Raw genomic sequence first — 134,621 nt, 5'->3', positions numbered from 1 at the left:
ACAATGACATTTTGACAGTTTCTGAGGTGGTTCAGATGAGGCCTTTCTTGGAAACATAAGGCAATCTGCCTTCTCCAGTGCTGCACTTCCGGCTCCTTCACCAGCCGTCAGCCTGGGCTTGCCGCGATTGCATGGTTCCTGTTCTCAGTCATTTCTGTTACTTTTCATGTGCAAAGTGCAGTCCTGGTATTAGACTGTAAGGCCACAGTTTCTCTGTAGCTTCCAGTTAGTGAGGAAGGAAAGACCTTCTGAAGTGAAGAAGCAGCGCTCCTAATGCCCTTTGTGTGCATCCTTATGTTAGGACAGGTTAGAAGGAAATAGCCAACAGAGGCACTGCTGGCAGCCGGGAGAGCCAGGAAGCCTGCTAACTTGGCAAGTGAAAGTATATGAATAATTGCCAGCTGGAAACAGTATTTCTGTATCAGGGCCTTTATTTTTTGAAATGCCTGATGGGATTGCATCTCAGACGGATGAGGTTGATCTTCATATGCAGTGGTTGTAGCGTAGCACAGCTTTGTGTCACCGTTAGTCCTAAGAAGTGCAGACTCCACAACAGAGTATGAGCTTGGAAGTGAGAGCTGGCTCTAACAGACATGCCCAAGATGGCACGCCTAGGAAGACTACACATAATGGTACCCGAGTCAGACATGCACCCCTGCTGAGCAATTCTTCCCTGAGAAAAAGAGGTGTATGTCAAGATGGACTACTAGTCTTTCTTCACTTCAGTCTGAGAGCATGGAGAAGTTAGACTCACTTATTCAGAAATTTGAAAGGTCCTTTTGTAAACACAGCTTTGCTGTGAATGCATAAGGTTTTGAAAGTTCACTTATACAGTAGTTTGTTTGGGGTATGGCTCCTGTAACTAAAAGAAAAGCCCATAGAGGTTGGAGAGATGCCTCATGGATTAAGAGCTCTTACTGTTCTTTTAGAGGACCTGTGTTCAGTTCTTAGCACCCACTCACAACTATCTGTGACTCCAGTTCTGGGATTCTGATGCCCTCTTCTGACCTCCATAAATACCAGGCATGTGTTGCCAGAGGTATTAGAAAAGTTGGCACATCCAGCAAGCTCCCGGCCTCTACCATGTTCCCACTCTGAGTTCCCACACTAAAAGTGGCTCCCGCTGGTCAGTGGCCACCGAACCCACGAAATGTTGGCATGGCTGCTGCCTCTGCCAGTCAGCTCCGTGGAGTCCAGGACTCTAAACATGGCTCCTGGGCCAACTGTGCCACCCCCATGCCATGGATATAATAATTCCCAGTACCCAGTAGAAATAAGACTCTTAATGCTTAAAGGTTATCCAATGGATTTTATATTAGCAAATACTCAGTACACAAGATGTCCACACAATTAGAATTAACTCAATTACCTAACCTTGATATGACTACTAGAGACTACTAGAGACAGGTACATCGCCTCCATCTTGCTTCTCCTCCTTTCTTCTTCTCCTAAACTTTTCTGTTCCACCTCTCCTACTGCCCAATCACTGGCTCTAGCCTTTGTTTTACAAATTAAGGTGGGCAAAAGGTTCACAAGAAGTCACCTGTGTACTAATTCACTCCTCCTCTGCAGCTCCTCCTGGGAAAGTGGTATCAGCATCAAAATACATGACCAGGGCTATCCACAACAGGCATGCACGTAGCTCACAGACATACACGCAGACAAAAAACCCATACAACTAAATAAATATTTTTTTTTTTAAAAAGGGATGGCCAATAAATATATTGTATCCACTCATTGGAAGTTTGAATTAAAATATGTAACCAAGTTTTTTAACCAGTGAGAAGTGTATGATTCTAGGCAACCATTAGGCTGAGACTAAGTTAAATGTTGTACGGTACATGTCAGATTTCTTTGTGGGAGGTGGGAAGGTATTGAACCCAGGGCCTTGCTCTTACTGGGCAAATGCTCCAGTAACTGGGCTGCACCTTCAGCCAGCATATTTTCATAGGAAATTGTACTGCTATTTGGTGTCTCTCAAATTATCTTACAAAACAAAGGCACTGCCTAGACAGGCAGAACAGGTTAATTCTGGTGAGGAGCTGCATGGAGAAACATTGTCCTGTGCTCATCAGATGGATGGTTTTGGAAATTCCACTAACAGTCTTTCTCTGCTGTTGCTGCTGCTGCTACTGCATTCCACAGCAGATGTCTTGATGTCAGTCTTCTGTGAACACAAAGGAGCAGGAGTCCAAGTTCAAACACTCAGGAGAGAAAGGCAGGAACAGACTGGTGTCAAGTGCCTGGTTGGTGTGGATGTGATTTTGTCTTTAAAGCAACTAAGCAAGTTTATAAACTATAGAAGAAATAACCAGCGATTAGCCCCTGTTAAACAGAAACACCCAAGGTCATTCAGATGTGACTGGAGTCCCAGACGTTTCCAGAGTGCCTCTGAAAACCAGTAAGTGTACCTGCTCTGTCTCGTGAGTCCTGTAGTCTTTGACAGGGCCTGTGGATGGACAACTCATCTGTACAGCAAAGTGATGGGGTCAGGTGATCTCTCAGCTGTCAGTTCTTGTTTCAGCTGTGGTTCCTTGTCAGATCTTTCATAAACCCAAAACTATCATGAATGGAAGCTCCATTTTTCTTTCACAACATCACACTTCACAGAGTGAAAAGCTTCTAGTCAGTTCTTCAAAGGATTCTTTCCTCTCATGCTCCTGCTTTTCTCTCTTGAGGTGTTTGAACTTGGGACTCCTGCTCCTTGGTGTTCACAGAAGACCTACATCAATAAGTTCACATACGCATTTAGACACAGCCAACAATTTTTTAGTATGTATCAATTTATTAGAATAACTTGCATTGCCAAGCTAATAAAATGAGAACATGCAAATTCATATTTTGTTGAAGCTTTTATTCCACCAAATACTAAAATTTTACATTATAAGGTTTTGGTGTCATGATTTTACATAAGGTAGAACTCTTTGGGCCATCGTAAATAGGTTTCTAGTCTGGGCGTTACAGTGGTTGAAATCTAGGCTGGATTTCCAGGTTCTTGGCCTCTTATTCAAGAAACCGAAACAAAGGCTCATTGCAAAAGTAGCAAGGATTAGAAAGGAAGCTACAGGGGCAACATACCCAAGAGCTCCAGATTATTGTTGGGGGCTTCTTTTCATAGGGTCCAGAAGGGGGAATTTGGTTAGGAGCAAAATAGTTTGAATGGTTCTCTATCAATAGTTTGATTGATAGTTTAAATTATATAATCACTTTTTTCCTGTGCTTGTCCCCCAAATGTATATGATTTTAACCGTACCCACACTGAATGCTCTGTAGTTTTAAGAAGGTAAAATAGGGGATTATCAATTCAAGTTCACTGGAGGACAGCTTGTTTTATTGTGCACACAAAACTAGTTCAGGCCATATTGGTGTAGTTGCAGTGTAGTGTGGTAGAAATGTTTAATCCTGGTCCAGGGTTTCTGCCCTGACTTTGACCATTTAGTTCCTGGATAAAAGCCACACACAACCTTTATATTTACAATATGCCTTAATCAACCACCAGAGCTGGGCAGATTTCTACCCTCTATGCTATTAAGATCTATTTTCTATTGAGTTATTACTATATTTCATCTGGACTGCCCTTAACTCTAATTGGCCAGTTCTCAGGGCCATGGTTTTTTGACTCCTAACCCATGGTATCTTTCTGTGGTGAATCTCTCCCAATGCCCCAAGGCCTGGGAACCCTAAAATCTACCTATGTCTCTTCATCCCAGCTATTGGCTGTTGGTATCTTTTTTTACCAATCAAAAATAATTGGGGTGGGGGAAGGTCACATAGCCCCAAATGGATAAATAGTATCCATTCAATCAATAATAAGCAGAAAATATTTTGTTGCTGTTTATAAAAACTAAGTGGGGTGAGGGGGTAGGGTTGGAGGGATGAGAGGGGGTGGAGGGGTGGAAGAAGGGGAGGAGTTTTGTTTTTTTTTCTTGAGGCAAGGCCTCACTCTATAGCCCTGGCTAGCCTTGAACTCAGAGATACCTGTTTTCCATTGCCTCCTGAGTGCTGGGATTAAAGGCATGCACCATCATTTATGGCTTTTTATTTTACTATTTTCTTAACAGTTCTCACTACTTACTTTTTCCCCTAAAGAAGAGTTTTCAAAAACTAAAATTATATCACAGAAATCTTTAAAAACAAAAAGTGGGAATGATATTTTTAGACAAGTGCCCGAAAGGTATGTGTAGATGTTAGTGGCTGGCTGTCCCGTTCTCTGTGGATCATTAGCGCATGGCTGTCCTGTTCTCCGTGGATGTTAACAATGTCCCGTTCTCTGTATGTTAGCAGACAGCTGTCCCGTTCTCTTGACCACTTACTCACCTTACTCATCAGCATCTTAAAGGAATTACCTTGGGGTCCTAAAGAGGCAGAAGGAGGGCCTGACCTTGACCAGATGGTGCCTGTTTTTCTTGTTGCCCACATGCTCTTAGTCCATCTGTGGGCTCAGCAGGTCGGTGCCAGGGGCAAAGACGCCAAAGAGATACCGATCGCCTCAATTAGCTTTGGTTTCTCTACTGTGAAACAGTAATAAGGGAGTCAAATAAATGATTTTTAAAGTCCCTCTCTGCTCTGTTCTGATATGACTTTGAGTAGGTTATTTCCAGCTGGTTTCTGTTCTTGGGCCATGTTCTTGTCTGACGAGGGGGAAGGGAGGAAATGAAGTGGATGCAATCTCACTGTGGCCTGTAGAGGTAGCCAGAGCTCCACTGGACTCTTGTGTTGCCTGCTCAAGGCCAGGCCAGCTTGCAACAAGACCTGCACACCCAAAAATATCTTTGGGCCCATGTGTTTTCATTCCCAAGGGGCAGTCTACTTACTGTGAATGTCTGGGGTAACCGACATTTGCTGGACCATCATCCTGGGGCCTGGGGCAAACAGACTGGCTTGAGTGATATCTCCTAATGTTTATGTCTCAATGTCCCAAAGACTATCAGTGCTTCTGTGTTATAAACTGGCACTGCCCAGCATGGTCACCCTAAATACCATGTGGCTTTTACCACTCAGATGATGTTAAGAAGTCTGTTCCTCCATAACCAAGTAGACATTTACACAAACTGTGACTTGTGGCAGCTGCCATGGCTGCAGGGGCCTCTCTCTCCCTGGGAGGCCATGGAAACCTTGGGAGGTGGACTGTGGTTGGAGGAAGAACACTAGAGCGTGTCCTTAAAGAGGATCTTGTTCTTCCCCTCCCCGTTTCCTGGCTGCCGTGAGCAGATCAGCTCTGCTCCTGCCATGATAACCACAGGCCCGGAAACAAGAATCAGATGAGCATGGGCCAAACTCCTATGAACCCATGAGCCAAAGGAGATCTCCCCTTCTTTTCAGTTGTTTCAGGTGTTCACCACAGAGATGAGTCTGGCAACACAAGCTTCTACTGTGTGGAGCACAGTAATAGACACTAGGAGAAACTGTGTTATTAATGCTGACACCCCTATTCTCAAGGGATTCAGAGAGTTCTGTCCTGCCCTGCCACTGTGTGTGTGCATGTGTACACCTGCACACACACACACACACACACAGAGGGGAGCCTCTTTGTGTTTTGGAATCCAATAATCTTGCCATTCATCTCATCCCAAAGTAGGAGACCTGATTTCAAGGTTGGTGCCTGATGTCTGCTGGAGAAGCTATGCTGCAGTCATGGCCTCACAAAAGAGATGATGTCAGCATCAGCACCCAAGGACAGCTCCTATGTGCGGAGGTGACTGGTCACAAATGTCTTAGAATGAATTCTAGCCTGGTGGAGGGAAGCACTTAAAAACATTCCCTTGCTGCAAGTGCAGACAGGCCCCTTTTTCATCTGCCATGCTCAGTGGGGTCTGAGTGCTCCTTTACTCCAAGGGGATGAAGACTCCACTGACCTAGGTAGGGTGGCCGGTGCTCCTCACTGTGCCACATCTTGGTATGCTTTAGAGAAGAGATCTGTGATGATTTAAATATGAAATATTCACCATACATCAGGTACAGGGTGGAGGTTAGTGGCCAGGCAATAAGTTCTGAAAGTTTGACCTGATTAACAGAGTTCTCCCTTGATGCACGATTGGGAAGCCGTGAGGAGGGCGTATAGCAGAAGTGGGGATAGTCCAGGCTATACCGTGCCCTGGCCCTTTGCTAGAACTCTCTTTCTCTGTTTCCTGTCTGCAATGGGGTGAACAAGCTGCTCCATCACGCAGTGTGTTGGGTGTATGTTCTGCTCAAGCACACAGGGCAGAACTCTTTAAAACCATGAGCCAAAGTACACCCCTCCTCCCATAACTTGTTCTTGCCAGGGGTTTGGCCACAGCAATGAAAGCAGTAATGAAAACAGGCTCCTCATCTCCAGCGAGATGTCCTTTCCCAGAAGCTCCCCCTTCTCTTCCCAGCTCTACAAACAGGGGAAAGACTTCACCGGTGATGATAGGGTGAGACCAACCCTATGGTAGACCAGGTGCACTGTGGCAGGATTTCAGAGGCACCTGAACAGCTGTATCCCACATTTTGTGGTCCTAAGTAGGAGAATGGATGCCTGGGGCATCAACTTGTGAAGCTGGGAGGAGACACACCAAGGAGGGCTGCGCTGATGTGTAGTTCAGGTGGGGTTTGCCCCGACAGCAGTCTGGGGTGAGGTCTTGGAAGCAGGTGGTTTGAAGGCAGGTGATGAGCTTGAACAGCAGGAGTGTGGGGTGGGGAAATGATCAGGGCCTGAGGAAAAGCTATATTATTAAGGTCACTACCCAGCTCTGCTGCGCCATCCTGAAAAGTACACAGAATGCATCCAGAATTACCTACCTTAATGAAAGAGACTGGGTGTCTGCTGAAAGCCTGTGTGTTGCAGGTTTGCTCCTCAAGACAGTAGTAGCCAGAGGTGGGACTTTGAGGAAGGGATTGAATCATGGGAGTTCTGACTTCATCAACAGATTAATCCATTTATGGCTTCATAATGTCAAGACCTCTGGGAGGTACTGGGAACTTAAGAGACATGAGCTAGTTGAAGAGGATTGGTCCTGGGAGTTACAACCTTGGAATGATTTCTTGTTCTGGGTCCCTCCCCTCTGCTTTCTGGACAGCATATGGTGAACAGCCTTGTTCCACCATGTCCTACCATGCTGTTCTGCCTCACCAGAGGCCCGAAACAACAGAGCCAGCCTCCTGTACCATGCCTGCCTGGATGCTGCCATGTTCCCACCTTGATGATAATGGACTGAACCTCTGAACCTGTGATCCAGTCCCAATTAAATGTTCTTATAAGAGTTGCCTTGGTCATGGTGTCTGTTCACTGCAGTAAAACCCTAACTAAGACATTCAGTGTGTGAATCTGAGGTTCAAGGGCAAGACCCATGCGGTACCTGGGAGCAACCCACACTCGGGTAGATGGTTACATCACAAAGATGTGCTTTAAGGGTTACCGTACCTACCAGACATCCCTTCAGGGCAATTTTGGAAACATAACCACTGTTTACAAGTCTAGAGCTATTTTGCATCTCTCTTGGCAAATGCATGAAAGTTCTCATTCGGTTGCTTTCCTGGAATTGTTTTTGAAGTAGCCCTTCCTTCCCAGAAACCACAGAGTACACATTCAATTCTCTCTCACTTTGCCCTGACAGAAAATGCAGTAAAGATTGAGACTTCATAATTTTCTGGTTTATGGGTGACTCCTCAGGGTTTCCAAGCCAGCAGCACAGGAAGTACAAGAGACAAAGACCGAGGATGACCGTCGGCACCTGACAGACACTCATTAGTGGTCATTGCTTTGTAATCTGGAAAGCCATCCTCAGAACTAGAGTTCATTCTGGAAAAGCATTACAATCCAGGCTGCTAACATTAAGTATATCATCTAGAACCCTGGCTTTGCACTCTGCAGACCACCTATGACACAGCTGTTGAGACTGCAGGACGATGCACATTCCCTGGGACCAGGCAGATGTTGTGTGTTCTGCTGTTCATGACAATACCAGGAAGGGGAGAATTAGAACCGAAGGCTTGGAGGATTTTATCCTAAGCAACCTACCTTGTGGGGAAAACCTGAGAAAATCCAGAGGTCCCTGGACACTACCCTAGAATGGCTCACTTCCTGTTATATGCAAACAGTATTTAGTGGTCTGTCCTTGCTATTTTAAGGAAGACTCTCAAGTGAATTTCTCAGTCATTTGCTCTAGGTACATATTTTAAAAAACCATCAGAAATCCCAGTGAAACTCCCTCATTTTTATATTTAAATTTTTTTTTATTTTAAATTATATGTACAGGTGAGTGCATATGCCCTCAGAAGCCAGAAGAGAACATTTGGTCCCTTGGAGTTAGTTACAAATGGCTATGGACGGCCTGACATGGGTGCTGAGAGCCAAATGGTCTTCTGTAAGAACAGCAAGGGCTCTTAACCACTGAATCATTATTCCACCCCTCCCCTGTTTTATAAACCCTAATTGCTTGCCTTTTATGTTTCTTCCAGAACTCTTATAGAAACAGGTATAGAGTTTGCTTGATTTTCATGCTTGGATTATGTCCTAATTATGGTTCTGTTGCTGTGAAGAGACACCACAACCATGGCAACTCTTATAAAGGAAAACATTGAATGCATTGAGGCTTGCATTCAGTTTCAGACATTTAGTCCGTTACCATCGTGGTGGGGAGCATGGCAGCTTGCATGCAGACAAGGTGCTGGAGAAGTGGCTGAGAGTTCTGCATCTGGATTTGCAGGCAGCAGGTAGAGCTGGCTACTGGTCCTGGCTTAAGCATTTGAAACCTCAAAGCCCACTCTCAGTGACACAATTCCTCCAATAAAGTCACACCTCCTAATCCTACTCAGGTAATGCCATTCTCTAACCGTTTTGATATATGGGCCTATGGGGGCCATTCTCATTCAAGCCACAGTAAAGAGATAGTTCTCAAAGCAAATACCAACAGGGCTGGTGGATGGAAAGTTAAATGCATAGATAGGTACAGTGACTGGTGTCTATAATCCCAGCATTTGGGAAGGATCACTGCAAGTTCAAAGCCAGCCTGGGATACATCCTGAGTTACATAGGGAGACCTTCAAAAAATGAGCAAAACAAGCTTAAATCACAGGTATCTGTGATCCACTGCACCTGGTAAGGGGTTACTTACCTTCAGATTGGGCATGGCTAGGCACTGGAAGACTTAAGCCCCAGTTGGCCATTCTGCTACTTGCATCTAAACTCATCCAAATGAGCACCTAATTTTGGCGGATCCTAAAACAATATGGGCCTTATTTTTTGCCCATTTATATTTGGAGTGTAACTGCTTTTGCTTTATTATTATTATTATTATAAAACCAAGGAGGCAGTTAAGTGAGGAGGTTCACGGTGAAGGTCTTGAAACCAGTTCACCTCAAGTTTGTGATCCAGCTCCAGCACCTTCTAGTTGAAAGGTCTTCAAAAAATTTAACCTATGGAAGCCTCGATCCTCAACTCTAAAATAGAGAATATGAAATGGGAGAAATAATGAATCTAATTTTATTAATTAATTAACTGTGAAAACGTTTGTATCTGGGCTGTGACAGAGTCGCTAACCACTCTGGTGGAGGGTCTTCCACAGCCCAGTTAATCTTTCCTAGAAATACCTTTAAAGATCTTCTGAGAGCATGTCTCTTAGTTAATTCCAGATCCAATCAAGTTGAAAATCAAGATAAGCTCAGCAAGATGGCTAAGCTTTGCCATCAAGCCTGAGGAACTGAATTGGGTCCCTGGAACCCACATGGTGGATGGAGAGAATTGGCTTTCACAAGTTGTCCTCTGACCTACATACTTGTAGTATGGATCATGTATGTGTGCTTGAGAGCTTGATCATAAATACATACACATACACACACACACACCCTCAAATAACTAACTAACTAACTAAATAAATAAATAAAATTTAAAGGTTAACTATAGCAACAAGGTTCTGCTATGTAGCTCAGGCTTGACTCAAACTTTCAGGCCTCCCTACATCAGCTTCTGGAGTGCTGAGGTTGCAGGCATGCACCACTCACTGTCCTAGTTAGGCTTCTTTGCTGTGATAAACACCATAACTGAATGCACCTTGGAGAGATTACAGTCCATCATGAAGGTCAGTGCAGGGACTGAAGCAGAGATCATGGAAGAGTGTTGCTTATTGGCTTGCTCCCCCTGGCTTGCTCAGTTTTATTTCTTATGCATCCCAAGACCTGCCCAGGGATGGCATTGCCCACAGTGGGCTGGGCCCTTCCCATCAGTCATCAATCAAGAAAACGCCTCTCATCTTGTAAGGAAAGTCTGTGTTCCCTAACCTTTCTAACCCGAACCTGGAATCCGAAAGTCTTCTAAAGAAAGAAAGCCAGGTGTCGGGGCTTTGTTACTTTGATTTTTAAAAAAGATTTCTTTGCTTGTTTCTACTTTTTGTGTGTGAGACATGGTCTCTTGTATCCTGGGCTGTTTTCAGACTCACAAGCCCAGGATGACTCAGAACTTCTGATCCTCCCTGCTTCTACCTTCAAAGTGTTATTCCTGTATTTCAAATCAATTAGCGTCTACTAACAGAGAGAACCTGTTGTTTTATTTGATTGTTTTATTAATGATAAGAACAAGTCTGGTGTTGTTGTTTTCCATCCAAAAGGTTTCTTTTTCTAATATTTTTATTAAAGTATATCAGCATCCATACATTTAAAGTTTATAATCCGGTAGTATCTTATTCATCACTTTTCTCTCCTTCATCCTTTCCTCCCTCCCTCCTCCTCCTCTCTTGGTGTTTTTGAGACAGAGTTCCAATCTAGTACAAACTGCCTTATAATAAGTCTCATGCCTCAAACTCTCAAACAGTGGATTATAGGAAACTACAGAGATTGGATAAATCTGACCAGCCAGATATTTTTGCAAACAAAGTTTTATTAAAACACAACCCTGATCGCTTGTTTGCTTCCATCTGTGGCCCTTTCTGCACAGCAGTGCATAGCTGAGTGTTTTCAAGAGACCATGGCCCCACAAGACAAGATACTGCTATAGGGCCTGGCACAGAAGAGTTCCCAACCCCACTCTTGTCCACAGTTTAACATAACTTTCTAGTACTGGTTCACTGAAGTGCTTTATCCCGATTGGCAACACTCAGTGGCGTGGGGAAGGAACCTATATCAGTTCTTCCTGCTCCTCTGTCATTCTGGCTTTCTGGTCCAGCTTGCTCAAAATACCCAGTCTCACTGGTGTTCACTCAGCCTGGCCAGCTCTCTACCTCCTTAGTTTCCCGACTCAGTCTTGGTTTGCATCATCCTCTCTGAGTAAGTCAGGAGGTCTACCCTCATCTTCCTCTCCTCTCTAATTCTCTGTCCTAGGGCTATAAGCAGAAACTAAGGCTTCCAAAGGCTCATAAATTTCCACATTGACTCGCAGTTCACCCACCTGTAGAGACCCATTTCTTAGTGACAAATCTATGCCAAGGTGTTGATTGGCCCAACATGGGCCAGGTGTTCTCCCAGGCCAATTAGATGGGAAAAAGAAATGAATCCTCTGGCAGGAGTAAACAGCTCCCACGATAGTCACGTGATAATCATGTGACCAGAGCTGGAGATTACAGGATGGATGGTGCTCCTGCATCCTGGCTGCTCCAGGCTGCCTCTTGCACCTGTAGGACATGTAGTGATACATCTGGGAAGACCAAGACTTTCCAAACAGCTGCTCAGGTTCTCCTGGACCATACGTAAATGTACAATGTAATGTACATGTAATGTGCTAATGCCCTGTGCTTGAGGTAATGTGGGCAGCAGTTCCTTCCTGATGGCCTCTCATAAAGGTCACACTTTAGAAAAGCTCAAAGCCCTTTCTAAGCCTCAGCTGTAGTGGGGTTGACCTGTCTGTTTTGTGCTTATCCGCCTCCTCCTACTACCCTATTAAAAGATTTTTAAAATGTATTTTATTTTTAATTATGTATATATATGCTTGCATGTCTGTGGGATGAGTATATATGTATACCAAAGAAGAGTGTATGGAACTAAAGGTGGTTGTGAGTTGCCCTGTGTGGGTGCTGAGAACAGAACTCAAGTCCTCTGTAAGAGCAGTGTGTGCTCTTCACTCCCGAGCCATCTGCAGTTTCCCTGTTTGCTCGGCTCTAAACTGCTTGTTTATTCTTCCAGAGACCCTTCCAAGTGCAGTCTGTTTGCATTTCCGGATTTGGTGAGTCATTTCGTGTCTAACTAGTGTTCTCGTGGCACATCCATTGAAAATGGAGCTCCTTCAAGGCAAGTGCGGACTATAACCTTAGAGCTGTTGAGTCCTGGTCCGAGGCAGCATCATTACGGGTCCTGGGGACCTTTCAGATATGTGTGGAAGTTGGATGTCTGACTTTGCTACGGTTTTATGACACTGAGGCCCCCATGGACTGTGGTCAGCTGGGTACTTCTTTCTCTCCATCCACTCCAGTAGAATGCGCAATAATGGAGGTGGGCTTGTGAGACAAATCACAAAAACAACTCCTGTTTTAAAGAGTCATTAAGTCCAGACAGACAAACAAAACCAAACTCAGGAATCAGATCAATTAATTGCCAAGTTTCTCTCCTTCTAAAGGCACCATTGATAAGAATTCACTACACACCGGGGCAATGGTGGCTCACGCCTTTAATCCCAGCACTTGGGAGGCAGAGGCAAGCGGATTTCTGAGTTCGAGGCCATCCTGGTCTACAGAGTGAGTTCCAGGACAGCCAGGGACACACAGAGAAAATCTGTCTCAAAAAAAAAAAAAAAAAAAAAAAAGGATTCACTACACTAGTTACATTGTAAGGAGACCGTTTTTCAGAAGCAAGTAGAAGCATCTGTTCTGTTTAAATTAAGGGTCTATAAGTACCAGCCAGGGACTGAATTTCTGTAATAAAATAATAAATCACGGGGATAGTTAAGGACCCAAGAAATACTACATTCTTGTTTCATTAAAACAATTAAGCAATGAGCCATCTGGGTCCTTTTGTTAATCACCAGAACACACGTGACAGAATTTAGTCTTTCATTTAGCTATATTAATTTATTCCAACAACTTCAGCTATGTACAATGCTAATAACAGAGTTCATATCAAAATAAAGATCTTTAAAAATATTGTTCAACCATTACTACCTTTTACAAGGTTGTCATTTGAAAATTTTTAGCTCCATCCCAGTCCCATCACATCAGAAGAATTTGTTTTAAACATGGACAGGTCCAAAACAAGAAGACAGCTAAAACCTGTTCCCTACATGGGGGCTGAGCCTGCCTAGTGCTCTCCAGGGCTACTGTTTGTGATTGTGGGCTATTTCATACCTGTGTTCTCAGGTTCAGTAGCCATTTGCCACAGGTGGCCACTGAACTCCAGAAATGCCAGTACAATCAAGGAACAGTTTTGAAAATTTTGAGAATTGTGGTGAATTTCCATCAAAATGGCCCCACTGGGTTTGTGGTCATGATATTAGATAGCGTTAGTCTGGAGTGACTCTAAGGCTAGAGAAACAGTGGGCATTGACTTGGAAGTTGGAGAAGTAACAGATATTACTCAGGTACTTCAGAAACCCCCGTGTCTTCTCCAGTTCTTATTTGAAACACCTGTATTTGAAGCTAGCTCAGAGGACAAAGACATCTTGAATGGGAAGTTTCTAAGCTTACCATATAGAGAGCTAATTCCATTCAGAAAGAAATGGGCAAGATTTTTTTTTTTTCTCTGCAGCACTCTAACTCACTCAGCCACTCTTGTGGCTGAGCCTAGGTTCTTCTCTGGTTAAGGTGGATTTCCTTCAACCATGTGAACATTTAACCAGAAGCTAAGCTACATTTAGGGGGTCTTGAACAATTGTTATGGGCTCATAGGTGGCCTGTCAAACCTCAGGGACGTTTAATAGCCAGATCTATTTTGCCTTGTAAAGATTCTGGGTTTCCCCTTTTCAAAAGTTGCTACTTCTGTTTGAGCCAACACAACTCTCCTAAGCGGGCATTAAGAGACTTTATCTCCTGTAATACCTTCGCTCATGAACATGCTCAGATGTGTTGACCCTTCCAGTACTGGTGACTCAAGAAAGAATACATTGCAGGGAAACCTGGTTGTGAGCTAGAGAAGAGCCAGAGGTGAATGGAGGTAGAAAGTTTCAAGGAAATTGTCCTGAAGATGAAAACGTCTTAACCAGGTCTGCCTACTCCTCAGTGGGCAGTGCTGACCTGGACGGTTGGACCAAATCTCTCTCCTGTCTTCTTCCCAGCCACACCCCATTCCTCCCTGCACCTCACTGCTTCCTTTTGAACTCTGGTTTAATGAATGGACATGAAATGTATGCTAGCCAGGCCATTGCACAGCCCTGATTTTGACTTTCATGACTGGCCACATACACTGTCTGAGTAAGGGCTACGAGAAATTTATCTACTGGATTCCATGTCTCCTAGAAGTGCTGCCAGACAATGCCTAGGCCTCTTCCCACAATCAGGGATAAAAGCAAATGTTAAGTGCTTGTTGTGGGCCGGGTGTGGGGAGCGGGCAGGGGAAGACTCTGATCTCCTTCGTGATGATCACTTCTGGTGATGAAGACAACGAATCCATTGTTTTTCTTTCTAAAAAAAAACAGCCAACATAGCCAGGCGGTGGTGGCACTCACCTTTAGTCCCAGCACTCAGGAGGCAAAGGCAGGTGGATTGCTATGAGGCCAGCCTGGTCCTCAGAGTTAGTTTCAGGACATCCAAGGCTACACAGAGAAACCCTGTCTTGAAAAACCATACCAAACAACAAAAACCAGTCGACAATCAATGGTGTGGTGTCCCTGGAGAGATTTTCTATGTTTTTGTTGTTTGTTTGTTTTAACGAAGTTTCTTCTCTTCTACTCCAGAGGCCCAGGCAGTAGGGGCTGCCTCAGGACATACAGGAGCTGGGAAATATGATACCCAGCATTTGTTTGCTCTCTGTCACAGTTACTCATCGTTCATCTACAGGGTGGATCTGGTCAAATCGCCACAGCTGGCTGGTTTTGCCATCACACTGATGCAAGAACAAATTCTTACTGCTTGGCTGGACCCCAGCATCCATGCATTTTCCAGAGAGAACATGGATGATCATTCCATCCTGAAAAGAGAAAGAAGAAGCCCAATTCCTGACATTCGGCAAAGAAGGACGTTTTAAAGATTCTGCTGAGCATTAAGGACAATCGGAGGTGGTGTGAACCAGTCTGGAGGGATTGTTAGTTAATGGAAAATATAATTTAATTAACCCTAACATTTAGATGTCACTCAAGCCTATAGGGTCATAAACTCCATTGTTTGTATTGCTGTTATACTATTGTGCCATTTCTTAGAAAGTTCTGGTCAGGATAACTCTGGTCAGAGCGTGTCCAGTCTTCCTGTTGTTTTGTCAGAGACACTGTTACCACTGCATTCATGAGTTTGTGCTTTTAACAGGGCTTCATTGATAGGCTACTCTCTGCAAAACCTGCAATTTGACATTGTGATCTCCAGGTTTCAGAAGCAAGGAAGACTGAGGGTATCCTGAAGGTCTACTCAGACTAGCCATACCCAAGAGACAAAGGTGCAATCGCACTCCAGCAGGTTTAATATCAACCCTAGCACTCCCCTTTCAAGAAAAATCTGATTTCTTTACAAAATTAAACAACTTCAGCCACAGTGTTATAAATTTTTCTTCATCGAGATATTCCAATGTACAGACTGTTTAAAATACACAAACTAGTTGCCGTTAGTATATTCCAGAATATCTCCATCACTGGCACAAGACACCATTCCCCGTTAGCAGCCATTTGTCCTTCTGCCCTCCTTCTAGCCAGACAATCAGCAGTCTCCTTTCTGTGGGTCTGCATTCCCCTAGTCTGGACATTTCATATAAGCACAATTGTATAGTGTGGTTCCTTTATAACCAGCCTCCTTCCTTATGGGTGTTTTCTTGATTTATTCAATATGATGGTTTGTATATGCTTGGCCCAGAGAGTGGCACTATTAGAAGGTGTGGCCCTGTTGGAGTAGGTGTGTCACTGTGGGTGTGGGCTATAAGACTCTCATTCTAGCTGCCTGGAAGCCAGTCTTCTCCTAGCAGCCTTCAGATGAAGATATAAAGCTCTCAGCTCCTCCTGCACCATACCTGCCTGGATGCTATTATGCTCCCACCTTGATGTCAATGGACTGAACTTCTGAACCTGTAAACCAGCCCCAATTAAATGTTTTCCTTATAAGAGCTGCCTTGGTCATGGTGTCTGTTCACAGCAATAAAACCCTAAGACATTCATGTTGAGGCAAAAACTAGTACTTCATTGCTTTTTCTTTCTTTTTTTACTGTGGTAAAAGGCATACTAAAACTTGTTACTTTTAAAGCATTTTCAATCTTAAAGTTTAGAAATGTTAAATATGTTAGTTTTCCATAACTTTTTCATGGTGAAAATATTCTCTACTCACTAAACAATAAATCTTTCTTCCTCAGCCACAGATAACCACTGTTCACTTCATGTTTCTAAGACTTTAACTGCTTCACAGCTTCACATAAAATATATAATGTGAAATGATTCAGTTTGTGTGTGTGTGTGTGTGAGTCTGTCTGTGTGTGAGTCTGTCTGTGTGTGCATGCCTGTGTATGTTTGTATGTGAGTTAGTTATTAATCTAGCCTAATGTCCTCAAGGGTCACTCTTGTTGCACCACGTGACAGAACTTCCTTCCACTTTAAGGCTGAGTAATATTTCATCACATGGATTTACTTCTGGGAGATAAGTGGCCATACCTAAGACATAAGCTTTAGGACAGACATGTGCCCACATTTTATCTATTCAGCTATGATGGGTATTTAGATTGTTTGCTGTGCTTTTATGTTATAAATAGTCCACCAAGAATAGTGCCTTACTCTTTTTCTGACTGAAGAATACCTTATACACACCCCCATATGTATGTATGTATGTATGTATGTATGTATGTATGTATGTATATTCCTGGATACTGGCCCCAGGGCCTTATGTACAATGGGCAAGGGCTCTTGACCACTGAACTGAGTCTCCAGACATATCTTATTTTTTTTGATTCCTGGAAATATTGCCATGTGTGTCTCTTACTGATCTTTTGTTTCTGTTGCTTGTTGGGAACTCAGCTTAAGTTTCTATGATGGGATTTGCCTCTTCTCTGCTCTATGAATCACCAATGTGGCGTTCCACTAATTTTATCTGCTTTACTCTCAGTCAGAATTTGAAGAAAATATGTGAATATGTATTTATTTGCCTAGTGGTACCCTAACTGAACTCAGAAGGATGTGAAGAAAGGAAAGTGCATGGATGGACACATTCTGTAGATGTGGTGACCGTGGTCCTGAGACTGAGGGACCCTCAACAGAGAAGAACAAGAGGGACACACGGTAGGAATGAGGTTTAGGGACCGTCTTCTGATTGTTCTGATGCAGTAAGAACTTGTCTCATGCTCAAGTCCACAGACACATGTAAGACTGGCCTTTTCCCAATTCAGTGCCTGGAGCCACTCACTCATCTAAGCATTATAATCCCTCTATTTTCTCTCTGTTAATGTGTATTCTCTGGGAAGGATCTAGAATTTATCTATAGGAAATATAGGGGTAAGAACTTCACAAAAATGATGAAGTGTTTACAATTAAATGGGCATTCTACTGAAGAAAATGACAGCCATATGTTTATTTTTGAATACTTTAAAAAGTATTTTCATTTTATGTGTTTGCCTGAATGTAAGTCTGTGCCCCATGTTCATGCAGTGCCAGCAGAGGCCAGAAGAGGGCAGCAGATTCTCTTGAACTGGAGTTATAGATAGTTGCTACCCTCCAAGTGCATGCTAGGAATTGAACCTGGGTCCTCTTAAAGAGCAGCCAGTCATCTTAACCACCAAGCTATCTCTCCAGGTATATATAATTTTAGATTGTGTCACTCCTAAATCTACACCACTGAGCGGGTTGTTTCTGTAACATACTCCATCATCCAAGCTAATCCAAGCTAATAACCTGTAATGGCATGGGGGACAAATCAGTATATCTCCTGAGGCTGGGGACCAGACACCCCAAGGTTAAGCCACTAAGCTCAACAACAGAAGTACCATTGTGGAGAGTACTGGAGGTCTAGGACGAGCCCAGATTGCCATGTTAACAAGTTCAGTCTGCCCAGATGTTCTAGCTGACCAGAAGTTCCCTGTGATGACCCTGTGTTTCCGGAATGGGTTACTTACCTCCTGGAAGTCCCAGTGCTGTTGGTGGATAGCAAAGCCTTCCTCCGTGCAGTTCTGCAGAATCACCTGCTCTCCGCTGACATCAAGGCACAGGCGCTGTGGGCTGCCGAAGAGAATCTCCTTCCTGCTGGTGTGCTCCAGGTTCTGGGCAGAGGGGATGGAAGTTAGTGTAGCCAAAAGGACCCTCTGTCCACAGCCAAGGGGAGACAAAGGAACACACAGAAGAACCGAGTTCTGGAGACCATTTTCAGATTCTATAGGGGCGGCAGCAACAAGACTTCCTGGGTTCTCAGGAACCATCTCAGAAACCAAGAAAGTCATCTTGGCCTTTTCTCAGGATTCGATTTCCACGTTTTGCCATGCTCCTAGTATTCTATTTCCTGTGTGAAAATAAGGCTGTTTTTAAAAGCCGGCAGTGCTGCGTGTGCACTGCTGGAAGGCCAGGCAAGGGATCTCTCTGAGGTCCAGGCTGGTTTTTTTTTTCTGGAGACATCTTACCTAGCCCTAACCAATTCCCCTGTTGTTTGTGGTGTCTGTGGACTCTTGATCGTGGATTCCATTGCCTCTAGGGTTTTATAGAGCTGGGGTGTGTAGATCTTTACAGAGGGGCTTTTTACTGTGAGGGACCTGTGCAGTTTTAGCAACCCCATCTTCTGTTTGTTCCTGCCAGATTCTGTCTGTGGGAAAAACTGTGCTAATAAAGGTCAAAGTCCTGCATTGAGCAGACAGCCTTCCGAGGCTTGGCGTGCAGTGGAAGACTCCTGTAATTAGTAGGGCTTCTCCTTCTCTGACCTTGTCTGGGGAATTCACCACCCCCTCAGTCAGGTAGCCTCAGATTACAGGATCAACTTCCAAACTGGTTCAGCTAACACCTGAGATTCCTGAAATTCTCATTTCTGTACCCTAAGCCTTCTGCCAATGAGTTTTGCCCATCCTGGATGTTTCTACCTCCCCATCCCCCAAATTATATAAGCCTTGAATCACCGCAAGTAAAGTTGCTCTGACTCCCTGCAACTGGTCCTAGTGTGATCATTGACCGTATGTTCTCACGGGGCTTCTGAACTCCTCGAACCCCTCTGCTCCCGTTGTCTCTGTGAACCCTGTTGGCTGATGATTCCTGGGGCAGGGAGAGTCACACAGTCCGGAACTTCTTTTTATGTTAACTGTGACTGAGACAGGGCTGGCATCACGGTGTACAGCCCGTGCAGTCATGTGAGCCCTGGGAAGTCATGTGAGCCCTTCGCTCAGAAAGGTTGGTTTCGTGCTCTTGATTCAATCTATGTAGTTTATACATTGCTGCCTCTGTCTCAAAATTCTCAATAACTGTTGAATACAGGCATCACATCTTCCATTTGCGTGAGGCCCTGCTAATTTGTAAATTAAATATAGTGGTCTGCCTTGTTTGGAAATTGCAAAACTGTACAGTTAGCATAAATTTGGACCCTCAACACATCTCAGAAGCAAGCTCGTGGGCAAAGGGAGAGTCGTTTTTTCCCCCACTCAAAATCCTATCTGTAGTAGCAGATAACGTCCCTGTTGTTTCCGTGGTCACGGGGGAGGCGTTTTTACTGCAGCTTTGCCAGGACAGACTTCCCTGTGACCGTCAAAGCAGGGTCATATGAAGCATCACCACCAGCTTCATTGCTTGTAGCTGAAGCTTCTTCTCCCTGCCTGCAGCCACACTCCTGAACTCCTGAGGCTGGTGGCCACTGACCGCTGTCTCTCTCAAGGAAGCCCAGCTCACGCAAATGGCAAATTCGCCGTTGCAGCTTGAGTTTTCGTTCTTGGCTATTTCCCTTTCTTTCTCATAAACTCGACCTATGCATGGAAAGAGGCCTTTCATATTCTTTTTATCTGGCATATATATAGTTTTTTTCCCCCAGGCCAGAGGGGAAGGGTGGTCAGCTTACTTATTTTCCAATATTGGCCACCAAGATTGCACAGCTAGCCAGTGGGAACTTGATTCAAACCTGGCTCTAGACTTGGACAGTTGTCAGCCTAACATGTGACTTCCTCACATGGCTCTTTATGTCTTCATCTCTTGTGTCTGGTGTTACTGTTTGAATGTGAACTATCCTCCATGGGCCTGTGCTTCACATGCTAAGTTCCCCAGCCTGTGGCCCTGCTTTGAAGGCAGTGTAGCCTTAGGAGGTGGGGCCTAACTGTTGGAAGCCGAGCTCTAGAGGCAAGCCTCTGAAGGTTAGACACACCTCTGGTCCTAGCTTGCTTTATCTGCTGCTTACTCTGCTCCCTGTGAGCAAGCTACCAAATACTTCATACTTACATCACCAGAGACAGACCACGCCCACTGCCATGCCCACTGCTGTGCCTTTCCCACATGTTTCAAGAGGAACTGAAATCCTCTTGAGGCAGTGAGTTTAAAAACCAAAACCCAAACCAAAAATCTCCTTTCCTCCTATGTTTCTGTCAGATATTTAGATCATAGAGATGTAAAAACTTACTAATGTATCTGGTGTGAATGGCCACTGATATTTTAGGGAAAATGGTAAAGTACAAAGATATAAGAGACCAAGAAGATCCTGAGCTAACTCCTTCCCTGTATACCCTCCAGGCCCTGAGCCTGTGCCTAGCACTTTAGGCTCCAACTGGAAGGCTGGGTTCTCAGTTTCCCATAGAGATGTCCTAGGCTTGCACTGCAGGCTGGGCCCCAGGCTTCCCACGGAGATGTTTCCTCCTTTACTGCAGGCTCTCAGACTCTCACTTAACTTGTTTAGGCAGCTTTAGAGTATGACACCTCAATTCAAAGAACTCCTACCACAGACTGAATCAGATCTGGGGCCGGGTTACACTGAGAAGTTATTCCAGTTATGAAATGAAACAGACCCATGGCCTCTCAGCCAGGATTGACAACTTTCTGTTACCTTGGACAGTTATTCCTACGATGAAAAATTAAAGTATGTAAGACATACTGTAAGGAGCACAGTATTTGGGCTGGAGAGATGGCTCAGCGGTTAGGAGCACTGGCTGCTCTTCCAAAGGTCCTGAGTTCAATTCCCAGCAACCACATGGTGGCTCACAACCATCTGTAATGGGATCCAAAGCCCTCTTCTGGTGTGTCTGAAGAGAGTGACAGTGTATTCAAATACATAAAATAAATAAATAAAATCTTTAAAAAAGGTTTCCTCAGTGTTGGAGGACCTGAGGTAGGCATTCCTGGGCTGGAGGGTCTAGGACACAGCTTCCTCATGTGGCAGATGCAAGGTCTGGATAAGTAGCCCTTCATTCCTTCTAACGAGGGTCTCCATTCTTTGATGCTAGTCCTAAGGTGAGGATGCTGTGTGTAGACTTGTGACAAGTCATCACAGTGGGGGCCATGGCCTGTCAAGGGACATGGGACCACAGAAAGGAGCTACTTTGAAGGGAATTGGACGACATCCTAGGAAACAGCACCGACGGATAAGTTGGGATGCTATTCATCCCAAGAAGTGTCATCACCCACCTGTTGCTGCCGGTTGTTACTGCAAGGAGCCAGTGTCATGGGGCATCCCAGGAGGTCACCTTCTGCTTGGCAGTCTGCACAGAGGCCAAATCCAGTGTTGTGGAGCTGAAAATGGACATCCACATAGAAGATGCTTTGAAACAGGTTCTAATCCCCTGTCCTCTCTAGACCTCATCCCAGTGTGCATGATTCAGTCACAGTGAGATGAGTCAAGTCCAAGCCACTTATCTTAAGACAGAAACCTTCAGAAGGAGTCAGGCCATGGATCTAGCATGTATTATAAGGAAACATGGCTGCCTTCCTCAGGCTGGCAGGGAGGCAGGGAGGCAGGGAGGCAGGGAGGCAGGGAGGCAGGGAGGCAGGGAGGCAGGGAGGCAGGGAGGCAGGGAGGCAGGGAGGCAGGGAGGCAGGGAGGCAGGGAGGCAGGGAGGCAGGGAGGCAGGGAGGCAGGGAGGCAGGGAGGCAGGGAGGCAGGGAGGCAGGGAGGCAGGGAGGCAGGGAGGCAGGGAGGGGGAGTCCAAAGGCCTCTGAGACCCTGCTGAGGGTTGCCCAGTGTAGAGGATGCATGACCTTGTCTTGGCAAGTGACCTCCCCTGTCCCGGGCTGTGCCTTGCCTTTCCAGAGAATCTGGGCCTGGGCTCAGATGGATACAGCTCAGGGTAGACATTGGCCAGAAACCAGTGGAATGTCCGGCATCCCAGCCTCCTTTGCAGCTTCAGGCGCTCTGTACAGTCTGGCTTTGCAACCTGCAGGTAGAGAAGGGCATGGGAGTAAGGCCAGGAAAGCTTGTTCCACCCCAAGCTCACACAGCAGGGGAGGGATAGATGCAGATGTGACGGAGCAGAAGGATTGGGCCAGAGCCCTCAGATATCTCAGGATTGCAAACAGGAGGAAGGGTCCTATGTTGAGCAGAGTTGGGTATCTTCTCTAGAAAGAGGTGTGGTGTGGCACCACTGAAATGGGAGGCAGCACTGCCTTTTCTCACAGATCCCCAGATCTTCAGCTTATGTAGACCACAGTGTCTATTCCTTAAGGACTTTTCTCTGCAGTGAAGAAATGATGAGCTCTCCCTGGGTTGTACCGCGGGCCTGATACCAGAGGTATCAGGTACCAGAGGCCGTGGAGACAAAGTCTGCTGGGAAGTTTCAGGGTCAGGGGATGAGGAGAGGCAAGTTGACTTATTTTCTTTCCTAAATCTCAGTTTTCTCCACTGATGAACCACTTGTTTGGGCTACACTGGGCCCATCACTAATGTTCTCCTTTATATTACAACTGTAGGAAGATGAGCAGCAGCACTCAGTGCCACTTTAATGCTTTAGGCTGCTTGGTGAAGAAACTCACCTAGAAGGTTAGAGTAACTTTCCTGGGAGAGAGGCTTGAGGGAGGGGTTGCAATAAGCAAATATGGAGGAGGTGAGAAAGGAGGGAGGAGGGAAGAGGAAAGGGGAGGAAGAGGAGTATACGTGGGGGTTTCCACACTGGTTTTTAGTAAGACACAGAGGGGCCCAGTAGGCTGTAAATACTTTACATTCGGTGTTGGGCGGACTACATTCAACATGCTGTGTTCTAAATGAGCCTGTCTGACGGAAGGAAGGTTGGCCTGGGTACATCAGAAGGCTGAATACATTTAATTCTTTTTTTAAAAAATGGGTCCCTTATAAATGAAATCTGCATTGACATTAAACAAGGGCCTTGTGAAAGCAAAGAGAAAATTCTAAACTGATACCCATTACACATGAAGAAAGAAAAAGGATGCTCTAGCCTGAAGGAAGCCCAGAAGGTAAAAGCCACAGCTGCTCTGAGGTACTCTATAGAACTCCACAGAAGGATGCCTGCTTCCCCACCGTCAAATGGGTAAACTCTAAACTCTTTAGCTCAGCCCTCAGCGGCTTCAGGATCTTCCTCCAACCCACCCTCTGCTGTCTGAGTGATCCCAGGCAGCCATAACTGAAGCATACATCTAGGGTGTCAAGACTTGGGATTAAGTAGAGTCCTGGTGAGAATCACCTTTTTTATCTCCAATCCTCCTCTACAAACCCAAGCCAGAAGCTATAGTAGTGGGTGGGGTCCCTCCTGTGTGCAAAAAGAAGCTGGCACTACTCTGGGTGATACTTGGACTCACTCATGGGGACCAAGAGGGAACTCTAGCTACCTCAAGCTTGGGTCTGTGTTGAAATTTTGTGTGTCATCTCCCATTAAAGAGACCACAGATACAAGTTCAAGGTGTTCTAAGACTTGTCTGGAGGCTGTCTGCTGTAGGAAAGAGGGTGCATTTGGATAAAAAAAAAATCCTAAGGACCTCAAGACAAGGGGGCACCAGGGCTCCTTCATGGCTCAATCTTGTGTGACTTTCCCTAAGTGTGGTGGGCATGGGTGTGTCTCTCTGAGGACCCTGTCTTTATCTGTACTATCCAGCCATGGGTTGGTGAGAGACTGGTGGGAGTGGTTTCCTGCCTATGCTGGTCCTTTGGGCCCCCACTTGCAGTGTAGCAAGTGTCATGGCAGCATGTGACTTACAGTAGATAACATGTGTATGTCACTCCACAGGAACTGACCAATTCACAGAGCACACTGAGGAGCATTTAATTACGTGGTTAAAACTTTAACTTTCTGTGGCTTTTTTGAGTTTCATATTAATTTTTATACTCAGATCTATTCTTTGTCTTGGATATTCCATAACCCCTGAGCCCTGATGAAAGGGCCCTCAGAGACAAGGCTGGACCCTTATCGGGCTCTGTAGTGAAAGGTTGCATCCAGGGCATAGCATCCTATAACAGTCTGGGAATTCCAGGCAGAGGTCAACTGTGATGCTCCAGGGAAGTTCTGGCAGGGACATAGGACAGCCCCAACATAGAGAAGGGTCATTCCAGAGAGCCAACTCAGGGAAGCTCAGGCAAGAATAAGGGAGCGGGTCCTTCTTGGCTAACCTTTAGCTGGTGGCCTTATGTTGGCCAAAGACCCCTACCAGTCCCTCCTTACCTTTCTCAGGGCAAAGGCCTCTGGGTTTTGCCTGTAGAAGGTTTCCTTGAAGGAAGCTAGCCAGGTCTCAGCAATGAGGATCTTGTTCCTTAAGATGACCTCGTCAGGGTCAGTCCTGAAGCTGGCATCTTGGCTTTGGTAGACATGTCCCACTCGAGAGCAGGGAATAATTTCAACAGAGCCACCACAGAGCCAGGCCTGTCACAAAAGGAGAGGGTGAGTGGCTTTCTCCCTCCCACCTCCCCGTCTGCAAGCCGCTGGCAGAACCCCAGCAAGTCATAAGCCAGTGTGACTATTTCAAATGCTCAGAGTGCACTTCTGAGATCTAAGAGTTTGGGCAGCAAGGCAGGATGGCAGAGGGCAGTTGCCCTAGACTGGAACTGAGGGGTAATGGCCCACACCTATGCAACTTCCTGAACACCACCACCTGGAAACAGCACAGAGTCAGTACACAAAGCAGTTCAGGGGTCAGCACCCCCATCTACCAGGAAATGCTTTCTCTGGAAAATACGACTGCAGTGGCTAGGGAGTTTCTAATAGCCAGTGCTGTCTCCTGCTGCAAAGACACCAGAGATGAAAGCACACCCCTTTCTTCCCTCCCTCCAGAAGCTTCTCCCAGCTCCCCACTGCTCATTGGACAAGAAGCCTTCATTCTATTGTTGGTGACAGAAATTTACAGTGGAGTAGTGCTGGGACAGGCCTTGGTTGGAGAACTAAAAAGCACACTGGGCATAGGGTTCTCAAAGCCTGTGCCCCAAGATACGTCAGAGGACTCAAAGGGCACTGCAGACATCTATCGTTTGTTAGAGAAGCAGCAAACTCAGTCAATACGCAGACAGCAAGCCTGGTGTAACTCACATGCCCACATTAGATAGATCTGCCCATGTTACAGAATGGACATCTTTGCTGGGTTGGGTTTTGAACAGTTGGTGTGACTGAACCACAAGCATATGCTAGGACCAGTGTGGAACAGACTGGGAAGGTGGTGGCTGTCCAGGCCCAGCATGGTTCACAGGATGGAGAGGCTGAGCTACACCCACAAGTCCTCAGTCTTTGGATGTAACTACTCAGTGCTAAGAGTGTTTTCACATTGACTGGTGGGTGCTGTAAATGATCCCCTCGACCTTCCTAATGCTGAGACCCTTTAATACAGTTCCTCATGTTGTGGTGACCCCTGACCATAAAATTATTTCCATTGCTACTTCACAACTGTCATTTTGCTACTGTTATTAATCTCAATGTGTGTTTTCTGAAGGTCTTAGGTGACCCCTGTGAAAAGGTCGTAACCCATCAGGTTGAAAACCACTGTCCTAGATGCTAAGAGTGCCACGAACAGAGAGTGTACCAAAAGCTCCGAGTTCTCTGCACTGGGAGGAAAGCTGATGGTATGCCCTCTCCCAGAGGGGATTTTGAAGGTCAAGTTCACAGAAGAGGCTGAGAGTAAAATCAAGGTAGGTCATAAGAGATATGGCCGGGGAGGGAGAAGAGAAGTTTGACATATTATCTTCAATGACTTTATATACTTTGCCCACAACTTTCTTCCCAACACCTGTTGGCAATAGCCTGCCTCCGAGCTACATACATGGCTTCAGAGATACCACCCACGGCCACCATTGACATAGGACCTACCTTGAAGGACATCTCGAGATTTTCACTACCCCATAGTGACAGGAGGGGATCATATGCTCCAGTGTTTTGGAAGTAATGTCTGTCCACAGCTACCACTTCTCGGGGTACCACAGGGCTCCTGCACAGAGAAGCCAGATAGGAAACTGTAGTTCTACCCCAAGCACAGAAACAGGGCCAGGGTGGGGGCTTCCTGGAGGCAGGTCCTGTGGTTTAGACAGATGAGCTCTGGTGAAGCTCAATATTTTGAATTACGAGCCTGGAGCAGAGCAAAAATGTTTGAAATCCAAGAACCTTATGAAGAGAACTGGGGGCTGGAGAGATGGCTCAGTGGTTAAGAGTGCTTGCTGCTTGTCCAGAGGACTCAAATTTAGTCTAGCATCCATGTCAGGCAGTCCATTAAAAACACTAATTCATTCAAGAATGTTGCTAATCAGAATTGAAACGATTACTCGATCCCGTTTCCACCTGAGCTATTTAGTTACTTGTGGGTATTTGAATAAGACATGTTACTTTCCTGAGTTCCTCACTTCTAACTGGAACAAAATAACCATTCACAAAACAACAACAAAAACACAAAACAACGAACAAACAACAAACAAACCAACAAACAAAAACCAAACAAACCCATTTGCAACTGAGCTTTGTGGGGATTAAAATACAAACTTGCACACAGTGCCAGGCACAATATATGCCATATTTTAAATTCTAAACTGGACTGTTGTGAGCTCACTCTTCTTCTCTAGAATTCATAGGGCTATTGTTTTTCTTGTTGCTGTTTGCTTGTCAGTCTTTGTTTCATTTTATGATGTTACAGCATTCATCCAGCTAAGTCTTCCTTTTCACCGAGCAGGGTCCTGTGACCAGGGAATTTGCTGTTACTTGGGGTCAAGTTCAGCTCAGCTTCTTCCACAATCTCACCCTGGCCAACCGTGGAAGCTTCTGGAAAAGCTTCATTGGACTCCATTGATACCACACCAATAGCAGCATTGTAGCTGGCTGAATGCTTTTTTACAGTATTGGCTTGTTTGGTTTTTACAACCCAACCTTCCAATGTGCCTGTCATTAGGAAGCTGCCACACACTCGAGAAATGGCTTGCTTTCCAAGTGTGAGCTCAGGGAAGGGACAGCTGTAGCAGGACCTCACCTGACAGGGCTGATAGGGGATGGGAGGGCCTTCTGCTCCTGCTCCCCCAGAGGCTCCCATCGGAAATCCAGCTTCCAGTCCAGCACCCCTCGCTGCAGCTTGGATGAAGAGTACTGAAGTGTCTTCCAGTCAATCACGTCGATGACTGGAGACACCACTCGGCTCCTGGAAAGAATCAAGGATCAAACAACAATGCAGACCACTCACTAGCCGCTAGCCACTCACTAGACAGAAACAAGATCTATGTAATGTGTGGTCCAGAGCAGCAGCCAGGGGCCACTCCAGCCTGTTGGCCTTCTAGCCCAGTGTAGCAGCCACGGGCCACTCAACACTTGTTGGCCTTGAAACTGTGCTTTGTCCCAGGTAAGAATCTCGATTTAGAATATTTAATATAAAAAAATGGAATGTAAAAACTTTAAATAATTTTTATATTGGTTACATATTGATATTATATTTTGAATATACTGGGTTTACTAAGATACATGTCAGGACCAGGGAACCAGGGCTGATAACGGACTTTAGATCCTTTGGCCAGGGTGTGGAGGACATTCTGGCTCTTCAAAGCAGCTGACTGGCTACCACACTGTTTCCTTTATACCCCCCACTGCACCTACATAATGAAAGCTCCTGGAGATTTGTCCTCCTTTGGAGACACTGGGTCCTCATCTGATGACAGAATGTCTCCTAACACAGAGGCAGCAGGGTTCCTTTCTCTCTCAGAGAGCAGCTATCAGTTCTGTGGCACTAAGGCCAGAGCAACTTTGCTTTTACTAAGGTGTGGTATAGCGAGGTGTGGTGTGGTGTGGTGTGGTGTGGTATGGTGTGGTGTGGTGTGGTGTAGTGTATGCTGTGAGCAGTGTCAGGCAGCTCAGAAGAGTGGATAGGACCAAGTATTACACAAATTAGACTCTCACAGTTCTCAGAGTGCCACTGTGTAGAGATTTCGGAGAGGATAACTCCGGTGGCTGAGAGGTGGCTTTCTTTCAGGTTCTCAATGAGCTAGACAAGATGGCCAGAGGAAAGAGTGGGCAAAAGTCATGAAGAGGCCCTGGGAGGATAAAAAGATGGTCAAATCTCAGAAAGCAGTGGGCATGTGAAGAGAAGACCCCAAAGACATCAAGATCCCAAAATCAGATGGGGGCAGGTATAAAATAGAGAAAGGCAGATACAAAGGAGTTGGAACAGAAGCTACCAGAGGGAGTCACGTAACTTTCATCCAAGGATTGCAGAGGCTTGGCTATGCCCCTCTCTCTCAGCCTACGATGAGGACTATGGGCTCTGAGATGACATGAAGGGTAACATCCATCTTTAACATGTTCAGCATGAGGGAAAGGGCGGGAGGGGCTGATTCTCTTTCAACAGCTTCAGTGGTTCATAAGAAGAAATCACATTCAGTAGCAGACAATCTGACCAGACAGACTTCTGTCCTTCACACTCTTTGCACATGGCTTCACCTCTCTGAGCCTCAGTTTCCCACAGAAAACAAGAAACCGAATTGGGAAAGAAATGCCCTGAGTCACTTCATGGGGTGGGGGAGGAGTGTCACTGAAGAACAGGAGACAACATTACTTGGTTTCCAAATGTCCTTTAATGTGAAAACATGAGGCAGGGCAAGATGATCTCCAAGGTGCCCTAGAGGCAGCCGTCTGTTACATCAGGGTGGGGATTAGACAGAGAATGGCCCAGAAAACTTCTGATCAGCAAGGGCTCCACAATTTTAAGAGAACTAGCACACATGGAACAGAATCAAAGATGGCCTCCTTGCAGGCTTGGTGAACTTTTCTTGTCCTCAGTCTGATGCTAAACTCATCACACATCTGCTTTTCTTATCGGGATGCAGGCCAAGAGCCTGCAGAGATATCCATCTTGAAATTGGGCCAAGTGGGTCTGTCTTGGTTCATTAATTTTTTTCTTTTGTGTGATCATCCACGACTTCAAATGAAATCAATCACAGAGTGCAGGAATTGGAACCATGGGGTCCAGTTCTAATCTAACAGCTCCATCTGGCTGGGAGCCAGGAGATCTTACTACGTCTCAAGCCTGCTTGAGGGACACGAATGGTGGGTGGCTGAGGCCCCTCCCTGCACTCCTAGGTGAGCTAGTTACCAAGATTGAGGACATGATTGAGAGTCAGGCTCAGGAGGACTGGAGATGAGAAAGAGGGCATGGGGAAAGCAACATGATCGGCAGAACAGCGCTAACCTGTGGGATGTGGTAAGGCCTTCTCAACTCCACAGTCCCAGGGCTTGGCCTAGTTAGAACATCACACTGAGTGTAATGCAGAGGAGCAAAGAAAGTTGTCAAGGAAACTAGTAATGGGGGAATCTAATGTCTTCTTCCTGGGCATGAGTGGCCTGTGGTCTAGGCTAGTTTAGAAATGTGTTCCGCCATGGTGTGTTACAATCTCAGTGGAATATGTGTCAAAGTCAGAGGTATCAACAGGTATGGTACCATACGAGCAGCCCTTCCTGTGCAGCCCAACAGGATTGGCTGCATTAAACATGACACAAGCTGTTCTTGATGCTGGAAAACCTCTAAGCTTCCCTTCCAGTAGGAACTCTCTATACTTACTACAAGGCTCAAGCATCTGGAAGCCCCAAGGAATAGACAGCAAATAGTGGAGACCAAAGTACTTCTCAATGGTGGGTGGATGCTCTGTTCTCTGAGCGACTGCACCTATGGACTATCTCTCCCAGACCCACTCCTTGCTCTGTAGCTCCTGGGTGGAATGAATTACCTGTCATCAGCTATTCTGCTGAGGAGAGGCTCCAGCCAGCCAGGGTGGCACTCACAGTGGGCATCCATGAAGACCAGCACGTCCCCGGTGGCCCTGGTGGCCCCCAGCATCCGGGCTCCGATGGTGCCAAGTCTCTTGTTGCTCCTGAGCAACTTCACAGCCTCTAGCCTGGCCACATATTCACTGAGAGCAGACTTCAGTGGTTCTGGAATTGATAGGGCCCTGTCAATGGGGGTCACAGATGCCACATCGAACAGGTCTGTACTGAGCATTACGAAGATCACTCTCTCAGAAACCACATCGAGTACCAGATTCTCAGCTCCCAATGTTTTATTAAAGGGTGGTCATTTTTAAGGTTTAGGATGACTTATAAGAACTATTAACCACCAGGAGGGATAGAGTGGAAAACCAGGAGAGACCTTGCAAATGATCTCTGAATGGGAGTATACCCAAGAAAACCTGCGTTTACATCTCAGCTTCAGTCTCTTACCCAGAGAACCCCAACTAAGACAGTGGACAATGGAGTTAAGAACCTGGGGGTCATAAAACTTTGTAGCTGGTAGTCCACTGAGGTGTTTGTTGTGCCGGAGGATTCACCCCATGGGCAGGGTGAGTCTGAGAAGAGGAAGGAGATGAGGGACCAGGGTTACTTCTAGCTGTGTGCTTTTGGAAGGAAGCGAAGGCTGTGTTTAGGGGTCAGCCAAGGATCCAGATGCCCTTTGGTGGGAAAGACAGAAGCTGAGGTCCTGGGAGGAATCTTGTCTCAGGTTTCTATTGTGATAAAACACAACAACAAAAAGCAGCATGGGGAGGGAAGGGTTTATTTTGTTTTATATCTCTCAGGTTATAGTTTATCACTGAGTGAAGAAAGGGCATGAATCCATGGCAGGAACCGAGTCAGTTCAGCAGCTGATAAGAGGGGACAACAGGTGGGCTCTCAGACGACTCTGCCCCAGCCAGGGCCTGAAGAGTCTTTCTTTAGTACCTAGACCCAGCCCATCTACTGCCCATCAGCCTCAACAGATGCTAGCCAAATGTGCCTTGTGCACTTCATACCATTCCTGTGCCTCCAGCCGCTCTGACCCTCTGCCACGGCTAACCTGGCAAATTTAACCTCAAAAAGCGCCAAGAAAGGCTCGGTTGGTCCCTACTTGCCATCCTCCCTTGTTAGACCTCAGCAAGGGCTCCGCTTTTGCCTGTAGCCAGGGGGAGGGGCTGTTAAATGTCATTGAATTGAGCAAGAATGGAGGACTTTGACCCCAAAGACTAGATCAAGGGTTATACAAATGTGGGCCTTCGATGATGGCATCACTTCAGCTGGCTGCAGATTCCCCTGGTAAACTGAGATCTAGAGCTCCTGAGGTGATACAGAAGGCACTGGAAATGGAGTCCAGGGCTTCACCCTGAACAGACTAGTGCTCCACCACTGAACTACATCCAGCCCTTTGTCTGCTTTCTTTTTGAGATTATAATTTAATTATAACATTTCTTCCCACCGTTTCTCCTCCTAAACCCTCCCATATACCCCTTCCCACTCTCCTTCAAATTCGTGGCCTCTTTTCACTAATTATTATCACACACATCTATCTATCTTTTTGTTTTGTTTTGTTTTGTTTTTTGGTTTTTTGAGACAGGGTTTCTCTGTGTAGCCCTGGCTGTCCTGGAACTCACTCTGTAGACCAGGCTGGCCCCAAACTCAGAAATCTGCCTGCCTCTGCCTCCCAAGTGCTGGGATTAAAGGTATGTGCCACCACTGCTGTGTCTATCTATCTATCTATCTATCTATCTATCATCCATCCACCCACTCCCCCATCCACAATCTATCTATCTATCTATCTATCTATCTATCTATCTACCTACCTACCTACAGGAATTATGTATATTTCTAAGTATAACCTGTTGAGTCCATATAATGTTATTTGTATGTATGTTTTCAGGACTGACTAATTGGCATTAAACAACCAATTGGTAATTCTTCCCTGGGGAGGCTCACCGTTCCTGCCCTCAGCTTTTCTCAGTGACCTCGCTCTTTGTGGCACATTAAAGCTTATGGGCCTCAACTTCTCCATTCAGTTTGGCATGTTAATTATTTGTTTTCTTTGAGACAGGGTCTCAATATGTAGCCCAGGCTGGCCCTGACCTCACAGAGATCCGATTGCCTTTGCCTCCAGAGTGCTGGGATTAAAGGTGTGTGCCATCAGGCTTGGCTCATATTTTTAAACAATTTGTTACAAGTTCCCATTAAATTGTCTAAGCTGGCCTTGAACTCTTTCTTTAGTACAGGCCGACCTTCTGAAACTTGTGAACTCTCTGCTTCAGCTTTCTCAGTAGCTGGGATTACAGTCCCCCCACTTCCACCCCACAGCCACAGTTAGTTTTAACAAGTCTGTCTAGGGAGCCCAGGAAATGGAGTCTGAGACCCACTCACTTGGAGGTCAGGTTGTAGGGGTTGGGGGCGGGATCTTCTCTGTCTTTTTATGTGTTTTTTTGTTTTTGTTTTGTTTTGTTTTGTTTTTTTGTCCTGAGCATCCTGACAGAGGAAGCATCCACCATATCCTATAGTCTGGGCTCTGGGCCCAACTCTCCCTCACTTAGCACAACTCAGATCTGGTCATTTTCTTATCTTTGGTCCTCAGTTTTCCCTTCTGGACAGCAGGAAGGTTTTGCCCAGCACCCAGCAGGCAGTGAGCACCCATGTAAAGACCACCTTCTTTAGACATTATATCTTGCGGGAGAGGCTAACAGGGTGTGGGGGAAGACAAAAGCTGAGGAAGAGGACCCCAGCCCACTCAGACTGAAGTGACTCTCCCCAGGGGCCTCCTGGGTTTACCCAGTCCTGGGAGTTTCCTGTCCTTGTCCTTCCTGGCTTAGATGATTCCTCTTCTGCCCCTCCTTGTTGCCTTACTGACCTCCTCTGGGGTCCTCCAGCGATTACTTATGCACACTGGAGTACATGTTCCCTCTTCATCAGAAGCTAGCCTATGGGCTTGAACTCCTTCTTTTACATGAAACCCTCCAGCCTTCCTTCTGTCCTTCCCTCTTCCCTTCTGGTCCAAGGCCAGCCTCCTCCCAGTGATCCAGGGTTACCTTGCTGGCTGAGGTCATCTACAAGGATGATCTCCTGTAGCAAGGCCCTGGGTGCTGTGTCCAGGATGCTGTGCACAGTTCTCGAGAGCGTGGGCCAGGTCTCGTCATGGAAGCAGAGGATGATACTGGCTGTAGGCAGGCCACTTGTAGGGTGCTGCTGCAGACACCTGCAGGGCAAGAGTGTTAGGAAGCCTTCCAGAGGAAGCTGAGAAGGCTTCTTCTTCTGCAGAGAAGCCAGCCGCTCCTCACTCTTCATACATGGCTGGACCATGGCACCCATAGCTTTCTCCCAGTTCCCCAAACACACTAGAGCAGCACTTGCCAGCTCCCATCCTTCAGATCACAAGAACCCTGCTGAACCCAGCCAGCTCTTTCTTTGTGTTTTCAGGTAGCTGGTTCCATTCGCTGAGATGGTGGCCCTCAACTGTAGAGTAGGACTGGATGACAAAGTCAACAGTCAGATGAGGGAACTCAGCAGGGGGCAGGTTCCCCTAGGCTATGTTGGTGGTACAGGGCAGCGCCCCAGATACTCTACATTCAGAATTCCTGGGCAATTTCTGCTTAGCCATCCCTGGCTGGATACCCTGCCCCGCTGTATTGCCTACACCTTACACCTCAGCTTTGAGGTGAAGGAGGGGCTCGGCATCTGCCCGACTGGCTGTAAGGGAGTCCACAGTAAAGGAAACTGATAAAGTAGCCAGGCTCTCACATTTATCAAAGGAGCCACCTAAAGTGAAACTTCTTCCCAGCTCCTCCTCAGAGGAAAATCAGAGCCACCAGTCTGGGCCTAGCCTGGTCTCTTCCTCACCAGAGTGGAAGCTTTTACTGAGTAGTAGTGACATTTGGGACAAAGACCAGAGATGTTTGGGATCTGTGGCCCGAACTGCTCCAGCCCTCATGCCTTTCCAGCCATGATAGACTTCATCTCATCAACGAGGAACCCAAATAAGCTCAAATCTGTTCGCCTTCCTGTGGTGCTTCTGTTAAACAGTCATACAGATGAGAAAAGTAACCATTGCATCCAACATTTGTAAGATTTTACACTTACGTGTGTGCACATGTATATGTGTGTATGCGAATGTGTGTGTACATAAGCACATGGGTGGAGGTCAGAGGACAGCTTGCTAGAGACAGTTCTCTCCTTATACCATGTAGGTTCCAGGAATTGAATGGGTCTTTGGGTCTGGCAGTAACTGCCCTTAACTACTATGCCATTTTGCTAGCTTGTTCGGTGTTTGGAAGTATCAGTTTCCTCACTTTAAAACTTAGGACCGGTAGAGCCTCCAGGATTGCTGACAGGGGAGGCTGTGCAGCCGATTCTGTGCTACGCACGCTGTGAGCATTACAAGCTAGAGCTGAGTATGTAGGCTGGCCATCATGTCACGTTATGGGTGGTATGGAAGAGAAACCAAGGTATGTGTTGGTAACCTGGGAACTGGTGCTGGTAAAGGAGAGTTAGAAAGGGCATTCAGTTACTATGGGCCCTTAAGAACTGTATGGATTGCCAGAAATCCTCCAAGATTTGCCTTTGTGGAGTTTGAAGACCCTAGAGATACAGAGGATACCGTTCAAGGATTGGATGGGGAAGTGATTTGTGGTTCTCCAGTGAGGGTTGAGCTATCAATGTCTCGGAGACCTTGTTTTGATAGGCCACCTGCCCATCATCCCTTTGATCCTAATGATAGATGTTATGAGTGTGGTGAAAAGGGACATTATGCTATGGCTGTCATTGCTATAGCCGATGAAGAAGCAGGTCACTATCTAGATCACATTCCCGCTCCAGGGGAAGGCGCTAACTCTTGCTCATGCAGCCGGAGCCACAGAAGGAGGTCAAGATCAGCATCTCCTTGACGATCAAGGTCCGTGTCTCTTCATAGAGCAAGATCAGCCTCACTCAGAAGATCTAAGGCTGGTTCTATAATAGGATCGAGGTATCTCCAATCCCACTCAAGCTTGAGATCCAGATCCAGGTCTATTTCACAACCAAGAAGCAGCCGATCAAAATCCATATCTCCAACTAAAAAGTCGTTCTCCATCAGGAAGTCCTCACAGAAGTGCAAGTCCAGAAAGAATGGACTGAAGTTCTCAAGTTCACCCCTTAGGGAAAAGTTATTTTGTTTACATTATTATAAGGGATTTGTTATGTCTGTAAAGTGTAACCTGGGAAGGATCATTAACTATCTAATCAAAATGGATCTGGATTATTACTCTGTAAAAGTCACAGCAGTAAATACTGTTTTTGTTGAATGTATTAACATCTTATGGTCTGAAAATGTGGGTTTTTATTTGACACATTTAAATAAAATGTTTCTAACTAGAAAAAAATTAGGACCATTTTCCCCTTGAGCCAGGGGTGAAAAAGAATATGAGCACAAACTCTCTGTCATCATTTTCATAAGGTGCTATTTATATATGTAAGTGTATGTATGTATGTATGTATGTAATGTGTATATGAATGTATATTGCGTATGAATGTATATGTGTGAATGTATGTATATGTGTGAATGAATGTATATGTGCGTGTATGTATGTATATATATGTAATTTGTCAGTGCTGTATTGAGCTCACTTAGGTAAGTGCTCTACCAATGAGCTACATCTCTAGTCCTTATTTATTTATTTATTTATTTATTTATTTATTTTAGATGGTGGTTCTATATAGCTCAGGCTAGTCTTGAAGCCTCAGCCTCTTCATTGCCAGGACTGCAGTGTGGATCGACATGGCTGTTGAATACTGTTATCTTTAACAACTCTGCAGCATGGACACTGCCTTAGGGTTTTACTGCTATGAAGAGACACTATGACCAAGGCAACTTGTAGACAACATTTAATTGGGACTAGCTTATAGGCTCAGGGGTTCAGTCTATTATTATCAAGGTGGGAGCATGGCAGCGTGCAGACAGGCAGGTGCAGGAGGAGCTGAGAGTTCTACATCTTCATCTGAAGGTAGACAGGAGAAGACTAGCTTCCAGGCAGATAGGAAAAGGGTATTAAAGCCCACACCCACAGTGACACGCCTTCTCCAACAAGGCCACACCTCCTAACAGTGCCACTCCCTGGGCCAAGTGTATTCAAACCATCATAGACACTCACTACTTTCGTGTTGGGGTTCCCTTCTCATGATGCAAATGCCAACAGATGTCACTTCAGAGATTTTGTGACGAACAAGTCTGACGAAGTGCTTAGCATCAAGCCAGGCCTGGGCTTGCGACCCCTTTGAGAAGCCAACCTTTCGGTTCTAGTTCTTCCAGACAACTCTGGCTGCAGAGTCCAAAGCTGTGAGCTAGGAGAGAGCTGACCAGTCAGGCCACTTCTTCTTGACTTCTCAGAACATTCTCTGTAGCACAGCAGCTCTTTCAGGTCGTTGGCCCTGGAGCCCTGTCACTTCCCAGCTATGCAAATGACCCCAGCCTTGTCACTGGTCTAGCTTCCGACTGCCATGATCTCCTGAATGACCCTCATAATGCCCCAGGAAGAACACTGCTGCCAGTAATCATCTACAGACACACCTGACGGTAAGAGGCAGAAGGCTATTTCAGTCTGGAAACAGAGCTCTGAGTTTGATGTCAGTGATTCTTTTTGCACCTTTCTTTCTTGTTTTTTTTTTTTGAGATAGGGTTTCCCTGTGTATCCCCGGCTGTCCTGGGTCTAGCTCTGTAGACAAGGCTGGTCTCGAACTCACAGACACTTGCTTGTCTCTGCCTCCCTGAGTGCCGAGTTTAAAGGCATGTTCCACCACCACTCAGCTAGTGTACTTGATTCTGTAGGGTTCCTTTACAGTAGGCGGACAGTTAGAGGAGTAGAATTTCAAAGAGTGTTCTGTTTCCCAAATTTTTGAGTTTGATGACCAGACATGTGTGTTTTCTCTTCATATTGAGAGACATGGTGAGCAGATGGATGGGAAGTATGAATGGTTAAAGCGTATGGGCTGACAGGGGTTCTATAGGTTTGATGGGCAAAGCATGCAGGACTCTACAAGGCTGGTGGGTCTCCTGGAGCAGTGTGGAGAGGACCTACCTCCTCTCCTGGAAGAAGCTCTCACAACCTTCAAGATTCACACAGACCATGTGGACCACCTCCTCAGGTCAGAGGAAACCAGAGTTGAAGACCACCATGGAATGACTGGGTGTGTCAGGGAAAACCAACAGAGCTCTGAGTGGTGTGGACACCATGGTGTCTGCCTGTGGTGTGCTCAAAGGTCTAGCGCCTTCCACACACCTCATCAGTGGAGAACCAAACATTGTAAGTTAAGCATTGACAAAGCCCTGGGACTCAGAGCATGCTAGATGGTTCTAGGGGAAGCAGGGATTTATTAATTTGCTCCTGGTGACAGAGGGTCTGGAGTGGGGGGTGTCCTGTGGATGATGCAGGTTGTACAGCTTCCCAACATTGTGGAAGGAAGGGGTTTTGAATATATATGAAGTTTGAATAATTTTATGGCCCTCTGTGGCCCCAGAGATGTGGGCTCCATCACCTAGTGGGCAACAAGAAGAAGACTCATTATGCCTGTGGCTATCAGTGCAGTACAAAGAATGTGCCATATCCTGAAGCCAGACTACACTTCCACCCCTTTCTCCAATGCTCTTGGCTGAGGGCATCTTGGGAGTTCACTCCTGTGCAACAAACAGCGAAGGAATCAAGAGTGATCACTGGGTTTGAATCCTGGATCTGTTCCTTTTGAGACTTGGACAAGTGGTGTGAAATCTGCAAGGCTGACAACTCCAGAGTTATGTACTATACCATCTCTCAGAACTCCCAGCAGGCCTGAACTCCAGCTGCTTCCAGGGGCAACCACCTTGAAGACACAGGTTGCCCTGGTAGCCTTCTCTGCTTGGTACCCCTTCCTAGGCTCTGCCAGGGCTTCCCAGGACCCTCACCAAATCATCCTCCCTTTTAGATCTGCTAAAACTATGGAGCTTGCATCCAACCACAGAAAACAAAACCCGAATACAAAAGCTATACAAGTGCCTAAAGGAGACCTGCAGGACATTGAGGCATGAAGAAGGGAGAAGGCAGTTCAGACAGGATCGAGCAGGTAGGTTCTTCGCAGGTCCCTCTGCTAGGAACCAGGTAGGGGAAGGGACTCAGCTTGTACCCAGAGCTGAGATAACATATTCCAAAAATACAGATTTATCTATATTTAACTTATCTTACAACAAATTTACAATAACAACAATTTTCTATTTTGTGATGTATGTTTCTTAGGTCATTCCAAAGAGACTGAACTACAAAGACTGATGAACAACATATTGATCCAGGCCAGAGGCCCTGGGCCAGTAGGTCACTTTGCCTCTTAAAACATGTTGAATGTGACATGAGTCCTGGCCACTTCTGTGGCACAGCGCAGTTTATCAGCGAGGGAGTAAGTTGTAAAGACCTTGGGACTGTACAGGTGGCCAGGCCCTTAGGCTGAGTCCTTGAAAGACACATGCATTGTTTTTATTAAATGGTGGGACTGCTTTGAGTTTGTATCCACTGTCCGGCAAATATCTTACCTACCCAATTTTTAAGTGCTGGAGTTCCACAGCCCAGCCCTGCCTATACTGCCTCACCTTCTGAGGGAACACTGGGAAGGCTTAAACAGAGGGCTTTGGAACCAAGCTGACCCAGGTTTGGAGCCTGCCTTTGCTGCTGACATCACTAATTAGCCAGCATAGAGGCACACTTTTCTTCAGGGAGGGGTGTGGCCTGAATGCAAAGGGACAGTCCCCACGCTGAGAAGTATGTCAAAGCATGCTCACTGTCTGGGTCAAGACCCCAGGAGCCAGGTTCTAGTCCACTCCTCCTCTTGCTGCCCCCCCTTCCCTTGTGAACTTGGCAAGTGCTTTTGGATGGTGGTTCTGAAGAGGCTGAGTCCCCGCCACTGTACCAGATGGCCTGGCTGGAGCACTGGTGTCTCCCACCCACGCTGCCTGGCCAGGGTAGAGAGCTTTCTGTCAGTTCCCTAAAGCCATGTTGGCTTTACTGCTCCACTACACCAGTGGGGGCCCCCATTGGGTGGCCTTCCACATCTTATCTCTCGCCCTGCAGCTGCTTGTCAGTGTCCCTCAGTGTCCCCAGAACTCTTTAGTGGGTGGGGCCAGGGCTGGTCTTGCTCATCTTCTTACTTGTAATAGCCGATAAATAAAATCTTTTTCGGGGGCTGGAGAGATGGCTCTGTAGTTAAGAACACTTGTTGCTAATGCAGAGAGAGGCCCCAGGTTTAGTTTCCACACCACAAACAGTTCACAAACGTCCTTAACCTCAGTTCCAGAGGATCTGATGCCCTCTTCTGACCTCCTTGGGCCTGCACCAGGCACATATGTGGTGCACATACGTACACATAGGCAAAACACACATTAAATAAATAAATAAATAAATAAATAAATAAATAAAATTTTAAAAAAGGTTTGTTCAAAGAATGAAAGATTCTGCTCTTGGTCTCAATGAGTATCCAGGACAGCTGTGTGCTCAAGAACTATCCCAGACAGCTATGTACTCAAGGAGCACACAGCACTGATTGACAGGAGTCAGTACCATGAAGCCAACTTCTGTCATCATGAGAAAATCCTAACTTTGTACCCTGCCTGTAGGTAATTACTGGGAACAGTGACTTCTACACAAGGCCTGTGGGTGCTAGGGCCAGGACATGGCTGGAAAGAAACCCTTAGAACAGTGGACCAGGTGCTTTCAGGTGGCACAGGTACATGGGAAAGACAGAGTCTTTGGAGGAAGTCACCACTGCCCCCTGCACCACTGCCCCCTGTACCAGTGCCCCTGCACCACTGTTCCTACACCACTGTCACCTGCACCACTACCACCTGCACCACTACCACCTGCACCAGTGCCCCCTGCGCCACTGCCACCTGTGCCACTGCTCCCTGCTGTCTTCCACCAGTGCACACACTCTCAGGGCAATAGCACCCTCTCTAAGGGACTCCACGAGATCCCTTGTTACCTCTGACTCTGGATCCTTGGTCTGGATCACAGATGGGCACCAGATCGAGTCATGGTTCTGAACCCTGACCAGAGGCCCAAGAAGTTTCCTAAAGCAACAGCTCTTCCTGTCGGGGCCAGCCTTCCCTGGATAGCATCCAGAGAAACCGTCCAGATGTTTACCTGAAGAGTTTGTTCTTTACAAGTTCAGAGAGGATCAGCCACCAAGAGAAGGCCACAGCTGAAGCAGGAAACCCCGGAAGGTTAGCTCAGAGCTCTCTGATGCTAGTGGATGTCACAGTCAATGGCATCCTGTTAGATGCACAGTCACACTGAGCATGTCTGCAGGGGGGCCTTGAACCCTTGCATTTCAAGCAAATTCCTGCCTGATATGGAAGCCTGGGCCACAGCTGTAATTGCAGTAGCAGGCTAGTAGCAGGCCAAGTGACCTTACCAAGTGAGGGCTGAGTGGTTGGGCAGGAGCCAGAATCCCTGTTCTGGGGGTGTCAGAAAAGCCAGTGCCTTGGCAATGGGACGGGAGTCCCTCACATGTGTCTGTTCTCCAGTCTTGCCCATCCCTCACGCCCTCACGTTAGGCTAGTCTAAGTACGGTTCACATCTCTGTCCTTACACCTAAGAGGACCTTGTGAGTGTTCTTGGCTGCTCACATCTTGGAGTGAATCAGAAGGCAAATTCCAGCCAATCTTATTGATCTGGTAGGAGACTCATTCATTTTTCACACATTAAAAAATAATTGTATGTCCTGATGAGGTCCCCGGGCCAGCGTCTACACTGAAACATGGCGGAGGTCAGCCCGAGTCAACACTGTTTATGTGCCTCAGTAACATTTGGAGTTCACCCACTGCAGAGGTAGTTTTCAGAAGACTAGTGACTAATGAAAACGTTTCAGATAACTGGAGGATAGAAATGCAGCTGCAGACCATGGGCGAAGACTTCGTTTGCCATGTGTGGATGGAAACCATCTGAGAGAAAAACCATCTGGACAGAAAAGCCAATCAGGCTGAAATCTGGAGAGCTAAAACTAGGCTGCGAGCCACAGAAACAGCTCATTCTAAAGGTCCCTGTTAAGGCGATGACTCTGACCCCCAAACCGGCACACCAGTGTGCCTCGGGCCTTCCTGGGGAAGACTCACTAGCCCCTGCTGCCCACCACCACTGGGCAGCTCACTCACAGCTGCTCTGCCCGAGGGTGGTGGCGGTCCTTAGCCCCATGTTCCACCTGTCTTTTCAGCCGACTTACTGTATATCTTTAAAAATAATTGTAGGTAGAAATTCGGTGTATGTTCAAAAGGATAAAAATATTTGAGTTAGTTTAAGGTATGGCTGAGCATTCTTCGACTAATTGTACCTTTTACTTTGCCCTAAAAAAATAGTGGAACAAGTAAATATGGAACAAGATAGAACACAATAAAGTAAGATTTATCTCCCGGGCCAGGTCAGCCTGTAAGCACGGAAAGGCTTAGATGCTCTGCTCTAACTGGAGTGTGTGTGTGGCCAGTGCCCCTGGTGCCCTTGGCTCGTGTTGTCCCTCTCTACTCTAGACTCTTACCATGACAACTTGACCCATAGGGGCCTCCACTTAACACCAGAAGAGTTTCAACTCAGACACAGAGAATGCACATTTAAATATACTTTCATCAGCATTTAAAAAAGCTTCAGGCAAACATGTATAATTTTAGTGCATTTCTAAAAAAGTAACCTCAGATCGTATATGTCAGAAAAGCTTGTGAATTAGGCTGAGGAGTTAACAATATAACTGAGATAGAAGTCTGGTCTCTGCCTGCTTTCCTGTTGATTAATGAAAAAATATTCTAAACAAAAGTGTATGTGTGACAGTTTGTGTGTGTGTGTATGTATGTATGTGTGTATGTAGGTGTATATGTATGTGTGAGTGTGAGTGTGTCTGTGTGTGCACATGTGCATACAGGTGCCTGCAAAGGCCAGAAGAGCGCATTGGATCATCTGGAGCTGGATTTATAGGCAGCTGTGAACCACAGAGCATGGGAGTTGGCATCCAAACTCAGGCTGTTCGCAAGAACATTGTATGCTCTAACTGCTGAGCCATCTCTCCAGTTCCTTGTATTCCCCTGCCCCCCGCCCCCCCACCAAACACACACACCAGTACCGGGGATTGATGCTTGGATCTTGTATGGGCTAGGCAAGTTCCCTTGTACTTAGCTATGTCCTAAGCACCAAACTTTCATATGAGTGTAAATGCCACAGGGAACATATGAAGTAGACATTACTGCCACGCCACTGGTCTGAGTGGGCCTTGGTGTCTGCAGTGTTGATGCTGTAGGTCTGTGGATCCCACTTGGTGTGGCCAGGAAACTAACACTGGTATAAATCCTCCTCCTTAGGAATTAAAGAGAATCACGTGCAGGCTGCCTTCCTCTACTCAAATCCCTAAGGCCAGCTGGAACTGTGGACTCACAGAACAAGCCTCCCTCACACTGGCACCCTTAAGTACTTTGGACCTGTGGGTTATCCTAAGCAGTTTCTGCCACAGCCATGTAGCAGCTGGAGGGATCAGATGAAACACTGTCCCCCATGGCCATATCACATGAGCCTCACGGGACAGAAGCATGGTGTTTGCTGATTGCCCCCATGACATGGCCGTCTAGGCCCAGATACAAACTCACTGTCAATGTTTCAGTAGGAATGAGGATGCTGGGTCCCTTCCTAGTCCTGTTTTTCTTCTCCCTCTGCTTCTCAGATCGCTCTCTGACTAACTGATGCCCTTTCAGCCATAGCTCCATTGTCTCTCACAGGTCAGGCTGTTGAACTCACGGGTGTGTGTGTGTGGGGGGGGGGAGGGGTGCAGAGAGTCATCAGCTGACTCACTGTCTGGCATGTCCCAGGCATCTCAGGGAACAGAACAGACCCTGTGAATTATGACACTGCTTTCTGTTCGACAACACAGCGATCTCCAAAGTGCTTCCCTTCCCTGCTCTGATCCTGGCTCAGGAGAAGAGGCCCCTCCCCAGATCTCTACTAGCTTTCAAGACTGGGGACCAGCCTTGTGCAATTGGACCCTGGTTCTCAGCCTGGCTGTCTCTAAGAGCCATCTCACCCCCATGGATCAGATGTAAGGTGGGGCACAAAGACCAAATGTCTGTGTTTTAACACACAGTGTGCGAACTAGGCCTACACATACTTGGAACTCGTTGGTGCAGCCCCTGTTTCCTGAAAGTAGAGCCAGCAGAGCAGACTTAGCCTCCCTCAGGCTGCAGCCCAGACCCCCTGAATCCATCTCTGCCCGTCCACTCATTACTGCATGTGCACAGGCATGTTGAAGGTTGGGGATCCCTGCTCTGGCTAACCTGGCTAGAGAGTCGACTTTGGACAGGGTTCCTCTAGGATCTTCAGAGCATCTGCAGTACCCAGGAACCTGTACTTCAAAAAAGCCTTTTGGGTGCTTGGGTGACACCATAAGCATTATTAAGCCAGATGGTCTTATAGGTTACATCCAGCCCTCTAGTGTCCTGGGATGAGACACTGGGAGCTTCAGCTCCTTAGAGCTACTGAAGATTCTGTAGTAGGCATCTACCAATGTGCTCTCAGGGCTTGGGAGGTGACCAGCTTTAAGACTGGCAATCTTTAAATGTTTGCAGTTCAGGTGTATTTCCTAGGTCTGGTCCAGAAATTGGCAGACTTGGAGTTTATCATAATGGTTAAGAGTGTAACTTTGGCGTCAAACAGGCTATTGGGTCACATGGCACCAATCCATTCCCCTTTCCACACCCTGATCTTCCTCGTTCATAAAATGAAACCTACTGAACAGATCTGTGAAGCAGATCAAGAAAGTAAAAACCCCTTATTGGGTTTTTTTTTTGGGGGGGGGGCCCTAACACATATTATATGCTTACTAAAAGCATAGTACAATATTGCCTCTCTGGAGACATTTGTTCTGAGATGGGGTCTCATGGTGTAGCTCAGGCTGGCCTTGAACTCACAATTCTTCTGCCCCATTCTCCTCCAGCGAGTGTTGGAGTCACAGGCATGTGCCATCATGTCTAGCCCCAGAGCCTGTCTCTTGGCTTCTTTTACTCTGGTACATTTTTCTATTTCAGTGTTTCATTACTGGTCACTCCATTGAACATCCTATATGCAAACTGATCTCCAGCTGTGCTTCTAGAGGAGGCCTGGAACCTAGCCAGGGCATTGACAAAAACCAGGGTGGTGTGCGGTCTGGGTGAAGGTCAGGAGGACGTGTCTGAGTTAGGAGTCAAGGAGGAGCTGGAAGGCATGTGGGGCAGAGGACACCAGAGACAGAGATCTCCCAGACATGTTAGGAAAGCTCAGGTCTCCACACCACATATAGATGCTTATATGTGGCGTCTTTTGTTTTTCCACCCAGTTGAATGGGGTCGGGGGGGGGGGTCACTGTCCACTTGGATAGAAGGCAGGGGTTTTGACTGCCTTTGCAGGACCGTGGTATCTGACTGCAGCTGTGAGCTCTGGTTGCATCACCTACACTCACTGCTAGTGGCCAGCAGAGGGCGCTGTCCACCTCCACATAGAGCTGGTAACCGAGGAGCCCAGAATGGAGAGCTCAAGTGTATGCTTCTCTTGAAGGAAAGAGGTTTCTTGACTGCCAGAGACCTTTCAGTGTGGAAATGGAGCAGGTCCCAGACTGCTGAGATGCACCGGTTACCATGGAGAGAAGAAACAGCCAACGAAGTGGCCTGCCCAACATATATGTACATATCCAAGATGGTTTACATCAAACACACCTGGTATATCTGTATCTACTTGTACCACCAACTCCTGTGCATACATGCACATCACACTACAAGTATAAACACACAAAACACTTGCACACAAGCCAATGACCATTGCAAGAAACATTTATAACACACGTATTACACACATACATAGAACACACATATGCCCCATAGAACATAAAAAATACTGTATCATAACGTATACATATAGGCATAGTACATGTACATGCCACATCAAACACACAACATATACCATATGTTTACCCATTATACTTCTGCATGCCATACGTAGCACATCTACACCTGTGCCCAGTAATTGCGCCTCAAAATGCACCCAGTTTGTACTGTTTACACATCATATCCATGCGCTACATAATAAATGCATAACATGTGCACACGTGTCTTACATACGGTGCACTTACAACACATATGCAACACCTGCAATACTTATAACACATATAATATATACACTGGCACTATACACACAAAGGCCCATAATACGTATAAAACACTGTCCCAACACAATACACATAAACACTACATAAAAACAAGACAGAAACACAACATAACACACACACACAGTTCCACATAATACATGCCCCAATGTATATATGTATGTACTGTACACATCCACAGCTTGAAAACACTCATGATATCATATCAATATAGCTCACACCCGTGCCTACCATACTACACATACTGCCCGCAGATACCAACCCCCAAACTACTATACACATGTACTACACCCTACACACCCCCATTTAATATACACAGCATGCTGTGCACTCAACACACAGTACATGCACAGGTCATATGTGCACAAACACAAATGTGCATGTGCAGGGTGTTTTGGAAACACAGTCACACACACACACACACACACACACACACACACACACACACACACACACATCCCCAAAGCCAAAGCTAAAGTTTCTTGTTTACAGAATGGAGGTGTTCACTCTTGCTCTCAGCCAGGGAAAACAAACATGGAACAAACTGCTTAGCTGGTCCTTCATCCAGCAGCCATCTCTGAATGGGGTGGTGTGAGATGGATGCTGGGTCACACAATGTACAATGGCTCCTGATCCTGCAGACTCAACACAGCAGGGGAAGCAGGCACTGCAGAAATGAACACACTCAGACCCATGTAGTGGCTGCTCTACAAGGTGCTGTGAGTTCAAAGACGGCCTGAAACCAGAGTAGGGCAGGAGTTTCCTGGGCAGAACTTTTAAAGCCAAGGTGTGCAGTCAGCATAGCAGAGCTGTGACTGTGGGCAGGTGAGTGTTCCAGGACACACAACCTAAGGTGGCCCGTGCTCCCAGGTGATCTGCACATCTGTGCATGTAAGCATCTCAGCAGCTGGGCAGAGAGGGGTCAGGGGCCCAAAGAGTCATGGCCTTGCTCCCGGCTATCTCACACGTGTCATTTTTGCTTCCAAGGGTAGAAGATTTGTTTGCTTTCCAGAAAGCTCAATGGGCTGTGGAAAGAGCCACTGTTTCTAGGGCAGGGTTCTAGGCCACTCTAGCTACCCAACCAGTGCTTCTGGATGTGAGCAGGCAATCTCGTCTGTCTCTGTGGCTATCCATGGTGGAAGGGGACCAGAGATTAGAGAATGAGCCACCGTCTCCCTGGGCACTAATCTGCATGTCACATACACCTCACAGCTTACATTCTGGGGGTGGGACACCCTGCAGGCTGAGTTGTAGGCAGTACAGCATATGACATCCCAGGTATTGGAATTCTTCCTTTCTTGTAGGCATCAAGGAAAGTAGCAGAAAGTGATGCTACAGGCCCCCTTGGCACTTAAATGCCTGAATTCAAATTTCTCCTTTGGCACTTACTAGCTGTATGACAGTGGGCAAACTGCAGGGCCTCTGTGCCTTACTTCCCAACTGTACAGCCAGGTGTGAGGCTAACACTAGCTCAGTGCAAGAGGACTTTTCTAGGGCCTTATGGGTTGCACGGGGAAAGCTCTTAGACTAAAACCAGGTACATGGCAAGAAGTACATAAGCATTTCTGGCAAGTTTTACCCCCTTCTTTGATCCCAGATAAAGGTAAACACCGATAATAACCCAACTTGAAAACTGTACCTGGGGTCAGCATGAGAGATGGAAGGTGCCTCTGAGCTTCTGCTCCCATCTCACGATTAAAGCTGTGTGACCTAGGGGGACTAAAGGCAGGACTGGGAAAAGAATGAACGAATGAGACCTTCTCTCCCCGTGGGACTTGTTAGTAGCAGAGCAGTGGTTCTGGGGCTTCTGACTGAGCAGGTCTGTGATGGGATTTGAGAATCTCCAATTCAGGCACTTCATCAGCAAGGTTGACATCTGGCCCCAGGGACCACATCTTAAGGATCACTGTCCCAAGGATGGGAGAGGCAGACTGCAGAGTCGGCACCTGGTACTTTACTACCATTGAGTCACACACACTTAGACCTGAGAAGGGATTACAGGGCCCTTACTTACAGTGGATGCCGCGCCTCAGGCAGGACGCTCCTCATCGGCAGGCGGGCTCTGAGTGCCTTGTTGAGGCCATCTGAGTCCAGGCTGAGTGGGGTCACTGCCTCTTCTGATTCCTCCCCATCCTCCTCAGTCCTCCAATCCTTCTCAGGGGCTTTCTCATGCCGTCTCCTGCTCATGTGTTTGATGAACTGGTAGCTGCCCTGTCTTCTGCCCTGGCTCTGATTCCTCCTAGCTCTGGGAGAGGCCACGGCCACAAGCAATTGATCCTCCTGCAGGGAGATGAAGGGTGGCAGGCCATCCAAGAAACTGTACTCCTCACCCTCATCCTCAGCCTCCAGAACCCACTCCTGAGAGTCCCCAAAGTCCAGGCGATACCCCGTGTCAGGGCTGTGTTTGTTAGCCTGGGCTGTGACAGCCTGGTGCAGGGTGGGCGGGGGAGGGTGCAGCATGATCACCATCATCAGGACACATCCCAGAGTCAGGAAGAGTAGGAGGAACCGAGGCCCGGAACGTCCACTCCTGGGTCGCTTCCTCAGGAGCATGTCGTATGTATGCAGCCGGAAGCAACAGGTCCTGATCAAGTTTGCTTCCTCCTTGCTACCCAGGTACCTACAAGCTTGTAACTGAACCTGGGCTGTTCATTTCAGCCAAAAGGCTTTTTGCCAGTCACCTGCTCCTTTTATCTCACCAGACATTTGCTAACAGCGTTTGTAAGACCCACTGCCCTCTGGAATCAGAACGCCACTGGAGCCTGGGGTCCCGGGTCCTCTCTGAGTGTTAGTTGTCTTCTGAGAAGGGTCTCCGGTTGTTGGCTCCCCTCTCACCCTGTTCTTGTCCATCCTGCTCTGGTGATTTGCCCCATGTTCCTTCCCCCTCTGCATGAGTGGCGAGGTCCTACAGGCTGTCTGGGGCGAGTTGCTGGGGGTTCAGTCAAGCCAAGATGACAGACATCCTCCTTCGGATGCCTTGAGTCAGGTCAGAGTAACAGATGTAAAGCCGGCAGGCACTGTCCGGGTTTCCTTTCACACACACCTCCAGCTCTGCAGGAACCCTCTGCCAGACACAGCGGGAGCCAAGCATGCAGCTCGCTCCTGGTCCTAATGCCCTCGCTTCTCCAGGCTTTACACAGCCACACAGGGTCACCCCAAGAGCCTGTCCAAAACAACACCCTCCCAGGAGTTCAGACTTGAGCACCATTCATAGGAAAGCATCCTCTCCCCACCCAGAAGAGCAGGAAGGAGAATTCCCTCTTGGTTTAGACAGGCTGCCAAGGTGACGCAGATGCCAGGAGCCAGCTGTCTGTCAGCACCTTCAATCTCCCTAGGCAATCTGCCCGGCTATGCTGTGCTCCTTCCTGGGGCCCACTAGCCTTTCCTTTCTAAAAGTGAGGAGCTGAGGGAGCCCTTGGAAGTCTGGCTACCTGGCTCCCACAGAAGCACCTGGAAGCTGATGGAGGAGAAGCATACTTCAGGCTCTTTCAGTCTTCAAACTCCACTTAGCTCATATACGAGTAATGAGCAGCTACTGTATGCCCCAAACTGTTCCCTGGACCAGGAGTATACAGAGAATAGTCAAGCTGGGACCTCCCAGTGCTTACATGACAGTCAGGGAGATGGAGAGATGGTCTGTTAGTGTCTGCAGGTCAGACTATATCAAGGGCCAAGCGGGGAGGGAATGAGGCAGAGATGGGAGCTGGGGAACACGGTCTGGAGGCTAAAACTCAATCTGAATCGGCACTGTGTTTTCCCTAGAAGAGTCAGTATCTGTGTAATGGGGTGAGCCAGGCAGAATGAATAACAAAGGCGAGGTTCTGAAAGGAGTGGGTCTGGTATATGGAACAGCAAAGAGTCAGTGTGGCCAGAACAGAGCAGGTCAAGTGCAGAGTGATGGAGCCATGATAGGAGAGGAAGCAGGAAGGAAGATAGGGAGGGCATGGTTGGAGCGAAGGCAAAAGGAGACTCGACAGGAGGCAGAGCATGGTGGTGTAAGAACTAAATGTGAGATGTTTGAACTTAGAATTCACTGCCCCAGGATGCATTTCGGGAGGAGTACATTATTCCTGAGTCAGAGGACACTTGCTGGATTAACATTCAGAAGAGGGAGGGGCTGATTAACATTCCTCAGACCACGGGGAAGAGAACCCACCTGCGGGTGGGGAAGGCCCAGAGCACAGAGACACATTCCAGGATGGGAGGAGGTCAGGAAGAGAGTAATGTGCAAATTTGAGTCATCTATTTGAGGACCTGAGAACGTCAGCCTTTGTGGTTGCCTTTGTAAACTTTGTATAAGAACTGCTCCCAGCTTTTGTTTGGGGTTCTCTTGCCTGCATGCAAGGGAACCCCGGTGCACGGGAATCATTAAGCCTCATGTTGTTGCATCGAATCCTCTGTCCCTGTGTGACTCTGGGGGAGTGCATCCCCTGGTTTGGATTTCAGAGTCCAACAGTGGGAGGTGGATTATTGAGAAGTAGGGCATGCTGGGAGATGGAGCATGATGGGAAGTGGGGTACAATGGGAGATGACACAGGGCAGTAGGCAGAGCTGATGGGAGGTGGAGTTTAGTCAGAGGCGGGACAATGGGAGGGAGCATGGAGCAGTGGAAGTGAAGGAAAATAGACATGGAACATGGTTGTGTGACAGATACATGTCCCCAGAAAAGGAATCCACAGCAGACCAAAGTAATAACTGCACCAAAGTCCAGTTTGGTGGGTCAGTAAGTTTTAATTGGGGATACTAACAGGAGTGTGGGTCAGGGGTTACAGGAGGAGGAATGGTGCAGAAAAGCAACAGCATCATTGAAAAGCCCGCCCACCATGGGTGGTAGCTCATGAAAGCTGTGCCCCTGAGCTCTCTGCACAACCTTCAGGCAGCTGAGCAGTCCAGCGAATCTCTGCAGCTCAGCTGCTCAGTCTCCTTCTCAGGGGAGACCTCTATAAAGCAGAGACACTTTGAGTTCCACATGCCAGACATGTAACCCTTTGCTTACTTCCTCAGCCTTTCCCTCCCTCCCTGGGGAATGTTTCAATTTATAATGAGTGGAACACGATGGGAGGTAGAGCATGATGGGAGTTAAAGCACCAATGAAGGTGAAGCAGGGTGGAACGTGGAGTGACAGGAGGTAGATCACTCACTACTGGAGAGGACAGAGCGGGGTGGGGAATGATGGAGGACATCTCCGTAGGGCATAGAAGGGACCTTGGCTTTCCCTCTGACTGGCATGAGAGCCTTTGGAGACCTGTGGGCAGAGGGAGACCTCTGACTTGGGTTTTAACTGAATCCCTCTGCATGTTGGATCAAGATTACCAAGGGCAGAGGCAGAGAAACAGATCATTGGCGAAGCTCAGAGTGACATCAACAGAAACGTGAGAACTGGGCAGCAACGGGCAGACTTTAGAAAGAACCCACAGTGTGCACTAATAAAGCTGGCGTGTGGGAGAGGAAGGTCATGGAAGGGTTCCATGAGAAGTCATAAACCTGAGGTCCCTGTCGTGAGGAATGCAGGGAGCAGGCGGAAGGAGGTGAATAGCAATGGATTATCTGGGGACATGTGACATTGGCAAGGTCAGGAAATGGCCAAGGAAAGTGTTGGCTGTGGGATAAATGTCCACTCTGTTTCCTAGATGATAACAGACAGGCCTGGCTTGTAGCTCTGGTGCTGCAGACTCAGCCACATGTAGATGGGGATTGAGTCTGAGATCTGAGGCTACTAACAGCAGGTGCGGACAACACACAGAAGTTCTAGTTTCATATCTGCTCCTATAATAAGATAGCTTGATAGAAAGCAGCTTAGGGGCGAAAGGAATTTATTTAAATTTACAGTTTCAGGTTACAGTCCTTCACAGTGAAGAAGTCAAAGATGAATTTCAAACAGCCCTATCACATCCAGTCAAGAAGGAATAAATAAATATACATATGCTGGCTTGCTTGTGCTAAATTAGAGTTACTTACAAATCTCAGTATCCCCTGAATAGGGAATAGTGCTACCCTCTGTGGGCTGGGTCTTCTGACATCAATTAATTAGGACAATATCCCATAGACATTCCCTAGGCCAACTCAACATAGTCCCTCACTGAGATTCTCTCTTCAGATGATCCCAGGTAAAGTCAAGTTGACAATTAAGATGAACCATCACAGGGATGGAGGATGTTGGGCGACCTTGGTGAAGGGTAGTTGACCACTGCTGTGAGCTGCATTTCTTTTGATGGATGTGTGGGAATGGTGTGGGTGACATTGCCACTGGGGAATTTTTGAAATGAGTTTGATTGTTATTTTCTGGTTTGATTTTAACCTTAGAATGTAAGCTTTAAATATTCAGATAGAAATGTTTCTACTTTTGACTCAGTTAGTTTTCTGTCTCTCTGTCTCTCCCTCCCTATCTCCCTCTCTGACACAACAGGATATATGTAGATGTTCCCCCAATAGACCAGTGCTGACGCAGTGCCCAGACCTCAGAACGTAGGCTTTGATCTTGGTTTCCATGTCTCCAATCTCAGATTGTCAGAGTGGGGGCAGGGAAGCTTGTATGCCTTTCAAGTTCAAGAGGTCAGGATCCTGGGTCATGTAGTATTAGAATTTCTGAGACATGTTGAGGTTAACAAGGATGTTGCCACCAAAGGTTCCACAATGGAAAGCTCAGAGGGTAAAGTCAGCATCTTCTGGTCAGAGCTTTCTTTTGCTCATTCTTCTCCTGTGTTGCTCACTTCAAACTCCAAATTAACCTTCCCAGTCCAGGGCTTTATCTGCTTCTTTAGCCAAACTGCTACGTGATCTCTCTATTCATGCAGCCCACTGTTTCACCTCCATGTTTCATGTGATTTGTATATCAGAGCTTCCTCTTTTCTACTGTAAGGCCCCCACAAAGGGAGGACCTCACTCAAGCCTCAGGAATTCACGGCCACCATTAACTCACAAGACACTGAACTTGATGCAATCAGCAAGAGGTATATTTTGATCAACATGTTGAGGTCAAGACCTGTAGCCCACGCAGGGGCAATGGGGTCTGACCCCGGGGCTTTGGGGACAGAGAGAATTTAAAGCCAAAAACCACAACTCAGGGGGGCAAACCACAACCCAGGGGGAGTGAAGGAGGGTTATTGGAGAATACCTGTGGAAAGTCCCAGCCCATTATTCAGTTTGTGACAGGGTCCAAGGAACAGTCATGGAGAACATTTTGTATAGGCTATTCTCTAAGAGCCTATTCACAACCAACCATCTATCTTGTGGTCAGCCAAGTTCCTGAAACACAGAGCTCACGACCAAGCTGACCTGCACTCTTGGTTCTGCTCTGCCTGTTAACCCTTTCACTACATCCCTGAGCCTCTCTGCTCATGCACAGCCCTCTCCAGCCTCTTCCCTGCTGTCTTTGGGGATGTAGCTCCTCCCAACACCTGACAAGTTAAACATTCAGATCTTCGGAATGTCTGATGTTCTCACCCACCCGTGTAAGATGTATGCTCATCAAAGACAGTGGCTGACTAGTTTCTGGCTGTTTTGTTTTTTCAGTGACCAAACCTACATCTATATGGAAAAATTGTTCCACAGAGATTTGGAGAATGAATGTGGAGTCAGTTATATGGCCCTTATGATCTAGGTGATATGATGTCTCAGTGTCTTCTCCCGCTCTGGGATAGAGATCAGCTTGGTATGGTTTCATACAGCCCATAATCATGGGATGGCATTTTAAGGCTGGATTCCCAGGTTCTCCAAAACAGACAGTAAGCTCAGAAAATGCTTGTACCTCTCCACACTGCTGTGGATGCTCAGGACTTCAATAGATGGTGGTGTTGTGTGTAGCCTTAGAAGTCACGCTTGCTCTGGGATCATACACTACTCGCCTGTCATCTACTCAGCCCCCATGGCTAGCAAACACATCCCCAAGCTCCTGGCTATGCTCTGAGACCAGCCACTGCCATGTTTCCATTATCGGTCCTGAGACTACGTGCCTGTACCTCCTCTCCGCTCCACAGTTTGGTTCAAACTCCCAAGCAAGCCTCTCTGTGTCCCCTTCTCTTCCTGTACAGCCTGGAAATCCCACCTTATCCTTTGCCCAGCCATTGGCTTCTGCCATCTTTATTGACCCAATCAGACAATTAGGGAACCTCCCCTAAAGGTGTGTCTGCCACCAAGGAGCTAAGTCATCCTATTCCAGGCTCAGATCCCTCTAAGCGCCTGGGACATTCATTCAGGGCGCTCAGGGTCCCTGAGTGCCCTGCCAAGGCTTCTCTGCAGTGAAGGGGTCGGTCCCATGGTCGAGGCTTCTCAGCACCACTCTAGATTAGAGGGAGCAGGAAACTTTCTGAATCCCAAGCTCCAGTGCACTAGTGTCTCTGCCTGCCCCTGAAACCTGGCTCGTAGGAGGCGATAGAGGGTCTTTATGTCTCCCTAGGGAAGGAATTCTTGAAACAACCAGCCAGCCCACTGAACAGCTGAGATTAAAGCTGCCTCCCCGGTCTTCCATCTGTAGGGTAGACTCTTGGGTAGGACAAATGGATACTCAGTGGAGATACCTGTAAGCAGTTGGCTCTACCAAAGCGGAGCCCCATGAAGGTAGACTAAGTTCATGTGAACTCCCGTTGCTTCTGACAGTTGGAACAGGCATCCAGGAGAAGCTGAGGCAAGTGGCCATGGAGCTAGACACAGGTCCAAGCCTGTGGGAGAAGGCTGCTGGAGGAACAGCCAGGAAGATAGTGCATCCGCAACCCTGCCAGCCACCACTTCCTGCCCTGAGGTGCATCGGCAGATCAGCGACATGTGTGAACTACAGTGGCCATCATCTCCTCTGCCCACCTGCTTCTGAGGGTCTCCTGCTTTGAGGGTCACCTCAAAGGCTGGCAGGCCTCTTTTACTATTAGGGTGCCTGAGTATCTATATTTTGATTCATCCCAAGGCAAGTGTGGTGGAATATGTTGGTTAAAAGTCCAAAGTTCCCTGTCATCCCCAGTGCAGCTTTGTGCAGTGAGGTTCACGACCATCCTGGCCAGTGTGACAGATTGGGTTTGCCTATACAAGTCCTAGTTCTTTGCAGTGGGGTTCTGGAAGTCAGGATTCCCGGCACACACTTGCCTTGAACTTGCATCCAGGATCAGGAAGCAGAGAGAGAAATTTGATGCTTGGCCCAGTTTCTCCTTTTCATCTGAGACCCTCCCCCATGCAATAGTGTGCCCTGCTCAGTCTAGAAACTCCCTCACAGATATGCCCAGAGCTCTGTCTTCTAGGTGCTTCTAGGTCATATCACATTTACAATCAATTTAAACAATTATGGTGGCGTAGGGAGTGAGCACCCCAGACCCGAGAACTTCCAAAGTCCATAGGTGTGCAGGAAAACCACAGCAGATGCAAGGGGGTAGGGGAATAAAGACTAGTTCATTTCTTTAAAACCACTCACCCTGGTGATGCTAAGGTATTCAGTTCTGGGGGAAGGCAGCTGAGTAAATTTATTGGTTACAGGCTGGTTATTGTATCAGGTGCTAGAGAGTCAAGCCCAGGGTAGAAAGCAAACTGGTTGCGTGTGAGCTTCTTTAGCACTAAGGGGCCACTCCAAATGGCTCTCCCAACCTGTGGTTCCTGCCTGCTTATATCCACCAACCTGATTCCTTGACCCAGAGTGGCCTCAGGTCTTCTGTCCCCACCAGGACTGTTTTCTTGACTGGACTGTGGAGGGCTGGCCTGCTTGGAGTTGTGAGTTCATTGTTTACCATCACCTTTGAAAATCTCTGCCTCCCTGCTGCTGCAGGCTAGATGAGACAGGGAGTCAGCAGTGTGTGTGTGTGTGTGTGTGTGTGTGTGTGTGTGTGTGTGTGTGTAGTGAACCCCATCCATCCATCCATCCATCCATCCCTCCATATTTGAGTCCTTGACACCAAACAACCTTCAGCTCATGACTTGTTGGAACCGGGGCTAGGCCTGAGCTCTTCAGCTGTCAGTTGCCATTTGAGGCAGAGAGGCATAAGAGTACTGACGGTGTCTTAGTTAGGGTTTCTGTTGCTGTGAAGAGACCCCATGACCAAGGCAACTCTTAGAAAGGAAAACATTTCATTGGGACTGGCTTATAGGTTCTGAGGTTCCGTCCATTATCATCATGGTGGGAAGCATAGCAACATTCAGGCAGGCATGGTGCAAGAGAAGGAGCTGAGAGTTCTATGTCTTCATCTGAAGGCAGTCAGTAGACCTGTCTTCCCACAGGGAATCAGGAAACACTTCCTTCTGTGCTGAGTGGAGCTTGAGCAAAGAACCTCAAAGCCCAGCCCCACAGTGATGCACTTCTTCCAACAAGGCCACACCTACTCCAACAAGGCCACACCTCCTAATGGTGCCACTTTCCATGGACCAAACATACTCAAACCATCACACATGTCATAAAATCTGAGCAGATGGGGAGATGAATTTGTGAGCACTCAAAGCTTAGCACCGACCCCCGGGGGTGGAAAGGAGACCCTCCCTTTCTTTTTCCCTTCCCACCTGCTGTAGTTCACACAGTGTTCTCTTTAAATACTTGGTGTGGGGGTGGTGGGGATGGGTGGGAAATTCAGGTTCAGCAAGGCACAGTAACCAGCCCTGGATGGTGGACTGGGTCATCTCCTGGTGTGTCATTTGCAGTGTGTTCCCCTTTGTAAAATCAGGCTGTCTCTGAAGAAAGCCTTAAAATGGGATCTCTTTGAAAGCTTTTAAAAGAGCTTTTCTGATAGAAAAGGAAAGTGGTTTTCCTTGGTTCTTGATAGAGTGTGCAAGTGGAAGATGATGCTGATGTAGAGGCTTGCTAAGAAGCAGGGGCAAGGCAGGCAGGAAGGAGGGGTCCTCTGAGTATAGAGGACACAAACTTGGGCTGTGCAGAGAACTCTGTTAGCCCGCCTCTGAGAGTCCCAGTCTGTGCACAGATGGTTGTGCACCCTGAGGGCTGACACACAGAGGTGTTATGGGAACATCTTGAACACATCGAATGGGTTGGAGACACACGGGGACTGGAGGAACTCTGGAGACGTTGACATGAGATTCTAGATGTGGTGTTTCTGCAGCTCGCTCTAGTTTGCTTGGCAACAGTATAAGGTTTGGCTCTCAGTCCAAACACTGTGTGATTTTAGACAAGCCTTTTAATCTTTTATTCACACAAGAAATTGCTACCACCACCACCCCTAACCCCCAGGACTTTCAGCACTGATGCCATGCATATTGCTTCAGAACAGTGTGTTATCAGTAGCTGGCCCTGCCACCTGAGGCCATGTTGAAGTTCTAGCTCATGCTGCCTCTGAGGGCCATGTCAAGGTCTGTGGCCATGCAGAGCAGGGGATCTGCATCAATGTCTGTGGCTCATATTACCACTAAAGAAGGTCATCCGGACGTCCCTGATCTGGGCAGCTGCCTGGGACCATGTAGATGTCCAAGGGCTGTGCAGAACTGGCCCTGCCCCTCACTGGTTGCTGCACCTCTCCTGGGCAGCACAGTAGAGCTGGCCCTGGTACTGGGGTCATGGGTGAGCCTGCCTGAGGGTATGAATTGGGGAGGAGCTGGTCCTGCCACTCTTTTGCTATGAGGTGACATTGGTGCAGGGTGATGCTCTCCCCTCCTCTATCCTTGCCTCCTGATGTAGTCAGGGGACCAGCAGCTCGCCTGGGCAACATACTGGAATTGGCTCTGATGGCGACAGTGCGGGTGAGCCAGCCACAAGGGTGTGAGGGCAGGAAAGCTGGCCCAGTCCCTCACTGGCTGCAGCACTTGGGGGAGTGAGCCCCTTTCTTGGACTGGACAGCACAATGGAGCTGACTCTGGTGGACGAGTATAGGCGAGCCAGCCCTGAGGGCAGGAGAGCAGAAGCGCTGACCCTGCCCCCTTCTGGCTGCAGCCTTGGTATGGTAGAGCCGACAGGCTGACTAATTCAGTTACCACCCAGGCCCAGGCTTAGGTTGACCTACCTCAATATCTACTTCATTCTGTGAATTGCTGGAGTGTGTGAAGGGGCCAGTCCTGCTGAACCAAAGCTGCAGGATCTCCACGACAGCGGCAACAACAGGATAACCAAGAAGAGTCCTGGTGAGGGTCCGGCCTGTATTGATAGTGTAGCAGAAGCCAGAGGCCTTGAAAAACCAGACAAAGTGACTCCTTGCAGTGAACATTTGCAAGTGAAGATGTGTGGACAGAGGGTACACTGTGAGACACACTGTGACACACTACAGCTTCCATGATGATGTGCTTTCTATGCTTTGATTAGTTTTGTTTGTTTGCTTTTGTTTTTTATTTTCTTTTGAGGGGGTAAGTTAGGGCGGAGGACAGCTATGAAGAGATGGGAAGAAGAATGGAACTAGTATTCATGATGGGAAGCTCACAAAGAATCAATAGAAGTTAAAAAAAAAATAAAATTTAAATCACATATGTATTTGTATTTGGGCCTCAGCTAGCAGGGACTTGGTTGGTGGACATTCTCTCGGTTGTGTGTGAATCGGCTTGTGCTGGTGAGTATCTAACTGGCTCACAGTAGGACACAAAGGATAAGGAAGTAAATGCACTGAGTCATAACATCTTTCCAATTCCGCGAATTAAATGCTACTATACAGACATTGCTGCTTATTTCAGGCCACAGATAATTGAACACAGGGTTGGGAAAAGATGTGCACCCACCAGTCTGTAGACTTTCAGTTATACAAAAGTAATTAACTTCAGGATGTAAGTGTAAAATAAAAAAAAAAAAAAGAATAAAGAATTTGAGGGTAGCCATTATATTTTGGTATAATTTATTTAAATATAACCTCACAAATAAATTTTTAATCAATGTATTTAACAACTGGCTAGCAAACCAAACAAACAAAAACCAAACCAAAATCAATCAATCAATCAATCAAACAAACAAACCAAAACAAAGCATAAAACAAAACCCCGTTGGCTCTCAAGAGTTAGTACCAGTTGGATCAGCACAGTCCAGTCCAGTACTGGGCTCAGTGATGATTAGTGCTGTGATCTATTTGTAATGCCTGCTAAGGCACAGAGATGGGAGGGTGGGTAAAGAACACATGTGCCACATATTACATGCCACATGTAGTGATTCATGAAAATAGATTGTAAAGTTTTTGGCAGAGTGTGTGCATGTGTGTATGTGTGTGTGTGTGTGTTTGTGTGTGTGTGTGAAAGAGAGATAGCGCGCGCGTGAGAGAGAGTGTGTGTGTGTGATATGTGTGTGATTTTCAAACAGTTTGAAGTTCCCAAAGGAAAGGCCATATTCCCCTATCCCTGTCGGTCTCCAGTCACAAAGCTTCTGCGCTGTCTAACTGCATCTCATTAGTGTTAACAAAGTCCTGGGAAAAAAAGGAATATGGACAGCCTGGGAAGGGTCTTTATTGTCTCAAGGTACCAACATCCCTTAAATGCTCCACCATGCAGGGGAGTCCGTGCTGAAGGACAGGGTAGTTGTCTTCTGCCTGGTTTGCTTGAGTACAACCTGTCTGTAAGTCAGAATCACAGTTTAAAGCCTCGTTAAGATAGTCTGCACTGGCTTTCTGGGCTCCTTTTTGTTTCTCCCTATGGAATTGGCCAGCAGCTGAGTAGATCTAGGTAGGCTCTGGCTGGTTCTCAAAAGATCCGGACTGCAGCTGCCTCCATGGAAACATGAAGGAGTTATGCTGTTTCCCTGGTGCCTGATTCTCCTAACGAGCTGTTAGCGCTTGGCACAATCTGGCTCTGTGGCTGTGATCTGAGAATTTCCAAAAACTGTTTTTGGAGCTGAAAAGTCTTCCAAAGACCCAGGAAGTAGGCTGCTGCTCCCCAGCGCCCCCCACCTCACCGCCGCTGCTATGGTGCCAGAGACTTGTGCTACACTTGATAAATTTTCCCAAACTGATAAAGAAAGAGAGGGTGTGCTCATTATCCAGTAGGCTTTTATTTCTGTTCTTTATTGAGGTGCAATTTATATGTATGTGAAACACATACATTTTAATCATAACAGTGTGGTTTTTGCACACTGCAAAAAAAACTTTCAGCCACCAATCATCCTACGAAGATTCAGAAGATTTCTACCACTATACAAGTTCCCTGTCTGGTCAGTCAACGCCTCGCCTACTGGCCCTGGGCAGCCACTTCTGCTTACTGTTTTCCCTCAGTACTTGTGTGTTAAAGCCCCGATCTCCAAGTGTATGGTGTCTGAAGTCCTTGAGAGCAATTACGTTTAAAATGTGATGAAGGTGGATCCAAAATATGATTCGTGTTCTTACAAGAAGAGGAAAGGGCCAAGAGCACACCCTTTCCAACAAGAGGACTTTCATTGACAAAACTGGAGGACAGCCGTCACCAGGTACAGATGGTTAGGTACAGATAACCCATAGTTAGGCCTCCAGTCTGCTGGATTTTTGTTCCAGCTGTCCAAACTGACTAAGACACTATTATTCTGACCTTCCCTTAGTCTGGTTTATTCACACCTTCAAAACAAAATACCATAGTTCTAGCAGCTAAAATTCGAAGGTCAAAGTTCTGGATAGCTCAGTTCTCTCAAGACCAGTCTCTTTGTATCTTGCAGATGGCCCTCTTCTCTCCAGCCTCACATGGCTTTCTGTCTTGGTGACTTTCCTGTTGCTCTGATAAAAATACCTGACAAAAATGACTCTGGGAAAGAAGTGTTTATTCTGGCTCACAGTTCCAAGATACAGTCAATCTCCTGTGGTAGGGAAGGCATGGGGACAGGAACATGGAGCAGAGGGCCACGTTACAGCTATAGTCAAGAAGCAGAGGGAGAGGAAGGAATGATGTTCACATTGCTTTCTCCTTTATAATAGTCCAGGATCCAGGGAATGATGCCTCCCACAGTGAACATGTCTTCCTATTTCTATCAACCTAATCAAGACACTTCCTCATAGGTATGTGCAGAGGCCCAGAGTCTCAGAGAGTCCAGTATGTGATAGAGAGTCACCATCATGTTGGTGAAGAAGAAAGGTGTGAGATTCCCAGTGTTCCTTCGAATAAGGATACTAGTCCCATTGGATCAAGGTGCTTCTGACATCTGTTCCTTCAGTTGCTCTTCAGAAGCTGCGGGTTTGAGTCTCACTGGGGATTGGGGGTTCAACCTATGAGTTTGGAAGTGAACGTACATGCAGTCCACAACAGGCCTCCAGTATGTGGATCAGCATTGGTGAGTCTAAAGCTTCATGCCAGCGGAAGCATGCAGTCTGTCCTCGTGCATGTCAGTTGGGGTCTCTCTTTCCATTTTTTTACTCAGTGGAATTGTTTTTGAGATTCGTCCATGTTGTTGCATGGATACAATGTCAAGGTTCGTTCTTTTTCAAAACAGAACTATTTTGGTGTGCAAACCATACTTTGTTTACCCATTCTTCTCCCTGATGATCATTTTGGGTTGGTTCCGGATTGCCAAAAGCCATTTGTTTTCAATGCCGAGTACTATACCAGCAGCCAGAGTATAAAGAAATGTAAAACCACGACCCATGAGCAATGTGTGACCTTGTACAACCGCCAAGGCACCAGCATACAAAGCAGAAAATGACTCATTGAAACCAGGATTCAGAGGAAAGGCATGCTTCTAGGAGCAGCCTTTCTGCTGCTAGAAGAAATAAGATCTGTTTGTAAACACTTGCACTTAGAAGATGAACAAACAGGAAAATAGCAGCTTCCAGGGAAAGGAAAGTGGTGCCAAGAGAGGTCAGGGCTGGCAGGTGCTAGCCAGCTGCATGGGGAGCCTCGTAAAGGTTTTATTGCCTGTGTTCTAGGCCAAGGAGCTGCACAGTGTTCAGGAAGGGTGAAAACAGTCCTCTTAGATCGAAGCTGGCTTGGCCTTTGTTTTTGTGGTCTCTTCCAAGAGGGTGGGGAGGGAAAGGTCTGTCCTCAGAAGAGCAGCCTGGCACCGTCCATCCAGCCATCTTGGACAGGAGTACTCTGAGTGCATGGGACACTTGGGCATGAGGCATAAGCCTGGGGTCCCAGCTAGGGGGTCTGCTGACTGTATATTTACCGATCTGGTTCAAGGGTGTGTTGGTGTCAGCTAAACAGGATCTTTGGTATTAGGATTGGTGCCATGAAGTCTAGAGTGGACAGGTGGAATTCATGGCTGTCCTGCTAAGGGGACCCAAGCACCTCCCCAGAAGCCTGTGCACAGCAACAGTAAGAATTCTATCCCTGGTTCTGAGAGTTGAGCTCTCCTGTGTCCTCATTAGCCTTCAGAACCCCCCTGCCCCAAATCCACACATCATGACAAGATCTGGCGTTTCTTCGCTGCAGTCACACAGCACCACAGAACCAGAGCAATGTCAGAACTCACAGCCTTCAGAGGGGAGGGTGAGGGGAGGAAGAGTGGGGAGGTTTCAGGTCATTAGCAAAGGTCTTGGTTTCAGGACCACATGGATCATAAGTGTGTGTAAGTGGTATCCCATTAGAATCATGAGCAGCTTCTTCCAGCTTTGAGCTCTTCTTTTTAATATTTTTTTTATTGAAATGTTGAGCAATATTAATTTAAAAAAAAAAAAAAACAAGAAAACTTCCAGACAACCCCTCCCAGCAGATGAGTTCATGTTTATTTACCTTCTTCTCACAGTGCACATGACACTCTTTCCTGGAGCTCCAGTGTTTTCTGTGTGGCTGGAACAGTCCTTATGATAGCTGTATCTTTAGTTGCACAATATTAAGTGTTACAATGTAATACATTATAACAATGCTGAGATGTACCATCGTTTTCCATTTTTCATCATTAGACATCACACTGGTCATAGTTTGCTACAATTATGTAATTCCAAGATGGACTGATTCCTTTTGCAAAAGAGCGTTCAACTTTTTATGTCAGTTGTGTGGAAGGGTCATGCTTCCTCCGTAGATTTGTTCATTTGATTTTGGTTTTTGATATGGAGTCTTGCTACACAGCCCACACTGGCCTCAAACTCCCAGTCTTCCTGTCTCTGCCCTCTGAGTGCTGGGATTACAGGGGTGAGCCTCTGTTCCTACCTCAGAGCTGCATTTCTGAGAGTCCAACAGAAGCCAAAAATGGCCAGGGAGAAAGAGGCTGCATTCTGATTTCCCAAGATGCATAGTTCTCAGATAAATACACACATGCATGTACGAATAAACAGATGTTCTAAAATTTTTGAAAGAGTAAGTACTAGTTGTACAAGAAAGTCAATGTCTCTTAGGCAGTATGAAGAATGAAAGTCATGCAAATTTTTATCTTTTTTCAACTTTTAGACTTTGTCTGAAGATGCAGAGACCTGGAGAGGAGACTCCATCTTAATAACACTTGTCCCTATGTTCTTGGGATCTTCTGGACTGGAAAACTAGAAATTTAGTATCTCAGGAAACTTGGAGTCCCAGAAAACTGTGATCCCTGGGTCAGTGTGGGCCACCAAGACTGGGGGTATAAACAAGGGAAACTGTGATCTTTCAGCTCTGGAAGGTAGAAGTCCAAGGTCAGGGAACCAGGATGCTCAGGTCCCAGTGAGCGCCTCTCACTGGCTTGTGGACAGCTGTCTTACCACTGTGTCTTCAGTGCTGAGCTGAGGGGTATAAAGGGGAAAGAGAGAGGTGAGAAAGGGGAGAAAGGGGAGAAAGGAGGAGAATGGGGAGCAGGAGAAAACTGGCATACACGATCTGCCTTCTCTTTCAAGAGCACACAGTTCCCTCCCATTGGGAGCTTGGAAGTTACAATTCCATCTAACAACATCTCCAAGGCCCACCTGCAAGCACAGTCACAACAGACAGACGGAGGGATGGAGGGATGGAGGGATGGAGGGATGGAGGGATGGAGGGATGGAGGGATGGAGGGATGGAGGGATGGAGGGACGGATGGACACTAGGGCGGCAGTACATGGAGTCTGGTATAACTCAGTTCTCAGCAGCTGGTCACTCTAAACCCACCTCCACTTTTGTCCTTCTGGCTCCTGCCTATCACTCTCCTGATGTGTGTCCCTCCTAAACACCCTCTTGCTTCCAAAGGCCTGAGTCTCACACAGGGTTTGTTTTTTGTTTGTTTTTTCCCCCCTGTGTGCTTTATTCTGGAACAGAAATGAGTAGAACTTTTGCCTTTTTTGTTTTCCAGGGAGGAGATGTGTGTGGACATCTAAGGAGACAAGAGGAACAGAGTGGGATATCTGAAATGTGTGACGTTGCTTTCTTTCAGAATCATAGGCTCAGGAAAGAAATGTTAGGAAGAAAATGTTCTGTGTGGAGAGCTCTGGGAAGAACAATGGCTCCCATGTGGGGATCTGGCTAGGAGAGAGACACTGAGTGTGACTGGGCTCTTGAAGACCTACCATGCTCATTTGTACCCTGACACTGTGAATGATCTCGTTAGTGCTTCATTCCACTCTAGGGTCTTCAGAAGACCAGGCTGAAGGGCAGCCAAAGGAAGGGAGGGAGGGAGGAGGGAGGGAGGGAGAAGGGAGGGAGGGAGGGAGGGAAGAGGGCGTTGTGTTGGTGTGGATGAAGGGGTTGCCTGAACTCACCCAGTGCTCCAGGAAAGAGCCCTGAAGGTGAAGCCATCACTTTCCTTGGAGATGGAATAGATTACTCAGAGGAAAGATGTCCCAAATATTATGCCGTCTGGGGAAAGGAGGGAAAAAAATCACCTAAAAAAACAAAAACATTTTATTTTGTTATAAAAAACACTTTTTCCGAGTTTGAAGGATTTGGTTTCAGCTGACGAGTCATCAGTGTGGTTCCCCTCACTTAGCCAAAAAAGGAGGTTTTTAAAAGTGTCACTTGCGGCAAATCCTTCCATTGCTTGGCTTGCCATCCTCTGAGAGCTGAGTCTCGCCTCCACCCCCATACGCACCTCCAGAGCCAGCAGCTGCCAGAGTTCACATGAAACACTTTGGGAGGAGATATTTGAAGCCGTCAAAGTTCTTTGTGAAAAACAACATCAATTTAAATATTCATGCTTTAAAAGCAAAAAACAAAAAACAAAAAACAAAATACCAAAACCAAATCAAACCAAACTAAACCAACCAACCAACCAAACAAACAAACAAACAAACAAACAAAACAAAAAAAAACCTGGAAATGAAATGTAAAACACAAATTTCAATGGCTGTTGGGCGTGTTTGAAAGTGACACACTCAGGCTGCAGTGGTGCTGAAATTTTAAAGTGTTTGCCTGACAAATATGGGACCTGCATTTGGTCCTTGTAAGCCACGTGAAGAACAAAGTTGGCCATAGTGGTATGCACTTGTAATCCAGCGGTGAGAAAGTGGAGACAGGAGGATCACTGGAGCTCACTGGACACCCAGCCTAGCCTGTTTGACAAAATCCAGGCAAATGAGAGACTCTGTCAAAAAAGAAAAAAAGAAAAAAAAAAAAAAAAAAAAGAAAGAAAGAAAGAAAGAAAGAAAGAAAACCAAAAACTAAAAACTGAAAAGGTAAGATGTCCAAGAAATGACCCAAACAATTGTCCCCTGGCCTCTACATAGACATGCACAAATGCACCTTATTCCTCGAAAAAGACACAGTGAGTGCACATCTGTAATCCTAGCACTTAGAAAACTGAGGCAGGGGGATCTCAGTATTGAGGCCAGCTTGGGATACATAGTGAGAACATGTCCTAAACAAACAAGAGACACAGCAATATCAGGATAAAAGAACCAAAAGAATGTGGGGCTCTTAATTGTGCAGACACTGCAGCAGGGTGAACGTGTGCCTTGCTTATCAGAAAACACTCTAATTCATACCCAAGAAGCACTTGCTTTGACTTTCAAGAGTCTTGCTAAGGACTGTGAGCTATACATATACCTGCTGGAGACTCCTACTATTAAAAAATCTCTGAGTTTTCTTTATGAAAGTGGATGGGCTTCTGTGAATACCTGGATAATTGACAAATGACATGTGGCAGTAACCATGGTGTCAGATTTTCAGCTGAAAAGGTCAGGCATCCTCTTCTGGCTTGTGTTGGGAAATTCACTATGGTAGTCATCAGCCACCTCACAGGAGCTGTGATGATGGCTCCACCATGGGACAGTTCAATAACAGAGAGAGAAAGAGAGAGAGAGAGAGAGAGAGAGAGAGAGAGAGAGAGAGAGAGAGAGAGAGAGAGAGAGAGAGAAGACAGAGAGACAGAGAGAGATGAGACAGAGAGACAGAGAGACAGAGTCAGAGAGAGATTCATGAAGAGTCCAACTGTTCTAGCCTCACCTAGAAACCTTCTCAGTCAAGGTAGCAAACAAGCAAGTGAGGAACCCTTTGCGACGATGTCGCCTAGCTACTGCCTGAAGGAGCCCAGTCAACCACAAGACTCACTTTGAGCTTACAGCAGAGAAGAACCTACAGACCAAGTGCATGTTGGCTAAGTATGATGTGACATTGGGCATCCCCACTGGACACTTTAGAGTTGTTACAAGTTTTTAATTATGAATCTTGATCAGTGTTTGTAGCAACATGGGCCTCCTTACAGGTTTGCCTAGAGCCAAGCACCTTCTAAGCCTGGACTCGCTACCTAGAACGTTCCTTTCTCCCACCATTGTTCCCCCTGAACTCCTACCTACTCCCAAGGATGCTGTTTAAAAAGCACTTCTTGGCTCTTTCCCTGAGGTCTTAACTTGCTCCTAGACACGTGTAAGACACTTCATTTTCCAAAAATCATCATGGTCATACTTTTGATCCTATGTGCTGTTCCCAACCTGGCCAATGTGTTATTAGCTTTGGGACTTTGTGAGTACATTAGTGATAGATTGTGTTGGAAGTGACAATGTGTGACCTAATCTTGGTCACAGAGTGATCTGGCTTGTGTCTCACTCCCCAGGACCCCCATCCTGGGCACTCACCTACCAAAATGTTCAGAAGTTCAGGTTCAGAAAAGGGCCATGGATGTTCTATAAAAAGTTCCTACAGGCCCATCAGACAGCCATTACCAATTGCCAGATAAGTGAGGTTGCCTTCAGCTGAGTCTGGTGACTAGCTATATGACACTAACCACTGTCCTACAGAGAGGGATGAGCTGTCCCTCCTGAGTGTTCCTCAGTATTATGTGGTCTCAGTGGCACTATTTTAAGGCTAAATACTAGGTATACTGGGGAGATGGCCCAGTTGATAAAGCGCCCAGCCACAGAAGTGTGAGGGATTATGGGTGATGTAATCTCAGTAGTGGAGGGTGCAGAAGGAGAGTGGAGATGGATTCTTGGACCTGATTGGTCAGTCAGCCTAGCTTCAGGTTCAGTGAGAAACTCTGTCTTAAAAACAATGAATTGGAAAACAATAAATGAAGACACTCAGTATTGACCTTTGGTCTTTACACACCCAAGTGCATGAATACATGCACATATACAAGACTAGTTTACTTAAGATAATTAATAACATGTAAATTTTGTACAAATAATTATTATACTGCATAATTTGTGGAACAATGACAAGGAGAGTATCTCTATATTTAAAACAGATGTATGTTTTTTTATGATTTTAAAAATCATATATATATATATTCTTTAGGACAGATGTAGGTTTTTTCATGATTTAAAAAATCATCTATCTATCTATCCATCCATCCATGCATCTATCTATGTGTACATACATTACAGAGCACACATAGAGTCAAGGACAGCTTGGAGGACTAGGTTCTCTCCTTCTACCATGTAGGTCCTGAGGACTGAGCTCAGTGTCTTTATCAATTGAGTCCCTAGTTTGACCCTTGTTTTGTTGAATTCACAGAGGTGGAACTTGTGGGCTTGAGTACAAGTGTACTTTGCTTTGACTTCTTAAAATTATTTCAGCTGAAACTATATAAGTATTACTTAGTGATTTTCTCAATGTCTGTTTTTAGTTTGAAGGTATAAGCACCATGAAAGTCAGGCCCCTAAGTGGCTTGTCCATGCTATTTCATGCACTGGACCCTACTGCACAGAAATGTCATACATATGTGTGTATACATATATACATATATGACACATACATATACATATTCCATAGCTTATCTCTCTCTTACACTACTCAGAGATCCCTTGCCCAGGGGAATTATACCTCCCACAGTGGGTAGGTCTTCCTGCATATATATATATATATATATATACACACACACACACACACACACACACAGCCTGTCTACATAGAGTATTCTAGACTAGCCTGAATACAAGGAGAATTGGAATCAGAAAGAGGGCTCAGCAGTTAAGAGCACTGCCAGAGGATTCAGGCTCAATTCCTGGCACCCACATGGTGGTTAACAACCATGTTAACAATCTGTAGCTCCAGTTCCAGGAGATCTGATGGCCCCTTCTGGCCTCTGTGGGTACTGTATGCACATACTCACATGCAAGCAAAAACACCCATATACATGCATGCATACATACATACATACATACATACATACAAGCAGAGAGAGAGAAACACGAGAGAAGAGATTCCACATTGTAAGACAACTGTCAGGTTAGCAAACTATGTTTAACTTGTTTTGTATTTACCAGCATTACACCTGTTTAACTGTATGAATTCAGCCAATTCCAATTACTCTTAAGTATTCTCAACACCATCACAATGAAAGCCTTTTATCTTGCTTTGGCACCTGTTGGATTCATAGTAAGTTCTTGGTTCCTGAATCTTTCTTTGTTCGTGTATTTATAAAGGATAGAAGTATAATTACAAACACAAACAAGCACTAGCCTCGGGGGTGGTAACTCCCCTGGGAGGGCAGGTTAAACTACATAGAGGGAAGCGAGGCTATGTGCAAAGCTGAGTGTGGGCTCCAGGAAGTGCTATTGCCAAGAACATGTGAGAGACTGAGGTCACAGAGGTGGGGAAAAGGTTGCCACAGTGTTCATACTTCCAAAGGAAAACAAATTCTGAAGAAAAGAGAAAAACAGAACAAAATACCAATTCATCAATCGCTAACTCCAGACAGAACTAGGTCCTGAGCAACCAGTTTGGCTAAAAGAGAATGGATTTAGGGCCAAGCCCAGCTAATGACATGTGGGGAGGAGGAGGGATTCACAGGCTGAGTAAACAACTACAGAGCAATAGATGGCTGTAGTGGAGCTTCAGAGGCCGTTCAATACAGGTTAAACAAATCAAGCACCTATTCTAAAAAATCAGGACAGAGATTTGACAAATCTCTCTTCTGTTGAGAGCAGAAGCAGTAGGCCTTGTAAACTGGAGCCACTCAAAAGTCCACAAAACAGTTTCTACAAGTCACTGTTAGGAGCCCCACAAAAACAAATAGTAGCAACTGTTGTATTTTATAAAAAGAGCCAGGATGTGTTTTGTAGAACATCTTATGGTGAGGTGGGAGGGGTGCCTCAGTGAGCCCACGCTGAGGCATCCCATCCCCCAGAGGTACCAGCCATAGTATAGTATAGAATAGAGTTTATTTAGAGCATGGGAAGGTGAGTGGAGAAGGGAGGAGAGAGAGAGAGAGAGAGAGAGAGAGAGAGAGAGAGAGAGAGAGAGAGAGAGAGAGAAGAAAGAGGGGGAGGAGGGGGGAGGAGAAGAAGAAGAGGAAGAGGAAGAGGAAGAAGAGGAAGAGAATATAGAAGAGGAGAAGGCAGCCAGAAACATGTGGAGAGAGAGGGGGGGAGGGGGAAGGGGAGAAAGGGAGAAAGGGGTCAGGGAGAGAAAAGGGACAGAGAGAGGGAGGAGAAGCCAAACAGCCCCTTTTATAGCAAGCTAGGCCTACCTGGCTATTGCCAGGTAACTGTTGGGCAGAGCCTAGAATGATAACACACACACACACACACACACACACACACACACAAACACACACACACCACTACAACAACAGCCACAACAACAGCACACAGTTAGGTTTCTTCTGAGCATTCACCTCTATTTCAGAGCTCTCACTGAGAATCTGGATTGCTGATGGACTTGCCAGCCTTCCTGATTGGTCTAAGAGCAGGAAGCCTGGTCTGCTGATCTCTTTCCTCCCCAGCATCCAGGACCTATGTTCCAATTTCATTTCTGTTGCTGTGATAAATATCCTGACCAAAACACAACACAGAAAATGTTTGCTTGGCTTATGCTACAGGTCACAGACCATTTTTATGAGGTCAAGGCAGGAATTTAAAAGCATCACATTCAATCCAACACTCCAGAGCAGAAAGAGGCTAAAGGCAAGGGCCCTTGCTTGCTTTCTGCCTTCAGCTGGCTTATTCCTCCCTTACACTGCTCAGAGCCCTCTTCCCCAGGGGAGCAGTGTCTCTCACAGTGGGTGGGTCTTCTTGAATTAATTAATAATTAAGACTATCCTCACAGACTGAAGTGCCCACAGGCCAATCAGATTCAGACACTTGCTCAGTGAAGTCTCTTCTCTCAGATGACTCTGGGTTGTGTCAAGGCGCCAGTGAGAGCTGACCAGGGCCTTAGTACTCAGTGAATATTTGAGGATCCGAATCCTTTGGAGCCTTTTTTGGAAGACAGCGTGTTAAAACAAAACAAAAGAGTAAGTCAGTGAATCTTATTTTTGTCTCTTGTTAAAAAAAAGAGTTCAAGGAGAAAAACCAAATCACAGAGGTGGCTCGAGAAATGGAGCAGGGAGTGTTCAGTGGCTCTCTGAGACCAGAAAGCAATCTGGAGTTTGAGGCTAGTTAGAAGGTACAAGGGAGGATTAATTTTTCTGGATATATTGTGTGTGTTTTTGTATTCAAACAATTCAAAATCCAGCATGGGAAACATGATTTTAAGAATATGAAGAGTCTATATAGAACATAGACCAGCTTCCAAACAGCAAAGAACGAGGAGAAACAGGGTTAAACTGCATGAGAAACACTGAAAAATACTTCAACCAACAGACAAGGCAGTCAAGTCTGATTAGCATTGATACAGATGCTCTGCCAGGCAGAGGTGCAGGCAGCCATCCAGCTACTCGAGATGTGAAGGCAAGGGGTTAAAGTACAATACCTTGCCGTGCTACAGTGTGGTCCCAGCCAGCCTGGGCAACAGTAAGACCTGCCTCAAGGTATACGTTAAAAGTGGGACAGGTTGCTGGGGAGATAGGTCAATGGCAGAGCACTTTGTAAGGCTACAAGCCCCTAGGTTCAATCCCTAGTGAGCACACACACACACATAGACACACACACACATACACACAGAGACAAACACACATACACACACAGACAGACACACAGACACACAGAGACACACAGACACACACACAGACAAACACACATACGCACACAGACAGACACACAGACACACAGAGACACACAGACACACATACAGACACAGACATACACACAGAAACACACAGACATGTATACACATACACACACACAGACACACATGCACACATACTGTAAGGAGTGACACTCTGATCTTGGGCAAAATTGTGTGTCTGGCCCCTCCAAACTCTCTTCAGACAGGCCCTGGTCTTGGCCTGTGAAGCTGTAGCTTCCCAGTCTTTACCTCATTTCTCCCACGGGTCACTAAGAGCCTTGAACTTACAATAGTCTTTAGCAGCTTGGGCCTACATCCCTACAGTGACAAACCTTAGGCCTCTTGAGCTCCTGCCAAGAAAGCTCAGTGCTGTTGAAAGAATTTACTATTTGTCCTAAGATTCACCAGTCCCTGCCCTCCCTCGCCTTAAATGCTTACTTAATAAACAAAATACTTCTCACTGTGAATCATTTCTCTGGCCCTTTATAGCATGTCTTCTACAACTCAGAAATATCTTTCTCAAGGATCCAGGAACATTGTAAACATCAAGACAGATGGGGCTCCTGCCCCTGTCTCCTAGGCTCTGTGGAGGAGTGGGAACCTATCTTTAGTGAGCTTCAGCTGGCAAATGTGAGAGGCCGAATCACATCAGCTGTCATCGTCACCCCCACCTCCCAACACACACCCTTCAGAACCTTTGCTTTAGCTCACCCAGTGCATGTTGCTGGCCCATACCCCTCCTGCCTTGGATTTTGGTAGAGCTAACTGGGGCTATCTCCACTACAGCAGTGGTCCTGAGTAAAGTCATCCTTGCTGCCTCTAACCAGTTTCTGGCTTTGGGGCTATTTCATAGCTGTGACTTCAGCACTAGTGGGAGTCTTGAAGAAAAAGAGATAAAATTGTAATATATATGTATGTGTATGTATACATATATACATATGTTTACACACACACACACACACACACACACACACACACACACACCACATCTTGTTAAAAAGGCAGGAGGCAGTGATTTTTCTAAGCCCCCTCCCCCAGCCAGTTTGTCAAGTTTTTGATAAACTTCCCTCAGGAGTTCCTTGAATGCAAGAAAAGGTACAGAAAACTCATTAGGTACCCAAAGTACAGACAAGTGGCCTGGCCATCCTTCCTCTGACTCCATGTCTCCCTTGCAAGGAGGGAACTTTAAACAGTATCTCTTATTCTAGAGTTCAAACTCCTTAAGGCCTGCTCTGACTCCAAGGGCCCCAGATTTCTGAATGAGCAGAGATCCATCCAGCTAACCTGTAAGTGATGTAAGATGCCTATGGTCTGTGTTCTCCAGTGGATGAGTGCATGCCATTGGGTACCCAGAAAGGGCTCTCTTTCCTGTCCATGTGGCCAGAATCCCCCAGAAACCAGAAACACATATGGTTGCCAGAGAGACTAACTTTGTGACTCAGAATGTACCATCTGCTAAGCAGCTTTTAATTGAAGCTCCAAGAGACAGAAGCTGGATGGAAAAAAATCATGCAAGTTGATTCAGTGGGATTATCTTTGCTAAAAGAGGGTTTTCTGTGTTTAATTAGCTGGAAGCCGTTTTGTCACAGGCAGATTATTTGGATGTCAGATGTTTGGGTTTCCTGCTCGCTCCCCTCCCCACTACATTTGAGCCTCACCAGCTTCTGGCCTCCCAGCCTATCTCAGGTTACCCTGTCCAGCTTCTGACGGATCCAGCTTCTCTGAGGCCTTTTATGCATCATTCAGGATTCAGGTGAGTGATTTCAGATTGGTGGAGGAGCCAAGGGTCACCTGCTCCCAAATATGTCCTCTTAGTCAGGGTCTGTGTGCTCAGAACTATATACATCCGTGGTCACGTGCCCTTAAGCCAGAGTCATAAGACAGCCATGAGCTGGAAATGGGGGAGGTGAGAGGTGGAGGTGGGGGAGATGGGAGGTAGAGGTAGGGGTGGGGGTGGTGGGGGCAGTACAGTGTCAACTCCTTTTTGTCTGGGACTCTGGGGACCTCCAGAAGCTTAGCCAACTCGATCTGCTCCTGCTGGGGGACACTCTCATTTAATCAATCACCACTATACAGGTCAACTGTAGTCCTGAGAGTTGAAGGATCCAATGAGAGTTAATTTCCATTATAGTGTCCAGCTTAGCTCTCTATAACCAAGAGGCTTCAGCAACTGTCTAGAGAAGCGGCCTTCCTTGTGGTTTTAGTTAAAACATGAAGTTGTTCATAAGCATCCAGAGTGTGGCATCTCCAGATTGGGAAGAGACCAAGAAAATAAGCAGTCCTCCTGGTTTTCATACTCTAGTCCCTGGAATCTAATGAGTGTATGAGATGTTGAGCAAGTCTTGATCAGCCTTGGTCAGCCCTGAACCTGCTCCAGGAGGTCTCTATTGTGTTTGATTTATTTGGGGGATTTTGGTTGTAATAATTGACTAAAAAAAAAAAAAAAAAAAACATTTTGCTGGTGAAAAATTATTGACAATAATCTCCTTTGGAAGGGAACATTTGACAGTGCAGACAGATGGATGGGGCCAGGGCCATCATATCCAGCCTTCCATGGACAGATGTTGGATCAGGAGCTGTAGAAAGTCTTCAGTGTAAGAATATCGAGTGGAGGGGCCATCTGTAGAAGCTTTTCTGCTCTCCCAGTCCCAAGACAATTCACCAAGTAACTTCCCAGCTGTTTGCTCTGTAATGGTTCCCAGGGGTGAGAGGTGCGTGCTATGGTCTATAGTCTGAGCTGCTAGTGAGAGACACATATGCTACACCATCCAGCTCCTGTCAGAAGGTCAGCTTCACTATGTTGAGTTCATCCTCTCCCTCAACCAATGCCCGAGAAGGAGACTGGACACACAGTGCCATTAAAGGCTATCAGAGGAACTTTGCTCTGGGTGCTTTAGAGGACCTCGGCAAAGGAAGCCATTGTTGGAGCCATGGAGCCATGATCAGAGTGTGGGGTATTAGATTCTTCTTGATGGACACTTGAACTATGGACCTCAGAGCACAGTGTAAGCTGAATTTTATATCTAACATTTTGTTTAGTTTGAGAAGTGCTTGAATTTCTTGTAAGTCGCTAACACATTCGAGGGGGGATATATGACATTGAAAGTGGGGCATGGCTGGCTGCACTGGGCTGCACCAGCAAAGCATTTTGTTAGCATCAGCTGGACACTGGAGCTCTGAACTGAGCATATGTATTCTCTTATATTTTTGGTTGTGAGCCTAGCCTTTAATGGCTGAGCCATCTCTCCAGCCCAAGCATATGTATTCTCATTGACTCCAGTCCCAGCCACTCCCTGTTGGCTTGCATCCTGAACTGACATGACCTTTAACCAGAGGGGAAACAGGGCACTTAGAGAGAGAAGAAAACAGTATAAAAGTGATTTGGGGGCTGGAGAGATGGCAGTTAAGATCACTGACTGCTCTTCCAGAGGTCCTGAGTTCAATTCCCAGCAACCATATGGTGGCTCACGACCATCTATAATGGGGTCTGAAGCCCTCTTCTGGAGTGTCTGAAGACAGCTACAGTGTACTCACATATAATAAATAAATAAATAAATAAATAAATAAATAAATAAATAAATATTTTAAAAAGGTTATTTTGGAGACACGTATGAGGTTTCATACTTCAGGCTAAGGCAGGCTTCAGTGAGGTGGAATTTGGTGACAGAGGCTGTATTTGGGATTAGATTGTGTGATTGTTTAGTGTAGCTCTGCTTTATCATAGCCCAAGGGTTGTCAGATTTGAACCACATGTGCACAATCTCACATCCATGCTGTGGCTGCCAAGGAGAAGGCAATAGAGCTGCTCATAAGGTAGTTTACAGGCCTGGGCAGTGGGGCACGAATTGTGAAGGTTTTAACTAATACGACACAGCCACAGAAATAGCTCCAGTTCATAGGCAAGCAGGAGTCAAGACAACTAGACTCGAAACTAGACTAGAAACAGCATCAGAACTGATCTGTCAGAGCCTCAGATAGGACTATAGATGGTTGGGCTTGTGTTTCAGCTAAGGTGTTACCCAGACCTCACACTAGGCAAAGGCTTTCATGGTCACTTGCATCACTGGCCTCGGACCTGCACCTCTCCCTGTATCTATGCCTTTTGTTGTATAAATAAAGTCTCTCCCAACTCCTACTTTTGCTTTCACCTTTGTCTGATAGAATGAGCAAGAAGATACATGTGTAATAAAAGATCAGCTCACCAAGACTGAATGGTCCCAAGGCCCGAAACATTGCAAAGAAACCTTTGGCTCTTGATCACCTTCTCACCCTGAATAGAAAGATCCTGCTTGACCAAGTGTCACTGTTTATCTAGGGGCTCTAGGCCATCCCAGATAGTCTCAGTTAACAATGTGACTCACAGTAGGGGTCTTGAACTATGTGTTATCAGCCTGACCACAGAAGGGGCTTGTCTTAATCATAGTTCTATTGCTGTGAAAGGACACCATGACCAAGGTAACTCTTATAAAGAAAGCAGTTAACTGAGGGCTTGCCTACAGTTTCAGAGGTTTAGTCCACTGTCATCATGGCAGGAATGCATGGCAGTATGCAGGCAGAGATGGTGCTGGAGAAGTAACTGAGAGCTACATTCTGACCTGCAGGCCAAGAGAGAGACCCTGGGCTTGGCATGGGCTCTTAAAAACCTTATAGTCCTCCCCAAGTGGTGAACTTCCTCCAACAAAGCCACACCTCCTAATCCTTTTAAACAGTCCTATTCCCTGGTGACCAAGCATTCAAATCTATGACCTATGGTGGTCATTCTTATTCAAACAACCATGGAGCTTGAGAATGGTGTCAGCTGCGTGCCTATGTAGATAACTCCCCAAGGCTCTGGTGACTCACCTGGTTGGTGACATTGCATTAGTGTCAGTTACCTTCATTGTTACTGTGACCAAATACCTGATAACAGGCAACTTAAGGGATGAAAGGGTTACTTGGGCTCATGGTTTGAGGTGTTACAGTCCATGGTGGTGGGGGAGGCACAGCAACAGAAACAGCTTGTAGCTCTGGCTGCAGGAGCGTGAGGCTGCTTGTTCACATCCCAGTAGACAGGAAACAGAGAGGAGGATGCCATCACCCAGTTAGCTTTCTCCCTTTCCTTATTCAGTGAAGGACTCAAGCCTACTGCATGATGCCACCCACTGTGTAGCTTGCTTGCCTTCTTACCCTCTGGAAATGCCTTTACACTTCCAAAGGTGTGCCACATTAAGGCATCAGGTATTTCTTAGTCCATTAAGTTGGTGATCCAAATTAACTGTCACACTATGCGTGCTGTCATGTATACTGGCCGGGAGGGCTCAGTGTTTGCAAGGGGGTCTCACAGAGTTCAGCAGACAAGAGACATGGATTAAATCAGCTGTGGGAACCAGGTGCACAGGTCAGAGAAACATTAGAGGCAAGCTTCCAGCTACCTTTTTGATGCTTAGCCCTCCCAGAAAAAATGGCGTCAGTCAACCATGATCTATAACCTCTGAAACCATGAGTCAAAATAACTTTTCCTTGGTGGCTTTATCATCTGATGACCCAGTGTGTCTTCCTCACCTTTACCTCCACTTTGACTCTCACTCAACAAATGCTATTTGGGGAATTTCTTCTATCATGTCAAAATACTGTAGAGACTAGAGACTCGGTGTGATTCCAGTCTAGTCAGTGGCTATGAGGACGATGATGAATAAAAATGCTGGGAGACAGAAAAACCTCCTGTTTCCATATCTTTCTACAGAGATTAAGGGACAGCTAAATTCTCTGTCCCACCCCCATCTGTCCTGGTTAGTTTTGTTGTCAACTTGACCCACTGGGAAACAGGGGACCTCAGCTTAGTAATTGCCCCCATCTGATGGCCTGTGCCTTCCTGCCTCAGCTTCCTGCAGTGATGGACTGTAACCTGTGAGGCAAATAACCCTTTTCTTCCGTCAGCTTGCTCTCAGTCATTGTATTATCACAGCAGCAGTGAAGCGAATAGATCATCATCTTTTTTTGACCCTTCAAAAATAGAAAAAAACATTCCTTTTCCTGGGCAAGTGTTGCTCCTTCCCAGCCATTGACACAGTGACCCACAACCTACCCTAAGGGAAACTTTGCTTGGAGAAATTTCAGGCAGAAAGTTCCCTGTTTCTTAATGTTAAGTGAATAAGAACTTAATTCAAGAATCACTTCTTGAGCCTTGGGTGGCTCTGTGAGTGGAAGAGCTCACACTGTCACAGGCTTGGTGGGAGAAACCAGTGGCATGGGCTCTGGGGATCACAGATGGAGGGAGCCATACTTAACAGCTCCCACCCAGGCTTGCTCATCTGAGATCTCCATCTTCTGTGAGACATCCTCTCTTGGGAACACATACACAGGCAATGTCTCAGATGTGATCTTTGAAACGTCCTCCTGGCCACCATGCTTACTTAGTATTCCTATTCTGACTCTCTGGTGATGTCCATGATGCCTTGAAATTCTGACCTTCTGCCTTAACCTTCTCAGTGGTGGGACCACTAGAATTCTTTAGGCTAGCCTGGACTACATGATATCAAAGAGGATATGATCAGAAGGTAGCCTCAGACTAAACCTCCCAACACCTTGGTTTTAGAGCCAGTCAGAACAAGATCAAATTCAGAGAGATAGATCAATGGATAAAGGGCTTGCTGCTCAGACAGGAGGACCAGAGTTCAGGTCCCCAGAACCCCTTAAAGCTGGGCACAGTAGATGGGGACAGGAGGACCCCTGGGAGCTCAAGGCCACCAAGCCTGAAGTATGCGGTGGCAAACAGCAAAAATCTTTCCAAACTAGGTAGAAGGTGATGGCCAGCTTCCAGGGTTGTATTATGATCTCCACATGTATGCCTTGGCATGCATATGCCTTTACACACACACACACACACACACACACACACACACACACACACACGATACACCAAACACAAAAGATAAAAAAAATTAAGATTTTTATTGTTAAAGCCACTAGCCTATGATATTTTTTTATTGAGGTCCCAAAAATAAAAACAAGAACTCACAAAGATTCCTATGCTTCCCTTGCCTGATTCCCTTCTTCAAGAAGGGGCCATCAACCTGAGCCAGCTTTGACCCCAATCAGTTAGTGTTCTGGGAAACAGGGACATGAGGCCAAAGGCCAAAGACCATAAGTGCTGGATACCTTCCCTTGCTGACCCTCTGCCCTGTGTTCCCCTTGAAGATTTGTTTGGTCTCTGGCTGCAGGGGGCAAAGAGCTGCTGCGAGGGTCCCTTGGAGACCCTGTACAACTTCACCAGGTTCCTCAGCTTTGAGCTGCCACCACCTTTGGCAATGTGGGCCCCACTGTCAGTGACATCAGCCCCAGATGTAGATATATAAAATATATATTCAGCTGAGCTCAGCTGGCTACAACCCAAGTGGCTTTTCCTGGAAAAATTTGGGGCAGTAGTTCTTAAATTCTGACAGGTCTCAAAATCACCTGTCAGGCTTACTCAAGTAGAGCTGGCAGGGCCACACCCAATAGTTTCTTTCAGAGGTCTGGGTAGAGCCCAGAAACTTTGCATTTCTAACAAGCCGCCATGTGATACGGATTCTGCAGCTCCAGAGATGCTGATGCCACCAGTCCAGACACTGATTGGACAAAGGGTAAAAGGATTCCAGAAAGAGTATCTATAATGGTACAAAGGATGTTGAGGGAGACCCAGGCAGAGCTGGGATAAGAAATGATGGGACTGTATGATTTGGCCAAAAGGGCTCATGTGCTGGACAAAGCCTGCTAGTGGTTACATAAGCCACAGGCAGGGGATAGAAATGGCTGCAAAGACCTTCGGTAATCATACTTCAGAGCCTCAGTTCAGCAGCACAGGAGTGGCCTGCACAAAGCAGTGGCTGGAGGCTCGTCATCACATCCGCAGGCACTGCTGGAGGCTCTGCAGATTCCAGGGCCATCACTGAGCTAGCAGCACTGCAGGAGAGGAGCCACAAAGAAGGCTCTTCTATCTGCTGCATGAACATGCACCTCCTGAGTGTCTAGTACCCATGGATGCAAAAAGTGGAGGGTGGAAGCCAGCGAGGGCATTGGGTCCCATGGAAGTGGAGTTACGCATGTTTGTGAGTTGTCATCTGGGTGCTAGGAATTGAACGAGGCTCTTTCACAAGTACTCTAAACCACTGAACCATCCCACCAGTCCAACACATGAACATACATGTGCACATGCACACACACTCATACATACACACACGCTCACACCACACACACACACACACACACACACACACACACACACACACACAGTTCTATTGCCTACAACTATATTCTCTGAACTAAGGTAGCAGGCAACAGGGCTGGGGCGGCAACTGAGAGCTCCCACCTTGAGACACAACCACAAGCAGAGAACATGCTGGTAATGGCAAAAGTCTTTTGAGCCGTTAAAGACCATCATCTCCTGTGACACACCCCCTCCAACAAGGCCGCATCTCCTAACTCTTCCCAAACAGTTCCAACAACTGAGGAGCAAGCATTTAAACACATGAGCCCATGGAAGGCTTTCTTATTCAAACTCCCAAAGCAGGTCCACGTTGGTGTACCAGGTCTGCACACCGACTCCCTCCATTCTAACTAGGGCCGCCTTCTGCATCAGCTTTAGGTGTGTTTAACACATTCCTTCCTGCCCTTCGCCCCTCCTCCCCATCCTCACCAGGCTACTTATTAACTTCCTGTCTCTTGTAAGTCAGATCTTTACAGTGCTTGCTCTGCATGCATAAGGACTAAGTTTGAGCCAGAGAACCCATATAAATAAAATTCTGGGTGTGGTGGTAGTATGCTTGTAATTTCGGTACTGGGGAAGGAGAGATAGGAGGATCCTTGGGGCTCGCTGGCCAGCCAGCCTAATTATACTTGCGATCTCTAGATCAGTGACAGACCTTGATGAAAGGGTAGTACCCAAGGAATGACACCCAAGGTTGTCCTCTGCCCTCTACACACACACATGCAACACATGAACATACATATGCACATGCACATACAATCATACATACACACATGCTCACACCACACACACACACACACACACACACACACACACACACACACACACACCCCTACCTAGTTAGGTTTTATTATAGTTTCTTCCTGTCTAAAGTCAAACTCAACCCTGCCTCCTCCCTCAGCTTCAGCTCAGGCGCTCTCCCATACCCCAGCAACAAACTCATCCCTGTTCTTTAGGGCTTTTGCTTGTTCTGTGCCCTTGGCAGAGAGGCTCTTTCCCTGCACTCTTGCATAAGATCCTAACTGAGGTTTACAGTGTATGACCCCATAATATTAACTAGGCCCCCCTCTTGCTTTCTCTGAGAGTACCCAGTTTATATATTTTTCAATAATTTGTAATTTTATAGTTGTTTTGCCTGTTTGTTTAGTGTCTGTATCAAGAAAATTGGGTCTGAAATCTGGGACCCTGTTTTCTCAGTTTTAGTGTTACTTAGGGTATTCTGGATATCAGCAACAGAAACCACTGGTTAATCTAAGAACAGGGAGTCTACTTGAAGGTTATGGGGAAGAGTCAGGCCAGAGGGCAGGGCTTGGAAGCACACAGGAACAAGATATCTCTAAATCCAGGAAGCTAAAATGACAGGAATTGTTCTCCTTAAAACAGCCTGGTGGGGTAGGGGATTCCTGCCAAATATCAGCTTATCTTTAGTCTTTTTATGAATCTGTTTTGATTTAAAATACAGAGGGAGACCATTTCATTAGCCAGACTTAGATCATGGCAGCTCCCTCTGTTAAGGGAGGGAGAAAGGTCTCATCAGACTAGACTCTGGAGAAAAGAAACATTAATTAATCCCTGGCTCAAGGAAGAAAGAAAGTCACAGAGGAAAGATAAAGACACAAGAGAAGGCAGAGGAGGGGAGAGAGAAAATAAGAATTGTTTACTCTGTTCTTCCAAAGCAGGGGATGCCCCTGTCAGGAGTGCAAGAGATTGAACTGAGCTCGGAGGTCAAACCCTTCCATTTATGAAGGAAGCCTTCCAAAGACCCTAACCTGTAACACTGTTGCATCGAGGACTGTTTCCAACATGTCCTTTGGGGAGACACATTCAAAACACAGAAGTTAGTGAAAAGATTTGAAAACCTTTACAGGGATTTTCATGGATATAAGATCCTAAGAGTTACATTAGTGACATAATTTCTGAAAAACTTGACAGCTAAGCAAGTTTGATGCTAACTGGCTTAATAGCAGAGATGATTTTGCAGCCCTTGGTTGTCCATTCTGTTTAATGCTCTGTGATGGGTTAGCTTTGTCCATTTGACACGGCCTATAATCACCTTGCAAAAGAGTCTCAATCCAGGATCGTCTACCTTGGGTTGGCTTGAGGCTGTGCATTATGTAACAGTTTCATCTGAGATTGAAAAATTCCATCCCACAGGGAAATTCCTTAATCAGGAAAGTAAACAACTCAAAATAGCATCGGGAAGTCTGTGAAACTGACCAGATCCAGCAATCCCTCCCTGCCTGAGTCAACAGTCAAAATTGAGAGCTGAGACAAGCCAAGCTCTGAGGATGGATCAGACCAGCTGCCTGGGAGAGCTTTAGACGAACTGTGATGGGCAGAAAGGACACTCCGATTTAACTGCCTCCAGGTTGTGCAGGATGTTCCAGCTTCCCTGCTTTGTGGGAATCTGGGGTGGCTTTGGTGATACAGCTGTCTTTGAATCATTTCTGCTTCTGTAAAGAAACCCAGTATGAGTCATTAAGCAAAACTTTGGTGGTGTTCATACTTAGGTCTGCTGTGGGTAAATAGGCTTGTGTGTTGGGTTTCCCCAGGAAAAGTTTTGTTAAACCACAGCATGTCAATGGGGTGGGGATTATCTTAATAAAGTTAATTGATGTGGGAAGATCCAGCCCACTTGGGCAGAATCTAGGCAGGGAGTCTCAGGGGTCCAGAAATAGCCACCCTAACCACTCAGACACCCAGTCCTAGTCAGGTGTGGATGGTTTGTTGAACACACGCTCCAAGGCTGATTAATCAAGGATGCAGCCAGAAGTAAGGATCTAAAGCTGGGACCACACGCAGTCCTCAGAACCAGTTTTTATATGGGAAAAAGAGCTGAGCAAGTGCATTTGTGACATTTACAACTTATAGGCTATCTAGACAAAGCAGCACTGTCTGACCCATAAGCTGATAGTCTGGGTATAGAGGCAAAGAGGCTAGGGGTGTTAGGATCCAAGAATTACTGAAGGAAGACCCCAGACTCAAATAGTATGCAAAGGTAAAGAACATTTATTCTGCAGATGTTACTGGCATGTAGGGGTCAACCATTCATCAAAATTGTGACCCCCCTTAATGGGATTGCAGGCTCCTTATTAGACAGGGCTAGGGGAATTTTCTAGGTTAGGTAATCTCTAGTATGCTGGGGGGGGGGGGCAAAGCTGTGGCATTAGTACACTTTTGATTGTTTGCTATGTTAGTTCTAGTATAATTGCTAAGACCTTGAAGAATTTCAGAAACCAGCTCAGTTCTGGCCTTGCTAGGTGTCCTGCAGCTAGGTGTCCCAGGAGCCGACTCAGCTGACTCAGACCCAGACTTACCCTCCCTAAGTCAGCGCAGTCTTTGACTAAAGGCCCATTGTCGGTGGCTTATACCGAGGAATCTTGTTTACTTGCCTGGGAATTGAAAATTTTTCATTTCCTAGGTTTTTGGACCTTTCAAGGGGATCTCCAAAGTCCACGAGGCTCTGAGGCTCGGTGACAAAGTACAGCAACAAGTTGTTTTTGTCAGGGGAAGGAACAGTAGGTCAAGTTAAGGTCACGAGCTACAACTTATAGGCTATCTAGAGGCTACAAAATAACAATACAGCAGGGCTATTGTCAAGTTTTAATATTGAACAGTAGTAAGTTGTGAAAAGTGGAGAAAATGAATTGAGTCCAAGCAAGCATATGTGTGGTCACTTCTCCACACTCTTGACTGTGGTGTGATGTGGCAAGCTACACGCTGCAATCTGAAAGTGGGGACTGAAAGACATCTTTCTGCCCTTGCCCAGGGTATTTCATCATAGCCACAGACACGAAATGAGAACATCTACCACACAACACAGTGAGTGACCAGTTGACAGTCACCTCTGGGAGAGAGGGAGAAAAAAAGCAATACATTCAAAGTCTAGAAAATGATGAAGGCCTCCAAGGTCATAAACAAAATGATCAAAGACTTTGGAGACTTTTATCTTGAAGAGAATGTGTGAGGAATGAAACATCTGCGGGAAGGCTATTCTTGGTTGTCAACTTGACTACATGTGGAGTTAACAACTGAGACTTTTCTTAAGTTATTTGGAGTGTGATGACCTACTTTTAATCCAGATCTTTAGAGGTGGGAAGATCTACTCTCAATCTGGGCCAGCCTTCTGGTGGCAGCCTACATAAAGGACATGGAAATTCTCTCTCTTCCCTTCCTTTCTCTCTCTCTCTCTCTGTGTCTCTCTATGTCTCTGTCTCTCTCTGTCTCTGTTTCTCTCTGTGTGTCCTCGCTCTCACTAGCAAGTCTGTTTCTTTGTTGGCATTTGAGCCGACTTCTTCAGAATTCCAGACCATCTGAGACATGGAATGGGAATGAACAACTACTGAATTCTTGGACTTTCTGTTGGTGGACAGCCATTACTGGACTAGCTGGACAGAAGCTTGAAAGCCACTTTAATAAATCTAGTGTATGTATCAGTTCTGTGCCTCTAGAGAACCCTGACTAACACCTCGGTTTTGGTACCAGGAGTGGTTCTACATCAACAGAAGTATAAGGATGAATCTTTTTTAAGAATCTGGAATAAGCTTTTCAATGTACCAATACCTACAATACAATTACTAAAGCCTCTCCTGGGAGCTCAGAGAGTACTGAAAGCCCATGGTGTGAGCTATTTTTCACACTTAAGGAGACTAATGCATTTGATTATCCTGATTCACCAATTGTGTGACACAATGGATTTGGTGACTGTATGTTTTGTTAACTTGTGGGAAAAAATAAAATGACACTGCCAGTTGTTGCACCTGGACTCTCTGGATAAACAGACAAGGGAAAAACATCATCTCAGTGATAAAATTAGCCGACCTGTAGCATCTCAGCGTATGATGAAGGACAATAATAAAGTTGATCACCTCCAGATGAACACAAGCAGTCTAAAGGCTTCTAAGTGCACCCTGGAAGAGGATTTTATCTCCAGCAGCCACAGAGCTGACGTTGTAGAAAATCAAATGGAAGCCCTGGTTGGTAAGAGCGAATTACAAAGAAAATTCAAGTCCAAACTTGGAGGACACTGGCATTAATTGGCAAAGAATGAGATCCTGTATTTTGGGATGGAGATATATGGGAGGACCCTACTAAAGCTGAGAACTTTGAACTCTCAGATTCTCAAGGGTTCATCTTACCTGAGGATGTAGTCTCTCTACCCTCAGCAAAAGATGTTCTCCCACCCCCACCACTGAAATATTGCCTTTTGGCTACTGACTGAAGAAATTAATCCACTGTCTGATCAATCAGCAGTGACTTTCCCTGGAGGCGATGCCAGGCAAGACATCACTATGTCCCTGAGGACACTGAGGGCCCATCAGTAGTGGCCTCTAGACCTATAACCAGACGGAAGGCTAAGCAGGCTCCTAGGGAGGAGGCAAAAAGAATAGTCCATAAGGAGGTGTGTGACACTACTGAGGAGCTTAAAGCGTTAACTCATTCGAGCAGAAGTCTGGGGAGTACATGCGAGTGGATTTTAAAAGTGTGAGATAACGGTGGAAGGAACATAAAACTGGATCGGGCTGGGTTGATCGGCACGGGCCCTTTGAGTGGAGACTCTAGGTTTAATGTGGATGTTCTCTTGGGGGAAAAAAAGTGTCAAAAATTTGAATAGTTGGCTGAAGTACTTGTCAAAAGATAGCCTACTGTCAAAAGCAGTTGGAGATGCTTGATACCCCTTGGGTTGATAAAGGATTTTAAGGCTCAGGGAAATTGCAGTGCTGGAGTGGGTACGCTGTGTAGAACCCAATCCTCTACAATGGGAAGGCACAGAAGACACACCCTTCAGTAATTCTACAAGACAGACTGACAAGAGGGATGCCTGCACACTTACAGAGCCTTGCTGTCCCCCTTTGTTCCCCCTTCCTTGTGTCACACCTTAGAGTTAGAGATGCTGCTGGATGAATTAAACTCAATGGGTTTAGTTGGGCTCCAGAGCAGCAGGGGCCAGGCAGCAGCACTGAATCTCCAAAGGCAAGGTGACTGTGGTTATCATAACAGGCAACACAGACAAAGCAACATACATACAGCTTGACCTGTAGTGGGCAGCACAGACAAAGTAAATTCTATGATGGCATGACTTATATGAACCTTTAGTACTGGTTAATCAATCATATTGATTAATATATATAGTTCCAGGATGAGATATATATGAAGCCTACTGCACATTTATTTGGCAAATATAAGCAGAAAAAAATTGTAAATGAAAGAAAAGCTACATTAGTTCATGGGAAAGGGGAATCTCTGCCAATGAACCAGTTTTCAGACTCAATCCAGTTTGCAGACCCAGAATTCTTGATTGAAGGGATAGCATGTTCCCCTTAGAAAGGACCTTGATAAAAACCTAAGAGTTTTATTGTCCTTCTTCAGAAAGACCTACGGCCTTTTACAAGTGTAACTATACACTGTGGGGAGGGGAGAATAAGACTTTCTGGGGTCTATTGGATACTGGTTCTGAATTGACATTGATTCTGGGAGATCTCAAAAAACATTGTGGTCCTCAAGTTACAGTAGGGACTTAAGGAAGTCAGGTGATCAGTGGAGTTTTGGCTGAAGTCTGAATCACAGTAAGTCCACCTCATCCCCAAACCCACCCTGCAGTTGTTTACCCAGTTCCAAAATATATAATCAGGATGGATATACTTAGAAGTTGGCAGAATTCCCATACTGGTTCCTTGACCTCTGGAGTGAGGGCTGTATTTAGAAAGGTCAAATGGAAGTCTTTAGAGTTGTCTCTGCCAGGAAAAATAGTGAATTTAAAACAGGATCATATCCCTGAAGGAACTGCAAGAATTAGTGCCACCATCAAAGACTTGAAAGATGCAGGGGTGGTGGCTCCCACCACATCTCCCTTTAACTCTCCTAACTGTCCAGTGCAGAAGACAAATGGATCACAGAGAATGACAGCTGACTATCAAAAACTAGATCAAGTAGTGACTCCAATTGCAGCTGTTCTGCCAGATGTGGTGTCGTTATTTGAGCAGATTAACACATCTCCTGGTAACATGGTATGTAGCCATTGATCTGGAAAATGCCCCTTTCTAGGTACTTGTCCAGAGGGACTGCAAGAAGCCATCTCAGTCTGCCAGTTCTGCTTCTCTAGAGAACCCTGACTAATACAGTCTGCTTTCAAGTTGCAAAGGATATTGGGATGAAAGGGGTGGGGGGGGGGGCTATTCTCCCAAGATTCCTAGAATAGATGTAATAAGAAAAAGAATAGAGAGAGAAAATAAGGAGAATGTGTTTATGTTCATTATAGGAAAAGCAGATTCTAGCAAAGAGATACTAATTTGTTTACACCTTATACATTTTAGACTAGCAGAAGAGATAAAAAGAAATGCTACCAGGCAGTGGTGGCACACACCTTTAATCCCAGCACTTGGGAGGCAGAGGCAGGCAGATTTCTGAGTTTGAGGCCAGCCTGGTCTACAGAGTGAATTCCAGGACAGCTAGGGCTATACAGAGAAACCCTGTCTCGAAAAACAAAACAAACAAACAAAAAAACAAAAAAACAAACAAAAAGAAATGCTAGAATTTGTTGGATAATACGCTGTGACAAACACTATTGGGGGATGGGAGTCTTTCAGTATATCTTCTTCCTTTCAATCCCGAAGATGTGTAGCTTGGCGAGGCCACGGCATCCATGCATCTGAAGGTGTTACCAGTGACACACCTGAAGCTCTATCCAGTGACAGGTGTTCATTGTTGGCCCAAAGTGGTAGAAGAACTACTGGGAAAGACACCTTCCTGCTGAATTAAGACTTTCTTCTTTTTTAATATAGGGCCAGAGAGGCAACTCATGGGAGTTGGTTCTGTCCTTCTGTAATATGGGTCCTGGGGATTGAGCTCTGGCCATCAGGCACGGTGACAAATGGCTTTACCACCGCTGAGCTGTCTTATCAGCCCAGGGGTTTCTAACTGAAGTCAATGGAATCTTTTTCTGTTCCTTGTTCACGAGCCAAGGTTTTTGTGTCTCCTCAGCATTTCTCCTGCCCACGTGCAAGTCAGCACTCAGCTCAGCTGATGCTGGTCTCTGGTGTTATGAAAGTGCACCAAGTGGGCTGCAGATAGGGCCAGAAAGAGGCACAAAGAAAGAGACCCCCAAGGCCCCAAGTTTTTTAAAGCCTATAGCAAACTTTAATGTTTGTGGGCATCTGCCATGTATACAGTAAGTGGTAAGACCTTCCTATGTGACTCCTGGAAGTTGAAGGACAACTCCCCAGGTAAGATAAAGGTCTATTTGGACATAAAAAACAAACAAACAAACAAACAAACAAACACAAACAAACGAATAAAAGGTCATGAAGCCTAAATACCATAGGTTTCCTTTCTCACATTTCTGTAGAGTAGAAGTCCAAGATCAAGGTGCCATTGTGGCTGGTGAGGCCTTTTTTCCTTCCTTATAGCCTTCCACTTTCTTACTGGCCTTCACCTTTTTTTTTTCTTTTGTATATGTGGACAGTATCCTTTCCATTTCTTAAAACTCCAATCCCATGTAGCTAAGAAGCCTCATGTGCCGGGAGCCAAGCCCAGGAAATTACCTGCTGTTTTACAAAGTCTAGTCAGTACAAGGTTAAGAAAGGACATTCACAGGTCTCAGGTCCCAGGAACCTAAAGAACGTCTGGCATTTCCTTGGAGCTGATTATGACAGTGGGATGGTCTAGGGTGGTAAGATTATGACAGTGGGAAGGTCTTAGACAGTAAGGATTCCATAGTAAGATAGCCCTAAACAATGACCCTCACCCAAACTTCCCGGTTTGCTGTGTCTTTATAACCTGCCCCCAAAATTAAAGTTTCAGAGCTTGATCAGAACCTCAGACTTGCTCTCATTCTTTGTGTCTCTTGTCCTTTCATTCGTTCGCCCCCTTCCCTAAGGTCTCGTCGAATCCCCGCGGGCCGGGGCACTCATGTCCAAATATAGGCCTATGGCCTGACCCTCAGTACTCCTGCCTACATCCAGGGACAGGAGCAGCCACCGTGAGGGGTAGGGCTTAGACAGATCAGTGACTGGAAGAAGCAGATTTAATCTGTGAAATGACCCAAGTGGATCAAGAAGATTTTCTTTCCCTCACTTTGGAATTGGCACTAATATTTTTTTTCCTGGGGCTGGAGAAGTGGCTTAGTGATTAAGAGAGCTGCCTGCTGTTGCAGAGGGCCCACATTCAGTTCCCAGCATCCACATGGCAGCTCACAACCATCTACAGCTCTAGTTCCAGGGGATCTGATGCCTTCTGGCTTCTGAGGACACCAGGCATGCATGTGACACACAAGACAGATAGGCAGGCAAAGCTCTCACATATATAAAATGAAGTAACTAAATCTTTAAAATTGTTTTGATTTCTGACCGAGTTGCCCTTGATCAGGACTCAGGATAGAAATGACTAGGAGGTAGAGGTGAAATCATGGTTTCCCTAGGTGGAGTGGAGAGTGGAGACAGACAGTTTTTGTCGAAGAAAAGCAGACAGGAAGTAGAGTGAGGGCCAGCATAGTAACACATGATCTAGACCTCTACATACCCACAGGAATAGCTAGGAGAGAGGAAGACAGTCAGGGTCAATAAGGACATGGACTCAGCCCAGAAGATGAAAGTATGTACATGTAAACAACTATTTGGGAATTTGGAGAAACGGTGTGGCAGTTTGTTATACAATTAAAATAGACCTGTGTGACCCAATGATATTTATATATCTTATTTGGGTGTGTGCTCACCCACATGTTTGCATCAAGAGATATGAACTGGGTCACGTTGGTGGGATTAGAAGGAGATTAAGACAGGGATGGGGACAGGGATGGGGATGGACAAGGAATGAGGCAAGGGAAAGCTGCAGCTGATGCAGCGGAAGCAGTTCAGCGTGCCAAAGGATAGAGGTGCCCTGTGGTTAGCAGCCTGAGCAGAGGGGCGAGAAGGCAGAGAGCTGTGAGTTGTGTATGACTGAGTAAGGAAGCTTTTTAAGAGACCTAAACTGGTTAGAACCTGAATGCGGACCATCTGAATCTCCTCCTGAATTAAACAGCCTACCCCGAAAGCCAAGCATTACATCTCTCCTGTGCCCTGAAAGAGTCACTGATGTGTGCTCCCTTCTGGGGCCATGTGTTTCTGCAGCTCCATCTTATAGCATTTACACCTCAGAGCTGATGACAGGCAGTAGGTATGGCAGTAACCAGAGAGGAGCAGTTACTATGCTCTTTCTGTGGACCCCAAACTGCCCCATGTGTCATGAAACTGACCTCCTTCCCAGATCTGGCTCTCATTTTTCTAGTGTTCTCTGCATGTTTCTACTGGCTTCCCACCACTCACAAGACCCACATGGCCTCTGCCTAAGGTATCAGTTAGCACTCCAGTTCCCCCAGGCTCTACCTGCTTGCTTGAAGCCTGCTGGCATAGGTGCTCAGCCACCCCCTGGTGTCTACAGCCCTGCTTATCATGGCTGCGATAACTGGAGTGAGCACCACTCACTGGGGTTTACAAGAAACAAAGAAAATCCAGAAAACAGCAAAGTCACCCCTGAGGATGAAGTCAGGCATCGAAAGAGGTGTCCTTTCTAGGAACACAGAGGTTTCTACACTGAATAGCTTTTAACTTCAGTTGCTTCCAACCTATAGGAAGACTTGCCTTTGTGCATGGTGGGCAAATGCTCAGTATGGCCCATGGCGAGGTCTGTGCAGCAAGAGGTGCCCCTTGCAAGGGATACACTGCATCTTTACCCCAAGAACTGCAGACAGTTCTGAAAAATTCTGTCACTATCTGACCCGCAGAAAGGAGTGACATAACATGGGATTCTTCTCAATGCAGTTTATTCAGGAACCTTTTTCAACACCCCTCTCAGGAAGCCCCCCGATTCCAGTTGCGTTTTTCCTTTTATCCCCAAGCCTGCCCCATACAACGCCTGCCACGTGGGGTAGTTTCATTGGTACACGTCAGGTGGCCTGATAATGCGTAGCAGCGAGACTGTGCAGTAGTTCTGAGGATGTGGCTCTTTGTGGGGTGTATAAGGAAGTCAGGTGCTAGTCCTGAGACTTGGCAGCCGTCCAGGGTGTCATCTTGGGTTGGTTGCCACACCCACTCCTCACAATTCCCCCTTATTTATTAATTTTGGCAGAGAGTGCCTGTCTTAGGTTGCCCCTTGCAAGCAATGTTCCTTACCTGTCATTGGGAGTCAAACAGCTTTGGTTTGGTCCCTGTCTTAGGTTGGTAACACACTCAAGGAGTCTTACCCATCACTGACTACCACCTCTCTAGCATGCCAAGCCACACTTGAGGAGATTGTCCCATCTCCACGGCTGCAAACGCTTGTACAATCAAGGCCACATTTTTGTCATGCCGGGCTTTCATTTTACACATGCACCAAAAGGCAAGGCAACTAATAAGGATCAGGTACATAGCAACCCCCCCCCCCGATTCCCACCCACTCCTTGATGTGGGGCATTGCTTGAAGAATCCAGCTGGTCAATCCAGAGGCCAGGGAGGTGTCCACTCTGGTCGAGTTAATGTGAACAATGGATTGTCGTAATTCTCTTAGCATTCCCTCGAATTCTCTGGACCAATTTCTTGTAAGAGAAAGGCTTTTGGAAAGATTACTAGCATGACTTATATTCTGAAAAGGCATGGAGGTAACACATATACCTGTATTTTTCCATTGGCAACCCAATTGAGCCAACTCCATCAACACCTCTGCCTGTTCCTGAACAAGATCAACTTTTTGATTAAGCAATAGAAGGCCTGCTTTCAAATGACTATTAATATTTCCTTGAGTATCCAAGGCCTCGGCAACTGCTGCAGACATATTATTCAAAGCAGCTGCTGTCTAAACTGTGGTGGTCAATGAAATAGCGGCCACTGTGGCCTCGGTGGCTGAAACAGCAATGGCTGTAACTATTGCTGCAGTAATGCCAAAATCTCTTTTAGATCTAAATAAAATCATAGCTGAAAGGGGCTTCCACAGGCCAAGGAATATATCGAGGCACACGGGCAACCATAGCAAAATGATATTTAGAAGCATTCCAACATAATGAATAAAAACAACTATTAACACACTACCATTAAAACTACCATTAAACACTATAAATATGAAGGGTGGCCAAACACACACTGGAGTGGGTTGGAAAGAAATATTCTTTCCTGAACTCAACAATTTTACTGAACTTTCAAAATAACACTCCCATCCCAGAAAAAACTAGCATTACCAATAACTCCACCTACTATCATACTCATAGGGGATATATCTGTACAGCTTCCATTTACTCCACACAAAAGCCAAATATCCTAGGGATTGCTTGCCGCAGACACCACCATCACTGTAATGCTCCTTTGTGTTTTCAAACATATAATCTCATTCGGACTTGTGGGAGTCCAAACAATTGGATTGAAAACAGCAGCTTCCTTGTTCATACACAAAAACATATAACTATTCTTTGCCATTTAATAACACTACCTTTGGGGACCTCCACATAATGGAGAGAGAACATTAAAATCTCTGTTGTGTCTCTTATTTGTACATCAGAGAAGAAAAAACATGGATTTGGAATATAAGTACTGGTGTGTATGTGCGCTTTTATAGTCCATCAAATCCACACTGGATGAAGCACAGGCTCCCACAGCCACACCCGAGCAGGTGAGAATAAAGGGGGTCCTACTGATCAGCCTGAATCAAAGAAACAGCTTTGAACTATGGTACTCAGTAAATTCCCAAGCAAACCTAACGTGGCCCTGCATGGGTGGATGTGTAATCCGATACCCACAGACCTCTAAGAACTATACCCTCGTTCTCAACTTGGATAGATCACAAACTATCTATCATTCTGCAATCTAAAACTAGTGAGACTTCCAAACTATAACAGTCTGACTTACAAATATTCTTGAGACATCCAATCATTATTAAAAATGATTAAAAGTCTGAACCCACATCAGTTTGTGTTGCATCATAACAATGTCAATTTGATAATATTAATAATGAACACATGACCTGAACTTTCACTCTCTTGCTTGATACAATATTTGTCTTAAAAGTAAAAGACGGGTACATTAAGAAATCAAGTATTAGACTGTGTATTCTTCTTATTCAAGGGCTAGGCTAGCCTTTCATACCTGTGTCAAAATTCTCTCTCTCTCTCTCTCTCTCTCTCTCTCTCTCTCTCTCTCTCTCTCTCTCTCACACACACACACACACACACACACACACACACACAGAGCTGCCAAACACAAATAAGAATATACCAAAGTTTCCATACAGTAAAATTTTACTATATGAATACTGAAAATTAAGAGGGGAAAAGAAATTATAAAGATTCCCCAGATCCTACAGCTATAAGCAGCACAGAACCCAAAATACTAACTCGTTTCACTTAAGAGACACAGTGCCCATGCAAGGTCAGAGATTGTTACCAAAATATCAACTAGTCTAAAAATAAAATATTTACTACAGAGCACACAGGCTCTTCTCTGGTGACTGAACCTCATATAAAGTAAACCAATTTAAAAACACCCAAACTTTTGCTGACCTTGTTCCTTCAAAAGATGGGGGAGGGGGAAGAAACAAAGATGGAGTAGCCTTCTTAAGCCCCACTCCTTTCGCTTTTAACAAACTCCGAAGAGCTTGCTTAACTTGTCCCAAAGCTGGGAACTTATATCGTCTCCTATCGGAGAACTTGTCCTTGTCCCACTTACCTGGGAATTTACCAGCTAGCTGCCCTGACTGCCATGAGTTCTGAACTTTCCTGTACAGGCCACCACTTGTCCCTTCTCTATCCGACCCGCAGAAAGGAGTGACATAACATGGGATTCTTCTCAACACAGTTTATTCAGGAACCTTTTACAACACCCCTCTCAGGAAGCCCCCATTCCAGTTGCGTTTCTCCTTTTATCCCCAAGCCTTCCCCATACAGCGCCTGCCACGTGGGATAGTTTCATTGGTACACGTCAGGTGGCCTGATAATGTGTAGCAGCGAGACTGTGCAGTAGTTCTGCAGACTTAAGGGAAGGCATATGCACATGTGAGCACACACACACACAAACACACAATACTAGGGTTGATATAAGGACAAAATTAAAAATGGTTGAATGGTTTTATATTATAAAATGTGGGAAAGTATGAAGAGGTAGCAAGGATGACCTAGGAATATGGTGTGTGTGTGTGTGTGTTTGTGTGTGTGTGTGTGTATGTGTATGTGTGTGTGTGTGTATCTGTACATGCTTATGCTCATACATATGTATTTAGTGGTATGATGGTTTGAACAAAAATGGCTTCCATATGCCCATAGGAGCTGTGGCCTTTTTGGGATAGGTGTGTCACTGGGGCCGGTCTTTGAGGTCTCAGATGCTCGAGCCATGCTCAGTGTGGCATTCACTTCCTGCTGCCTGGCAATTCTGATGCAGACCTCTCTGCTCCCTCTCTAGCGCCACATCTGCCTGCATTCCACCATGCTTCACACCAGTGAAGTGGACTAATCCCCTGAACTGTAAGCCAGCCCCAATTAAATGTTTTCCTTTATAAGAGTTGCTGTGATCATAGTGTCTCTTCACAGCAATAAAACCCAAACTAAGACAGGCAGTATGATGAAACATACTCTGTATCTTCTCCCATGTTAATTCTACTGCCTACAATGGCTATTATCTAGTCAGGCCCAGCTTGTTCCTTTCTCTCAGTGCAATAGACCCATGGGTGAATCTTTGGCAACTGGAAATCATTAGTGCCATTTCCCACTGGCACACTGAGAGGAACTCATGGAAGCACTACAGGGGAGACACAAGGGACAGGGACAGCTCCTCTACAGTTTCCATGTGGGAGATGTTACCAAGGAAACAGCCCCTCCTCTCTCTGGCTCCTCCATGTTTGTGCTTTCTCGGGACCCACTGGGCTTTCTTGAGCAGGGCTCTGGAGCTCTGCTCCCTCAGTTTCCCCCAGTCACTCGAGTCAGAAGAGGTATCAAGGTTGGGTAAGGCCAGAGAACCTCGAGGAAACCAGCTGGGTGAGTCCCTTGAAAGGCATCTGGGCTCCGTGGTCATTAATTGGGACTCACTCCCCATCTTCTCTCCCCATTTTTCTCCTCATAAACGTCTGGGTTAGGGTTAGGTTAAAGGCATGTGCCACTACACCTGGTCTGGGCAAGACTTTGCAGCCACATCAGTGAATAAAACATGGCAGTAGCCATGCTGTGTGACTTCAGAGGACAGGTGGAAACATGGCTTGCACTTTGCCTGCACCATCACCATCTTCTTTTCTGGTGATCTTAGAAGCTACAATGGAAGCTGCTGGCATCATAGGCGTGAATGGACCTGGATCTTGGTGCCACTCCTTGAAAATGAGACAAACAGCCATGAACAAGTACACATCACTCAATGCAAATGATAAGCCAATGTTTATTACCTTACTACCCCAAAAGATGGGGCTATTTGCTACAGCTGTCACCCTTCCCTGACTCATACAGTTTTAGAGGATTGTAAATACTTATAAAGGCCTTTGCCATCTCTCTCCTCCATCAGAATGGATGCTACCTTAGACCCTTCTGACCAGTGCAACTCTGGTGAAAGGTGCACAGGCTCAAAGTGAAAACTATTTCAATGAACTAGGGGTTCCGAGTGCACTGGAGAAGTGCATGAGTTTAAGAGAAGCTAGTTGTGTTAGAAGGCGACTCCTATCCTGACACATCACACCAGGACAGCACAGCGCCAGGAGGAGGTTTATTTGGGGATGTGGGGAAGAGAAGGAGGAAAGATGGGGGCAACAAGGAAGAAGAAGGGTTGGGGGTCTCTGCCTTTTATTTGGGCCCTGATGTAAAGCTCAGGTGAAGTGTACATTGGGAATGTGGGGCGGTTGCCATGGCAACAGACTCAGGGAGTGGTCCTTGTCGCCTAGGGGTGCTGTCATTGCTGGATTTGGAGGCAACTGGAGATCATAAAGCCAGTCTCTGATGCCAACACCAGTGATTTGGAAGCTATTTGCATGCAAGTAATTTCTGACACCATGGGCATTGAAAGTTACCAGGGAGCAGAGTGTAGTGGCGCATACCTTTCATCCCAGGACTGGGATGGCAGAGGCAGGGAGGTCTCTGAGTTCAAGGCCATCCTGCTCCACAGAGTGAGTTCCAGGACAGCCAAAGCTACATAGAGAAACCCTGTCTCAAAAACAAAACAAAACAAAACAAAACCAACAAAAGTTACCAGGGAAAAGAGGACTGCCTTTGAAAATTATTCAGCTACTCAAAGACACTAGGGACATCAGTGAATTAAGGAAGGGATAGGATCACAAAAGCCAAGGAAGCAGAGTGTGGAGGCAGTGACGCTGAGCAAAAAAGAGTCAGGAAAGCTGTGTTTGAATATACTTGGTCCCCTCTGAAACTCACTTTGAAGTTAATTGCTATTGTGGCAATGTTGGGAGGTTGGAAATAAGTCGGGGATACTTGGGTCATGGGGGGACCACCCTTCATGAAGGAATCATTATCTTTCTCAGGTGTTTTAATTCTCATTCTTGGGGGCCTCTAGATCTGAGTTAAAATGAGCCTTGCAACCTTATAAAGTACCCAGTCTTGAGGATTGTGTTTCAGCAACAAAAGATAGACTAAGACTTAAGTCACCAAGAACATTTAGCAGGAGTTGAACTGGGGTAACAGGAAGATGCTGGTAACCTTGGAAATGGCAGAATGGCAGCTGAATGAAGAAAGAATTATCCCTTTAGGCCCCTCAGCTTCCCAGTAAGCTCTTGCTGACTTTCCAGGAAGCAATCTACTCTTTGCTCAAGGGATTTTCCTCCCTGAGGCCCAACAAGTGTGCCACATGTGTGAGGGAGTTAGTAGTCTCCAGGGGCAGCCCTTTGACCTCCCCTGCAGTAGAATGATTTAGAAGCATGCATTCTGTACCATTCTGCAGAGTCTCCCAACTGGAGTCATGTCAGCTGAATACTATGGTTGCTGGCTGAGTAACTCCTCATCAGCTACTCCTCTCCCTATGTGACTTGTGTCTACTCTCTTGTCATCTAGTGTACCCACTGTGTTCTCTGCACTTCTCAAGCCACCTGAACTTAAATCCTTGCCTCTATGTCTTCTGCAGCAGGAATCAGAACTAGGACGAACAGGTGAGCATATCATTTATGACCTGCACAAGGTCACTTGTGAGGGTGAGGAGGAAGACGGTGTTAACAATTGTGCCAGTAATAACTGATACAAATCAGGATGCTGCCGGCCTGGTGGTTCAACCAGGCTATATAAAAGCCTCTTTCAGATGGATTGGGACTAGAGAAGAAAGAGAAAATTCAAAAATCAATTCCTTAAAGCAGAAAGCAGAGCCATCAGAGTGAGTTTGCTTTTGGTTTAGTGAGCTTTGTGCCTGCCACGTCATTCCCTGGGGCCTCTGGGAGGGAGTATGTCAGCTGCAGAGCAAGTGCATATCTCAGAAAGAGAATACACCAGAAGTATGTCAGAGTGCAGCCCTCAGGAAAACCAAACATGTGCCTTCCTGAAGTCCTGTGATTCTTGGCTCCAGGGCTGTGCACGACCCATCAACCACGTTCAATAACAAGACGGTCATCTTAACTTTCCATTAGGGCTATCGGAACCTTTGTTGCAGCCAAAGCACAAAGAGGGACTCATTTTGACAGCATGCTCTTCTTTGAAAGCAGGTGTACACCTTCTCTGTTTGTCCCAGGGGCATGGAATACTCGATGCCAATATGGATCCGGACACCCAAGGCCTTTTCACTTCAGATGTTTTAACCAGGCTATGTAGTCTTCTAAAGAGACTTTTCTCTCCAAGAAATTCTTTCAAGAAAACCATTCCATCTTCTCGCATGGCTGAATTGCTGCTGCAGCTCATAGGAAGAAATCAAGTGTGGTGGTTGTGAGAAGTGAGAGACACTTGCTCCCTCCTTTCCTGTGCATGGAATAATTTCATCCTTGGATAATTTCCATGTGATGCTGAGATTGGCCTCAAGACTCTGCTCTCCAGCCCTGGATGTCGAATTTGACCTGGAGTCCTGGCTATGTCCACCGACTTCTAGCATGGTCTAACCTGGGAGAAGTGTCTCATCTCCTGTCCTTCTGTTCTTGCCTCTGGCCATTGTCCCCAACTCAAGCTTTGGAAGTAGACTAGTGTGTACTAAGTTCTTCTGGGCATTAATGTGTTGCTTCCTTGCAAGCCTATGATTCTACGGTATGGGTCCTGTGGTTAGTCGCACGCTGGAGATGAAAGGCCGAGACACAGAGAAGCATCAGGCATCGTTCAGATCCTCAAAGGTAGTGACATTTTTAGTTTGAGCAATCCATACAGAAGAAAGCCCTGGATACCCCGGTGGGCATCTAAGGCTGGGCTAGATGAGCTGATTAAGAAAGAATTCTCAATACCAGAATTGTCATTAGCTTTGATTTATTAAAATTCTACAGCTGCACTTCTATCCAACATCTTAGTGCTTGAGCTGTGGTCTTCTGTAAATGGCCCCTGGGGAGCATGACTCAGAATACCAGAGAATACTGGCTGGTTTCCAACTTCTAGTTCCTGCCCCTGGCTCTCGAAATTTTCTGGATCATCTCACCTTCTACTATCTTTTATTGCATCAATTCATTTTGTGCACGTGTGTGCATGCACGTGCATGGGCACCCAGGCCATAGTATATGTGTGAAGGTCCAGAGGACAGTTTTCAGGACTTGGTTCTCTCCTTCCGCCATGAGGGACCAGGGATTGAACTCAGGCTGCTATGCTGAGCAGCAAGCACCTTTACTCACTGAACCATCTTGTCATCCCCTTGCTTCCTGTTACCCTGTATGACAGCCAAATTCATTCCTCCTCAGGAAGACACTGAAGGCTCCTTCACTCTCTGCTGCTGGTTGCTCTCACACTCCTGAATCCTTTTCGTCTGGCCTTTGCCTACCCTGACCCATGGTGATGGCAGATAAGAGGACATGGATGTCTGTCAGCTGAACCAGCAGGGCCAAACCTGTATTCAAGGGGGCTCTTTACTGAGCCAAACCACTGGATGCTTCCCAGATACATTTACAGTTCCATGCCTTAAACTGTTATGTTTAAATATTGTCTTAGTTAGGGTTTCATTGCTGTGAAGAGACACCGTGACCAAGACAACTCTTACAAAGGGAAATATTTAATTGGGCTTGGCTTACAATTTCAGAGGTTTAGTCCACGATCATCATGGCAGGCAGACATGGTGCGGAGGAGCCAAGAGTTCTACATCTTCATCAGAAGGCAGCCAAGAAGAGACTGTCTTCCACCCTAAGCAAAGCCTGAGCACAGGAGGCCTCACAGCCCACTCTCACAGTGACACTTCCTTCAACTAGTCCACACCTACTCCAATAAGGCCACACCTCTTAATAGTGACACTTTCTATGACCAAGCATTCATAGACATTGGGGCCATACCTATTCAAACCACCAAAAAAATGATGCCCTTTACAGTTCATGTACTGAGTGTCTGTCTAGTAGAAAAGAAAGTGGTAATAGACTCACAATTACAGATTACTGTCCCTCATGGTGGGGAAGTCACAGTGGTAGGAGCTTGAAGCAGCTAGCCACAGCACACCCACAGTTGTGAGCAGAGAGAAGTGAATGCACACATGCTTACCTGCTTGCTTGTGCTCAGCTTGATTTCTCCACTCTTATACAGCTCAGGATACCCCACTCTGCCACATACCTAAGAAACAGTGTCACCCAGAATGGGCTGGGTCTTCCCACACCAATGAAATTAGTTAAGGCAGTCTCCCATAGACAAGCCTACAGCCCAACCCAATGCTGATAAACTTTCATTAAGACCCTCTTCCCAAGTGATTTTAAGTTTTGTCAAATTGACAATTAAAGCTTACCATTGGGGCTTGAGATATGGCTCAGCGGTTAAGAGCACCAACTGCTCTTCCAGAGGTCCTGAGTTCAATTGCCAGCAACCACATGTTGGCTCACAACCATCTGTAATGGGATCTGATGCCCTCTTCTGGTGTGTCTGACGAGAGCAATGGTGTACTCAATATATATATATAAAGTTTACCATCACAGAAGCATTGGACCTTTAGGAGGTAGGGCCTAGCTAGTGGAAGTAGGTCACTAGGGACAGGCCCCTAATGGTCATTCCCACTTCTGGTTCCAGCCCTCCTCCTCTGGCTTTCTGGTCTACCTCAATAGACCCATAGCGCCTGTTGGGGAAACCCTTGGGAATTATAGGACAGATAGACAACCTACTTGTTGCATTAAATAAAATTTACATTTCAGTTTCTGTGCTTCAGTGAATATGGACACCCATGGTCCCTCTGAATATTCAAACCTATGGACTCTCTCCATTTCAAAGAGAAGATTTGGACCTTCAGAGATGACTCAGTTGGAAAGTTGAGTATTTGCTGCGCAAGCATGAAGACATGAGTTCAGCACTCACTTAAAAGTTGGGTGTGATATGTTTACCTATAATCCCAGCACTGGGAAGACAGAGATGGGAGAACCCTGGGGCTTGCTAGCCAGCTAGTCTAGCTAAGTCAGTGAGTTTCAGGTTTAGGGAGAAACCCTATCTCAAAAAATAGGGTGAAGAGTGATTGAGAAAGACACCTAATGGTGATCTTTGGCCTCCATTGTAATGTGTACACATTCATGCTTGTATATCTACACACACACACACACACACACACACACACACACACACCACACAAATTAATGAATTAAAAGAGAAGATTTGCATGGTGATTTATCGCTAGAATTCCAGCACTCAAGAAGCTGAGACAGAAGCATTTCTATGAATTCCAACATTCAGAAACAGGAGTACTACTATGAATTCCAGGTCAGTTTGGGCTAAATAGTGAGTCCCAGGCTAGTGTGGACTGGGCTATGAAGTGAGACCCTGTCTTAAAACTCAAAGCACAATGAGAGAATACTTTATAAGAATTGTTTCAGAATCAAAGATTCCTCAATTTTTTTTCTTATTTACATATCAATGGAATTTTGAAGGAAAAACTCAGATTATTTCTAACTTACTCTTGTTTCTCTTTATAAAGTGGTCTGGTGCTGTCTTTAGTCTCTGAAGTTTCTAGCAAGCTTTCTATCCCTTGCTTTAGAAACCAGCCATGTACCTTCCTGAGCAGATCTGAGAGATCATTACTAAAAATAATAACAGTAATCATATCAGTGACAAGTATAATAGCTACCAGCCCCTTACAGGACAAATTAGCCAAGGTACTTTTGGTCACAAGCAGCAGAAGTTACTTCTAGCTAATTTCAGTAGAAAAGGGGGTACTGGGGACCTGTGACAGATGTCTGAGTGCTCCCTCTGGATCATTTCTGCATTTACCACTGAAGGTTCCAGGTATAAACAACATATAGCTAATTATCCCTTCTCCAGAAATGCACCCTCTGCCAAAAGGGACCCCTCCCTGGGGGATTACCCTGCAGCTCCCATTTGACAAATATGGGGGTCAAAATAGCCATTCACACCTACAACCTTTGAAGCTGGACTGAAGCCCTGAAGCATCTTCACTGGGCTTCTCCCTCCCTGGTCTGCTCTCTCTGCCATTAGAGTTTCACCCAAAGGCATGAACAATCCAACAATGATCTACAGCCCCCACCTCACTTGCTATTCCTAGGGAGTCCAAGATAAAAGGGCCCTGGGCAGTCCACAGAGCTGAGAAAGGACAATACCACAGCAGCTGGGAGAGTCCAGAGCAGAGCCTGACAAATAGTCTTTTCTGTGTGATGTCCTCAGGATGAATCAGCACTAGCTGTGTGCAAAGCCCTCCTGGTCCCCTGCAGCCACTCTGTTGGGTCACATGTACATCTTTGTGCTGGGAGAGGACAAGGGGTCTCCTTCAGCTCCTACCAAGTTACTTCATTTGTTCAAGGTTAGAGTAAAATGCTTTGACAAAAAAACAACAAAACTGGCTTCATCAATACTGTACCACCCACTCCCCGGGACAGCCTGTGAAGTAATTGCTACTACAGTCATCATAAAAGTGGAAATTGAGGCACAGTTCAGGAGAAGCCAAGAGGTTAGCCTGAACCCCAATATTTCTTGTTTCAAAGCCCCTACTTTGCAGGGTTGACTCTCCTTTAGGCCATTCCATTTCCATGAGGCTCATAAAGCCATCAGGACTAACCTGTGCCCCTCACCTGCCCTGTGCTGCTCCAGAATCCCACGGGCTGGCTGAATGAAAATGGTAGAAATTCTAACCTTGCTGGCAGTTCTGGAAACCGAAGATCAATGACAAGGGGTCAATACCTGCTAAAGGAAGTCATTATTTTGAGAGACTGGGGGGCAGAGGGAAAGAAGAAGAATTTCTTATTTTACAGGAACTTACTAGCACTGTGGTGAACTTAATCTTGTGATGACTTTGGCCAACTAACTCTGCCCTCAGGAGCCTTAAAGTAAACTTTACTTCCCAATGCTCCAACATGCTGGGGTCAGGGGGCGTCTTCAAACCATGACACATGCCCTTTAGAAGCTATTAGACCACACCCTTGTCTTGGAAACTTCAGAGAATTGTCTTAAACCTCTGGAAATATCTCCTTGTTCCTGAGAGACTCAAGAAGAGACTGTTCTCAGTGATTTCTCCAAATTACTAAGTCTGGGTCTGAAAACAATGGTTGCCTCAGACTTCTGCCCTGCTGGTTCCTGGGTAGATGCAAGAACAGGAATATGTCAGGACAAAGAGACTCACAGACACTGCAGCAAAGCCTTTTCTGCGTCCTGCCAGGAGCCCACTCTGCCTGCAGCCTCCCTAAGGAACAAATGTTTTCCCCTTCAGCTCAAGTGCTGTCACTTCCTGTCAAGAGCATTTTAATTGATGTCCTCTTCTCTCTGGGTTGAATAAAATGCCTAAAAAATAATTTTAAAGATAATTGAAAATTGCGATTTATTTGTTGCATAGTAAGGCACTGGATCTTTCTGAATCACAGCTTTCTTCTGTGGGAAATAAAGGTAGTGTCATAGGATTAAATGGGAAAGCACATTCACAGTGAGCTGCCTACGAGGACACAGCAAATGTCTGATGATATCAATAACTGGCTATCTGGCTATTAGAGATTTCTTTAGGAAGATAAAATAAAAGTAAGCACATATCATTTTAATACAGGGACTGTTTTTTCTGTCTCCCTCCACATCATTCCTAACATTTATGTATGTAGGTCCCTACCTCAACCATCACATCCCTTCTTGCCCCATGTCACCATCCTGCCAGCACATCTGCATACTCTTTTAACTGTACTCAAAAATGTGAACTTCTGAAAGGCAGGCACTGTAGGCTCTGTGTGTTTGAATGGCCCTCAGCTTGACTCCAGGAATATGTGCACATAATGTATTCTTAGCTCGGTGGTTTGTAACCATGGGTCAAAAACCAACTTTAATTGCAGTGGTTCTTAAATGTTTGGGGGTCGTGAGCTTTTTCTTTCTTTTTTTTTTTTTTTCTTTTCTTTTTTTTTTTTTTTTTTGAGAATCAAATGAATGTCGTGAACCAACTCTGAGATAAAGCACAGCCAAGCAAATGCCCAGACACTCTCTCCACTGCTCTGGCGTGAGTCTCCCTGACTAACACTTTTTTAAATAAATGAAAACAGTTAATAACAGGAACCAGGGACTTCAGAGAACATGTCATATTTAATCTCTGCACAAATAGCAGGGCAAAGGGACGTGTCCATATGAGGTTCTCTCAGGAACTCACTCAGTCAACAGACTCCCTCTCCTAGCTCATAGCCCCCCTTTGTTACTTCAGAACTTACTAGCCATGGGCACAAACAAAGGCAAGCTTTCCCGTTGTCAGTATGACCAGTGAAGCAATGGAGGCATTGGGAGACAATGTCACGAGAAGATGGTAAAATCCCTGAGTGTGAGAAGGCTATACTCACTGGCTTCTTCCCCCTTGTTCTCCCACTGTGCAGAGTATTGCACCACAGTATGGTGAGGCATGGTAGAAAGAGCCACAGCACATAGAGTTCTGAATTCTAGATCTACCTGTTGGCTGTTGAGACTGTGCCTCAGTTTCCCTAACTATAAAATAGAGTTGGTGAAATATTCTTGGCATGGTTGGCCACACATCAGATAGACCTGTGTAGAGGCAGTGGCCTGTCCATGACCTACATAGCACAAGACAGTTGATGGGGGTTATTTGCCAACAGATTTTATATATTTTAAGTCTTCAAATGAGACTGCTGGTTACCAGCCTATCTCCAAGTTCAGTGGGACATACTATCTCAAGGGAATAAGGCAGAGAATGCCGGAATACAATACCCACATGTTCCTCTAGCCTCCTCACCTGTGCACGGGCACATCACCTGCACACACACACACACACATACACACACACACACACACACACACACACACATACACACACACACACAGAGAGAGAGACAGACAGACAGACAGACAGACAGACAGACAGAGACAGAGAGAGAGAGAGAGAGAGATAAACACATGGACAATTTTTAACACATGGACAATTTTTAAACTTTTTATTGATATTTTGTGAGTTTCATATCATGTACCTCAGTCCTGCTCATCTCTCTGTCCCCTCATATCCACCTCCACCCTCAAAACTTCCCTTCAAAATAAAACACACACACACACACACACACACAAGCAAACATTACCATCACCACCAAAACCCAAATCCTAGAAAACATGCAGTGTCTAAGCTGCAGTGTGTAACAGTGTGTCCCACAGTATACCCCTCTGTCCACACATCTTCACTTGCAAATGTTCATTGCAATGAGTCATTGGTCTGGTTAAAGACTGGCTTCTGTGATACTGTCAGTATTGGATCCTCATCGGGACTCCTCCCAGTTATCCTGTTGTTGCTGTGTCATGGAGACCCTGCAGCCTTGGATCAGCTGGATCAGTCCTTTCACGTGCCCCCAACCATTCTCAGATGATATAGATTTTGAAGTGGATCAACTCAGAGCCCTGGAGCTGGGCCTGGGCTGGTCAGGGCACCAGCTTTTCCTTATCCCCACCACCAGGGCAAGTTGTCCAGCACTGTTCTGGCTTAAGCCACCCAATGCTGCCATTGGCAGGAGGCAGGGTCGGCTCTCCTGTTCTCATGTCCTTGTGGCCAGATCTCCTGCTCTCACACCCTCAGGGCTGGTTCACCTATGCCTTTCTCATTAGGGCCAGCTCCACTGTGTTGTCCAGGCAAGGTGCAGGGAGGGCCCATTCTCCCAAGTTTTACAGCAAATAAGGGGGCACTCTCATACCCTTGGGGCCAGCTCTCTTGACTACTGCAGATGGTAAGGGTGTATGTGTGTGGTGGGGGAAGAGAATCACCCTCCCACCCACACCATCTCACAGGACATGAATGGCAGGGCCAGTTCTCCCTTGCTCTTGCCCTTGGGGCTGGCTCATCTCCACCTCTGACTTTCCTGAGTCAGTCAGCAAAGGGCAAGGTCACCTCTCCTGCTCTACTCTCATGAGCCCAGGGCCAGCTCTAATGACTGCCACAGGTGCACCTATGCCACCCCACCACAGCTCTCCCACACTCACGCCCTAGAGTCGGCTCACCCACATCCCTGCTCCCAGGCCAGGGCTATCTCCACTGTGCTACCTGGGCTAGGTGTAGGGCCTGCTCTCCTGAGTGCTGATGCTGATGAAAGATTAGGGCCAGCTCTCCAGAGCCGCACAATCAGTGAGGGGGCGGGGCCAGTTCTACACAGCCTCTGCATATCCACATGGTCCCTGGAAGTTACCCTAACTAGGGACAGTCCCATGTTCTCTAGTGGTGATATGAACCACGGGCCCCTGCTGCTGTGGAGCCACAGATCCAGGCCTGGCCCTCAGCAGCAGCCCAGGCTGGGACCTCACCATGGCCACTCAAAACAGGCTATGTCTCTCCACCCTGAAGTCTCCAGTTCCATCTCTCTTCACAATGCTCAAAATTCTCTTTCTCTCCCACCTGCAGTGGTTCCCAGGGCAGGCTGGTGATGAAGCTGGAGGGCACCTGAGTGACATTCTCCAGCTTGGGTTACATGGCATGGCAGCAATCAGGTTCTATGGTCTGTCTGTGCCCTGCACTGGAGGGCAGGTCTGTGGGTGTCTTTCCCCAACCACACAACATGGAATGGTGGAACACAGGTCTCTGTCTGTCTTCTTCCTCCTGAGCAGCACTGCCTGAATTTGATTTGAATTAATTTGATTTGATTTTTATATGTTCTAGGTATAAAATAGCTTTGGCCACCAAGCCAGGAATCAAGCTAGGATGAACAGAGGACTACCAACTGCTCTGCCCCTGACTGATGTAAGAACAACATCACCAGCAAAGTATTTCTTTGCCCATTGCCAGGGGATCAGAAAGTTCTTTTGATGAAATCCTGCCGAGAAACATGGGCAGCCAGGGCTCAAGCTGCCTGTGATCTCTTCTGAGGAGAGTTCTCAGCTCGCACTCAGTTTACTTTCATGCTAAGAGGAGAAACAGGGTCTCCTGACAGCTGGGAGGAGTCTTTCCATCCATCCTCCTATTTCCCACGGTTTCATGGAGGCCTACACTAACACAAAGCAAACTCCAGAACTTCACACTAAGGGAAGCCGAAAGCACACCTGAACACACGCAAGAACAGTTGCCTCGAAGTCCCTGAACCCATTCTTGAAAGTGCATCTTGATTATGCATTTTGGACACTGGAGTTGAAGCCACGGGCCTGGGAAATATGGAGTCTCACCAGTTCTGGGACCAGCTGGCCACGGGAGCCCAGTCACGTGGTCTTGTGCCCTCCAGCCTCCATCAGGGTTAGGCCTCATTTTTTAAAAAAAATTCCATTTTTTTCCAAGGGGACAGAAGGCCTTAAAATGGATTCCATCAGCTGCTCCAGCCTGAGAGCCCTTCCTCACGTGGGTCCCCTAATTTCTGTGGACCCTCTACACCTCCATAGAACAAATAAACAGGGAAAGGAGAAACAAACCTAGTCATGATAGATGAAAGTGTACCCTGAACCCTTCTCAGTGCTTGTTAAAAAAAACCAGCCTCCTTGATCAATGGCATAGTCGTTCTGTGGTTGAAGAATGTACGGTGGATTGTGCCAACCAACTGTTCCTTTCATCCCAGAGTGGCCTGGGGACTGGCAGAGCCAGGCTTGGAAGAGCGTTCTTTCTAAAGAACCATTTTGATGGGAATACTTAATCCCTCCTGCTTTGCACCAAAGTTATCATCTGTAAACACCCAAGAGACAGGTGACCTAACAGAGTCAAGGTGAGAATCAAAGACCATTTTGTAGGGTTGGAGAGATGACTCGTGATTCATGGTGTATACTACTCTTAAAGAGAACCAGAATTCATAGCAGCCTATAATTCCAGCTCCAGGGCATTTGATATTCTTTTCTGGCCTCTTTAGATAACTCTGTATGCACAAGCACAGACACACAAACATACAGTGCTGGCTAGTTTATGTCAGCTTGACACAAGCTAGAGTCACCATAGAGAAGGGAGCCTCAAGTGAGACAATGCCTCAAGAGTTGGCTGTAACACGTTTTCATAATTAGTGATTGATTGGGGAGGACCCGGCCCACTGTGGGTGGGGCCAACCCTGGACTGATGGTCCTGGGTTCTAAAAGAAAGTTGGCTGAGCAAGTCATGGGGAACAAGCCAGTAAGCAGCACCCTTTCATGGCCTTGACATCAGCTCTTGTCTCCAAGTTCCTGCCTTGCTTGAGCCCTGCCCTGTCTTCCTTCAGCGATGGAATATGATATGAAAGTATAAGTCACATAAACCCTTTCCTCCCAAACTTTTTTTGGTCATGCTGTTTCATCACAGCAATAGAAACCCTAACTAGGATGCACACATAATTAAAAATTAAAATCTACAGAATAAATTTAAAGTAACAAATAAAATAAAATAAAATTCTATGAAGACTCTTGGCTACACAACTGATATTCTAGAAATGACATACCCGACTTTTGCCAAGTTATCTGGGTCCCAGTTACTGTGGCTTTGTAGATTCTAGGCATCCTATACATCACCCGTCTTGATCGGCTCCTCTGCCTGTGAGAGGGCTCTTCACTATCTGTTCTACAACTATGGAAAGTATATAGTCTGACCAGGATCCCGGGGGGGGGGGGGGGGGGAGTAAAGACTCAAATCTGGTTCCTTCTGACTTTAAAGTCTAGTTTGGTGTCACCAAACCTCTCTCATGCTGATGGAGGCATTGTCTCCTCACAGAATCATGACAGGATGGACCTTCAGGAATCACCGTATCCATCCTCCCCACCTCCTAAAAGGGAACACTGAAGTCCAGAGACGACGTTCCCTAAGCCCCAGTTGGGTATCCTAACACCCCTATTCTATTCACACACACACACACACACACACACACACACACACACACACACACATACACACACACACACACACACTCTTTAACAAAACCTCAAATTTGAGCTCTCCTGTAGTTAGCAGCCATATCAAGAAATAGAATATTTGTCGGGCAGTGGTGGCACACGCCTTTAATCCCAGCACTTGGGAGGCAGAGGCAGGCGGATTTCTGAGTTCGAGGCCAGCCTGGTCTACAGAGTGAGTTCCAGGACAGCCAGGGCTACACAGAGAAACCCTGTCTAGAAACAAAACAAAACAAAACAAAACAAAAGAAATAGAATGTTCCAGAAACTCCCAAATGCTCTCACATTTCCTTTCTTCTTTCCCTTCCACTATTGGCTTTTGTTGTGATGTCAGCTGCTGTAATAAATCCCGACTGTGTGGTTTGCTACCCACCCCAATGGTTTATGTTCCTGAATGAAAGACACACATACAGCCTTTATATTCTAATATGCCTTAAACAATACAATAGCTGGGCCACTGCCTAACCTCCACTGCTCTTAGAACCTACCTCCCAATAATTCTGAGTTATTGCTTACTAATTTCATGCTCTATCTTGGCTGCCCTGGACCCAGTTGGGCAGCTCACTGGGCCACACTCTCCCTCTCCCAGCTCCTTCACATGGTGGCTATGCCTTTCTGTCTTGCATTCTCCTCAGGTATGGCATCTCTCCTCTCCTCCACAGTCTCCTCCTTCTTTCTTCTCCCAGTCCAAGCCTGGGAATCCTAAAATCCCACCTCTCTGTCCTCCCCAGCTATTGGCTGTTGAGATCTTTATTTACCAATCAGAACCAATTGGGGGCAGGTTTCCAGAAGCTATGTGCAGACATTCTTTGCAAACTGTTTTTGTGAGGAACATAATTAGCATCAGAAAACAAGTAGCTACATTTCCCTCTTTTTGTCCAATTAAAAAGGCCTTTTTTCTCTCAGATATACATTGAACATAACTATAACAATTATGTAAATTGTAAGGTATAATATACATTTATAACAGCCAGTCAATCACATTTGGCAATTTAGATAAAGCATCCTATCATGTAACTTAAAGACTTTACAGTTCACCTCATTTATGTCTGATTTTAAATTCCATCGCCATCTGAAAACCATCCTTTCAAATCTAGAACATCTTTAATTCTAAACAACTTATATTTGATTATGAGACTATAACTATGGGTCGTCAAACCTGTCAGAGATCTGAGAAAGGATTAAATATTACCTGAATATGTAGAACGCACAAAGACATAGCTTCCAAAACTTAAACACTTTGTAGATGCAGCTGACTGCCTAAATAGTCCCCTATATTCCTTATAATGTTGGAGCATCTGTCTTCAGCTTTCTGGCCCAGAACCATCTGACAGACCCTAAGTGAAGCAGGAATTATAAAGAACTAGCTTACCGTGTCTTGGCAGAGTTTAGCAATCACCTATCCTGCATCTGTTTGTCATATGAAGGAGCCAGGAGAGCGCAGCCCAGAGGGCTGTCCAACTGGGTCCAGGACAGCCAAGATAAAACATAAAATTAATAAGTAATAACTCGGTATTAACCACATGGAGGTTAGGCAGTGGCCCAGCGATTGTGATGTTTAAGGCATATTAAAATACAAAGACTGTATGTGTGCCTTTTATTTGGAAACATAAAACACTGAGGCAGGTGGCAGAACCCACCGCTGGGATTTCATGATATTAGTTCCAACAGTCAGTCAAGCATATGTTTTCAAATGCCACAGCTCAGTTCTCCTGATTTTGAACTTGATAATGTTACGTCACACTCTGTGGGGTTTTGTACCTTCTTTCACTACTGTCTTGCTTCATCCACAGTGTTGCACATAATGTGGCATATCATGTTACAGCAACATGATATTGCATTGGGTAGACTAGTGTACCCCCAGGTTCATATTCAGACTGTTACTTGATTTGAAAACAGGATCAGTTAATTTAGGATGAGATCGTGTTAGATGAGGATGGGGGAGGGAGGGTTCCTAATTCTTATGACCATGTCCTGATAAAAAGGCGGTGTGAACATAGACAGGAAGGAGAAGACCCTGTGGACCAGGTGTGGGGATAGTAGTGACAGAACCACCAGACAGAATGCCAACCCAGTGACTGCCAGCTGCTGCTACAAGGGGCAAGGCAGGGAACAAACACTCCTCAGAGATTCCAACGGGAACCAACTCTGCTGATTCTTGATTTGCGTATTCTGGCTCCTGGATTTGATAGAGTGAATTTTTGGGCTGGAGATGTAACTCGGCTGGAACAGTATCTGGCATCTGCAAAGCCCTGGGTTTGATCCCCAGTGCCACGTAAGCCAGGGGTGGTGGTACATGCCTGTAATTCCAGACTTTGGGAAGTGGGGGCCAGAGACTAGAAGTTCAACGTCATCCTGTTCTTCATAGAGTTGGAGCCAGCATAGGCTAGAGATGGTGTTTTGGAAAAGAGATTTTTTTTTTTTAATTAAAGTTTTCTTTTGGTTGTGTCAGGCAGTGGTGGTACGTCTTTAATTCCAGAATTTAGGAGATGGATGTAGGTGGATCTCTGAGTTCAAGGCCAGCCTGGTTTGCAGAGTGAGTTCCAGGACAGCCAGGGCCACACAGAGAAACCCTGTGTCTGAACAATCTTTTGGCTTAAATTGCCTAGTTGTTGAACCTAGAAAGCACTATAGAATTCAGCATCAACTGGCTTATAAATAATACACCACCACTTTCTGATCCATTCTGCAATTGAAGTTGTTAGCTTGCTGTCAGGATCAAAGCTGTTAGGAATACTACAACTGTGAACACTCTTCTCTCTGTCTCCTGTTCCTAGGGGCCTGCTTTACCTGGTGACACATCTCAAGAGTCCTGGTGATGAGACACACTTAGTTGGAGGAAAAGGATGAGGCTGCACCAGTCCGAACTTCTGGGGATGCTCCCTCAGACCTGTCAGCTCTGCTCCAACTGTCTCCTGCCTTGGTTCTCCTGCAAACCTCCAGCCCTCCCCAGTTGTGACTCTGGCCTCAGCCATCACTTCTAGGCTGTAGACATCTCTCTACTGACCTGGCTCCACCTCCACCCAGGAACTCAGTGCCTCTATGGGAAAACTCAGACTCAGCATCTCAACCCCTAAGTCCTTAACGATGGCTCCTTCTTACAAGAGGATACCCCCCTCATAGTTTCTTCCATAGATCAAGAAGTTCATTGATTTTAGAGCATGGCTACCCTTAAGGACAGTGAGATGCCAAGAGCAAAAAGACCAGACAACATGGGGCAAGAAAGGCCAGTGACTACCCAGTAAATGCTGGAGGACAGCACACATGGCTGCAGCAGCATTTCCCAGTGGCCAAGTCACAAGGGGAAAATAAAAGGAATGTCTGTCAGTCTCCAAAGGGGCTCATTCCTGGAAATGAGTCACTTCCTCAACTCCTAGGTCTGCGGCTGAGATTGTTTATCCCATGTGCACATAGAGCTTGTTTTCATTGCTCTGAGACCACCTCACAGGGGGCGAGGCCACCTTGGTCTGAGTTATGAACATAACATCCTATTGTTATGATTCTGTGTTCCATCGGACTCCACCTTCATAACATTTGTATTGGTCTGTACAACCTGTTCTGAGAAACTATGAAAATAGCAATACCGCAGTAAATAAAGTTATTTTTCTCTTTTCCTTTTAGGGAACTCCTGCTGCTTTGAATTTAAAATCGGATGACAAATCCATGGTTAACACCACCCATCGGTGCTCCAAAGCCCAGAATTGATTTTTTTTTTCCTCTGTGGTGATTTCATCATTCAATAGTTATTCTCTGTTGGCCAAGACCCTCCCACAAAGAAGGTCTGAGAAGATAGTGGAGGTGGGGAAGGGTGGTGTCTCAGACTCACAATGCTTACAGCTGTAGTGACTGTGAAGTTTGACAGAGGATTCTGCACTTTAAATGGTTTCACTGCCTTGTTTTCCAGTGTTTGACAACAGTAAACACACTTGCAGGGATGTCTCAGAGAGACAGCTATCAGACAGGGTTTGATCAGGAAAGCATTACTGTAATGAGCAATTCAGAAAAATGAATTCACTGAGAAATAAAGGAGGCTGGTGAAGCTGTGTGTACAAGGCTGTCACCTCTGTGTTTAGAAGAACCAGTGCTGGGCTTGAAGAGGGAAGAACAAGGAAGCTATGAAGATGTGCATTCACGAAACAAACTAAAACCCACGAGTACCAACTACAACTCCAATGGGTGACCTGCAAACTGGATTTTTCATCACATCTACACAGACACCCAATCAAGACACAGAGAAGCCACATAAGCAAATAGGAAAGAATAAAAAAATATATAGGTCAAGATGCTGCTGTACACCAACAGGGTGGTTTTGTATCAGTCAGTTATTGCTGTGTAACAAATCGAATGGAAATTCAGTGACTTAAACTACAACCACTCATTTTTGTTTTGACTATGACTCTGTGAACATAGGTTGATGTCAACTGAGTGGCTCTGCTTTCAGCTAAGAATCCAGCTTAGCTCTTCACATACATGTGGCAAATGTGTATGTTTATTGTAGGTAGAGGGTGGCAGCTAGCTAGATTAAGCTCTCCTCTTGATGGAGGAGATACAAGAGTAGCAAGTATAACCAGCTTTATCTCTTTAAGATCTAGGATCCTCTCAGCCATCCCATCAATTGTTCCTATATCCCACCGGCCAAAGAACAAGTCTAGATTAGAACATACAAATAAATACGCACAGGAAATGTAAATAACAGAGGATCTGGACAGAGAGGGGAAAGATGTGAGGTCAATAATTCACAATACTTTGATTATTAAAAAGCAAGTAGCCATCCTCAGATTCTCTTTTACATTTATTTCTGGATCTTAGAACACACACAGTGGAGAATGGTTTCTCACACCAGACAGCTGCACGGATGGCATTCAGAAGAGAGTTTTGCGCAATCTTGTCTGCTCTTTGCTTTATGCTGCTAAGGCAATTCTGTCTATAGTATCCATCCTAAATTCCTTTGACCACCAACTGAGATCCACTTGCTGGCATTGTCTACACATTGCAAACCTTTCTAGCTCCTGACCAGGTACACAGACCTATGCCATCTGTGCCTTGAACATGAGTTTGTATACCTCAAGCCTGACTTATGAGGCAGTGTGCCCATCCTGTGTCCCCTCTATCTTCCATTACTAAGCAAACATCTCACTCATTTTATCTCTGTACAAAAAGTCTGGACCATGATTCTTATGGACAGATTGCACCTCTGCAGAGAAAAATCACACTAACTCCTGGTGACTGAGGTATACCAGAAGTCCATGGTTAGAATTTCCTAATTTCTAAGTATCTGCCCTCTGGATCTTCTTGTTTATTCGTTAAGCTAATGTGCCATTTGTTTTAAAAACATGTTTTGTCCCCATAGTAGAGGGAAGCCGTCTATATTTAATCTCTTGGGTAGGCTTTACACATTGTTTTTCTTCAGGAAAAAAATCTAAAACTTTCTTGGAACAGCCTTGACATTGGTTGGCTGAGCTCCCCTGCACACTCTCCAGAGAACCCTTTACTTCCAGAGGGCTTAAGTCAACACCAGTATCAAATCAAAACCAAATCCCATTACCATTCTCCACACCACAAGCCCCATGGGAAAACAAGCCATGTCTTCATGTTCTGTACAAGACTCAGCCCAGTTGGAACTTAACATATTCTTGTTAATTAAATAAGTAAATTCCAAACTCTGTGAAACAGAGTCCATGGTAGCAACACTTCTATATACAGTAACAACAACATGTTTGTTTCCTGTGGATTTAGATGGTCTTGGGACGCCATCTTACGACAGGGACACAAAATCATCTCCATGTCCTAGAGTCTCAACAACACTGGCCCTTCTAAAAATACCAGTGACCTTACCTTCCTCTGACTTCTTCCCTTGGTCTGGAATGTAGAATCCGGGTTTTGTTTTTCTTTTGGATAGGGTCTCATGTAGCCCTGGTTGGCTTTGAACTTGCTATTGAACTTGCTATGTGGCTAAAAATGATGACCTTCTGATCCTCCTAACTCTGCCTTCCACGTGCACCAGGAAGCCCAGTTTACATAATGCTGAGGACTGAACTCAGAGCTTCATGTGTTCCAGGCAAGCACTCTACCGGCTAATCCATATCCCCAGTCCAGTTTTCTTTTTCTAGTTGACAGTGATTTATTGAACATCAATTATAAGCCAAGTACTCTTTGTTTGGGGTTAGAAAAACAGAGTTGAAGGCAGCAGTAGGGACTTGACTGTTGAGGAGGAGACCGGCATGCTGCCTGATGACAATTCTACAGCATGACACATTCCCAGGTGCTATGGGCCTCCAGAGGAGGTGACCTTTGTCCATCCTGGAGGAGGTGACATGTGAAATGGTGCTCAGTGCAAAAACACGAGCTGGGGCTAAGTGGTGGTTCCAGCAGAAAGAACAGCATGTACGAGGACTTGGGCTGGAAAGAGTGAACATTCTTGCAACACCATGGAGCCAGAGAGACTGGGAAGAGGGTGGAGAGTCTGGGCATGGTCAGAGAGGGAGTCAGGGGGTGGGTGGAAGCCAGATTAAGGCTTCTTGAGGTGTTGATTTATCCTGAGGTCAATGCAGTTACACAGAAGGTTTATCAACAAGAAAAATGACCTGCTCGTATCTGGGACTATAGCTATAGGCTTGAATTAGGGAAGCCAGTTCCAGGCCACCATAGTCACCCCGCCAAGAAATAAGGGTCTCTTTAAGCATGGACTCTCTACAGCTGGAGGCTCCTTCCCAGAGTCCAGTCAGGTGAGGTACAGGGCGTCGCCCAGCAAAACCTTAATTTAACTTCTAAAAGATTGACTTTGGGTAAAGACCAAATCTAAATCTCATGCTGGAGTTCAGTCACAGGTTTGGACAGCTTTATGATTTCTTCTCTTAAAAACGAAGATGCAGTTGTGGCTGGAGAGGTGGCTCAGTGACTAAGAGTGCTGGCTGTACTTCCAGAGGATCTGGGTTCAATTCCCAGCACTCAGTGGTGGCTCACAACCACCTGTAAGAACTTCAGTACTGGGGGATTCGACACTCTTCTGGTTTCCTTGGGCAGCAGGTACACATCTGGCACACAGACAAACATGCAGGAAAAACATCCATACACATAAAATAAAATTTAATATTAGGCTGAACAGATGGCACAGTGGGTAAGAGTACTTCCTGCTCTGCCAGGGGACCTGAGTTCAGTTCCCAGAACCTCATAGTACCTCACAGACATCAGTAACTCCAGCTCCAGAGGACCTGGTGCCCTCTGTCTGACCTCTATGGGTACCCACATACATGTGGGACACACCGGCACTTACACTATGCATAAGTAGAAAATCTTTAATGGGGGCTGGAGTTGAGGTGATGGATAGTGAAGAACTTGACATGACCCAGAACCCATGAAAATCAAGCATGGACAGAGACCTGTGATGCCAGGGTTGAGAAGGTGTGGCAGGGGTGTCCAAGGGCCTGGTGGCTGCCCAGCCTATTCAGTTGGTGAGCAGAGAGTTCAGAAAGAGATCTGTCTCCAAAATTAAAGTGGAGCATGAAAGAGGAAGAGAGTCGACATTTCCTTCTGCACTCTGCATGCACATGTACAAGCGTGCACATCGGTGGGTGTGTGCACCGAGGAACTCTTGAGCTCATCAAGAAATAAACACCTTGTTTCCTCAAGTAAAGACAAATGAAAGGACATTTGTCCCCCTTCCGTGTGCATGACTGGTTAGTTTCCACTCACACCTAAGCAGAGAAGCCAAAATATATTTTCTTCTGTGGCTCTTCCTTCCCTCAACAATCCAATGCCTGCCCTCCGACTGCTGTAACTTAGTGAAGTGGGCTCACATCTTGTTGACTGAAAAGCCACTGAATAAGAATGAAGGAAGATTCATTTCCTGCAGCAGGTAAGGATAGCACAGGAGTTGCTTCCTTTCCTGAGGGGAGGGATGCACAGAGTTCTGTATGAAAGCTCCTTAGGTGGGCATACTCCTGAGCATGCCCAGTTCAAGAAGGGAAGGGAAGGGAACACATTTTTTTAAAAGACAGGTTTAGCTCAAAGTCATAGAGGAGGATCTGGGCATGCTCAGTTTGCCTCATAAAGATGGAGGGCAAGGACATTTTTAGACACGTTCATCTTTCTTCGAAAAGTTAGCTGAGAAAAGAAAAGGCTGCTTAGAAGATAAATTCAGAGAGAGGCTTGGGTAGTGTGTAATGGGTCACATCTTTTATCCCAGCACTTAGGAGAGAGGGGTGGGAGGCCAGCATACATCCCACCCCAGGAGGAGGTGGGAACTGGGACTGTGAGATGCAGCAAGCTAGCAGCCTGGGCCTGCTGAACATTTTTTAAAAGAATTATTTATTTATTTTATGTAAATACACTGTAGCTGTCTTCAGACACACCAGAAGGGGGCATCGGATCTCATCACAGATGGTTGTGAGCCACCATGTGGTTGCTGGGAATTGAACTCAGGACCTCTGGAAGAGCAGTCAGTGCTCTTAACCACTGAGCCATCTCTCCAGCCCCCTGCTGAACATCTTAAAAGGCTCTCAGCTGTCACAAAGTCATCCCTGACAGGACCTCTTCTCCACATGGATTCATCTGTGTGTAAAGCAACAGCCCCAAGGGCTAGGGAGAAAGCTGGTGCCTGGTGTGTATGACGCATGGTTAGGATTCCAAGTTCCCTAGGACAGAGCTGGACTCCAGTGCCCTGCACCCCATTTCCCCTTCGTGCCCCATATACTTCTGTGGCTTATCAGACATGGCCAGGGTAGAGGATAAAGGTCTAAGGCTGTGGAGAAAAGGGATGGGCACTCAGGGTCAGATCCCTTCCACACACTTCCCAGCTGCCTCCTGTGCTCTGCTCCGTTCTTGTTTCCAAGTTTAAGCAGCAATAGGGGATTAAAAATCCATCTGGACAGAGACACTTTGAAAAGACTTGGCAATTAGATAGGGAAGGAAGTGTGGAGGTAAAGAAGGAGCCGGGGAGGGGGGGAGGGAGGGTCAGATGTCATGGATTCCCTGACTCAGTGAAGGTAAGAATTTACTTAATAGGAGAAAACTCTTAGAGAAGAATTTGACCCTCCATTCGTAGTGTTGACACAATTTCTATGTAAGTTATGTCCTTGTGTTTCTCAGCCAAATATTAACTCCCTCTGTCCACACTGCAGCTTCAGTATATTGCAAAGGGTCTTTGATATGTTTTTAACATTGTGTAGGTGATTTAATATTGCAAAATGTGGTGATTTTTAAAACAAAACTAAGACAGCTTAAAATCAAGAGTTTGAGTAAATAAACACCTTTGTGGTTATCATGTCTTAAGTTCCTTTTACAGAGTGACATTCCAGAGATTTCCTGAGTAAAAAGAGTCACCCTGCTTTTAAAGACCTCAGAAGTTCAAAGACTTCTTCACAGCCTATCCTGATATCATCACATTTCCTTGAGATCTGATAAAATTCTCCTCATGGAGGCTCGAGCCATGTGGAAATTCCCGACATCTTGGAATTCTTTCTACATTTTCCGAGTTGTTGACACGCCTTTAGAGCCTCGAGCGTCCCATGTTTCCACAGCATCCCTTGGGTTTTGGAGTCTGGCGTTGTAAAGTTTCAAAGCTGGACTTTCACACAACTGTGGTCTTGTCGCCCACCAGGAGGACAAGGGAAGTGGCCGCAAGCAGCGTGTCGAGTTAGGTTAGTGGGTATATGAGTGGACCCGCATGAGCTTGCCTGTACCGTTCACACTTCCACTGCTTGAGAGAATGGGCCTCCCTTCTTCTGGTCTCTAAAGAATCTTAGCCAAAGGTGCCAAGAAAGTAAGGCTCCACCTAAGAGTAGAGGGAAGCTCAGAAGCTGGGTCAGAGAGCGAGCCACTGCTGGGGGATCGGATGCATCTGGCCTCTGTGTTTCAGAGGAAGGAAGGAAATCAAATGCTGGTGGCTTTTCAAGGCTGACCAGGCTCTGGGAGTTTTCCCCCACGTGGCTCTGATTTCCAGGCTGAGAGTCAAAGCTGGCTTGGCAAATGTCTTCCATCTCACACCCTGATCTAATATAAGAGTAACGCTGTGGGGGCTGGAGAGATGGCTCAGTGGTTACTAGCACCACTGCTCTTTCAGAGGACCAGTGTTCAATTCCCACCACCCACACAGCAGCTCACAACTGTCTGTAACTCCAATTCCAGGGGATCCAACACCCACACACATACATACATACAAGCAAAACACCAAGGCACATAAAATAAAAATAAAAAAAAAATCATTTAAAAAAAGCAACACAATAATGAGAAAAGAAAAGATACTAAGAAAGACTGTGACTAAAAGCTGTGTGAAGATAGGCTCTGCGTGGAAGAGGCTCTGAATAAATGCACAGTTAAGATGTCCACAGAATCTCCAGGACTGGCTCAGAGGCCAGCAGGCTTTAGAATGAAGAGCATGCTAACTTACACAGCTATAAGGCATTGGTCTTAGAGTGGGAGTCATAGGCCACCCCTAAATTTCTGGGAGGCCCTGAGATTTTTAGCTTTTCAAGGCTAGCTCTGTGCCTCCCACAGAAGGTTCCTATGCTGTGTAAGAAGTTCCACAGACCTTCCACTGTGGGCTGACACCTTCCATGGTGAGCTGAGAAAAAGATTAAAAATATAAGATAAAGTATTACCCATATTTCTTTTAAAGCCCTTTAAATTAGTCTGGAAAGATAATTTAGCTGCTGTGGTGGTGCTGGTCATGTGAGGGTGAGAATCTATATTTAAAAACTGGGCATGGTGGCTCACAGTGATAACGGCAGTGCTAGGGAGGTGGCCACAGGGGTCCACGGGCTTTGATAGCCACACAGCTTAGTCTACTTTGTGAGCAGGAGGCCAGTGAGAGACCCTGTCTCAAAACACAAGGAGGAGAGTTCAAGGTCAGCCTGGTGTGCCTAGCAAGTTCTAGGGCAGCCAGAGGTACATAGTAAGATGCTGTCTCAAAAAAAAAAAAAAAAAAAAAAAAAGAGAGTATGTGTGTGATCTCAAGAAGAAAGAGAGAGAGAAGAGAGAGGAGAGAGAGAGAACAAGTTGGACAATGAGGAACGACACTTAAGTTGACCTCTGGTCTCCACACATGCTCACACATGAGTAAATGCACCTGCACACACAGAAACATACACACACACACACATAAATACACACAAGAAAACATGTAACAAAATACTCATGGGAGCAAATATGGAGACAAAGTGTGGGACAGAAACTGAAGGAGGGGCCGTCTGGAGACTGTTCCACCTGAGTATCCATCCCATGTGCAGTCACCAAAGGTAGACGCTGATGTGGATGTCAGGAAGTGCATGCTGACAGGAGCCTGATCTAGCTGTCTCCTTAGAGGTCTGCCAGAGTCTGACATATACAGAGGCAGATGCTCACAGCTAACCATTGATCTGATCACAAGGTCCCCAATGGAGGAGTTAGAGAGAAGACTGAAGGAGCTGAAAGGGTTTGTGGCCCCATGAGGAGAGCAACAATACCAACCAACCAGAGCAGGAGCGGGGGAGATGGAATAGGGGGTTCCTGGGGGGGGGGGGATGGGGAAAGGGGATAACATCTGAAATGTAAATAAAATATCCAATAAAAAAATACATTAAAAATTTAAAATTCTTCAAATTACCCAGAAGCACAGAAACACACTGTATTTTGAGAGCCTTTTGTATGATTTGAGACCAACTGAGGACATGGTCACATCCCGGTCCAGGAGAGGCATCCATCCCTTCACCGACCCTGTCAACAATGCTATCAGATTTAGTTTTGTCTGCTGCTTGTGAGGGCTTGAGGGGCTTGGGTTTTTTTTTTTTTAATTGTTGTTTTTCTTGCTAAGTTTGCACAGTCCAGTTTGCTCAGGTTCCATATGTGTATAATACAAGCAAGTCCGGAATGTGTTTTTCAATATTTGTTTATTAAAACAATACACGTGGATGTGACTGGACACCGGAGAGTGATCATACGAAGTTTGCTGCAAATGGCCACTGGGAAATTCCCAGGTAGAGGAGATGCTGCAGGTAGGTGGATAAGCTGGCCAGGCAGGGCACCTGAGAGGACCAGGAGGGAGAGGAATGGACACTGTCTCAAGCCTTCCCACACGTTCATGCCCACTGACCAAGAGGGACACATCAGCTTTCAGTTCACACTTTAGAACGGGGAGGGGGGGGGGGGGAGTGGGGCGGGGGAGGGGCGAGCAGCTACTGCTATTTAGCTCTCGATTCGGATCAAGCTTTTGCAGTTGTATGGGCGTTTTTCATTTTCTGGCTATTTGTGTGCTCCGCTGCCTACAATTCTCAAAGCACTCCTGGGAGACAAAGGACATCATGCCACCCAATTCTCAGATTTGGAAACTAGCACTTCTCAGATCCGGAATCTTATCTGAGATCAGACATGCTGGATAATGTTAGGGCTGGACGCAGAACCCAAGCTTTCCAACTTGAATTCCAAGTTTGAAATATTCAAATGTCTCAATTTATTAAAACTTTGAATATCGTCATGCTTCCTTGTAAGGATTTGCTTAAAATCATTGTCTCAAACTGAGGCTTATGTGACTACTAGACTTCCCTTCCAGCCCTAAAATTATCTTGCAACCCACAGCCTACAGTTCTTCTAAATGGCTAGAATTGAGTGGACTTTGTTCCTCTGTCGCCCTCTGGTGGTCATTGCACAAATAACATCACAGAGTCCTAGAGCAAAGTCAAATAAATGAGTGCTGCCGCTCTCCACGCTAGGATGTAAGGCTGAGAAACGTGGAAGGGATGGCTGGCCAGCCTGGGTTACATGATGAGACCCGTGTTAATTTATTTTTAAAAAGAATTATTTTAAAAATACAGCCAGAAAATAGATCTGGACGCTCAAGGGTCGTAGATAATTAAATGGTAGATGATAACAAAATCATGGGAGCAAGGTCTTATGGTGTATGCAGAAAATACACATAGCTCAGGTGTCGGAAACTCTCAGCAGGAGAAAGGGCCCAAACTGAGCTCTAAAGGGCAGGCTGGACTGGGGCGGGGTGGGGGAGGGTGTGGAGTGGCAGAGGTTAGGAACTCAGGGGCCTGTCAGCATGCACGGTCACTGCGGTGGAATTCGGAACGGTCACTGCGGTGGAATTCGGAACGTAAGGCTTGAATTGGGAGTGGGAGGCCGGAGATGTGGCTGGATCTGATAAGAAAAGAATTTTGTAGCTGGGCGGTGGTGGCGCACGCCTTTAATCCCAGCACTTGGGAGGCAGAGGCAGGCAGATTTCTGAATTCGAGGCCAGCCTGTCCTACAGAGTGAGTTCCAGGACAGCCAGTGCTACACAGAGAAACCCTTCCTTGAATGTCCCTAAGCTAATATTGCCACTTTTAAAAAGATGTTCTCATCAATAAAAATATTTAAGTATTCATCCTTAATGTTTATTTATACATTTTATTTTTATATATTTTATTTTGTGTGTGTGTGATGTGTGTGATGTGTGTGTGTGTGTGTGTGTGTGTGTGTGTGTGTGTGTGTAGCTCAGAAGACAGTTTCTGTGAGTAGTTCTCTCTCCACATCACACAGGCTGGACATTAGACACCTTTATCAGCTGAACCACCTTGATGGCCTAGGCACCATTTCTTTCTTTCTTTCTTTCTTCTTTCTTTCTTTCTTTCTTTTTTTATTTTTATTTTTTATTTTATTTTTTTTTTTTGTTTTTTTTTTCTAGGCACCATTTCTTAAAGCTTCTACCTGCAAGAGATACTGCCACACTGAGTGCTGGGCTTCCAGCAGCTGGACCGCTGGAGGACACACTTACACCAGACCCTTCCCGGCAGCACATTTATCATCTCAGCACTTGGAAGAAGACTACAAGTTCCAGGCCTGCGCTACTCACCCACATGCGACGGTCTTCCTTGGGAGTCAGCTAACAGCTGCCATGATTCCTGATGCCAACTAGCTGCTTCTGTAAAATAATTAGAAGGTTCTATCTTTTCATACTGGAAACAAGTTAGTTTATTTTAGAAGATTCTTGTAAGGTGTCCTACTTTGGTTTCTGTGTTGTGATAAAACACTGAGCAAAACCAGCTTGGGAGAGGAAAGGGCTTTATTCGGCTTACAGGTTGCAGCCCATTAAGGACCTGGAAGCAGAGACCATGGGGGAGTAAATGTTGGTTACTGGCTTGCCCTAGTTCATGCTTAGCGAGCTTTATCATGTAGCCCAGGCCTACCCACGGATGGCACCATGAGCTGGGCCCTCCTATGCCGATTTGCAATTAAGAAAATACATCATGGGCCACTCTGATGGAGGTGAGCCTTCAGTTGAGTTTCTCTCTTGCCATGTGACTCTAGGTTTGTGTCAAGATAACAGCTGAAGCTAACAGTGACATAAAGCTAGAATCCTCAGCTTCAGAAACCACATGCTCTGGGGTTTTATATCAGCCTCAGCCTCAGATCACCTACCCGTTTTCCTCATCCTGTCCCTAAAGCATGAGTTTATTTAAAGGCTCCCACTCTTTCCCCTCTATTGCAACATGGACAAGCCTTTGTCTTTCAGGTGCATTTTACTGACCTCACTTTTGTCAGAAAATAAAAGGCCAACAAACTTGAAGTACTGTCCATTTATAAAGGGAAAGTTCATAACCACTCTTGTATTTACAAGGAAGTCCTTCCACCTCTGTGAGCACTGATTTCGAGACACTGTATTCTTTGGCACATTTCTTCTTCTTCTTCTTCTTCTTCTTCTTCTTCTTCTTCTTCTTCTTCTTCTTCTTCTTCTTCTTCTTCTTCTTCTTCTTTTTTTTTCCAAGATTGAGCATGGGGCCTTGAATATGCACCACTGAGCCACACTGCCAGCTCACTTCTTTTCTTTTTGAACCAGAGTCTGAGAAACTGTTTTGGCTGCCTTGAACTCTTAAACATCCTGCTTCAGCCTCCTTGAGTAGGGGTTGCAAGCTCACACCCTGCATCTGGTTTACTTCTACTTGTTTGTAGAAGACTGGAAACACACACACATTCAGAAAATGAGAGAGACAGGGAAACGGAGGAAGAGACATGAGGCCTGCTCACATGTTCCTAAGCCAGCAGCTGCTGCTCAATGCTTAGCAACCAGCTCTCTAAAGAAGAGCAGAACCTGAGGCTGGAGAGTATGGCTCTGTGGTTAAGAGCATTGCAAAGGTCATGGGTTTGATTCCCAGCATACACAGGACAGCTCACAACCACTTGTAACTCCAGTTATATGGGATATGATGCCTTCTTCTGGCCTCCTAGGGCACCACGCAGACATGTGGTAAGTACACATGAGCAGATAAACATACAAACCAAATCAATAAAAATGTAAAGGGAAAAACAAAACAAAGAAACAAACAAGCAGACCTTAATCTGTGTGGAGCCCTTGCTGGTGTTTGATCTTGAATGTCCCACAAAGGCCTGTGTGTCACAAGCTCAGTTCTGCAGCGGGGCACTATTGGGAGGTGGTGGACACTTAAACAGTGGGGTCCAGTGACAGGCATTTGGGTCACTGGAGACATGTCCTTCCTGAGGACTGTGGGACCCTGGTCTCCTCTTTCTCTGCTTTGCTTCCCAGCAATGCAGAGGTGACTGGTTTTTTTTCCACCATGCACAGCCATCGCCCGCCTCCCCCACCCCCCATGGTGTGCTGCTATAGGCCCAAAAGGCCAGCTAACCACAGGAGGAATGGTCCAAGCATAAACCTTTCCTCTTTCTAAGTTGGTTATCTCGAGTGTCTGTACAGCTACAGAACATAAGTATCTTATAGCCTAAGTCTTCCCACCACAGAAAACCGCCAGCTACTGACAGGATGCCACTGATCACAGAGTTGAGGCAAGAAGAGGCGCATAGCAGCACGCCATTGTCGAATGTGGCCTTCCTGCATTCCCAGGTTATGTGCACGAACGTGAAAGCACACACAGTTCACAAAATGCAGTAAAATAGGAAATGAACTTTATGGCTTTATTACCCATCATTTTAAATAGCACAAATATTGGTTGGTGTTTGGGGGTAGTTTTTACGTTTGTTTGTTTATTTTATTATGTGTACACATGTCACACCACACTTGTGGAGTCAGAGGACAACCTGCAGGAGCCCATTCTCTCCTTTCACCAGGGGATGCCTGGGGATTGTACTCGGGTCACCAGGCTGAGGTACTACTTTTACCCACTGAACCCTGTTTATGTAATATAATTTTTAATAATAGCTATTTATAAACTAGCACACAAAATTCCTAAAAGTTTTACTAATATGTTCCTGTGATCCAATAGAAGCCAGTTCAACACACTTACCTTTATTATGTTAAAGAACAAAAGGGGGAACAGAAAGAAAGAGAGAGGGGGGAAGAAAGGAGAGGGAGGGAGAGGGAGAGGGGGAGGGGGAGGGGGAGGGGAGGGGGAGGGGGAGGGGGAGGAGAGGGAGAGGGGGAGGGGGAGGGGGAGGGGAGGGGGAGGAGAGGGGGAGGGGGAGGGGGAGGGGGAGGGAGAGGGAAAGGGAGAGGGAGAGGGAGAGGGAGAGGGAGAGGGAGAGGGAGAGGGAGAGGGAGAGGGAGAGGGAGAGGGAGGAGAGGGAGAGGGAGAGGGAGGGAGAGAGGGAGAGGTCTAGCAAATAACATATTTAACTCCAAATAAAATGTGACCCTCTGATTTATTTAATATAGTAAAATTCTGAAGTTAAGTAATTTTCTTAAGAGAATAATTTCAAGGACTGGACAATGGTTCAGATGATGGAGCACTTTCCTAAGATGAGGTCCTAAGTTCAAACCCCAGTGCTACAAAACAGATAAATAATAACCATGTAACTGTATTGACAAAAATACTAATTTATAGGTCTACATTGAAGAACATCTTGTAATTCCATTACTTAGGATGCTAAGGCAAGAAGATTCTGAGTTTGAGGGCCAGCCTGGGCTACACAGCAAACCCCTAGGGTAACTGGAATGTTAGGACAATAATTTTTCCAAGCTGTAATAGAGCATGTCACTCCATGCATGCATTCTTTCTTTTTGCCTCTCAGTAAAGACTTTGTTTTCCTTGTACTGTTTTTAAGTGTACTGTTTACTAATGTATAATTCTGGTTGCCATGGTGACTAGAATGTGCTTTCCCCTGATATTTCCAAACTGGCTGCTGATGTTCTGCACAAACACTACTGTGTTTAAACATATATGCACCATAGGTTGGAGTCTCGTGGAAAGAGCTTGTTTGCCAGTGAAGCCACAGAACAAACGGCTCAGGGCATCTGACTCCTCTGTCTCACCCAGCGGTGCCTGCTTTAAGCCTCTTGGAACTGCGACACAGTTTCCTCAGCTGATAAATAGAGACGGTGACAGATGCACCTTACCAGGGGCTTGGGGTTTGAATGAAATCATGCCAACGAAGCACTTAGCAGAGGCTTGGCAGCCAGGACGCACTCGGCTTGTGCAAGAGTTACTCTGTAGTCACTACAGGGCCTTTTAAGCTTGGAATGGAAATGATTCACACTGGTGAATGGTAACATTTTAATCAATTTGTAGTCCTTTATAGTCTCCCTCTCTCTTCTGTTGAATAGAACGGATTTGGCTGGCATTGTAAGTGTTGACCGATAGCCATCTTGCTGGTCTGCAGGCCCCTGCTTGCCCCTCTCACACACTGCCACTCGCTTTCATTGTTAATTTTAATAATCAGCACACCTGGGGGGGGGGGGGTCTCCATCTCACTTACCTTAAAAGTCTTTTTTTTTTTCCCAAGGGGTTTTGCTATATAACCTAGCTGGCCTGGAACTCACAATCCTCCTGCCTCAGCTTCCTGGGTGCTAAGCTGAAAGAAACCATCAAATGTACAGGTCCATCCTTCCCTCATTTGATTCTTTACTGTTTTAATCCCACACGCTCAGTCGTTGCATTGTTGTGAATACGAAAAGCAAGACAGATATACAAGAAGAGGTGGATGCTTCCTCCTCTCTGCTGCTTCCTCCTGTCTCCACAGACCCTGCTCTCACCTCACATTACCTGTGATGCTCATTCTCATGTCTTCCCTGTTCTTCCTCATCCCAGTCTTGTCCTGTCTGCCTTTCCTCACCTCTTCAGATATGGTATTTTCCCATTATTCCTCATATCCCCTCCACCATCGTGGGAAGACATGTGTGTGTGTGTGAGTGTGTGTGTACATGTGTGTGTGAGTGTGTGCATCATGTGTGTCAAGTATGTGTGTGTGTGGTGTGTGCGTGCGTGTGGTGTGCATGTGTTATGTGTGCACGATGTGCGTGCCTGTGTGTGTGTACACATGCAAGTGTCGTGTTCATGATATGTGTGTGTGTAGTGTGTGTGTGAGTGTGTGCCTGTGTGTGTGAGTGTGTGCATGATGTGCATGTGTGTGTGCATGATGTGCATGTGAGTGTAGTATATGTGAGTGTGCCTGATGTGCATGTGAGTGTAGTGTGTGTGTGCATGATGTGCATGTGAGTGTAGTGTGTGTGTGCATGATGTGCATGTGTGTGTGCCTGATGTGCGTGTGTGTGTGTGATGTGTGTGTGTGTGTGATGTGTATGTATGTGTGGTGTGTATGTGTGTGAGCACATGCGTGAGTGTATGTGTGTTTACATGTCCTCTGCTCCTCATCCTGCTCTGTTGACCATTAGACGCAGGGAGGGAGTGAGGTTTGAACAGTCTCTGCCTGTCCCGCGGAGGCGGAAAGAAGCTCTGAGTGTTCTGTGCCAGCATGGAGTGACAGGAGAAACACTGGCAGGCAGGGCTGGCGTGCAGAGAGCAGATCCTGGTGACCTTAGAGGATCTTCAACACCATTTCACTCTCCGTTTCTAGTATTTTTTCTCGATGGGGGAAGGGCAATGCTGAGACTGAGCCCAGCCACTCCAGCATCCCAAGCGAGTACTTTGTCACTGAGTTACATCCTCGATGGGATGTGGGTGTTCTTGAAGCAGGTATCACTGTGCATCTCAGGATGACCTTGAATTAAGTAACCCAGGCTGGCCTCAAATTTGCTCTCGTCTTGCTTTTGTCCCCTGAGTGTTGAGATTCTGCCAGTTTCGGTTTTCTTTAAGCTGCTCCTGCATGTTTATTACAAGGAAGTGCTCACTGGCCTGTGTACATGTGCAGTGCCAACACAAATGAAAACATCCAGGACTTTCTTTCTTTTCCTTCTCATCTCTGCAGAGCCCAACATATGACCCTAGATGTGTGCTGGGGGTGGGGGAGCTGGTACAGCTGTGGTGGGTGCCGTGGGGACCTGGGCTTCTGCTCATTTGGTCTGTTCACAAAGTTTAGTCTTACAGGGGCCCAGGTGTCCCATCTCCATCTTCCAAATTTATGATTTAGCAGACCCGATAGCTTTCTGTGGGAAACAATTTCAACATCAAAGTGTGTGTGTGTGTGTGTGTGTGTGTGTCCATCCATTTGGGTTGGTGAACATGCACATGTTTGCATGTACATGTGGAAGTCAGAGGACAACCTTGGGTGCCACTCCTCAGGAGCTTTCTACCTTGCTTATTGAGAGAGTCTGTCAACGTCCTGAAATTCACCGAGTAAGCTAGTTCAGTTGCTAGCAACCCCAAGGATCCACCTGCTTCTTCTTAGCTAGTGCTGAGATTACAAGTGTTTTTTTTTTTTTTTTTCTTTTTTCTTTTTTAATGTGGGTTCTGGGGATCAAATGCAAGTCATTGCTCTTACAAGGCAACGACGTTAGCAACCAAATTCTCTCCCCTGTTCAGTGGCTGTTCTAAGCCATTCAGTTCTGAGACGATTTGTTATGCATCCAATGACTGTTACAAATGACCTCAGTGTCTACTGACAAGGAGCTTACAGAAGTAAATCTTGAGGCTGACTCATAAGCCCCTCAGAGAAATCAGAAATGAAGTCACTAGCAATCCTAGTGAGGGCCTTAAGGAGGATGACTGGTAAGTCCAGGAGAGCAAGAAGGATCTGCTCCTTTACAGGGAGGCAGTTTTCTCTTTGGTGGCCTTGAGCTCCCTATCCCGAAGAAGGCCCTGGCTCTATTAATATAGCTGATCACATGACTCAGCTTATATTCCTCCTCAGCCATGGTCCCCTCTCTCTCTCCCCAAGATCTCTAAGCCCACAAAGACCCCTTACTAAAGTTGTATGCTGCAAGTGCTGATGTAGGAAAGTCACCCAAGTAAAAAGGCATTTTATAGAAAATGCTTTTATCAAGAAAAACAAATATTGTCATATGACTTAACCCTCTTCTTAACCTTGGTGAACAAGTAAATGTGGTGATCTCAAGAGCGTCTGTCCACTGAGCACTATGGTGAACATTCCTGGAACTTTCCCCTAAAACCAGCTGTGGATGGGGAGCAGATGGACAGTGGATGGGGAACACAGGCTCCAGAAGAGAGAGGGATTGATGTCTGCTACCAGATGTCTCAGTGTTTCTGACTTAGAGCAGGCCTCACTTTCCTCATCATAGAGGGATTCAGTAAATAGTTTCTGAACTCCCACTATGCACTTGTTGTAGACATTTGAGATGCATCAGCCAACAAACCAGACAAAAATGACAAACATCTATGTCTTCTTAGAGGTTACATGTCTAATGATCAGAGAACAGAGGTAAGTTACATGTCATTCCAGGAGATGATTCATTTATTCTTTGAAATAATAGGACAGAATGGGGTAGAGGAGAGGGAGCAGGGACAGCCTCCGGAAGTAATTAGCTCCATTTACAGTGGTGGAGATTTTGCTGAGACACTGGGGTTTGCAGGAAGACTCGAGGGAGGAGTGGGCTGAGTGGATCTCTGGGAGAAGAGTGCCCTGGGTAGACAAAGGGCTTGAAGTGAGAGGGGTCTGTGTATACAAAGAACAGCAAGATTGTTCTTGATGGGGGGAGAGAGAGAGAGAGAGAGAGAGAGAGAGAGAGAGAAAGAGAAAACACTACTATAGTAAGGAGACAGATTTGTAAAGAATGAGGGCAGATCCTGCAGGCCCTTCAGTTATTGTAGGCTTTACCTCTGGTTAGATAAGAGCTATTGAGTGGTTCTGGGCAACATTGGTGTATCGCAAGGTGTGTTTGTTATGTTGTTTTGAGACCCTACCTAATGTTGCCGAGGCTAGCCTCCAACTTTGCAAGGATGATCTTGAACTTCTGAGCCTGCTGTCTCTACCTTCCAAGTGCTAGGATTAGCAAACTTTTATGGGGTGCTAAGTATCCAATCTAGAGCTTCATTTGTAATAGGCAAATGCTCTACTTCTTTGGACTCTAAACTCAGGGTAGACTTACAGGGGACAAGGACAAATGCAGGAAGTCCAGGAGAGCAATAAGGATCTGCTCCCCAGTTTATTTTCTATAGTAGACTTGGAGGAGATGGAAGGTTTATGAGAGAAAGAAGTGGATGAGTTGCCGTGGTCTCTCTAACATGTCTACTCCCCACTGAGCTACCGGAGGCTGGACAGGTCCCACTGACTTACCCCACGTGTCACCCTTAGCATAATGGATCTGTTTCCCTTTAGGCTTGTTGGTAGAGCTCATCTTGCAGGTGTGACCTGGCAGCTGGGGGTAATCTGACCCTGGCTGGGTCTATTTTAGGGAGGTGGGTGATCAGATATTCTGAAGAGGAAACTCAAACAGCCAGTCAATAATGACTGAGACTTAAAGACTAGGCAAGCTGCCAACCTGCTCCCTGCACAGGGGTGTGAGGAGGAGCTTGTAGCCGGGATGTGCTGGGAAGTAATGAATGGGGAGGAGAGCAATGTCTCCTGGGCTTTCGACATTTCATTGTCACTCTCCTTCCACCTGACATGCAGAAATGCAGGACCTTGCCAGGGGCAACGAGGTTGTCAGTGAATGTAATTAAAGAAAAAAAAATTAAGAAGTTGGGTGTTGTTGTGCAAGCATATGTTGTGCACTCAGGAGGCTGAGGTAAGAGGATCACGAGTTTCTAGTCCAGTCTAGACTATGTAATGAGACTGTATCTCAAAAACCAAACCAACATGAAGCCCGCTGTTTGGGGAATTAGCTACTGAGCCAGGTTCACCTGTGTCAGGCATATGGGCTGATATAATTGCCTGGTAACTAAGGAGCATTTGGGGGCTGGCTCCTCTAGGTTGAATCATAGCCAACTTAAATCAAAGCAGCCATGACTCCCAAGCCAATGGGCTTCATCAAGGGCTCTAGTGACGATGGTGTAGTCGGTCAGTGAAACAACTGCTGTGTGTTCAGATCTTGAGGAAGCCCAAGAAAATGAAGATTCTGTTTGTTTCTTGCATCCTGTTATTACCTTTGGTTTTGTTCCTTGAGATAGAGTCTCTCTATATAACTTCCTATATAGACCAGGCTGGCCGCCAACCTGCAGAAATCTTCCATCACACTGGGCCTGAGGAATCAAAAGTTAAATGGTGCTTTAGAGTCTTGTCCTTATTCTATATAAAGGGCCTCACTATTTTCTTTCCCTCACTCTTCTGTCTCTACTGTATTTGTTTAGTCAACATCTTCTGGTTAGCTCATTTGTACCAAGTACTGAACTCCCCAATAGATGTTCAGAATTGAGTTTTCAAGGTCCTTACCCTTCAGCTTTGTTTGTTCTAGAAGTACAGAGAAGAGCATAGAAGATGAGGCATTGTCACAAGGGCTGTAAGATAACACTGAATTGAATTTTGGAAGGTTAAGATAAAGAGGGGGACTATATTTATAGCAAAGAAAGTGATACAATAACTACAATGGCCTCAGCCACAAAAATGTGAGTTTTCACTTGAAATGGAAAATTTAAGGGTTCTTTGAAAAGTCAGTTGTGTCGGATGGTGCTTTGTCAGGACAAACACATGAAGGAACATTTTGTTCAAGTGGACACAGGTGTGAAAGGCTAAGGCAGACTCATGAAGGAACTTTTCGATGAAGCAGACACAGGAGAGAGGATGTTCTACTAAAGCAAGCACTTGAAAGGACACGTGATGAAGGATTCTTTGCTAACCACATGGATGTATTGGTCTGCCTTACATTACATAGTTGAGCTGCATTTGTTGGGACTCCATAATGAGAAATGCACCAAAACAAACAAACAAACAAACAAGCAAGCAATCAAACAAACTTCTGATGGTGTGCTATAGTTTCTTGCCACTTCTGTGAACTCTGGCTGATTGGCAGAGTGGTGTCAGTGGAGACAGATGTACATGCTGAGGCAAGACCCATGGCGGACTCGTGAAGTTTGGAAGTTATAAATAGGACTTGACGGTCAGTTCCTCTTGATGACTTGTGCTAAGACCGAGACCTGGCTGTCTCTGCTAGGTCATGCCACCACTGTTGCTAACCCGACTCTACCAGATTAGACTGCTGGTGTATCCATGAGGTGTCTGTGAGTGGATCAAACTGCTGCTGCTACAGGTCCACTTCCCCTGTATCCTTTCTTTCCTAATGTCTCTGGTGGGTGGTGAGCCAAAAGAGAGGTAAAAGAATTTAAGAACCATCATTAAAAATGAGGTTTGAAATTTTTTAATTGACTACTTAGTATGTTTATTTTAACATAACCTACATGTAATTTATATTAAATATATAGGTATTTATATAAAAATATAAGTATTCATTCATTTTTTATAACATTGATTTTTTATGAGTTTCACATTATGAACCCCGGTCTCACTCATCTCCCCATCGTTTCATATCCACCCTTTGACCTTGCAACCTCCCCACTAAAATAAGAAACATACAAACAAACAAACAAAGCATAGAAAACATCTCATTGTTTTCTGTAGTGTTAGCTGTAGTGTGTCACAGTGTGTCTCACAGTGTACCCCCCTGTCTACACAGCTTCACTTGCAAATGTTCATTGCAATGAGTCACTGGTCTGCTTCAAAGTCTCTGGCTTCTGTGACACCATTAATATGGAATCCTTACTGGGCCTTCTCCCAGTTATCCTGCTGTTGTCCTGTGTAATGAAGATCTGCAGCTTTGGATCAGCAGGACCAGCCTTTCATACCCCAAGCATTTGCAGATGATATAGATTTGGGGGTGGGGCAACTCAGAGTCCTGTATCTCCGCCTGGATGGCAGCTAGGCTAGTCAGCCCACTGGCTCTCCCTTATCTGCACCACCAGGGTGAGCTCTCCAGCACTATTCCACCTAGGCCACACAGTGCTGCCATTGGCAGGAGGCAGGGTCAGCTCTCCTAAGTGTTGCAGGTGGTGGGGGAAGTCTTCACATTTTATATATTATGCTAAAAGGATTTAGAACACAATCTACAAATAATGAGACATAAAATATTGTTGTTGTAAATTACATTTAGCTGATTAATTCTCACGAAATACCATTGATTTTATTCAATTCTTGTATCCTATATAGTCTCCACTGACCTATAAACAAATTGTGACATGTGCATAAAGATGTTTGATATTTTTGCTTGCTCACATTAACAAGAAAAAAGTGAGAAGAAAATGCGTACTCATTAGAAACCCCACTACTTCCTAGGTGGTTATATAATTTCATTAAGTAGTCCAGACTAGCTTCAAACTCATAATCCTCCTGCCTCCCTAGCTCTGGGATTCCAGACAGGTGACACCAAACTTGACTAACCACTACAATGTCTTTGCTGGACCAAGTAATAGTTGCAAATACTGAAAAAACAATCTCTCAGATTTCTATGCTATTTATAGTACATCTTCTGTAGATATAAAGCATTTTAAGATTTAGTCTATATTGTTAACATTTACCCAGCCATTCTTTTACATCAAAACAATAAAGAAAATAATGAATCAAGTCTCAGTTTGTGAAAGTGACTGATTGCTGTGGGGTGAGCACTGTCCCTGTTGCTAATTTCAAACTTCCAACATGACAAAGGGCTGCCCAGCACTGAGCTGTCTTATGATGTTTCTGATGTGCAGATACCGTAGGAAGAACACCACAGCGAACACACTGACTTGATTAGACTGTGGTGAGATGGAAGACTCACCACCTCTGTTTTAACATAGCTTCATTAGGTTAACATAATTTAGTTTTTAATAATGGCTGTGTTTCACAACAGCCTTGCAGAATTTCCTGGAAACGAGAGTTTGGCTCTTGTGAGTTTGTACCCACTTTCTTCTTCACCCTGCTGCTTCTAACACACACTAAGAATTCAATATGTGACCATTAGTTTTCTTTTTTTATAGAACAGAAAAACAAGGAAAGATTAGCAGCAGTAGGAGAAACAAGCCCATGAAGGAGGTTTCCAGAAAGCCCTGCTGGTGGCTGCCCGTCCTTTGTCTAAGTGCTGTCAGATTCGTTTTCTTCCAGAAACGTCAGACCTGCTTTGCCCTGCATGTGTCAGCCTCCTTCCCAGGCTGGCTAAGAAACCTCCCACCCCCACCCACATTGAATACTCAATGCCACCGTGCTCACCCATGTCTGACTTCACACACTCTGTCAAGTGACACCAGCAGATTGCCTCCAGCAGGTGACCATGGGATGACTCTGGCCATCTACAGCAACACTTGGAAATATTTGTGACTTTGCCACATTTCTAGAGAGCATTTCTCAGGATAGAAGCAGGTAAATCTGACTCCTGAAACTCACATGATGAACGGAGCCCATGGAAGGTACACTGTTAAGATGGGGGTAATGAAGTCTGCGTTCCCGGCAACAGCATGGGCTCTGTGAATGAGTACTTCCCTCAGGACAGCCTCAGGTGCTTGGTCCCAGAACAGCAAGATGTTCTGGGTGATGAGCCCAAAGCTGTGTAGAACAGAACAGTGCCTTTTATTTTGAAGCCTCAGCAAGTCATGTCTGTAGCCTGGAGACTGCAATCAGGTTTAAATACTCAGAGCTCAGATGAAGGTATGTCCATAGCCAGGTGAGTTGATAAGGGAAGAAAAGTCTAGATGACCTTGACCATAGCGGTGATCTTTTTAGATGTCCAATAGAAAGAACTGATTTTGGGGGGGGCGGGGGAAAGGGGGCATGGTAGTGTCATGAGGGATGCCGGTCAAGTCTGTCCTCATGCTTTCCTAAGTCTATGGAAGCTACAGCACCAAGAGAGGACCATAATGTTGATCAGCCGTTAACTTGATAACGAAATATCACTGCAGGTACATAGTTAGGGTAACTGTTCCACTCTGGTGGTGTGTTGGTAATGGGGCTATGCATGTGTGGAGGTAGATGGATTATGGGAAATCTCCATACCTACTGTTCAATATTGCTATGAAGCTAATACTTCCCAAAAAATAAAACTTCAAAAAGTGAAATGCTACTTGAATAATAAACTTAATTCTCAATTATAATGAAGATAAAATGAGGGAGGAAAAAGTATGATATGCCATTAAAAGCATACTTTAAAAACTGAGACATTATCCCCAAAATGTGTGGCCTCAGCCATAGGCAATAACATGGACACAAGCATACTTCCTTTCTACAGTGAAGTAAACAAACACCTCCATCACATACTCCCACTATTGTGATGTCATGCCTTCCAACAGGCCCAGTCAGGTGACCATAGGATGATCCTTTGAAACAATCAGCCAAGATAATGCTCTCTTATCATAGGTTGATTCTGTCAAGAATTTCATCACAGAGATTGATGGTGGTTTGAATAAGAATGGTCCTCTTAGGCACATATATTTGAATGCTTAGCTGTTAGTGGAACCGTTTGGGAAGGAATAAGTGTGGCCTTGTTGGAGGAGGTGTGGCCTTGTTGGAGGGGGATTGTCATTGGGGGTAGGTTTTGAGGTTTCAAAAGACCATGCCAATCCCATTTTTTTGGTTTCTCAGTCTCCCTCTCCTTCTTCTCCCCACCTTCTTCTGTCTGCTGCCTGTGGCTAGGATGAGATTCTCTCTGCTACTGGCTATTGCTCCAGTGCCACGTCTGCCTGCTTTCCACCATGATGGTCATGGACTAAGCTGTAACAGTAATTTCCAACCTCAATAAGCTCATATAAAAAACACACAATCTAGTTATTATATTTATAAGTTATAAGCCTAGATTGGGCAGGTCTAACACTATACTAACTTATTCCCCAGCTATGACACCCTTTGCTACTTGCAGTTTCTCCTGGACACGTGGGTCTGGTCCATCTTCCTTCCTCCTCCTCTTCTTCCATCCTCTCCCTTCCCTTCTCCTTTTTCTCCTCTACCTGCCCTGACTCTCAAAGACATCCAGTCCCACCTTTCCCCTCCACTGCCTCTGCTTTTATTGAACAGTTAAAATGGGGAGAAGATTCACACGAGATCACCTGAGCATGTGCTCAGCTGACTGCTTGTGGGCAGCAGCCCCTCTTGAGAAAGCAAAATTAACAGCAGAATACAAACAGCATCAGGACAACCCACAGCACTAACCCTCTAACTGTGAGGCCCCACCCAGTTAAATGCACTCATCTATTAGAGCTGCCTTGGTCCTGGTGTCTCCTCATAGCAATAAGACAGTAACTAAGGTGGTGATGCAAGACTAACTGTTATGTCTTGAAGGTAAAATGCCCCCCATAGGCTTCTATGCTTGGACACTTGTTCCCAGCTGGTGCTGCTTCTTTGGGAAGTTACAGAAGTTTGAGCTGAAGGAAGTGGGTCACTGAGGAGCGTGACTCAAAGACTAGGGTTCCTATTCCTGCTTCAGCCTGTGCTCTCTCTCTCTTTCTGATCTACTGAAATATGACGAACAAGCTGCTTCAGCTGCCATGCCTTTCCCACCATGATGGACTGACAGTAATCCCTCTGCCGGGCACCAAAGAAGATCTTCCTTAGTCTAACTTGCTTCTGCCAGATATTTTTTTCAGGGACAAGAAAAGTAGCTAATATAGAATATTGGTGCTAGGAGTGGGGTTGATGTCATAAACCTGACCATGTGGTCATTAGGACTTGGGAACTGATGGACAGGAACAAGTTGGAAAACTTTTAAGTTTCAGTCTAGCAAATCCTTAGGCTGCTATAGTATATTATTTAAGAATACTGTAAGTATTAGAGAATTATGGTATAGAATATTATAAGTATTATAAT

General features: G+C 45.9%; 1 protein-coding gene, 1 long non-coding RNA gene, 1 other non-coding gene and 1 pseudogene across 7 annotated transcripts; 1 reads left to right on the top strand and 3 right to left on the bottom strand.

The window, feature by feature from the left end:
• Positions 1-12,926: 12,926 nt before the first annotated feature.
• Galnt15 (polypeptide N-acetylgalactosaminyltransferase 15) lies at positions 12,927-48,506 on the bottom strand. Of its 5 annotated transcripts, none has more exons than XM_034498625.2 (10): positions 47,276-48,505; positions 33,144-33,310; positions 30,057-30,261; positions 27,320-27,484; positions 26,176-26,293; positions 24,547-24,744; positions 22,183-22,314; positions 21,569-21,673; positions 18,109-18,252; positions 12,927-15,003 (listed from the first exon to the last, which is right to left on the bottom strand). In XM_034498625.2, exons 1-10 carry the CDS (start codon positions 47,812-47,814, stop codon positions 14,857-14,859), a joined length of 1,920 nt encoding a protein of 639 aa, XP_034354516.1. In that variant the 5' UTR covers positions 47,815-48,505; the 3' UTR covers positions 12,927-14,856. The 5 variants fall into 5 exon arrangements, with proteins under 5 accessions (XP_034354516.1, XP_076787543.1, XP_076787542.1 ...); XM_076931428.1 differs by lacking the exon at positions 47,276-48,505 and adding an exon at positions 46,901-46,996 and having other exon boundaries at positions 30,057-30,278; XM_076931427.1 differs by lacking the exon at positions 47,276-48,505 and adding an exon at positions 46,901-46,996.
• On the top strand, positions 34,521-35,298 carry LOC117705873 (serine/arginine-rich splicing factor 7 pseudogene; annotated as a pseudogene).
• A 9,469-nt stretch (positions 48,507-57,975) lies between the features above and the next one.
• On the bottom strand, positions 57,976-112,907 carry LOC143441767 (uncharacterized). Its single transcript, XR_013109440.1, has 3 exons — positions 112,644-112,907; positions 63,684-63,806; positions 57,976-62,735 (listed from the first exon to the last, which is right to left on the bottom strand). It is a non-coding gene; the product is annotated as an uncharacterized LOC143441767 (long non-coding RNA).
• Positions 104,628-104,771, bottom strand: LOC117706391 (small nucleolar RNA SNORA48). Its single transcript, XR_004606501.1, has one exon. It is a non-coding gene; the product is annotated as a small nucleolar RNA SNORA48 (small nucleolar RNA).
• Positions 112,908-134,621: the final 21,714 nt, after the last annotated feature.

The sequence above is a fragment of the Arvicanthis niloticus genome, chromosome 3 (genome assembly GCF_011762505.2).
Source record: "Arvicanthis niloticus isolate mArvNil1 chromosome 3, mArvNil1.pat.X, whole genome shotgun sequence".
Lineage (NCBI taxonomy): Eukaryota > Metazoa > Chordata > Mammalia > Rodentia > Muridae > Arvicanthis > Arvicanthis niloticus.
Note: the sequence above shows the minus strand (reverse complement) of the source record. Positions and strands in the feature narration are given on the sequence as shown.

Coding starts and splice junctions, on each gene's coding strand:
- Galnt15 (XM_034498625.2), bottom strand. CDS start 47,814: ATGCTCCTGAGGAAGCGACCCAGGAGTGGACGTTCCGGGCCTCGGTTC. Junction 26,294..27,319: donor TCCCCTATCAGCCCTGTCAG/GTGAGGTCCTGC, acceptor TTCTCTGTGCAG/GAGCCCTGTGGTACCCCGAG. Junction 24,745..26,175: donor ATCTCGAGATGTCCTTCAAG/GTAGGTCCTATG, acceptor CTTTTGTGACAG/GCCTGGCTCTGTGGTGGCTC.